The sequence below is a fragment of the Scyliorhinus torazame genome, chromosome 5, assembly GCF_047496885.1.
Source record: "Scyliorhinus torazame isolate Kashiwa2021f chromosome 5, sScyTor2.1, whole genome shotgun sequence".
In the NCBI taxonomy this organism is placed as follows: domain Eukaryota; kingdom Metazoa; phylum Chordata; class Chondrichthyes; order Carcharhiniformes; family Scyliorhinidae; genus Scyliorhinus; species Scyliorhinus torazame.
Genome location: NC_092711.1, coordinates 128,532,650 through 128,676,828, shown reverse-complemented (window position 1 = coordinate 128,676,828; position 144,179 = coordinate 128,532,650). Strand labels below are relative to the sequence as shown.

The 144,179-nt window shown below is 49.2% G+C and overlaps 1 protein-coding gene across 1 annotated transcript; it reads right to left on the bottom strand.

Moving 5' to 3' along the window:
• Nucleotides 1–87,284: 87,284 nt before the first annotated feature.
• On the bottom strand, nucleotides 87,285–139,300 carry LOC140419720 (immunoglobulin mu heavy chain-like). Its single transcript, XM_072503657.1, has 11 exons — nucleotides 139,194–139,300; nucleotides 138,785–139,077; nucleotides 131,168–131,222; nucleotides 123,565–123,885; nucleotides 121,022–121,327; nucleotides 116,404–116,697; nucleotides 115,996–116,319; nucleotides 106,587–106,889; nucleotides 106,178–106,495; nucleotides 89,449–89,769; nucleotides 87,285–88,016 (listed from the first exon to the last, which is right to left on the bottom strand). Exons 1-11 carry the CDS (start codon nucleotides 139,237–139,239, stop codon nucleotides 87,634–87,636), a joined length of 2,964 nt encoding a protein of 987 aa, XP_072359758.1. The 5' UTR covers nucleotides 139,240–139,300; the 3' UTR covers nucleotides 87,285–87,633.
• Nucleotides 139,301–144,179: the final 4,879 nt, after the last annotated feature.

The window sequence follows — 144,179 nt, the reverse complement described above, 5'->3', positions numbered from 1 at the left end:
AGAGGCTACTGATCTAAGTACGCCTTGTTCTAATAAGCTATCGATGACTTTTGAGATTTCTCCCTCTGCCTCTTGGGGAAAACCATATTGCTTCTGGGGTCTAGGGTCAGGTCCTATTATTTGAACTGAACCAGCCATCCTGCCACAGTCATGCTTATGACTTGCAAATGCGGTCCTGTTTTATGAAGGACTGCCCTAACTTGTTTGTCCGTGCTAATCGTGATCGGGTCAAACCAAAAATCGCCGACTGCGCTAATCTTATTCGCATATTCACCTACTGTGAGCGTTGCGGTGGCTCTTGCTGACTTTGTAATTTTCCAGACACATTGATTGACTGGATCAAATGAAAGGTTGTGGGAGTTCATGAAATCAATGCCCAAAATGTGCTCTGCAGTGTGGTCCAGATCGAAAATACGGGGACTGCCCATCGAATTTCTCTGGGACACAGGAGGGACCCGCATTCCTCCACCATGTTCCAAAAGGACACGTGGCCCACTACAGCCACAATCACCCTCAGCGGCTTCACAGGCCACACGCAACAGGGACACATCACAGCCCCTGGACCCATTCAAATTGGCAATATTACGACAAACCACCCCATAGTTTATGTCTGGGTGTGGTGTGTGTCTGAGGGTGGTGTGGGTGGGAGGGTGGTGTGGTGTGTGTGTGAGGGTGGTGTGTGTTTGAGGGTGGTGTGTGTGTGGTGTGGGTGTGAGGGTGATGTGGGTGGGAGGGTGGTGTATTTGTGAGGGTGGTGTGTGTGTGAGGGTGGTGTGGGTGTGAGGGTGGTGTGGGTGGGAGGTTGGTGTGGGTGTGAGGGTGGTGTGGGTATGGTGTGTGTGTGAGGGTGGTGTGGGTGTGAGGGTGGTGTGTGTGTGGTGTGGGTGTGAGGGTGATGTGGGTGTGAGGGTGGTGTGTGTGTGAGGGTGGTGTGGGTGTGGGGGTGGTGTGGGTGGGAGGTTGGTGTGGGTGTGAGGGTGGTGTGGGTATGGTGTGTGTGTGAGGGTGGTGTGTGTTTGAGGGTGGTGTGTGTGTGGTGTGGGTGTGAGGGTGATGTGGGTGTGAGGGTGGTGTGGGTGTGAGGGTGGTGTGTGTGAGGGTGGTGTGGGTGTGAGGGTGGTGTGGGTGGGAGGTTGGTGTGGGTGTGAGGGTGGTGTGGGTATGGTGTGTATGTGAGGGTGGTGTGGGTGTGAGGGTGATGTGGGGGTGAGGGTGGTGTGGGTGTGAGGGTGGTGTGTGTGTGAGGGTGGTGTGGGTGTGAGGGTGGTGTGTGTGTGAGTGTGGTGTGGGTGTGAGGGTGGTGTGGGTGTGAGGGTGGTGTGTGTGTGTGTGGTGTGGGTGGGAGGTTGGTGTGGGTGTGAGGGTGGTGTGGGTGTGGTGTGTGTGTGAGGGTGGTGTGTGTTTGAGGGTGGTGTGGGTGTGGTGTGGGTGTGAGGGTGATGTGGGTGTGAGGGTGATGTGAGCGTGAGGGTGGTGTGGGTGTGAGGGTGGTGTGGGTGTGAGGGTGGTGTGGGTGTGAGGGTGATGTGAGCGTGAGGGTGGTGTGGGTGTGAGGGTGGTGTGGGTGTGAGGGTGGTGTGTGTGTGAGTGTGGTGCGGGTGTGAGGGTGGTGTGGGGGTGAGGGTGGTGTGGGTGTGAGGGTGGTGTGAGTGTAAGTGTGTGTGTGAGGGTGGTGTGTGTTTGAGGGTGGTGTGGGTGTGAGGGTGGTGTGGGGGTGGTGTGTGTGTGAGGGTGGTGTATGTGTGAGGGTGGTGTGGGTGTGCGGGTGGTGTGGGTGTGGTGTGTGTGTGAGAGTGGTGTGTGTTTGAGGGTGGTGTGGGTGTGAGGGTGGTGTGGGTGTGGTGTGTTGGTGAGGGAATGTGTGTGTTTGTGTGTGTTGTGTGTGAGGGTGGTGTGGGTGTGAGGGTGGTGTGGGTGTGAGGGAGGTGTGGGTGTGAGGGTGGTGTGGGTGTGGTGTGTGTGTGAGGGTGGTGTGGGTGTGAGGGTGGTGTGGGTGGGAGGTTGGTGTGGGTGTGAGGGTGGTGTGGGTATGGTGTGTGTGTGAGGGTGGTGTGGGTGTGAGGGTGGTGTGTGTGTGGTGTGGGTGTGAGGGTGATGTGGGTGTGAGGGTGGTGTGTGTGTGAGGGTGGTGTGGGTGTGAGGGTGGTGTGGGTGGGAGGTTGGTGTGGGTGTGAGGGTGGTGTGGGTATGGTGTGTGTGTGAGGGTGGTGTGTGTTTGAGGGTGGTGTGTGTGTGGTGTGGGTGTGAGGGTGATGTGGGTGTGAGGGTGGTGTGGGTGTGAGGGTGGTGTGTGTGAGGGTGGTGTGGGTGTGAGGGTGGTGTGGGTGGGAGGTTGGTGTGGGTGTGAGGGTGGTGTGGGTATGGTGTGTATGTGAGGGTGGTGTGGGTGTGAGGGTGATGTGGGGGTGAGGGTGGTGTGGGTGTGAGGGTGGTGTGTGTGTGAGGGTGGTGTGGGTGTGAGGGTGGTGTGTGTGTGAGTGTGGTGTGGGTGTGAGGGTGGTGTGGGTGTGAGGGTGGTGTGTGTGTGTGTGGTGTGGGTGGGAGGTTGGTGTGGGTGTGAGGGTGGTGTGGGTGTGGTGTGTGTGTGAGGGTGGTGTGTGTTTGAGGGTGGTGTGGGTGTGGTGTGGGTGTGAGGGTGATGTGGGTGTGAGGGTGATGTGAGCGTGAGGGTGGTGTGGGTGTGAGGGTGGTGTGGGTGTGAGGGTGGTGTGGGTGTGAGGGTGATGTGAGCGTGAGGGTGGTGTGGGTGTGAGGGTGGTGTGGGTGTGAGGGTGGTGTGTGTGTGAGTGTGGTGCGGGTGTGAGGGTGGTGTGGGGGTGAGGGTGGTGTGGGTGTGAGGGTGGTGTGAGTGTAAGTGTGTGTGTGAGGGTGGTGTGTGTTTGAGGGTGGTGTGGGTGTGAGGGTGGTGTGGGGGTGGTGTGTGTGTGAGGGTGGTGTATGTGTGAGGGTGGTGTGGGTGTGCGGGTGGTGTGGGTGTGGTGTGTGTGTGAGAGTGGTGTGTGTTTGAGGGTGGTGTGGGTGTGAGGGTGGTGTGGGTGTGGTGTGTTGGTGAGGGAATGTGTGTGTTTGTGTGTGTTGTGTGTGAGGGTGGTGTGGGTGTGAGGGTGGTGTGGGTGTGAGGGAGGTGTGGGTGTGAGGGTGGTGTGTGTGTGGTGTGTGTGTGAGGGTGGTGTGTGTGTGAGGGTGGTGTGGGTGTGAGGGTGGTGTGGGTATGAGGGTGGTGTGGGTGTGGTGCGTGTGTGAGGGTGGTGTGTGTGAGGGTGGTGTGGGTATGAGGGTGGTATGTGTTTGAGGGTGGTGTGAGTGTGAGGGTGGTATGTATGTGAGGGTGGTGTGGGTATGAGGGTGGTGTGTGTTTGAGGGTGTTGTGAGTGTGAGGGTGGTGTGGGTGTGAGGGTGGTGTGGGTTTGAGTGCGGTGTGCGTGTGAGGGTGGTGTGGGTGTGGGGGTGGTGTGGGGGTGGGCGTGGTGTGGGTGTGAGGGTGGTGTGTGTGTGAGGGTGGTGTGTGTGTGAGGGTGGTGTGGGTGTGAGGGTGGTGTGTGTGTGAGGGTGGTGTGGGTGTGAGGGTGGTGTGTGTGTGAGGGTGGTGTGAGATGTGAGGGTGGTGTGGGATGTGAGGGTGGTGTGGGTGTGAGGTTGTTGTGGGTGTGAGGGTGGTGTGGGTGTGGTGTGGGTGTGGGTTCTCGGTGTGGTGTGGGTGTGAGGGTGGTGTGGGTGGTGTGGGTTTGAGTGTGGTGTGCGTGTGAGGGTGGTGTGGGTTTGGTATGTTATGGGTGAGGGTGGTGTGGGTGTGAGGGTGGTGTGTGTTTGAGGGTGGTGTGTGTGTGAGGGTGGTGTGTGTGTGGGGGTGGTGTGGGTGTGAGGGTGGTGTGGATGTGTGGGTGCTAAGTGTGTGGGGGTGTTGTGTGTGTGAGGGTGGTGTGGGTGTGAAGGTGGTGTGGGTGTGGTATGTTATGGGTGAGGGTGGTGTGGGTGTGAGGGTGGTGAGGGTGTGAGGGTGGTGTGGGTGTGAGGGTGGTGTCGGTGTGGTGTTTGTGTGAGGGTGGTGTGGGTGTGAGGGTGTTGTGGGTGTGAGGGAGGTGTGGGTTTGAGGGTGGTTTGTGTGTGAGGGTGGTGTGGGTGTGTGGGTGGTGTGGGTGTGGTGTGTGTGTGCGGGTGGTGTGGGTGTGAGGGTGATGTGGGTGTGAGGGTGGTGTGTGTGTGAGGGTGGTGTGGGTGTGAGGGTGGTGTGGGTGGAAGGTTGGTGTGGGTGTGAGGGTGGTGTGGGTATGGTGTGTGTGTGAGGGTGGTGTGTGTTTGAGGGTGGTGTGTGTGTGGTGTGGGTGTGAGGGTGATGTGGGTATGGTGTGTATGTGAGGGTGGTGTGGGTGTGAGGGTGATGTGGGGGTAAGGGTGGTGTGGGTGTGAGGGTGGTGTGAGTGTGAGGGTGGTGTGGGTGTGAGGGTGGTGTGGGTGGGAGGTTGGTGTGGGTGTGAGGGTGGTGTGGGTATGGTGTGTATGTGAGGGTGGTGTGGGTGTGAGGGTGATGTGGGGGTAAGGGTGGTGTGTGTGTGAGTGTGGTGTGGGTGTGAGGGTGGTGTGGGTGTGAGGGTGGTGTGTGTGTGAGTGTGGTGTGGGTGTGAGGGTGGTGTGTGTGTGTGTGGTGTGGGTGGGAGGTTGGTGTGGGTGTGAGGGTGGTGTGGGTGTGGTGTGTGTGTGAGGGTGGTGTGTGTTTGAGGGTGGTGTGGGTGTGGTGTGGGTGTGAGGGTGATGTGGGTGTGAGAGTGATGTGAGTGTGAGGGTGGTGTGGGTGTGAGGGTGGTGTGGGTGTGAGGGTGGTGTGTGTGTGAGTGTGGTGCGGGTGTGAGGGTGGTGTGGGGGTGAGGGTGGTGTGGGTGTGAGGGTGGTGTGAGTGTAAGTGTGTGTGTGAGGGTGGTGTGGGTGTGAGGGTGGTGTGGGTGTGGTGTGTGTGTGAGAGTGGTGTGTGTTTGAGGGTGGTGTGGGTGTGAGGGTGGTGTGGGTATGAGGGTGGTGTGGGTGTGGTGTGTTGGTGAGGCGGGGTGTGTTTGTGGGTGTTGTGTGTGAGGGTGGTGTGGGGGTGAGGGTGGTGTGGGTGTGAGGGAGGTGTGGGTGTGAGGGTGGTGTGGGTGTGGTGTGTGTGTGAGGGTGGTCTATGTGTGAGGGTGGTGTGGGTATGAGGGTGGTATGTGTTTGAGGGTGGTGTGAGTGTGAGGGTGGTGTGGCTGTGGTGTGTGTGTGAGGGTGGTGTGTGTGTGAGGGTGGTGTGGGTGTGAGGGTGGTGTGGGTATGAGGGTGGTGTGGGTGTGGTGCGTGTGTGAGGGTGGTGTGGGTATGAGGGTGGTATGTGTTTGAGGGTGGTGTGAGTGTGAGGGTGGTATGTATGTGAGGGTGGTGTGGGTATGAGGGTGGTGTGTGTTTGAGGGTGTTGTGAGTGTGAGGGTGGTGTGGGTGTGAGGGTGGTGTGGGTTTGAGTGTGGTGTGGGTGTGGGGGTGGTGTGGGGGTGGGGGTGGTGTGGTTGTGAGGGTGGTGTGGGTGTGAGGGTGGTGTGTGTGTGAGGTTGGTGTGGGTGTGAGGGTGGTGTGGGTGTGAGGGTGGTGTGGGTTTGAGTGTGGTGTGGGTGTGAGGGTGGTGTGGGTGTGAGGGTGGTGTGGGTGTGAGGGTGGTGTGGGTGTGAGGGTGGTGTGAGATGTGAGGGTGGTGTGGGTGTGAGGGTGGTGTGGGTGTGAGGTTGGTGTGGGTGTGAGGGTGGTGTGGGTGTGAGGGTGGTGTGGGTGTGAGGGTGGTGACGGTGTGGTGTTTGTGTGAGGGTGGTGTGGGTGTGAGGGTGCTGTGGGTGTGAGGGTGGTGTGGGTTTGAGGGTGGTTTGTGTGTGAGGGTGGTGTGGGTGTGTGGGTGGTGTGGGTGTGGTGTGTGTGTGCGGGTGGTGTGGGTGTGAGGGTGATGTGGGTGTGAGGGTGGTGTGTGTGTGAGGGTGGTGTGGGTGTGAGGGTGGTGTGGGTGGAAGGTTGGTGTGGGTGTGAGGGTGGTGTGGGTATGGTGTGTGTGTGAGGGTGGTGTGTGTTTGAGGGTGGTGTGTGTGTGGTGTGGGTGTGAGGGTGATGTGGGTATGGTGTGTATGTGAGGGTGGTGTGGGTGTGAGGGTGATGTGGGGGTAAGGGTGGTGTGGGTGTGAGGGTGGTGTGAGTGTGAGGGTGGTGTGGGTGTGAGGGTGGTGTGGGTGGGAGGTTGGTGTGGGTGTGAGGGTGGTGTGGGTATGGTGTGTATGTGAGGGTGGTGTGGGTGTGAGGGTGATGTGGGGGTAACGGTGGTGTGTGTGTGAGTGTGGTGTGGGTGTGAGGGTGGTGTGGGTGTGAGGGTGGTGTGTGTGTGAGTGTGGTGTGGGTGTGAGGGTGGTGTGTGTGTGTGTGGTGTGGGTGGGAGGTTGGTGTGGGTGTGAGGGTGGTGTGGGTGTGGTGTGTGTGTGAGGGTGGTGTGTGTTTGAGGGTGGTGTGGGTGTGGTGTGGGTGTGAGGGTGATGTGGGTGTGAGAGTGATGTGAGTGTGAGGGTGGTGTGGGTGTGAGGGTGGTGTGGGTGTGAGGGTGGTGTGTGTGTGAGTGTGGTGCGGGTGTGAGGGTGGTGTGGGGGTGAGGGTGGTGTGGGTGTGAGGGTGGTGTGAGTGTAAGTGTGTGTGTGAGGGTGGTGTGGGTGTGAGGGTGGTGTGGGTGTGGTGTGTGTGTGAGAGTGGTGTGTGTTTGAGGGTGGTGTGGGTGTGAGGGTGGTGTGGATATGAGGGTGGTGTGGGTGTGGTGTGTTGGTGAGGGGGGGTGTGTTTGTGGGTGTTGTGTGTGAGGGTGGTGTGGGGGTGAGGGTGGTGTGGGTGTGAGGGAGGTGTGGGTGTGAGGGTGGTGTGGGTGTGGTGTGTGTGTGAGGGTGGTCTATGTGTGAGGGTGGTGTGGGTGTGAGGGTGGTGTGGGTATGAGGGTGGTGTGGCTGTGGTGTGTGTGTGAGGGTGGTGTGTGTGTGAGGGTGGTGTGGCTGTGGTGTGTGTGTGAGGGTGGTGTGTGTGTGAGGGTGGTGTGGGTGTGAGGGTGGTGTGGGTATGAGGGTGGTGTGGGTGTGGTGCGTGTGTGAGGGTGGTGTGGGTATGAGGGTGGTGTGGGTGTGAGGGTGGTGTGGGTATGAGGGTGGTGTGGGTGTGGTGCGTGTGTGAGGGTGGTGTGGGTATGAGGGTGGTATGTGTTTGAGGGTGGTGTGAGTGTGAGGGTGGTGTGGCTGTGGTGTGTGTGTGAGGGTGGTGTGTGTGTGAGGGTGGTGTGGGTGTGAGGGTGGTGTGGGTATGAGGGTGGTGTGGGTGTCGTGCGTGTGTGAGGGTGGTGTGGGTATGAGGGTGGTATGTGTTTGAGGGTGGTGTGGGTGTGAGGGTGGTGTGTGTTTGAGGGTGTTGTGAGTGTGAGGGTGGTGTGGGTGTGAGGGTGGTGTGGGTTTGAGTGTGGTGTGGGTGTGAGGGTGGTGTGGGTGTGGGGGTGGTGTGGGGGTGGGGGTGGTGTGGTTGTGAGGGTGGTGTGGGTGTGAGGGTGGTGTGTGTGTGAGGTTGGTGTGGGTGTGAGGGTGGTGTGGGTGTGAGGGTGGTGTGGGTTTGAGTGTGGTGTGGGTGTGAGGGTGGTGTGGGTGTGAGGGTGGTGCGGGTGTGAGGGTGGTGTGGGTGTGAGGGTGGTGTGAGATGTGAGGGTGGTGTGGGTGTGAGGGTGGTGTGGGTGTGAGGTTGGTGTGGGTGTGAGGGTGGTGTGGGTGTGAGGGTGGTGTGGGTGTGAGGGTGGTGACGGTGTGGTGTTTGTGTGAGGGTGGTGTGGGTGTGAGGGTGCTGTGGGTGTGAGGGTGGTGTGGGTTTGAGGGTAGTTTGTGTGTGAGGGTGGTGTGGGTGTGGTGTGTGTGTGAGGGAGGTGTGGGTGTGAGGGTGGTGTGGGTGTGAGGGTGGTGTGGGTGTGGTGTGCGTGTGAGGTTGATGTGGGTGTTAGGGTGGTGTGGGTGTGAGGGTGGTGTGTGTGCGAGGGTGGTGTGGGTGTGAGGGTGATGTGGGTGTGAGGGTGGTGTGGGTCTGAGGGTGGTGTGGGTGTGAGGGTGGTGTGTGTGACGGTGTTGTGGGTGGGAGGCTGGTGTGGGTGTGAGGGTGGTGTGTGTGTGGTGTGTGTGTGAGGGTGGTGTGGGTGCGGTGTGTGTGTGAGGGTGGCGAGTGTTTGAGGGTGGTGTGGGTGTGGTGTGGGTGTGAGGGTGATGTGGGTATGAGGGTGGTGTGGGTGTGAGGGTGGTGTGTATGTGAGGGTGGTGTGGGTGTGAGGGTGGTGTGGTGTGGGTGTGAGGGTGGTGTGGGTGTGAGGGTGGTGTGGGTGTGAGGGTGGTATGTGTTTGAGGGTGGTGTGGGTGTGAGGGTGGTGTGGGTGTGGTGCGTGTGTGAGGGTGGTGTGTGTTTGAGGGTGGTGTGGGTGTGAGGGTGGTGTGGGCGTGGTGTGTGTGTGAGGGTGGTGTGTGTGTGAGGGTGGTGTGGGTGTGAGGGTGGTGTGTGTGTGAGGGTGGTGTGGGTGTGAGGGTGGTGTGGGTGTGGTGTGTGTGTGAGGGTGGTGTGTGTGTGAGGGTGGTGTGGGTGTGAGGGTGGTGTGGGTGTGGTGTGTGTGTGAGGGTGGTGTGTGTTTGAGGGTGGTGTGGGTGTGAGGGTGATCTATGTATGAGGGTGGTGTGGGTATGAGGGTGGTGTGGGGGTGAGGGTGGTGTGGGTGGAGGGTGGTGTGGGTGTGGTGTGTGTGTGAGGGTGGTGTGTGTGTGAGGGTGGTGTGGGTATGAGGGAGGTATTTGTTTGAGGGTGGTGTGAGTGTGAGGGTTGTATGGGTGTGAGGGTGGTGTGTGTGTGGGGTGGTGTGTGTGTGAGGGTGGTGTGAGTGTGATGGTGGTGTGGGTGTGAGGGTGGTGTGGGTGTGGGGGTGGTGTGTGTGTGAGGGTGGTGTGAGTGTGATGGTGGTGTGGGTGTGAGGGTGGTGTGGGTGTGAGTGTGGTGTGGGTGTGAGGGTGGTGTGGGTGTGAGGGTGTTGTGAGTGTGAGGGTGGTGTGGGTGTGGGTGTGCTGTGGGATGTGAGGGTGGTATGGGTGTGAGGTTGGTGTGGGTGTGAGGGTGGTGTGTGTGTGAGGGTGGTGTGGGTGTGAGGGTGGTGTGGGTGTGAGGGTGGTGTGGTTGTGGGTGTGGTGTGGGGGTGAGGGTGGTGTGGGTGTGGTGTGTGTGTGGTGTGGGTGTGGAGTGGCTGTGAGGGTGGTGTGGGATGTGAGGGTGGTGTGGGTGAGGGGGTGGTGTGGGTGTGGTGTGGGTGTGGGTGTGGAGTGGCTGTGAGGGTGGTGTGGGATGTGAGGGTGGTGTGGGTGAGGGTGTGGTGTGGGTGTGGTGTGGGTGTGGTGTGGGTGTGGGTTCTGGGTGTGGTGTGGGTGTGAGGGTGGTGTGGGTGTGAGGGTGGTGTGGGTGTGAGTGGTGTGGGTTTGAGTGTGGTGTGGGTGTGAGGTTGGTGTGGGTGTGAAGGTGGTGTGGGTGTGAGGGTGGTGTGGATGTGAGGGTGGTGTGGGTGTGGTGTTTGTGTGAGGGTGGTGTGTGTGTGAGGGTGGTGAGGGTGTGAGGGTGGTGTGGGTGTGAGGGTGGTGTCGGTGTGGTGTTTGTGTGAGGGTGGTGTGGGTGTGAGGGTGGTGAGGGTGTGAGGGTGGTGTGGGTGTGAGGGTGGTGTGTGTGTGAGGGTGCTGTGGGTGTGAGGGTGGTGTGGGTTTGAGGGTGGTTTGTGTGTGAGGGTGGTGTGGGTGTGTGGGTGGTGTGGGTGTGGTGTTTGTGTGAGGGTGGTGTGTGTGTGAGGGTGGTGAGGGTGGTGTGGGTGTGAGGGTGGTGTGGGTGTGAGGGTGGTGTCGGTGTGGTGTTTGTGTGAGGGTGGTGTGTGTGTGAGGGTGGTGAGGGTGTGAGGGTGGTGTGTGTGTGAGGGTGGTGTGGGTGTGAGGGTGGTGTGGGTGTGAGGGTGGTGTGTGTGTGAGGGTGGTGTGGGTGTGAGGGTGATGTGGGTGTGAGGGTGGTGTGGGTGGGAGGCTGGTGTGGGTGTGAGGGTGGTGTGGGTGTGGTGTGTGTGTGAGGGTGGTCTATGTGTGAGGGTGGTGTGGGTATGAGGGTGGTATGTGTTTGAGGGTGGTGTGAGTGTGAGGGTGGTGTGGCTGTGGTGTGTGTGTGAGGGTGGTGTGTGTGTGAGGGTGGTGTGGGTGTGAGGGTGGTGTGGGTATGAGGGTGGTGTGGGTGTGGTGCGTGTGTGAGGGTGGTGTGTGTGAGGGTGGTGTGGGTATGAGGGTGGTATGTGTTTGAGGGTGGTGTGAGTGTGAGGGTGGTATGTATGTGAGGGTGGTGTGGGTATGAGGGTGGTGTGTGTTTGAGGGTGTTGTGAGTGTGAGGGTGGTGTGGGTGTGAGGGTGGTGTGGATGTGTGGGTGGTGTGTGTGTGAGGGTGGTGTGAGTGTGAGGGTGCTGTGGGTGTGAGGGTGGTGTGAGATGTGAGGGTGGTGTGGGATGTGAGGGTGGTATGTATGTGAGGGTGGTGTGGGTATGAGGGTGGTGTGTGTTTGAGGGTGTTGTGAGTGTGAGGGTGGTGTTGGTGTGAGGGTGGTGTGGGTTTGAGTGTGGTGTGGGTGTGAGGGTGGTGTGGGTGTGGGGGTGGTGTGGGGGTGGGGGTGGTGTGGTTGTGAGGGTGGTGTGGGTGTGAGGGTGGTGTGTGTGTGAGGTTGGTGTGGGTGTGAGGGTGGTGTGGGTGTGAGGGTGGTGTGGGTGTGAGGGTGGTGTGGGTGTGAGGGTGGTGTGAGATGTGAGGGTGGTGTGGGATGTGAGGGTGGTGTGGGTGTGAGGTTGTTGTGGGTGTGAGGTTGGTGTGGGTGTGAGGGTGGTGTGGGTTTGAGTGTGGTGTGGGTGTGAGGGTGGTGTGTGTTTGAGGGTGGTGTGTGTGTGAGGGTGGTGTGGGTTTGGCATGTTATGGGTGAGGGTGGTGTGTGTGTGAGGGTGGTGTGTGTGTGAGGGTGGTGTGGGTGTGAGGGTGGTTTGTGTGTGAGGGTGGTTTGTGTGTGAGGGTGGTGTGTGTGTGAGGGTGGTGTGGGTGTGAGGGTGGTGTGTGTTTGAGGGTGGTGTGTGTGTGAGGGTGGTGTGTGTGTGAGGGTGGTGTGGATGTGTGGGTGCTAAGTGTGTGGGGGTGTTGTGTGTGTGAGGGTGGTGTGGGTGTGGTATGTTATGGGTGAGGGTGGTGTGGGTGTGAGGGTGGTGAGGGTGTGAGGGTGGTGTGGGTGTGAGGGTGGTGACGGTGTGGTGTTTGTGTGAGGGTGGTGTGGGTGTGAGGGTGCTGTGGATGTGAGGGTGGTGTGGGTTTGAGGGTAGTTTGTGTGTGAGGGTGGTGTGGGTGTGTGGGTGGTGTGGGTGTGGTGTGTGTGTGAGGGAGGTGTGGGTGTGAGGGTGGTGTGGGTGTGAGGGTGGTGTGTGTTTGAGGGTGGTGTGGGTGTGGTGTGCGTGTGAGGTTGATGTGGGTGTGAGGGTGGTTTGGGTGTGAGGGTGGTGTGTGTGTGAGGGTGGTGTGGGTGTGAGGGTGATGTGGGTGTGAGGGTGGTGTGTGTCTGAGGGTGGTGTGTGTGTGAGGGTGGTGTGGGTGTGAGGGTGGTGTGTGTGACGGTGGTGTGGGTGGGAGGCTGGTGTGGGTGTGAGGGTGGTGTGTGTGTGGTGTGTGTGTGAGGGTGGTGTGGGTGTGGTGTGTGTGTGAGGGTGGCGAGTGTTTGAGGGTGGTGTGGGTGTGGTGTGGGTGTGAGGGTGATGTGGGTATGAGGGTGGTGTGGGTGTGAGGGTGGTGTGTATGTGAGGGTGGTGTGGGTGTGAGGGTGGTGTGGTGTGTGTGAGGGTGGTGTGGGTGTGAGGGTGGTGTGGGTGTGAGGGTGGTATGTGTTTGAGGGTGGTGTGGGTGTGAGGGTGGTGTGGGTGTGGTGCGTGTGTGAGGGTGGTGTGTGTTTGAGGGTGGTGTGGGTGTGAGGGTGGTGTGGGTGTGGTGTGTGTGTGAGGGTGGTGTGTGTGTGAGGGTGGTGTGGGTGTGAGGGTGGTGTGTGTGTGAGGGTGGTGTGGGTGTGAGGGTGGTGTGGGTTTGGTGTGTGTGTGAGGGTGGTGTGTGTGTGAGGGTGGTGTGGGTGTGAGGGTGGTGTGGGTGTGGTGTGTGTGTGAGGGTGGTGTGTGTTTGAGGGTGGTGTGGGTGTGAGGGTGATCTATGTGTGAGGGTGGTGTGGGTATGAGGGTGGTGTGGGGGTGAGGGTGGTGTGGGGGGAGGGTGGTGTGGGTGTGGTGTGTGTGTGAGGGTGGTGTGTGTGTGAGGGTGGTGTGTGTGTGAGGGTGGTGTGGGTATGAGGGAGGTATTTGTTTGAGGGTGGTGTGAGTGTGAGGGTTGTATGGGTGTGAGGGTGGTGTGTGTTTGGGGGTGGTGTGTGTGTGAGGGTGGTGTGAGTGTGATGGTGGTGTGGGTGTGAGGGTGGTGTGGGTGTGGGGGTGGTGTGTGTGTGAGGGTGGTGTGAGTGTGATGGTGGTGTGGGTGTGAGTGTGGTGTGGGTGTGAGGGTGGTGTGGGTGTGAGGGTGGTGTGTGTGTGAGGGTGGTGTGGGTGTGAGGGTGGTGTGGGTGTGAGGGTGGTGTGGTTGTGGGTGTGGTGTGGGGGTGAGGGTGGTGTGGGTGTGGTGTGTGTGTGGTGTGGGTGTGGAGTGGCTGTGAGGGTGGTGTGGGATGTGAGGGTGGTGTGGGTGAGGGGGTGGTGTGGGTGTGGGTGTGGTGTGGGTGTGGAGTGGCTGTGAGGGTGGTGTGGGATGTGAGGGTGGTGTGGGTGAGGGTGTGGTGTGGGTGTGGTGTGGGTGTGGTGTGGGTGTGGGTTCTGGGTGTGGTGTGGGTGTGAGGGTGGTGTGGGTGTGAGGGTGGTGTGGGTGTGAGTGGTGTGGGTTTGAGTGTGGTGTGGGTGTGAGGTTGGTGTGGGTGTGAAGGTGGTGTGGGTGTGAGGGTGGTGTGGATGTGAGGGTGGTGTGGGTGTGGTGTTTGTGTGAGGGTGGTGTGTGTGTGAGGGTGGTGAGGGTGTGAGGGTGGTGTGGGTGTGAGGGTGGTGTCGGTGTGGTGTTTGTGTGAGGGTGGTGTGGGTGTGAGGGTGGTGAGGGTGTGAGGGTGGTGTGGGTGTGAGGGTGGTGTGTGTGTGAGGGTGCTGTGGATGTGAGGGTGGTGTGGGTTTGAGGGTGGTTTGTGTTTGAGGGTGGTGTGGGTGTGTGGGTGGTGTGGGTGTAGTGTTTGTGTGAGGGTGGTGTGTGTGTGAGGGTGGTGAGGGTGTGAGGGTGGTGTGGGTGTGAGGGTGGTGTGGGTGTGAGGGTGGTGTCGGTGTGGTGTTTGTGTGAGGGTGGTGTGTGTGTGAGGGTGGTGAGGGTGTGAGGGTGGTGTGGGTGTGAGGTTGATGTGGGTGTGAGGGTGGTGTGGGTGGGAGGCTGGTGTGGGTGTGAGGGTGGTGTGGGTGTGGTGTGTGTGAGGGTGGTGTGGGTGTGAGGGTGGTGTGGGTGTGGTGTGGGTGTGAGGGTGATGTGGGTGTGAGGGTGGTGTGGGTGTGAGGGTGGTGTGTGTGTGAGGGTGGTGTGGGTGTGAGGGTGGTGTGGGTGTGAGGGTGGTGTGGGTGTGAGGGTGGTATGTGTTTGAGGGTGGTGTGGGTGTGAGGGTGGTGTGGGTGTGGTGCGTGTGTGAGGGTGGTGTGTGTTTGAGGGTGGTGTGGGTGTGGTGTGTGTGTGAGAGTGGTGTGTGTGTGAGGGTGGTGTGGGTGTGAGGGTGGTGTGGGTGTGGTGTGTGTGTGAGGGTGGTGTGTGTTTGAGGGTGGTGTGGGTGTGAGGGTGGTGTGGGTGTGAGGGTGGTGTGGGGGTGAGGGTGGTGTGGGTGGAGGGTGGTGTGGGTGTGGTGTGTGTGTGAGGGTGGTGTGGGTATGAGGGTGGTATGTGTTTGAGGGTGGTGTGAGTGTGAGGGTTGTATGGGTGTGGTGTGTGTGTGAGGGTGGTGTGGTTGTGAGGGTGGTGTGGGTGTGAGGGTGGTGTGGGTGTGAGGGTGGTGTGTGAGTGGGTGTGCTGTGGGATGTGAGGGTGGTATGGGTGTGAGGTTGGTGTGGGTGTGAGGGTGGTGTGTGTGTGGGTGTGGTGTGGGTGTGAGGGTGGTGTGGGATGTCAGGGTGGTGTGAGTGTGATGTGGTGTGTGTGTGAGGGTGGTGTGGGTGTGAGGGTGGTGTGGTTGTGGGGGTGGTGTGGGGGTGAGGGTGGTGTGGGTGTGGTGTGGGTGTGGAGTGGCTGTGAGGGTGGTGTGGGAAGTGAGGGTGGTGTGGGTGAGGGAGTGGTGTGGGTGTGGTGTGGGTGTGGTGTGGGTGTGGAGTGGCTGTGAGGGTGGTGTGGGATGTGAGGGTGGTGTAGGAGAGGGTGTGGTGTGGGTGTGGTGTGGTTGTGGGTTCTGGGTGTGGTGTGGGTGTGAGGGTGGTGTGGGTGTGAGGGTGGTGTGGGTGTGAGGGTGGTGTGGGTGTGAGTGGTGTGGGTTTGAGTGTGGTGTGGGTGTGAGGTTGGTGAGGGTGTGAGGTTGGTTTGGGTGTGAGGGTGGTGTGGGTGTGGTGTGGGTGTGGGTTCTGGGTGTGGTGTGGGTGTGAGGGTGGTGTGGGTGTGAGGGTGGTGTCGGTGTGGTGTTTGTGTGAGGGTGGTGTGGGTGTGTGGGTGGTGTGGGTGTGGTGTGTGTGTGAGGGTGTAATGGGTGTGAGGGTGGTGTGGGTGTGAGGGTGGTGTGTGTTTGAGGGTGGTGTGGGTGTGGTGTGGGTGTGAGGGTGATGTGGGTGTTAGGGTGGTGTGGGTGTGAGGGTGGTGTGTGTGTGAGGGTGGTGTGGGTGTGAGGGTGATGTGGGTGTGAGGGTGGTGTGGGTCTGAGGGGGGTGTGTGTGTGAGGGAGGTGTGGGTGTGAGGGTGGTGTGTGTGACGGTGGTGTGGGTGGGAGGCTGGTGTGGGTGTGAGGGTGGTGATGGTGTTGTGTGTGTGAGGGTGGTGTGGGTGTGAGGGTGGTGTGGGTGTGAGGGTGGTGTGTGTGTGAGGGTGGTGTGGGTGTGAGGGTGATGTGGGTGTGAGGGTGGTGTGGGTCTGAGGGTGGTGTGTGTGACGGTGGTGTGGGTGGGAGGCTGGTGTGGGTGTGAGGGTGGTGTGGGTGTGGTGTGTGTGAGGGTGGTGTGGGTGTGAGGATGGCGTGGTTGTGGTGTGTGTGACGGTGGTGTGGGTGGGAGGCTGGTGTGGGTGTGAGGGTGGTGTGGGTGTGGTGTGTGTGAGGGTGGTGTGTGTGTGAGGGTGGTGTGGGTGTGGTGTGGGTGTGAGGGTGATGTGGGTGTGAGGGTGGTGTGGGTGCGAGGGTGGTGTGTGTGTGAGGGTGGTGTGGGTGTGAGGGTGGTGTGGTGTGGGTGTGAGGGTGGTGTGGGTGTGAGGGTGGTATGGGTTTGAGGGTGGTGTGGGAGTGAGGTTGGTGTGGGTGTGGTGCGTGTGTGAGGGTGGTGTGTGTTTGAGGGTGTTGTGGGTGTGGTGTGTGTGTGAGGGTGGTGTGTGTGTGAGGGTGGTGTGGGTGTGAGGGTAGTGTGGGTGTGGTGTGTGTGTGAGGGTGGTGTGTGTTTGAGGGTGGTGTGGGTGTGAGGGTGGTGTGGGTGTGAGGGTGGTGTGGGGGTGAGGGTGGTGTGGGTGGAGGGTGGTGTGGGTGTGGTGTGTGTGTGAGGGTGGTGTGGGTGTGAGGGTGGTGTGGGTGGAGGGTGGTGTGGGTGCGGTGTGTGTGTGAGGGTGGTGTGGGTATGAGGGTGGTATGTGTTTGAGGGTGGTGTGAGTGTGAGGGTTGTATGGGTGCGGTGTGTGTGTGAGGGTGGTGTGGTTGTGAGGGTGGTGTGGGTGTGAGGGTGGTGTGGGTGTGAGGGTGGTATGTGTTTGAGGGTGGTGTGAGTGTGAGGGTTGTATGGGTGTGGTGTGGGTGTGAGGGTGAAGTGGGTGTGAGGGTGGTGTGGGTGTGAGGGTGGTGTGGGTGTGAGGGTGGTGTGGGTGTGAGGGTGGTGTGTGTGTGAGGGTGGTGTGGGTGTGAGGGTGGTGTGGTGTGGGTGTGAGGGTGGTGTGGGTGTGAGGGTGGTGTGGGTGTGAGGGTGGTATATGTTTGAGGGTGGTGTGGGTGTGAGGGTGGTGTGGGTGTGGTGTTTGTGTGAGGGTGTGGTGCGTGTGTGAGGGTGGTGTGTGTTTGAGGGTGGTGTGGGTGTGGTGTGTGTGTGAGGGTGGTGTGTGTGTGTGAGGGTGGTGTGGGTGTGAGGGTGGTGTGGGTGTGGTGTGTGTGTGGGTGTGGTGCGTGTGTGAGGGTGGTGTGTGTTTGAGGGTGGTGTGGGTGTGGTGTGTGTGTGAGGGTGGTGTGTGTGTGTGAGGGTGGTGTGGGTGTGAGGGTGGTGTGGGTGTGGTGTGTGTGTGAGGGTGGTGTGTGTTTGAGGGTGGTGTGGGTGTGAGGGTGGTGTGGGTGTGGTGTGTTGGTGAGGGTCGTGTGTGTTTGAGGGTGGTGTGGGTATGAGGGTGGTGTGGGTGTGAGGGTGGTGTGGGTGGAGGGTGGTGTGGGTGTGGTGTGTGTGTGTGGGTGGTGTGTGTGTGAGGGTGGTGTGGGTATGAGGTTGGTATGTGTTTGAGGGTGGTGTGAGTGTGAGGGTTGTATGGGTGTGGTGTGTGTGTGAGGGTGGTGTGGTTGTGAGGGTGGTGTGAGTGTGATGGTGGTGTGGGTGTGTGGGTGGTGTGGGTGTGAGTGTGGTGTGGGTGTGAGGGTGGTGTGGGTGTGAGTGTGGTGTGGGATGTGAGGGTGGTGTGGGTGTGGGTGTGCTGTGGGATGTGAGGGTGGTATGGGTGTGAGGTTGGTGTGGGTGTGAGGGTGGTGTGTGTGTGGGTGTGGTGTTGTTGCGAGGGTGGTGTGGGATGTCAGGGTGCTGGGAGTGTGATGTGGTGTGTGTGTGAGGGTGGTGTGGGTGTGAGGGTGGTGTGGTTGTGGGGGTGGTGTGGGTGTGGAGTGGCTGTGAGGGTGGTGTGGGATGTGAGGGTGGTTTGGGTGAGAGGGTGGTGTGTGTGTGGTGTGGGTGTGGTGTGGGTGTGGGTTCTGGGTGTGGTGTGGGTGTGAGGGTGGTGTGGGTGTGAGGGTGGTGTGGGTGTGAGGGTGGTGTGGGTTTGAGTGTGGTGTGGGATGTGAGGTTGGTGTGGGATGTGAGGGTGGTGTGGGTGTGATGTTGGTGTGGGTGTGCGGGTGGTGTGGGTGTGGTGTGGGTGTGGGTTCTGGGTGTGGTGTGGGTGTGAGGGTGGTGTGGGTTTGAGTGTGGTGTGGGTGTGAGGGTGGTGTGGGTTTGGTATGTTATGGGTGAGGGTGGTGTGGGTGTGAGGGTGGTGTGTGTTTGAGGGTGGTGTTGGTGTGAGGGTGGTGTGGTTGTGAGGGTGGTGTGGATGTATGGGTGCTAAGTGTGTGGTGGTGGTGTGTGTGTGAGGGTGGTGTGAATGTGAAGGTGGTGTGGGTGTGGTATGTTATGTGTGAGGGTGGTGTGGGTGTGAGGGTGGTGTGGGTGTGAGGGTGGTGTGGGTGTGAGGGTGGTGTGTGTTTGAGGGTGGTGTGGGTGTGGTGCGGGTGTGATGGTGGTGTGGGTGTGAGGGTGGTGTGGTTGTGAGGGTGGTGTGGGTGTGGTGTGTGTTTGAGAGTGGTGTGTGTGTGAGGGTGGTGTGGGTGTGAGAGTGGTGTGTGTGTGATGGTGGTGTGTGTGTGAGGGTGGTGTGGGTGTGACGGTGGTGTGAGTGTGATGGTGGTGTGGGTGTGAGGGTGGTGTGGGTGTGAGGGTGGTGTGTGTGTGAGAGTGGTGTGGGTGTGAGGGTGGTGTGGGTGTGGGTGTCGTGTTTGTGTGAGGGTGGTGTGTGTGTGAGGGTGGTGTGGGTGTGAGGTTGGTGTGGGTGTGAGGGTGGTGTGGGTGTGGTATGGGTGTGAGGGCGGTGTGGGTGTGTTGTGAGTGTGAGGGTGGTGTGGGTGTGAGGGTGTGTGTGTGTGAGGGTGATGTGGGTGTGATGGTGGTGTTGGAGTGAGGGTGGTGTGTATGAGGGTGGTGTGTGTGTGAGGGTGGTGTGGTGTGGTATGGGTGTGAGTGTGGTGTGGGTGTGGGTGTGGTGTGGGTGTGAGGGTGGTGTGGGTGTGGGGATGATGTGGGTGTGGTATGGGTGTGAGGGTGATGTGGGTGTGAGGGTGATGTGAGTGTGAGGGTGATGTGGGTGTGGGTGTGGTGTGGGTGTGAGGGTGGTGTGGGTGTGGGGGTGATGTGGGTGTGGGTGTGGTGTGAGTGTGAGGGTGGAGTGGGTGTGAGGGTGGTGTGGGTGTGGGTGTGGTGTGGGTGTGAGGGTGGTGTGGGTGTGGTGTGTGTGTGAGGGTGGTGTGGGTGTGAGGGTGGTGTGGGTGTGAGGGTGGTGTGTGTGTGAGGGTGGTGTAGTTGTGAGGGTGGTGTGGGTGTGAGTGTGGTGTGTGTGTGAGGGTGGTTTGAGGGTGTGTGTGGTGTGTGTGTGAGGGTGGAGTGGGTGTGAGGGTGGTGTGGGTGTGGGTGTGGTGTGGGTGTGAGGGTGGTGTGTGTGTGAGGGTGGTGTGTGTGTGAGGGTGGTGTGGCTGTGAGGGTGGTGTGGGTGTGAGAGTGGTGTGGGATGTGAGGGTGGTGTGGGTGTGGGTGTGGTGTGGGTGTGAGTGTGGTGTGTGTGTGGGGGTGGTCTGGGTGTGGGTGTGGTGTGGGTGTGAGGGTGGTGTGTGTGTGAGGGTGGTGTGGGTGTGAGAGTGGTGTGGGTGTGGTGTGGGTGTGGGTGTTGTGTGTGTGTGAGGGTGGTGTGTGGGTGTGGGGGTGGTGTGGGTGTAATGGTGGTGTGGGTGAGGGTGATGTGGTGTGGGTGTGGTGTGGGCGTGAGGGTGGTGTGGGTGTGAGGGTGGTGTGGGTGTGAGGGTGGTGTGGCTGTGAGGGTGGTGTGGGTGTGGTGTGTGTGTGGGTGTGGTGTGGGTTCTGGGTGGTGTGTGTGTGAGGGTAGTGTGGGTATGAGGGCGGTTTGGCTGTGATGGTGGTGTGGGTGTGAGGGTGGTGTGGGTGTGGTGTGTGTGTGGGTGTGGTGTGGGTTCTGGGTGGTGTGGGTGTGAGGGTGGTGTGGGTGTGGTGTGGGTGTGTGTTCTGGGTGTGGTGTGGGTGTGAGGGTGGTGTGGGTATGAGGGTGGTGTGGGTTTGAGTGTGGTGTGGGTGTGAGGGTGGTGTGGGTTTGGTATGTTATGGGTGAGGGTGGTGTGGGTGTGAGGTTGGTGTGTGTTTGAGGGTGGTGTGGGTGTGAGGGTGGTGTGGGTGTGAGGGTGGTGTTGATGTGTGGGTGCTAAGTGTGTGGGGGTGGTGTGTGTGTGAGGGTGGTGTGTGTGTGAAGGTGGTGTGGGTGTGGTATGTTATGAGTGAGGGTGGTGTGGGTGTGAGGGTGGTGTGGGTGTGAGGGTGGTGTGTGTTTGAGGGTGGTGTGGGTGTGGTGCGGGTGTGAGGGTGGTGTGTGTGTGATGGTGGTGTGTGTGTGAGGGTGGTGTGTGTGTGAGAGTGGTGTGGGTGTGAGGGTGGTGTGAGTGTGAGGGTGGTGTGGGTGTGAGGGTGGTGTGGGTGTGAGGGTGGTGTGAGTGTGGTATGGGTGTGAGGGTGTGTGTGTGTGAGGGTGATGTGGGTGTGGGTGTGGTGTGAATGTGAGGGTGGTGTGGGTGTGGGTGTGGTGTGAGTGTGAGGGTGGCGTGGGTGTGGGTGAGGTGTGGGTGTGAGGGTGGTGTGGGTGTGGGGGTGATGTGGGTGTGGGTGTGGTGTGAGTGTGAGGGTGGTGTGGGTGTGAGGGTGGTGTGGGTGTGAGGGTGATGTGGGTGTGGGTGTCGTGTGAGTGTGAGGGTGGTGTGAGTGTGAGGGTGGTGTGGGTGTGAGGGTGGTGTTTGTGTGAGGGTGGTGTGCGTGTGAGGGTGGTGTGGGTGTGAGGGTGGTGTGGGTGTGAGGGTGGTGTGGGTGTGGGTGTGGTGTGTGTGTGAGGGTTATGTGTGTGTGAGGGTGGTGTGTGTGTGAGGGTGGTGTGGGTGTGAGGGTGGTGTGGCTGTGAGGGTGGTGTGGGTGTGAGGGTGGTGTGGGTTTGAGGGTGGTATGGGATGTGAGGGTGGTGTGGGTGTGGGTGTGGTGTGGGTGTGAGTGTGGTGTGTGTGGGGGGGTGGTGTGGGGGTGAGGGTGGTGTGGGTGTGAGGGTGGTGTGGCTGTGAGGGTGGTGTGGGTGTGAGGGTGGTGTGGCTGTGAGGGTGGTGTGGGTGTGAGGGTGGTGTGGGTTTGAGGGTGGTATGGGATGTGAGGGTGGTGTGGGTGTGGGTGTGGTGTGGGTGTGAGTGTGGTGTGTGTGGGGGGGTGGTGTGGGGGTGAGGGTGGTGTGTGTGTGAGGGTGGTCTGGGTGTGGGTGTGGTGTGGGTGTGAGGGTGGTGTGTGTGTCAGGGTGGTGTGTGTGTAAGGGTGGTGTGGGTGTGAGGGTGGTGTGGGTGTGGGGGTGGTGTGGGTGTGATGGTGTTGTGTGTGTGTGAGGGTGGTGTGTGGGTGTGGGGGTGGTGTGGGTGTGAGGGTGGTCTGGGTGTGGGTGTGGTGTGGGTGTGAGGGTGGTGTGTGTGTCAGGGTGGTGTGTGTGTAAGGGTGGTGTGGGTGTGAGGGTGGTGTGTGTGTCAGGGTGGTGTGTGTGTCAGGGTGTTGTGTGTGTGTGAGGGTGGTGTGTGGGTGTGGGGGTGGTGTGGGTGTGATGGTGGTGTGGGTGAGGGTGATGTGGTGTGGGTGTGGTGTGGGTGTAAGGGTGGTGTGGGTGTGAGGGTGGTGTGGGCGAGAGAGTGGTGTGGGTGTGAGGGTGGTGTGGCTGTGAGGGTGGTGTGTGTGTGAGGGTGGTGTGGGTGTGGTATGTGTTTGAGGGTGGTGTGGGTGTGAGGGTGGTGTGTGTGTGAGGGTGGTGTGTGTGTGAGGGTGGTGTGTGTGTGAGGGTGATGTGGGCGTGAGGGTGGTGTGTGTGTGAGGGTGGTGTGGGTGTGAGGGTGGTTTGTGTGTGAGGGTGGTGTGGGTGTGAGGGTGGTGTGGGTGTGAGGGTGGTGTGTGTTTGAGGGTGGTGTGGGTGTTAGGGTGCTGTGGGTGTGGTGTGTGTGTGAGGGTGGTGTGGGATGTGAGGGTGGTGTGAGTGTGAGGGTGGTGTGGGATGTGAGGGTGGTGTGAGTGTGAGGGTGGTGTGTGTGTGAGGGTGGTGTGGGTGTGGGTGTGGTGTGGGTGTGAGGGTGGTGTGGGTGTGAGAGTGGTGTGGGTGTGAGGGTGGTGTGGGTGTGAGGGTGGTGTGGGTGTGAGGGTGGTGTGGGTGTGAGGGTGGTGTGGGTGTGGGTGTGGTGTGGGTGTGAGGGTGGTGTGGGATGTGAGGGTGGTGTGAGTGTGAGGGTGGTGTGTGTGTGAGGGTGGTGTGGGTGTGGGTGTGGTGTGGGTGTGAGGGTGGTGTGGGTGTGAGAGTGGTGTGGGTGTGAGGGTGGTGTGGGTGTGAGGGTGGTGTGGGTGTGAGGGTGGTGTGGGTGTGTGGTTGGTGTGGGTGTGAGGGTGGTGTGTGTGTGAGGGTGGTGTGGCTGTGAGGGTGGTATGTGTGTGAGGGTGGTTTGTGTGTGAGGGTGGTGTGTGTGTGAGGGTGGTGTGGCTGTGAGGGTGGTATGTGTGTGAGGGTGATGTGGGTGTGAGGGTGGTGTGTGTGTGAGGGTGGTGTGGGTGTGAGGGTGGTGTGGGTGTGAGGGTGGTGTGTGTTTGAGGGTGGTGTGGGTGTTAGGGTGTTGTGGGTGTGGTGTGTGTGTGAGGGTGGTGTGGTTGTGAGGGTGGTGTGTGTGTGAGGGTGGTGTGGGTGTGGGTGTGGTGTGGGTGTGAGGGTGGTGTGGGTGTGAGAGTGGTGTGGGTGTGAGGGTGGTGTGGGTGTGAGGGTGGTGTGGGTGTGAGGGTGGTGTGGGTGTGGGGGTGGTGTGGGGGTGGTGTGGGTGTGAGGGTGGTGTGGGTGTGAGGGTGGTGTGGGTGTGAGGGTGGTGTGTGTGTGAGGGTGGTGTGGGGGTGAGGGTGGTGTGGGTGTGAGGGTGGTGTGGGTGTTAGGGTGTTGTGGGTGTGGTGTGTGTGTGAGGGTGGTGTGGTTGTGAGGGTGGTGTGAGTGTGAGGGTGGTGTGTGTGTGAGGGTGGTGTGGGTGTGGGTGTGGTGTGGGTGTGAGGGTGGTGTGGGTGTGAGAGTGGTGTGGGTGTGAGGGTGGTGTGGGTGTGAGGGTGGTGTGGGTGTGAGGGTGGTGTGGGTGTGGGGGTGGTGTGGGGGTGGTGTGGGTGTGAGGGTGGTGTGGGTGTGAGGGTGGTGTGGGTGTGAGGGTGGTGTGTGTGTGAGGGTGGTGTGGGGGTGAGGGTGGTGTGGGTGTGAGGGTGGTGTGAGTGTGAGGCTGGTGTGGTTGTGAGGGTGGTGTGGGTGTGGGTTTGAGCGTGGTGTGGGTGTGAGGGTGGTGCGGGTGTGAGGGTGGTGTGGGTGTGAGGGTGGTGTGGGTGTGAGGCTGGTGTGGTTGTGAGGGTGGTGTGGGTGTGGGTGTGAGGGTGGTGTGGGTGTGAGGGTGGTGCGGGTGTGGGGGTGGTGTGGTTGTGAGGGTGGTGTGGGTGTGGGTGTGAGAGTGGTGTGGGTGTGAGGGTGGTGTGGGTGTAGGGGTGGTGTGGGTGTGGGGGTGGTGTGGTTGTGAGGGTGGTGTGGGTGTGGGTGTGAGGGTGGTGTGGGTGTGAGGGTGGGGTGGGTTTGGGGGTTGTGTGGGTGTGAGGGTGGTGTGGGTGTGAGGGTGGTGTGGGTGTGGGGGTGGTGTGGGTGTGGGGTTGGTGTGGGTGTGAGGGTGGTGTGGGTGTGAGGGTGGTGTGGGTGTGGGGGTGGTGTGGGGGTGGGGTTGGTGTGGATGTGAGGGTCGTGTGGGTGTGAGGGTGGTGTGGGTGTGAGGGTGGTGTGGGTGTGAGGGTGGTGTGGGTGTGGGTGTGAGGGTGGTGTGGGTGTGGAGGTGGTGTGGTTGTGAGGGTGGTGTGGGTGTGGGTGTGAGGGTGGTGTGGGTGTGAGGGTGGTGTGGGTGTGGGTGTGAGGGTGGTGTGGGTGTGGGGGTGGTGTGGTTGTGAGGGTGGTGTGGGTGTGGGTGTGAGGGTGGTGTGGGTGTGAGGGTGGTGTGGGTGTGGGTGTGAGGGTAGTGTGGGTGTGAGGGTGGTGTGGTTGTGAGGGTGGTGTGGGTGTGGTGTGGGTGTGAGGCTGGTGTGGGTGTGAGGGTGGTGTGGTTGTGAGGGTGGTGTGAGTGTGGGTGTGAGGGTGGTGTGGGTGTGAGGGTGTGTGTGGGTGTGAGGATGGTGTGGGTGTGAGGGTGGTGTGGGTGTGAGGGTGGTGTGAGTGTGAGGGTGGTGTGGGTGTGAGGGTGGTGTTGGTGTGAGGGTGGTGTGGGTGTGGGGGTGGTGTGGTTGTGAGGGTGGTGTGGGTGTGTGTGTGAGGGTGGTGTGGGTGTGAGGGTGGTGTGGGTGTGAGGGTGGTGTGGGTGTGAGGGTGGCGTGGGTGTGAGGGTGGTTGGGGGCTGGTGTTGGAGGATAGGCTGACACACGTGACACGAGGAACCGCAGCTCAGCGGGGTCTCACTTCATCGCCCGGTGCCACCCTCCACCCTGGCGACAGCCCCCATCGTGTTGTGTGGCACTCCCGCCATGCTAAATGGGATAGACTTCGAACCCATCTAGCAACTACCTTCAGCTGCTTCATCAATGATGTTCGCTGATGGATACACAATGTTCGGCAGCCCATCCACAAACATTACTCCCTCCACCACCAGCGCACAGTGACAGCCGTGTGTTCCTCCTCCAAGTTGCACTGCAGGAACTCACAAAGTCTCCTCACACAGCACCTCCCAAACTCTGGACCACTGCCACCTTGGAGGACAAGGGCGACAGACACATCGGGCCGGATTCTCCGAGCCCGCGCCGGGTCGGAGAATCGCCGGGGGCACGGGAGATTCCCACCACGTCACTCCGATGCCGGGACGCCGATTCTCTGGTGATCAGAGGCTTGTCGCCTATCGCGCCCGCACGGTTGCTGCGGCGCCGGGATTTCGGAGAATCGCAGCCCCGGTCTCACCACCACCTGCAAGTTCCCGTCCAAGCCACACTCCACCCTGACTGGGAAATATATCTCCATTTCTTCACTGTCATTTGGGACCCAATCCTGGACCTCCCTAACAGCACAGTGGGTGTACCTACACCACACGGACTGCAGCGGTTCAAGGAGGCAGCACCCCACCATGTTCTCTTGACAATTCCGATGGACAATCAATGCTGACCTAGCCGGTGATGCACATATCCCGTGAATTAACTTTTAAATATTACACAATATTTTGGACAGTTTGGTCAGCATCTCGAAGGAAACAAATTCTGGTCCTTGTGTTTCTAAACTTATTACAAGGTGTGGTGGGGAATGGGTTAAGGAATGCACAATAACCACTAATCAGTGTTTTCTTGTCTTTTAACAAACCACATTGGAACTTTATTGACTGGTTTAATTTTTTAATAACACATGGACAGAAAATCCCATGTTGCCATGCATTATGGATTTTACATTATAGCACATCCTCTCTCTCTCCCTCCCTCTCTCCCTCTCTCTTTCTCTTTCTCACCCTCTTGCGCCCTCTCTCTCCATCTCCCTATCTGTCCCTCGCTCTCCATCTCTCTTTCTCCCTCCCTCTCTTTTTCCTCTGTCTCTCTCTCTCCCCATCCCTATCTCTCTCTCTCTCTCTCTCCCTCCCTCTCTTTCTCTCTCTGCCTTTCTCCTCCTCTGTCTCCCAGTCCCACTCTCTGTCCCTCTCTCTCCCCCACACCTTCCCTTCCTATGTCCCCTTTCCCATCCCACACGGCACAGCGACAGAAGCTGGCACTCCCAGGTTGGCTGCACTTTGTACAAACAGGCTGCCTGGGTGATCGTCTGAAAGGACAGAAGCAAACAGCACAAAACAGGAAGCAGACGACCAGGTTGTCTCTCGTGAGCGATGGAGTGTGGAAGGTAAACATTCATTCATCTCATTCACTGAATTTGGAGATGGGAGAGTTGTGGGGAGGGAGGGGCTTCTGTTGCTCAGGAACAGATTCTGTTGTCTGGGAATGAATGCTGTAGCTGCCCCACACACACACATTGCTGTGATAGAGAGAAGGAGAGTATCCGAGAGCGGGAGAAAGAGAGAGAATGAGGAGGGAAAAGAGGGGAGGACTGTGATCTTCTGGAGTGGGGGAGAAAGGCGGGAATTAGAGGAAAGGGAGATTAAATGGAGTAGGAGAAAGAGAGTGGGAGAGAGAGAGAAGAGGAGGAAATAGAGGAATGACAAAGTGGAAGAAAGATGGAATGAGAGAGTAATTAGGGAGAAGAGTAAGTGTGAGAGAGAGAGAGAGAGAGAGAAAGCACAAAAGGACTTTATACTTGTGACAATAAAAGCTTATTTTTATTATTATTATGTTGAATGATGATATTATAGAGTTGAAGAGAGATTAAGATGGAATATGGACCCCATTGGATTGTATTAGAATTGATACGTCAACAGATTTATTATCATTTATTGATGATTGTGTGAATTGTATTGTGAATCATTCCCCGGTATCGTGTATTGAAATGTATTCAGTTAAATTCCATTGAGATGTGGTTCCGGTTTACATTCCTGAAGGGAAGTGGAATTGCCCCCACTATCTGATCTGGGGGATATATCCCATGTATTCGGATCAAGGGTGTATTTGTCCAATAACACCTGGGTAACACCCCATACACAGGCCTGTGGTATCCTCCCTATTTGTGGTCCTCGGCTCTATTCCCATGTGCTCCGTGGCATTCCCCACTGTCTGTTCATGAGGTATATTCCCCCGATCACTCCCGCAGGGATAGTCCCTCAGCTTTGACACACTTGGAATCTCCCAAGGTATCTGGCACTGGGGTACATCCAGGGTGGGTTGGGGGCAAAATGTCATCATTCCACCAACGCTCACACCCCACGTACAATTGGAATGTAACCATGGGGAACATTCTCCCAATATCTTGTCCTGGCTGTGTTCCCCAAAATGCCATGCCAGGGTGATTTGTGGATTCTTGGAACTGGGCATTCTCCGCCCGCCCCCCAAAACAATGTTATTGTTCTGTGATGTATTTCCCCAGTGTCTGTACTTGGGGAATTTCCTCTCACATGGATTCCTCTCCCATCAATATCCAGTTCTGGTGACTCTTCCCGATTATCAGGTAAATTCCCCCACTGCCTGTACTGGGAGTTTGTGTGATGTTTCCCTCGGGCACAGGGCTGGGAATATTCCCCCGATATCCATCCCTTGGATTCTCCCAAATACTCTATTTGAAGGGAATTCCCTTGTACAAGGGATTGGTGATCTCCCCAATATTTTGTCCTGGAGCGTACTTTTCCGAGGGGAACCTGTGGTGCCGGTATTCCCATGTGTTTGCTGTCCTTCCCATTCTAATAGTGGAGATCGTGGATTTGGAAGGTGCTGTCGACGGTGGGAGATCAAGCGGGTTACTCTGGACTGAAAGCTTAAATGGAGAAACCAGATGAATACTGTGGCTGCAAGAGCCGGTCAGAGGCTGGGAATTCTGCAACGGGTCAGTCACCTGCCGACTCCCCAGTGCCTTTCCACCAACTACAAGGCAGAAGTCAGGAGTGTGATGGAATACTCTCCACTTGCCTGGATGAGTGCAACAGCAACATTCCAGTAGCTTGAGGCTATCCAGGGAACAGCAACCTGATTGATTGGCACCCATCCAGCACTTTAAACATTCACTCCCTCCACCTCCGACGTACAGTGACAGCCGTGTGCACCATCTACAAGATGTACCACAGCAACTCACCAAGTCTCCGAACAGCACATTCCAATCCCGTCACCTCTGTCACCTGGAAGGACAAGGGCAGCAGACACATGGTGGGAAGACCAATTGCTGCAAGTTCCCCTGTACATCGCTCACCATCCTGACTTGGGAGTAAACAGCAAGGCCATCACTGTCGCTGGGTCAGAATCCTGAAACTCCCTCCCCAATACTGTGGGAGGACCGACACCACATGGACTGCGGCTGTTTAAGAAGGTGACTCCCCAAAGGGCCGTTAGGGATGGACAATAAATCCTGTCCTTCCCAGCAGCATCCCCAACCCAGGAATGAATCTAAAGAAAGTTGTGACTGGGAATCTCAGCCAATGTCTGGTTCCGAGATATATTCCCTGGTAGTTATACAGGAGACCTTCCCTCCCACATGGGATGGTGAACTCCCCCTGCCTCCCAAAATATTTTCCTGGGATGTATTTATTCAAAATTGCACTGTGGATGAATAAATGACCAAGGAATCTCTCCGATATCTGGTCTTCTGATGTGTTCCTCCAGTGACTGGACTCAGGAAATTCCCTCTTGCAAGAGAATCCGCACTCTCCCCCGTATCCCCTCCCTCCACCCACCCCACCCTGGTCTCCACCCACAGCCCCACTCCCTCCACTCCCAACCCCCACTCCCTCCACCCCCAACCCCCACTCCCTCCACCCCCAACCCCCACTCCCTCCACCCCCAACCCCCTCCATCCCCAACCCCCACTCCCTCCACCCCCAACCCCCTCCACCCCCGACCTCCACTCCCTCCACCCCCAACCCCCACTCCCTCCACCCCGACCCCCACTCTTCCCACCCCCAACCCCCACTCCCTCCACCCCAACCCCCACTCCCTCCACCCCCACCCCCCACTCCCTCCACCCCCCACTCCCTCCACCCCAACCCCCACTCCCTCCACCCCCGACCCCCACTCCCTCCACCCCCAACCCCCACTCCCTCCACCCCAACCCCCTCCACCCCAACCCCCACTCCCTCCACCCCCACTCCCTCCACTCCCAACCCCCACCCCCAACCCCTCCACCCCAAACTCCCTCCACCCCCTACCCCCACTCCCTCCACCCCCAATCCCCACTTCCTCCACCCCCGACCCCCACTCCGTCCATACCTGACCCCCACTCCCTCCACCCCCGACCCCCACTCCCTCCACCCCTGACCCCCACTCCCTCCACCCCCGACCCCCACTCCCTCCACCCCGACCCCCACTCCCTCCACCCCCAACCCCACTCCCTCCACCCCCAACCCCCTCCACCCCCAACCACCACTCCCTCCACCCCCACTCCCAACCCCCACCCCAACCCTCACCCCCAACCCCAACCCCCACTCCCTCCACCCCCAACCCCCACTCCCTCCACCCCCGACCCCCACTCCCTCCGCAGCCGACCCCCACTCCCTCCACCCCCGACCCCCACTCCCTCCACCCCCGACCCCCACTCCCTCCACCCACGACCCCCACTCCCTCCCCCACTCCCTCCACCCCCGACCCCCTCCACCCCCGACCCCCACTCTCTGCACCCCCGATCCCCACTCCCTCCATCCCCGACCCCCACTCCCTCCACTCCCTCCCCCCACTCCCTTCACCCCCGACCCCACTCCCTCCACTCCCACCTGTCACCACCCCCTCACCCACCTGACTCTCTCTCCCCTCCTTCACTCCCTCTCTCCCTCCCTCCCTGTCTCCCTCCCTCCCTGTCTCCCTCCCTCCCTCCCTCTCTCCCTCTCTTCGTCCCTCCTTCTCTTCGTCCCTCCCTCCCTCCCTCTCTTCGTCCCTCCCTCCCTCCCTCTCTTCGTTCCCTCCCTCCCTCTCTTTGTCCCTCCCTTCCTCCCTCCCTCTCTTCGTCCTCCCTCCCACCCTCCCTCGCTTCGTCCCTCCCTCCCTCCCACCCTCCCTCGCTCGCTCCCTCCCTCGCTCCCCTGCACACAGACAGAGGTTACACTCGGCAGTTTGCACACCTTGTGCAAACTGTATGCCTGGCAATGACTGCTCGGAGAGATGCAATAAACACAAAACAGGAAACAGAGGCCCGGGCCGTTATTTGAAGCTATGGAGTGTGAAAGTTATACTGAAGGCCGAGGGCCTTGGCACTCACTCACTGACACACAGGGAGAGAGAAAGGGAGAGAGAAAGAGCTGACCAGTACCGGGAGCTAACAGAAGTTTGTGCAGGGGAGAGGAGGCCAGTGACAGGGTAAGGGAGCGGTTTATTCCTCGCTCACTCTGGATTTGGAGATGGGTCAATTGTGGGTGTGGAAGGTGGGCCTTTGGTTGCTGAACTGGGAAACAATGCAGGAGCTGCCCGTCACACAACGAGAGATGGATGTCATGTGATTGGATGGAGTAGAGAGAGAGGGGGATAGAGATAGAGGAGGAAATGGAGTGGAGGAGTGTGCCATAAAGCAGGAAAGAGAAATGAAAAGGAAGGAGCGTAATGCAGATTGGGAGCGATAGCAGAAGAGAAAATAAAATGAAGAATGATATTGTAGAGTGGAAGAGAGAGAGAAGGAAACAGAGGGAAAATGGAGGTATAGATCTTGGATCGTATTGTAATTGATTGGTCAGTATATTGTGATAATTGATTGGTCAGTATCCTGTGATAATTGATTGGTCAGTATATTGTGATCTAATTGATTGGTCAGTACATTGTGATAATTGATTGGTCAGTACATTGTGATAATTGATTGGTCAGTATATAGTGATAATTGATTGGTCAGTGTATTGTGATAATTGATTGGTCAGTATATTGTGATAATTGATTGGTCAGTGTATTGTGATAATTGATTGGTCAGTATATTGTGATCTAATTGATTGGTCAGTATATTGTGATAATTGATTGGTCAGTACATTGTGATAATTGATTGGTCAGTATATTGTGATAATTGATTGGTCAGTATATTGTGATAATTGATTGGTCAGTATATTGTGATCTAATTGATTGGTCAGTACATTGTGATAATTGATTGGTCAGTACATTGTGATAATTGATTGGTCAGTATATAGTGATAATTGATTGGTCAGTGTATTGTGATAATTGATTGGTCAGTATATTGTGATAATTGATTGGTCAGTGTATTGTGATAATTGATTGGTCAGTATATTGTGATCTAATTGATTGGTCAGTATATTGTGATAATTGATTGGTCAGTACATTGTGATAATTGATTGGTCAGTATATAGTGATAATTGATTGGTCAGTATATTGTGATAATTGATTGGTCAGTATATTGTGATAATTGATTGGTCAGTATATTGTGATCTAATTGATTGGTCAGTATATTGTGTTCTAATTGATTGGTCAGTATATTGTGATAATTGATTGGTCAGTATATTGTGTTCTAATTGATTGGTCAGTATATTGTGATAATTGATTGGTCAGTATATTGTGATAATTGATTGGTCAGTATATTGTGATCTAATTGATTGGTCAGTACATTGTGATAATTGATTGGTCAGTACATTGTGATAATTGATTGGTCAGTATACAGTGATAATTGATTGGTCAGTGTATTGTGATAATTGATTGGTCAGTATATTGTGATAATTGATTGGTCAGTACATTGTGATAATTGATTGGTCAGTATATTGTGATAATTGATTGGTCAGTATATTGTGATAATTGATTGGTCAGTATATTGTGATCTAATTGATTGGTCAGTACATTGTGATAATTGATTGGTCAGTACATTGTGATAATTGATTGGTCAGTATATAGTGATAATTGATTGGTCAGTGTATTGTGATAATTGATTGGTCAGTATATTGTGTTCTAATTGATTGGTCAGTATATTGTGATAATTGATTGGTCAGTATATTGTGATAATTGATTGGTCAGTATATTGTGATAATTGATTGGTCAGTATATTGTGATCTAATTGATTGGTCAGTACATTGTGATAATTGATTGGTCAGTACATTGTGATAATTGATTGGTCAGTATATAGTGATAATTGATTGGTCAGTGTATTGTGATAATTGATTGGTCAGTATATTGTGATAATTGATTGGTCAGTACATTGTGATAATTGATTGGTCAGTATATTGTGATAATTGATTGGTCAGTACATTGTGATAATTGATTGGTCAGTATATTGTGATAATTGATTGGTCAGTATATTGTGATAATTGATTTGTCAGTACATTGTGATAATTGATTGGTCAGTATATTGTGATAATTGATTGGTCAGTATATTGTGATAATTGATTTGTCAGTATATTCGGCATGTCCACATTAACCCTTACCAACTTTTACAGATGCACCATAGAAAACATCCTATCGGGCTGCATCACAGCCTGGTATGGCAACTGCTCGGCCTAGGACCGCAAGAAACTTCAGAGAGTCGTGAACACCGCCCAGTCCATCACACGAACCTGCCTCCCATCCATTGACTCCATCGACACCTCCCGCTGCGTGGGGAAGGCAGGGTGGTACCTTTGCATCACCCCCCGGCACACTGGCCGTTCCACCTGGGCACTCCTGCAGTGCCAAGGTGGCACCCTGTTAGTGTCAATCTGATACTGCAAGGGTGTCTAGGAAGCACTGCCAGGTTGGCGCTGCAAGGTTGCCAGGCTGGCAATGCCAAGATACTCGGGTACCAGGTTGCCACTGTTGTCACTGGCACACTCCACCACCCCAGAGATGCTCACCGCGGTCAGGCACTTTAGTGAAGAGGCTCCTGAGACGCTATCTGGTGCGCACGACACAAATGTAGCGGTGCATCAGGTGGAGGTAGGAACCCCCGAGGGGGTGGGCGGTCAGAGGGCGGCCCATCCCCAGGGACTAGCTGCAGTCCAGACACGTCTAGCGTTTCTAGAAAGGGCGGTCCCATCAATGTTGGTGATGAAGGCGCAGAGCCGGGGTCTACATGAGGGGGTGTCAGTAACCATCCAGCGACAGTCGGTGCAGTGGGAGGAGTCCCACCACCTGCAATTCGTGCCTCCCAGCCCAACACCACATGGGTTGCGTCTGCGATGGAGGCCTTGGGCACAAATTTCCTCCAGTACCTGGCCCTTGGATATATCCACCCAATGACTATACCAGGGAGGGATATTCTGCTCCCAGGTCATGTGGTCTCGCTGAGAGTCAACGGGCTCTTTGCTGGGAGCCCGAATCTCCCACGGCAGGACCACTACAACAGGGCCAGGAAATCCTGGCCTCAGTGTCCCTCAGTTTTATCCATCTCTTCACACCACCGCTTATTTCATTTATCTTTTCATTTTTTATTGATCTGGTTTCAAACCAAAACATTTACATCAGTGAAAACACTTTAAAAAAAGCTGCAGGCAATAATCTGAACATTTGTTTTTACAATAGTTCCCACAAGACCCAGAGAACAAGCCCTTCCCTCCTTCCCATTTTCACACTCCCTCCTGACCCCAAATTCCCAATCCCCAGTCCCGATCTCTCCTTCCCAACTCTCACCCCTCCCACCCCAATTCCCCATCCCAATCATCCCCAGTCCATTTAAACTTTTAACTCCCAGAATGAGTTGTTGCTGCGCAGTAGCCGAGTATTTTCCAGTGTCTGGCGGTAAGTTCCATTCCCAAACATCACGGGACATTTCTGGACAACTTAGCTCTTTTTTAAGTCTGAATGTGAGCTGTGAGCATCTGCTGGTCACTGCTGAACCTGTAATACAGACGTCAGAGTGAGAAATGTGTGTGAGCCTCAGTATATCAGGCAGGGTAACCCAAAAACACAGGTAGTCTGTCTGTCTGCTCGGAGGTGAACCTGAATTGACTCGGGCCTGTCCTTATTCTGGGAGATGGACCCTAAATGACAGGGATCTGTCTTTATTCTGGGAGATGGACCCTAAATAACAAGGGTCTGTCCATATTCTGGGAGATGGACCTTAAAGGACAGGGGACTGTCCTTAATCTGGGAGATGGACACTAAAGAATAGGGGGTCTGTCCTCATTCTGGGAGAGGGACACTAAAGGAGAGATAGTCTGACCATATTCTGGGACATGGACATTAAAGTTCAGGGAAATTGACCTTAATCTGGGGGATGGACACTAAAGGACAGGGAATCTGACCTTATTCTGGGGGATATACACTAAAGGACAGGGAATCAGACCTTTTTCTGGGGGATACACACTAAAGCACAGGGAATCTGACGTTAATCTGGGACATGGATACTAACGCACAGGGAATCTGACATTCTGCGGGATGTAGAACAAAGGATATGGAATCTGACCATCTTCTGGGGGATATACACTAAAAGACAGGGAATCTGACCTTCTGGGGGTTGGAGACTAAAGGACAGGGAATCTGACCTTATTCTGGGACATGGACACTAAAGGACAGGGAATCTGACCTTATTCTGGGACATGGACACTAAAGGCCTGGGAATCTGACCTTATTCTGGGGGATGGACACTAAGGTACAAGGAATCTGACCTGATTATGGGACATGGACACTAAAGTACAGGGAATCTGACCTTTCTCTGGGACATGGACTCAAAAGGACAGGGAATCTGACATTATTCTTGGAGATGGATGCTAAAGGACAGGGAATTTGACTTTATTCTAGGAGATGGACACTAAAGGACAGGGAATCTGACTTTTTTCGGGGGATGTACACTAAAGGACAGGGAATCTGACCTTATTATGGGACATGGACACTAACGGACAGGGAATCTGACATTATACTGGGGCATGGACACTAAAGGACAGGGAATCTGACCTTATTCTGGGGGATGGACACTAAAGAACAGGGAATCTGACCTTTTTCTGGGGGATGGACACTAAGGTACAAGGAATCTGACCTGGTTCTGGGACATGGACACTAAAGGACAGGGAATCTGACCTTTCTCTGGGACATGGACTCAAAAGGACAGGGAATCTGACTTTATTCTGGGAGATGGACATTACAGGACAGGGAATCTGACGTCATTCTGGGACATGGACATTAATGAACAGGGAATCTGATCTTATTTTGGGGGTTATACACTAAATGACAGGGAATCTGACCTTATTCTGGCATTTAAACACTAAAGAACAGGGGGCGCGATTCTCCACCCCCACGCCGAAGTGGCCGCGCCGTCATGAACGCTGTCGAGGTTCACGACGGCGCGGAACGGCCCCGGTCGTGACCGATTCAAGCCCTGACAATGGGCACGTATCGGGGTCGCGTCATCTACCCGCGCGAGGCCTTGTTGCCCGCGTAAAAGCGGCGCCGATTAGATGACGCGGCCGGCGCCGCATAACGGACGTCATCCGCGCATGCGTGGTTGCCGTCCTGTCCACATCCGCCCCGCAAGAAGATGGGGGGCGGGTCTTGCGGGGCCGCGGAAGGAAGGAGGTCCTCCTTCAGAGAGGATGGCCCGACGATCGGTGGGCACCGATCGCGGGCCACCCCTCATTTAAGGTACAGGATCCCCCCTCGCCCCCCCACAGGCCGCCCCCCCAGCGTTCACGCACCGCCCACGACTGTAGCGACCAGGTGTGGACAGCGCCGGTGGGAACCCGCCGTTTTGGCCTGGCCGCTCGTCCCATCCGGGCCTCAGAATTGCGGGGGTGCCGGAGAATCACCATTTTGGGTGTCTCCGGCGATTCTGCGGCCTGCGGCCCGCGGAACTCGACCGTGCCGTTCCCGCCGCTTGGGAGAATCGCGGGAGGGCGTCGGACCGGCGTCCCCGGAAATTTTGGCGCCCCAGGCGATTCTCCCAACCGGCGTGGGAGTGGAGAATCGAGCCCAGGGAATCTGACCTTATTCTGGGGGATATACACTAAAGGAGTGGGAATTTGACCTTATTCTGGGGAATGGACACTAAACGACAGGGAAACAGACCTTTTTCTGCGGGACATACACTAAAGGTCAGGGAATCTGACTTTATTCTGGGACACGGACACTAAAGGTCAGGGAATCTGACCTTATTCTGTGACATGGACATTAATGGACAGGGAATCTGACCTCATTCTGGGAGATATACAGTAAAGGACAGGGAATCTGACCTTATTCTGTGGGATGGACACTAAAGGGCAGGGAATCTGATCTTATTCTGTGGGATGGACACTAAAGGGCAGGGAATCTGACCTTTTTCTGGGGGATATACACTAAAGACAGGAATCTGACCTTCTGGGGGGTGGAGACTAAAGGACAGGGAATCTGACCTTATTCTGGGACCTGACACGAAAGGACAGGGAATCTGCCCTCATTCTACGGAATGGACACGAACGCACAGGGAATCTGACATTATTCTGCGGGATGTAGACGAAAGGACAGGGAATCTGACCTTATTCTGGGAGATGGACACAAAAGGACAGGGAATGTATCCTTTTTCTGGAGGATATACACTAAAGGACAGGGAATCTGACCTTATTCTTTGACGTGGGCACTAAAGGACAGGGAATCTGACCTTATTCTGGGGATGGACACTAAAGGACAGGGAATCAGACGTTATTCTGGGACATGGACACTAACGCACAGGGAAACTGACATTATTCTGTGGGATGTAGACGAAAGGACAGGGAATCTGACCTCATTCTGGGAGATGGACACAAAAGGACAGGGAATCTGACCTTTTTCTGGGGGATATACACAAAAGGACCGGGAATCTGATCTTATTCTGGGGGAAGTACTCGAAAGGACAGGGAATATGACCTTATTCTGGGGGAAATACACTAAAGAACAGGGAATCTGACATTATTCTGGGACACGGACACTAAAGGACAGGGAATCTAACCTAATTCTGGGACACGGACACTAAAGCACAGGGAATCTGACATTATTCTGCGGGAGGTAGGAGAAAGGATAGGGAATCTGGGAGATGGACACGAGAGGACATGGAAACTGACCTTATTCTGCAGGATGGACAGTAAAGGCATGGAATCTGACCTTCTGGGGGGTGGAGACTAGCGGTCAGGGAATCTGACCTTATTCTGGGACATGGACATTAAAGGACAGGGAATCTGACATTATTCTGGGACCTGGACATTAAAGGACAGGGAATCTGACCTTATTCTGGGACGTGGACATTAAAGGACAGGGAATCTGACATTATTCTGGGACCTGGACATTAAAGGACAGGGAATCTGACCTTATTCTGGGGTATTTGCACTAAAGGACAGGGAATCTGACCTTATTCTGGGGATACACACTAAAGGGCAGGGAATCTGACCTCTTCTGTGGGATTAACACTAAAGGACAGCGAATCTGACCTTATTCTGGGACATGGACACTAAAGGACAGGGAATCTGACCTTATTCTGGGGTATTTGCACTAAAGGACACAGAATCTGACCTTATTCTGGGACATGGACATTAAAGGACAGGGAATCTGACCTTATTCTGGGGGATTTACACTAAAGGACAGGGAATCTGACCTTTTTCTGGGAGATGGTCATTAAAGGACAGGGAATCTGACCTCAATCTGGGGATACACACTAAATGACAGCGAATGTGGACTTATTCTAGGACATGGACACTAAAGGACAAGAAATCTAACCTGATTCTGGAGTATGGATATTAAAGGACAGGGTACCTGATCTTATTAAGGGACATGGACACTAAAGGACAGGGAATCTGACCTTCTTCTGGGGGATGGACACTAAAGGACAGGGAATCTGATTTTGTTCTGGAGGATGGACACTAAAGGGAAGGGAATCCGACCGTATTTTGGGTCATGGACACGAAAGGACAGGGAATCTGACATTCTGGGGGATATACACGAAAGGACAGAGAATCTGACCTTATTCTGGGACATGGATATTAAAGGACAGGGAATCTGACATTCTGGGGGATATACACTATAGGACAGAGAATCTGACCTTATTCTGGGACATGGATATTAAAGGACAGCAAATCTGACCTTATTCTGGGTGATGGACACTAAAGGCAAGGGAATCCGACCGTATTTTGGGTCATGGACACGAAAGGACAGGGAATCTGACGTTATTCTGGGACATAGACCCTGACGCAGAGGGAATCTGACATTATTGCGCGGGATGGAGACTAAAGGACAGGAATCTGAACTTTTTCTGGGAGATGGACACTAAAGGACAGGAATCTGACCTTTTTCTGCGACATGGACTCTAAAGGACAGGGAATCTGACACTATTCTGGGGGATGAACACTAAAGGACAGGGAATCTGACCTTATTCTAGGGGGATATAGACGAAAGGACAGGGAATATGACCTTATTCTGGGACATGGACATTAAAGGACAGGGAATCTGACCTTATTCTGGGGGATTTACATTAAAGGACAGGGAATCTGACCTGAATCTGGGGACATACACTAAAGGACAGGGAATCTGACCTTATTCTGAGACATAGGCACTAAAGGCATGGAATCTGGCCTTTTTGTGTGGTATATTAACTAAAAGACAGGGGGCGTCATTCTCCGAACCCCCGCCGGGTCGGAGAATGGCCGTTGGCCGCCGTGAATCCCGTCCCCGCCAAAGTCTCCGGTACCGGAGATTGGGCGGGGGCGGGAATCGGGCCGCGCCGGTTGGCGGGACCCCCCGCTCAATTCTCCGGCCCGAATGGGCCGAAGTCCCGCCCAGAAATTGCCTGTCCCGCCGGCGTAAATTAAACCTGGTATTTACCGGCGGGACCAGGCGGCGTGGGCGGGCTCCGGTGTCGTGGGGGGGGGCGCGGGGCGATCTGACCCCGGGGGGTGCCCCCACGGTGGCCTGGCCCGTGATCGGGGCCCACCGATCCGCGGGCGGGCCTGTGCCGTGGGGGCACTGTTTCTCTTCCGCCTCCGCCATGTCCTCCACCATGGCGGAGGCGGAAGAGACTCTCCCCACTGCGCATGCGCGGGAAACTGTCGGCCGCCGTTGACACTCCCGCGCATGCGCCGGGAAACTGTCAGCGGCTGCTGACGCTCCCGCGCATGCGCCGCATTTCCGCACCAGCTGGCGGGGCAACAAACGCCATTTCCGCCGGCTGGCGGGGCGGAAATCGCTCCGGCGCCGGCCTAGCACCTCAATGTTGGGGCTCGGCCCCCAAAGATGCGGAGCATTCCGCACCTTTGTGCCGGCGCGATGCCCGTCGGATTGGCGCCGTTTTCGGCGCCAGTCGGCGGACATCGCGCCGTTGGGGGAGAATTTTGCACAGGGAATCAGACATTATTCTGGGAAATTGACACCAAAGGTCAGGTAATCTGACTTTAATCTGGGAGATGGACACGAAAGGACAGGGAAACCGACCTTATTCTGGGGGGTGGAGACTAGCGGTCAGGGAATCTGACCTTATTCTGGGACATGGTCATTAAAGGACAGGGAATCTGACATTATTCTGGGACCTGGACATTAAAGGACAGGGAATCTGACCTTATTCTGGGGATACACACTAAAGGACAGGGAATCTGACCTTATTCTGGGGATACACACTAAAGGACAGGGAATCTGACCTCTTCTGTGGGATTAACACTAAAGGACAGGGAATCTGACCTTATTCTGGGACATGGACACTAAAGGACAGGGAATCTGACCTTATTCGGGGGTATTTGCACTAAAGGACACAGAATCTGACCTTATTCTGGGACATGGACATTAAAGGACAGGGAATCTGACCTTATTCTGGGGGATTTACACTAAAGGACAGGGAATCTGACCTTTTTCTGGGAGATGGTCATTAAAGGACAGGGAATCTGACCTCAATCTGGGGATACACACTAAATGACAGCGAATCTGACCTTATTCTGGGACATGGACACTAAAGGACAAGAAATCTAACCTGATTCTGGAGTATGGATATTAAAGGACAGGGTACCTGATCTTATTAAGGGACATGGACACGAAAGGACAGGGAATCTGACCTTCTTCTGGGGGATGGACACTAAAGGACAGGGAATCTGATTTTGTTCTGGAGGATGGACACTAAAGGGAAGGGAATCCGACCGTATTTTGGGTCATGGACACGAAAGGACAGGGAATCTGACATTCTGGGGGATATACACAAAAGGACAGGGAATCTGACCTTATTCTGGGACATGGATATTAAAGGACAGGGAATCTGACATTCTGGGGGATATACACTATAGGACAGAGAATCTGACCTTATTCTGGGACATGGATATTAAAGGACAGCAAATCTGACCTTATTCTGGGTGATGGACACTAAAGGCAAGGGAATCCGACCGTATTTTGGGTCATGGACACGAAAGGACAGGGAATCTGACGTTATTCTGGGACATAGACCCTGACGCAGAGGGAATCTGACATTATTGCGCGGGATGGAGACTAAAGGACAGGAATCTGAACTTTTTCTGGGAGATGGACACTAAAGGACAGGAATCTGACCTTTTTCTGCGACATGGACTCTAAAGGACAGGGAATCTGACACTATTCTGGGGGATGAACACTAAAGGACAGGGAATCTGACCTTATTCTAGGGGGATATAGACGAAAGGACAGGGAATATGACCTTATTCTGGGACATGGACATTAAAGGACAGGGAATCTGACCTTATTCTGGGGGATTTACATTAAAGGACAAGGAATCTGACCTGAATCTGGGGACATACACTAAAGGACAGGGAATCTGACCTTATTCTGGGACATAGGCACTAAAGGCATGGAATCTGGCCTTTTTGTGTGGTATATTAACTAAAAGACAGGGGGCGTCATTCTCCGAACCCCCGCCGGGTCGGAGAATGACCGTTGGCCGCCGTGAATCCCGTCCCCGCCAAAGTCTCCGGTACCGGAGATTGGGCGGGGGCGGGAATCAGGCCGCGCCGGTTGGCGGGACCCCCCGCTCAATTCTCCGGCCCGGATGGGCCGAAGTCCCGCCCAGAAATTGCCTGTCCCGCCGGCGTAAATTAAACCTGGTATTTACCGGCGGGACCAGGCGGCGTGGGCGGGCTCCGGTGTCGTGGGGGGGCGGGGCGCGGGGCGATCTGACCCCGGGGGGTGCCCCCACGGTGGCCTGGCCCGTGATCGGGGCCAACCGATCCGCGGGCGGGCCTGTGCCGTGGGGGCACTGTTTCCCTTCCGCCTCCGCCATGTCCTCCACCATGGCGGAGGCGGAAGAGACTCTCCCCACTGCGCATGCGCGGGAAACTGTCGGCCGCCGTTGACACTCCCGCGCATGCGCCGGGAAACTGTCAGCGGCCGCTGACGCTCCCGCGCATGCGCCGCATTTCCGCACCAGCTGGCGGGGCAACAAACGCCATTTCCGCCGGCTGGCGGGGCGGAAATCGCTCCGGCGCCGGCCTAGCACCTCAATGTTGGGGCTCGGCCCCCAAAGATGCGGAGCATTCCGCACCTTTGTGCCGGCGCGATGCCCGTCGGATTGGCGCCGTTTTCGGCGCCAGTCGGCGGACATCGCGCCGTTGGGGGAGAATTTCGCACAGGGAATCAGACATTATTCTGGGAAATTGACACCAAAGGTCAGGTAATCTGACTTTAATCTGGGAGATGGACACGAAAGGACAGGGAAACCGACCTTATTCTGGGACATGGACACTAAAGGACAGGGAATCTGACCTTATTCTGGGGATTATACACAAAAGGACCGGGAATCTGATCTTATTCTGGGGGAAGTACTCTAAAGGACAGGGAATATGATCTTATTTTGGGGAAAATGCATTAAAGAACAGGGAATCTGACATTATTCTGGGACACGGACACTAAAGGACAGGGAATCTAACCTTATTCTGGGACACGGACACTAACGCACAGGGAATCTGACATTATTCTGCGGGAGGTAGAAGAAAGATAGGGAACCTGGCCTTATTCTGGGAGATGGATATGAGAGGACAGGGAATCTGACCTTATTCTGGGACATGGACATTAAAGGACAGGGAATCTGACATTACTCTGGGACATGGACATTAAAGGACAGGGAATCGGACCTTATTCTGGAGATACACACTAAAGGACAGGGAATCTGACATTATTCTGGGGGATGGACACTAAAGGACAGGGAATCTGACTTCATTCTGGGTAAATACACCAAAGTACAGGGAATCTGACATTAATCTGGGACATGGACATTATAGGACACAAATCTGACCTAATTCTTGAGATGGACACTGATGGACAGGGTATCTGACCTCATTCTGGAGATATACACGAAGGACAGGAAATCTGACCTCATTCTGGGACATGGACACTAAAGGAGAGGGAGTCTGACCTTATTGTGGGACATGGACACTAAGGGACAGGGAGTCTGACATTATTCTGAGACATGGACACTAAAGGAGAGGGAATCTGACATAATGGGAGGTGGACATTAAAGGACAAGGAATCTGACCTGATTCTGGGATATGGACACTAAAGGACAGGGAATCTGACATTATTCTGGGGGATGGACACTGAAGGACAGGGAATCTGACTTTATTCTGGATATATACACCAAAGTACAGGGAATCTGACATTAATCTGGGACATGGACATTATAGGACAGGAATCTGACTTTATTCTGGATATATACACCAAAGTACAGGGAATCTGATCTTATTCTGGGGGAAGTACTCTAAAGGACAGGGAATATGACCTTATTCTGGGGAAAATACATTAAAGGACAGGGAATCTGACATTATTCTGGGACACGGACACTAAAGGACAGGGAATCTAACCTTATTCTGGGACACGGATACTAACGCACAGGGAATCTGACATTATTCTGCGGGAGGTAGAAGAAAGATAGGGAACCTGGCCTTATTCTGGGGGATGGATATGAGAGGACAGGGAATCTGACCTTATTCTGGGACATAGACATTAAAGGACAGGGAATCTGACATTATTCTGCGACATGGACATTAAAGGACAGGGAATCTGACCTTATTCTGAGACATGGGCACTAAAGGACAGGGAATCTGACCTGATTCTGGAGTGTGGACACTAAAGGACAGGGAATCTGACCTTATTCTGGGACATGGACACTGAAGGACAGTGAATCGGACCCTATACTGGGGGATTTACATTAAAGGACAGGGAATCTGACCTTATTCTGAGACATGGACACTAAAGGACAGGGAATCTGACCTTATTCTAGGACATGGACACTAAAGGCCTGGGAATCTGACCTGATTCTGGAGTGTGGACACTAAAGGACAGGGAATCTGACCTTATTCTGGGACATGGACACTAAAGGACAGGGAATCTGACATTATACTGGGACATGGACACTAAAGGACAGGCAATCTGTCATTATTCTGGGGGATGGACACTAAAGGACAGGCAATCTGACTTCATTCTGGGTAAATACACCAAAGTACAGGGAATCTGACATTAATCTGGGACATGGACATTATAGGACAGGAATCTGACCTAATTCTTGAGATGGACACTGATGGACAGGTTATCTGACCTCATTCTGGAGATATACACGAAGGACAGGAAATCTGACCTCATTCTGGGACATGGACACTAAAGGAGAGGGAATCTGACCTTATTGTGGGACATGGACACTAAGGGACAGGGAGTCTGACATTATTCTGAGACATGGACACTAAAGGAGAGGGAATCTGACATTATGGGAGGTGGACATTAAAGGACAAGGAATCTGACCTGATTCTGGGATATGGACACTAAAGGACAGGGAATCTGACATTATTCTGGGGGATGGACACTGAAGGACAGGGAATCTGACTTTATTCTGGATTTATACACCAAAGTACAGGGAATCTGACATTAAACTGGGACATGGACATTATAGGACAGGAATCTGACCTTATTCTTGAGATGGACACTGATGGACAGGGTGTCTGACCTTATTCTGGAGATATACACGAAGGACAGGAAATCTGACCTCATTCTGGGACATCGACATTAAAGGACAGGGAATCGGACCTTATTCTGGGACATGGACACTAAAGGACAGGGAATCTGACCTTATTCTGGGGATTACACACAAAAGGACCGGGAATCTGATCTTATTCTGGGGGAAGTACTCTAAAGGACAGGGAATATGACCTTATTCTGGGGAAAATACATTAAAGGACAGGGAATCTGACATTATTCTGGGACACGGACACTAAAGGACAGGGAATCTAACCTTATTCTGGGACACGGATACTAACGCACAGGGAATCTGACATTATTCTGCGGGAGGTAGAAGAAAGATAGGGAACCTGGCCTTATTCTGGGAGATGGATATGAGAGGACAGGGAATCTGACCTTATTCTGGGACATGGACATTAAAGGACAGGGAATCTGACCTTATTCTGCAGATACACACTAAAGGACAGGGAATCTGATGTTATTCTCGGACATGGACACTGAAGGACAGTGAATCGGACCCTATACTGGGGGATTTACATTAAAGGACAGGGAATCTGACCTTATTCTGAGACATGGACACTAAAGGACAGGGAATCTGACCTTATTCTAGGACATGGACACTAAAGGCCTGGGAATCTGACCTGATTCTGGAGTGTGGATACTAAAGGACAGGGAATCTGGCCTTATTCAGGGACAAAGACACTAACGCACAGGGAATCTGACATTATTCTGCGGGATGGAGACTAAAGGACAGGGAATCCGACCTTATTCTGGGAGATGGACACTAACGGACAGGGAATCTGACCTTTTTCTGGGACATGGACTCTGAAGGACAGGAATCTGACCTTATTCTGGGGTATGGACACTAAAGGACAGGGAACCTGACCTTATTCTGGGACGTGGACACTAAAGGACAGGGGATCTTACCTTCTTCTGGGGCATGGACACTAAAGGACAGGGAATCTGACATTGTGCTGGGGCATGGACACTAAAGGACAGGGAATCTGACCTTATTCTGGGGAAATTACATTAAAGAACAGGGAAGCTGAGATTATTCTGGGACACGGACACTAAAGGACAGGGAATCTAACCTTCTCTGGGACACGGATACTAACGCACAGGGAATCTGACATTATTCTGCGGGAGGTAGAAGAAAGATAGGGAACCTGGCCTTATTCTGGGAGATGGATATGAGAGGACAGGGAATCTGACCTTATTCTGGGACATGGACATTAAAGGACAGGGAATCTGACATTATTCTGGGACATGGACATTAAAGGACAGGGAATCTGACCTTATTCTGGAGATACACACTAAAGGACAGGGAATCTGACCTTATTCTGGGGATACACACTAAAGGACAGGGAATCTGACCTCTTCTGTGGGATTAACTCTAAAGGACAGGCAATCTGACCTTATTCTGCGACATGGACACGAAAGGCCAGGGAATCTGATCTTATTCTGGGGGATTTACACTAAAGGACAGGGAATCTGACCTTTTTCTGGGAGATGGTCATTAAAGGACAGGGAATCTGACCTCAATCTGGGGATATACACTAAATAACAGCGAATCTGACCTTATTCTGGGACATGGACTCTAAAGGAATGGAATCTGACCTTTTTGTGTGGGATATAAATTAAAGGACAGGGAATCAGACATTATTCTGGGAAATCAACACCAAAGGTCAGGGAATCTGATTTTATTCTGGGACATGGACACTAAAGGACAAGAAACCTAACCTGATTCTGGAGTATGGATATTAAAGGACAGGGTACCTGATCTTATTGAGGGGCATGGACACGAAAGGACAGGGAATCTGACCTTTTTCTGGGGGATAGACACTAAAGGACAGGGAATCTGATTTTGTTCTGGAGGATGGACACGAAAGAACAGGAATCTGACCTTACTCTGCGACATGGACATTAAAGTACAGGGAATCTGACATTAATCTGGGACATGGACATTATAGGACAGGAATCTGACCTTATTCTTGAGATTGACACTGATGGACAGGGTATCTGACCTTATTCTGGAGATATACACGAAGGACAGGAAATCTGACCTCATTCTGGGACATCGACAGTAAAAGGAAGGGAATTTGACATTATTCTGGGACATGGACACTAAAGGAGATGGAATCTGACCTTATTGTGGGACATGGACACTAAGGGACAGGGAGTCTGACATTATTCTGAGACATGGACACTAAAGGAGAGGGAATCTGACATTATGGGAGGTGGACATTAAAGGATAAGGAATCTGACCTGATTCTGGGATATGGACACTAAAGGACAGGGAATCTGACATTATTCTGGGGGATGGACACTAAAGGACAGGGAATCTGATTTTGTTCTGGAGGATGGACACGAAAGAACAGGAATCTGACCTTACTCTGCGACATGGACATTAAAGGACAGGGAATCTGACATTCTGGGGGATATACACTATAGGACAGAGAAACTGACCTTATTCTGGGACATGGATATTAAAGGACAGCAAATCTGACCTTATTCTGGGTGATGGACGCTAAAGGCAAGGGAATCCGACCGTATTCTGGGTCATGGACACGAAAGGACAGGGAATCTGACCTTATTCTGGGACATCGACACTAAAGGACAGGAATCTGACCTTATTCTGGGGGATTTACATTAAAGGACCGGGAATCTGACACTATTCTGGGGTTTTACATTAAAGGACAGGGATTCTGACCTGAATCTGGGGACATACACTAAAGGACAGGCAATCTGACCATTTTCTGGGAGGTGGTCATTAAAGGACAGGGAATCTGACCTCAATCTGGGGATATACACTAAAGGACAGCGAGTCTGACCTTATTCTGGGACATGGACACTAAAGGCATGGAATCTGACCTTTTTGTGTGGGATATAAACTAAAAGACAGGGAATCAGACATTATTCTGGGAAATTGACACCAAAGGTCAGGTAATCTGACTTTATTCTGGGACATGGACACTAAAGGCCTGGGAATCCGACCTTATTCTGGGAGATGGACACTAAAGGACAGGGAATCTGACCTTATTCTAGGACATGGACACTAAAGGTCAGGGAATCTGACATTATTCTGGGGCATGGATACTAATGGACAGGGAATCTGACCTTATTCTGGGGCATGGACACTAAAGGACAGGGAATCTGACATTATACTGGGGCATGGACACTAAAGGTCAGGTAATCTGACTTTATTCTGGGACATGGACACTAAAGGTCAGGGAATCCACCTTATTCTGGGAGATGGACACTAAAGGACAGGGAATCTGACATTATTCTGGGGCATGGACACTAAAGGACAGGGAATCTGACCTTATTCTGGGACATGGACACTAAAGGACAGGGAATCTGACATTATACTGGGGCATGGACACTAAAGGACAGGGAATCTGACCTTATTCTGGGAGATGGACACTAAAGGACAGGGAATCTGACCTTATTCTGGGACATGGACACTAAAGGACAGGGAATCTGACATTATACTGGGACATGGACACTAAAGGACAGGGAATCTGACATTATTCTGGGGGATTGACACTAAAGGACAGGGAATCTGACCTTATTCTGGGACATGGACATGAAAGGACAGGGAATCTGACATTATTCTGGGGGATGGACACTAAAGGACAGGGAATCTGATTTTGTTCTGGAGGATGGACACGAAAGAACAGGAATCTGACCTTACTCTGCGACATGGACATTAAAGGACAGGGAATCTGACATTCTGGGGGATATACACTATAGGACAGAGAAACTGACCTTATTCTGGGACATGGATATTAAAGGACAGCAAATCTGACCTTATTCTGGGTGATGGACACTAAAGGCAAGGGAATCCGACCGTATTCTGGGTCATGGACACGAAAGGACAGAGAATCTGACATTATTCTGGGGGATGAACACTAAAGGACAGGGAATCTGACCTTATTCTGTGACATGGACACTAAAGGACAGGAATCTGACCTTATTCTTGGGGATTTACATTAAAGGACCGGGAATCTGACACTATTCAGTGGGATTTACATTAAAGGACAGGGATTCTGACCTGAATCTGGGGACATACACTAAAGGACAGGGAATCTGACCATTTTCTGGGAGGTGGTCATTAAAGGACAGGGAATCTGACCTCAATCTGGGGATATACACTAAATGACAGCGAGTCTGACCTTATTGTGGGACATGGACACTAAGGGACAGGGAGTCTGACATTATTCTGAGACATGGACACTAAAGGAGAGGGAATCTGACATAATGGGAGGTGGACATTAAAGGACAAGGAATCTGACCTGATTCTGGGATATGGACACTAAAGGACAGGGAATCTGACATTATTCTGGGGGATGGACACTGAAGGACAGGGAATCTGACTTTATTCTGGATATATACACCAAAGTACAGGGAATCTGACATTAATCTGGGACATGGACATTATAGGACAGGAATCTGACCTTATTCTTGAGATGGACACTGATGGACAGGGTGTCTGACCTTATTCTGGAGATATACACGAAGGACAGGAAATCTGACCTCATTCTGGGACATCGACATTAAAGGACAGGGAATCGGACCTTATTCTGGGACATGGACACTAAAGGACAGGGAATCTGACCTTATTCTGGGGATTACACACAAAAGGACCGGGAATCTGATCTTATTCTGGGGGAAGTACTCTAAAGGACAGGGAATATGACCTTATTCTGGGGAAAATACATTAAAGGACAGGGAATCTGACATTATTCTGGGACACGGACACTAAAGGACAGGGAATCTAACCTTATTCTGGGACACGGATACTAACGCACAGGGAATCTGACATTATTCTGCGGGAGGTAGAAGAAAGATAGGGAACCTGGCCTTATTCTGGGAGATGGATATGAGAGGACAGGGAATCTGACCTTATTCTGGGACATAGACATTAAAGGACAGGGAATCTGACATTATTCTGGGACATGGACATTAAAGGACAGGGAATCTGACCTTATTCTGCAGATACACACTAAAGGACAGGGAATCTGATGTTATTCTCGGACATGGACACTGAAGGACAGTGAATCGGACCCTATACTGGGGGATTTACATTAAAGGACAGGGAATCTGACCTTATTCTGAGACATGGACACTAAAGGACAGGGAATCTGACCTTATTCTAGGACATGGACACTAAAGGCCTGGGAATCTGACCTGATTCTGGAGTGTGGATACTAAAGGACAGGGAATCTGGCCTTATTCAGGGACAAAGACACTAACGCACAGGGAATCTGACATTATTCTGCGGGATGGAGACTAAAGGACAGGGAATCCGACCTTATTCTGGGAGATGGACACTAACGGACAGGGAATCTGACCTTTTTCTGGGACATGGACTCTGAAGGACAGGAATCTGACCTTATTCTGGGGTATGGACACTAAAGGACAGGGAACCTGACCTTATTCTGGGACGTGGACACTAAAGGACAGGGGATCTTACCTTCTTCTGGGGCATGGACACTAAAGGACAGGGAATCTGACATTGTGCTGGGGCATGGACACTAAAGGACAGGGAATCTGACCTTATTCTGGGGAAATTACATTAAAGAACAGGGAAGCTGAGATTATTCTGGGACACGGACACTAAAGGACAGGGAATCTAACCTTCTCTGGGACACGGATACTAACGCACAGGGAATCTGACATTATTCTGCGGGAGGTAGAAGAAAGATAGGGAACCTGGCCTTATTCTGGGAGATGGATATGAGAGGACAGGGAATCTGACCTTATTCTGGGACATGGACATTAAAGGACAGGGAATCTGACATTATTCTGGGACATGGACATTAAAGGACAGGGAATCTGACCTTATTCTGGAGATACACACTAAAGGACAGGGAATCTGACCTTATTCTGGGGATACACACTAAAGGACAGGGAATCTGACCTCTTCTGTGGGATTAACTCTAAAGGACAGGCAATCTGACCTTATTCTGCGACATGGACACTAAAGGCCAGGGAATCTGATCTTATTCTGGGGGATTTACACTAAAGGACAGGGAATCTGACCTTTTTCTGGGAGATGGTCATTAAAGGACAGGGAATCTGACCTCAATCTGGGGATATACACTAAATAACAGCGAATCTGACCTTATTCTGGGACATGGACTCTAAAGGAATGGAATCTGACCTTTTTGTGTGGGATATAAATTAAAGGACAGGGAATCAGACATTATTCTGGGAAATCAACACCAAAGGTCAGGGAATCTGATTTTATTCTGGGACATGGACACTAAAGGACAAGAAACCTAACCTGATTCTGGAGTATGGATATTAAAGGACAGGGTACCTGATCTTATTAAGGGGCATGGACACGAAAGGACAGGGAATCTGACCTTTTTCTGGGGGATAGACACTAAAGGACAGGGAATCTGATTTTGTTCTGGAGGATGGACACGAAAGAACAGGAATCTGACCTTACTCTGCGACATGGACATTAAAGTACAGGGAATCTGACATTAATCTGGGACATGGACATTATAGGACAGGAATCTGACCTTATTCTTGAGATTGACACTGATGGACAGGGTATCTGACCTTATTCTGGAGATATACACGAAGGACAGGAAATCTGACCTCATTCTGGGACATCGACAGTAAAAGGAAGGGAATTTGACATTATTCTGGGACATGAACACTAAAGGAGATGGAATCTGACCTTATTGTGGGACATGGACACTAAGGGACAGGGAGTCTGACATTATTCTGAGACATGGACACTAAAGGAGAGGGAATCTGACATTATGGGAGGTGGACATTAAAGGATAAGGAATCTGACCTGATTCTGGGATATGGACACTAAAGGACAGGGAATCTGACATTATTCTGGGGGATGGACACTAAAGGACAGGGAATCTGATTTTGTTCTGGAGGATGGACACGAAAGAACAGGAATCTGACCTTACTCTGCGACATGGACATTAAAGGACAGGGAATCTGACATTCTGGGGGATATACACTATAGGACAGAGAAACTGACCTTATTCTGGGACATGGATATTAAAGGACAGCAAATCTGACCTTATTCTGGGTGATGGACGCTAAAGGCAAGGGAATCCGACCGTATTCTGGGTCATGGACACGAAAGGACAGGGAATCTGACACTATTCTGGGGCATGGACACTAAAGGACAGGGAATCTGACCTTATTCTGGGACATCGACACTAAAGGACAGGAATCTGACCTTATTCTGGGGGATTTACATTAAAGGACCGGGAATCTGACACTATTCTGGGGTTTTACATTAAAGGACAGGGATTCTGACCTGAATCTGGGGACATACACTAAAGGACAGGCAATCTGACCATTTTCTGGGAGGTGGTCATTAAAGGACAGGGAATCTGACCTCAATCTGGGGATATACACTAAATGACAGCGAGTCTGACCTTATTCTGGGACATGGACACTAAAGGCATGGAATCTGACCTTTTTGTGTGGGATATAAACTAAAAGACAGGGAATCAGACATTATTCTGGGAAATTGACACCAAAGGTCAGGTAATCTGACTTTATTCTGGGACATGGACACTAAAGGCCTGGGAATCCGACCTTATTCTGGGAGATGGACACTAAAGGACAGGGAATCTGACCTTATTCTAGGACATGGACACTAAAGGTCAGGGAATCTGACATTATTCTGGGGCATGGATACTAATGGACAGGGAATCTGACCTTATTCTGGGGCATGGACACTAAAGGACAGGGAATCTGACATTATACTGGGGCATGGACACTAAAGGTCAGGTAATCTGACTTTATTCTGGGACATGGACACTAAAGGTCAGGGAATCCACCTTATTCTGGGAGATGGACACTAAAGGACAGGGAATCTGACATTATTCTGGGGCATGGACACTAAAGGACAGGGAATCTGACCTTATTCTGGGACATGGACACTAAAGGACAGGGAATCTGACATTATACTGGGGCATGGACACTAAAGGACCGGGAATCTGACCTTATTCTGGGAGATGGACACTAAAGGACAGGGAATCTGACCTTATTCTGGGACATGGACACTAAAGGACAGGGAATCTGACATTATACTGGGACATGGACACTAAAGGACAGGGAATCTGACATTATTCTGGGGGATTGACACTAAAGGACAGGGAATCTGACCTTATTCTGGGACATGGACACTAAAGGACAGCAAATCTGACCTTATTCTGGGTGATGGACACTAAAGGCAAGGGAATCCGACCGTATTCTGGGTCATGGACACGAAAGGACAGGGAATCTGACATTATTCTGGGGGATGAACACTAAAGGACAGGGAATCTGACCTTATTCTGTGACATGGACACTAAAGGACAGGAATCTGACCTTATTCTTGGGGATTTACATTAAAGGACCGGGAATCTGACACTATTCTGGGGGATTTACATTAAAGGACAGGGATTCTGACCTGAATCTGGGGACATACACTAAAGGACAGGGAATCTGACCATTTTCTGGGAGGTGGTCATTAAAGGACAGGGAATCTGACCTCAATCTGGGGATATACACTAAATGACAGCGAGTCTGACCTTATTGTGGGACATGGACACTAAGGGACAGGGAGTCTGACATTATTCTGAGACATGGACACTAAAGGAGAGGGAATCTGACATAATGGGAGGTGGACATTAAAGGACAAGGAATCTGACCTGATTCTGGGATATGGACACTAAAGGACAGGGAATCTGACATTATTCTGGGGGATGGACACTGAAGGACAGGGAATCTGACTTTATTCTGGATATATACACCAAAGTACAGGGAATCTGACATTAATCTGGGACATGCACATTATAGGACAGGAATCTGACCTTATTCTTGAGATGGACACTGATGGACAGGGTGTCTGACCTTATTCTGGAGATATACACGAAGGACAGGAAATCTGACCTCATTCTGGGACATCGACACTAAAGGACAGGGAATCTGACCTTATTCTGGGACATGGACACTAAAGGACAGGGAATCTGACCTTATTCTGGGGATTACACACCAAAGGACCGGGAATCTGATCTTATTCTGGGGGAAGTACTCTAAAGGACAGGGAATATGACCTTATTCTGGGGAAAATACATTAAAGGACAGGGAATCTGACATTATTCTGGGACACGGACACTAAAGGACAGGGAATCTAACCTTATTCTGGGACACGGATACTAACGCACAGGGAATCTGACATTATTCTGCGGGAGGTAGAAGAAAGATAGGGAACCTGGCCTTATTCTGGGGGATGGATATGAGAGGACAGGGAATCTGACCTTATTCTGGGACATAGACATTAAAGGACAGGGAATCTGACATTATTCTGCGACATGGACATTAAAGGACAGGGAATCTGACCTTATTCTGCAGATACACACTAAAGGACAGGGAATCTGATGTTATTCTCGGACATGGACACTGAAGGACAGTGAATCGGACCCTATACTGGGGGATTTACATTAAAGGACAGGGAATCTGACCTTATTCTGAGACATGGACACTAAAGGACAGGGAATCTGACCTTATTCTAGGACATGGACACTAAAGGCCTGGGAATCTGACGTGATTCTGTAGTGTGGTCACTAAAGGACAGGGAATCTGACCTTATTCTGGGACATGGACACTAAAGGACAGGGAATCTGACATTATACTGGGACATGGACACTAAAGGACAGGGAATCTGTCATTATTCTGGGGGATGGACACTAAAGGACAGGCAATCTGACTTCATTCTGGGTAAATACACCAAAGTACAGGGAATCTGACATTAATCTGGGACATGGACATTATAGGACAGGAATCTGACCTAATTCTTGAGATGGACACTGATGGACAGGTTATCTGACCTCATTCTGGAGATATACACGAAGGACAGGAAATCTGACCTCATTCTGGGACATGGACACTAAAGGAGAGGGAATCTGATCTTATTGTGGGACATGGACACTAAGGGACAGGGAGTCTGACATTATTCTGAGACATGGACACTAAAGGAGAGGGAATCTGACATTATGGGAGGTGGACATTAAAGGACAAGGAATCTGACCTGATTCTGGGATATGGACACTAAAGGACAGGGAATCTGACATTATTCTGGGGGATGGACACTGAAGGACAGGGAATCTGACTTTATTCTGGATTTATACACCAAAGTACAGGGAATCTGCCATTAATCTGGGACATGGACATTATAGGACAGGAATCTGACCTTATTCTTGAGATGGACACTGATGGACAGGGTGTCTGACCTTATTCTGGAGGTATACACGAAGGACAGGAAATCTGACCTCATTCTGGGACATCGACACTAAAGGACAGGGAATCTGACCTTATTCTGGGACATGGACACTAAAGGACAGGGAATCTGACCTTATTCTGGGGATTACACACAAAAGGACCGGGAATCTGATCTTATTCTGGGGGAAGTACTCTAAAGGACAGGGAATATGACCTTATTCTGGGGAAAATACATTAAAGGACAGGGAATCTGACATTATTCTGGGACACGGACACTAAAGGACAGGGAATCTAACCTTATTCTGGGACACGGATACTAACGCACAGGGAATCTGACATTATTCTGCGGGAGGTAGAAGAAAGATAGGGAACCTGGCCTTATTCTGGGGGATGGATATGAGAGGACAGGGAATCTGACCTTATTCTGGGACATAGACATTAAAGGACAGGGAATCTGACATTATTCTGCGACATGGACATTAAAGGACAGGGAATCTGACCTTATTCTGCAGATACACACTAAAGGACAGGGAATCTGATGTTATTCTCGGACATGGACACTGAAGGACAGTGAATCGGACCCTATACTGGGGGATTTACATTAAAGGACAGGGAATCTGACCTTATTCTGAGACATGGACACTAAAGGACAGGGAATCTGACCTTATTCTAGGACATGGACACTAAAGGCCTGGGAATCTGACCTGATTCTGGAGTGTGGACACTAAAGGACAGGGAATCTGACCTTATTCTGGGACATGGACACTAAAGGACAGGGAATCTGACATTATACTGGGACATGGACACTAAAGGACAGGGAATCTGTCATTATTCTGGGGGATGGACACTAAAGGACAGGCAATCTGACTTCATTCTGGGTAAATACACCAAAGTACAGGGAATCTGACATTAATCTGGGACATGGACATTATAGGACAGAAATCTGACCTAATTCTTGAGATGGACACTGATGGACAGGTTATCTGACCTCATTCTGGAGATATACACGAAGGACAGGAAATCTGACCTCATTCTGGGACATGGACACTAAAGGAGAGGGAATCTGACCTTATTGTGGGACATGGACACTAAGGGACAGGGAGTCTGACATTATTCTGAGACATGGACACTAAAGGAGAGGGAATCTGACATTATGGGAGGTGGACATTAAAGGACAAGGAATCTGACCTGATTCTGGGATATGGACACTAAAGGACAGGGAATCTGACATTATTCTGGGGGATGGACACTGAAGGACAGGGAATCTGACTTTATTCTGGATTTATACACCAAAGTACAGGGAATCTGACATTAATCTGGGACATGGACATTATAGGACAGGAATCTGACCTTATTCTTGAGATGGACACTGATGGACAGGGTGTCTGACCTTATTCTGGAGATATACACGAAGGACAGGAAATCTGACCTCATTCTGGGACATCGACATTAAAGGACAGGGAATCGGACCTTATTCTGGGACATGGACACTAAAGGACAGGGAATCTGACCTTATTCTGGGGATTACACACAAAAGGACCGGGAATCTGATCTTATTCTGGGGGAAGTACTCTAAAGGACAGGGAATATGACCTTATTCTGGGGAAAATACATTAAAGGACAGGGAATCTGACATTATTCTGGGACACGGACACTAAAGGACAGGGAATCTAACCTTATTCTGGGACACGGATACTAACGCACAGGGAATCTGACATTATTCTGCGGGAGGTAGAAGAAAGATAGGGAACCTGGCCTTATTCTGGGAGATGGATATGAGAGGACAGGGAATCTGACCTTATTCTGGGACATAGACATTAAAGGACAGGGAATCTGACATTATTCTGGGACATGGACATTAAAGGACAGGGAATCTGACCTTATTCTGCAGATACACACTAAAGGACAGGGAATCTGATGTTATTCTCGGACATGGACACTGAAGGACAGTGAATCGGACCCTATACTGGGGGATTTACATTAAAGGACAGGGAATCTGACCTTATTCTGAGACATGGACACTAAAGGACAGGGAATCTGACCTTATTCTAGGACATGGACACTAAAGGCCTGGGAATCTGACCTGATTCTGGAGTGTGGATACTAAAGGACAGGGAATCTGGCCTTATTCAGGGACAAAGACACTAACGCACAGGGAATCTGACATTATTCTGCGGGATGGAGACTAAAGGACAGGGAATCCGACCTTATTCTGGGAGATGGACACTAACGGACAGGGAATCTGACCTTTTTCTGGGACATGGACTCTGAAGGACAGGAATCTGACCTTATTCTGGGGTATGGACACTAAAGGACAGGGAACCTGACCTTATTCTGGGACGTGGACACTAAAGGACAGGGGATCTTACCTTCTTCTGGGGCATGGACACTAAAGGACAGGGAATCTGACATTGTACTGGGGCATGGACACTAAAGGACAGGGAATCTGACCTTATTCTGGGGAAATTACATTAAAGAACAGGGAAGCTGAGATTATTCTGGGACACGGACACTAAAGGACAGGGAATCTAACCTTCTCTGGGACACGGATACTAACGCACAGGGAATCTGACATTATTCTGCGGGAGGTAGAAGAAAGATAGGGAACCTGGCCTTATTCTGGGAGATGGATATGAGAGGACAGGGAATCTGACCTTATTCTGGGACATGGACATTAAAGGACAGGGAATCTGACATTATTCTGGGACATGGACATTAAAGGACAGGGAATCTGACCTTATTCTGGAGATACACACTAAAGGACAGGGAATCTGACCTTATTCTGGGGATACACACTAAAGGACAGGGAATCTGACCTCTTCTGTGGGATTAACTCTAAAGGACAGGCAATCTGACCTTATTCTGCGACATGGACACTAAAGGCCAGGGTATCTGATCTTATTCTGGAGGATTTACACTAAAGGACAGGGAATCTGACCTTTTTCTGGGAGATGGTCATTAAAGGACAGGGAATCTGACCTCAATCTGGGGATATACACTAAATGACAGCGAATCTGACCTTATTCTGGGACATGGACACTAAAGGCATGGAATCTGACCTTTTTGTGTGGGATATAAATTAAAGGACAGGGAATCAGACATTATTCTGGGAAATCAACACCAAAGGTCAGGGAATCTGATTTTATTCTGGGACATGGACACTAAAGGACAAGAAACCTAACCTGATTCTGGAGTATGGATATTAAAGGACAGGGTACCTGATCTTATTAAGGGGCATGGACACGAAAGGACAGGGAATCTGACCTTTTTCTGGGGGATAGACACTAAAGGACAGGGAATCTGATTTTGTTCTGGAGGATGGACACGAAAGAACAGGAATCTGACCTTACTCTGCGACATGGACATTAAAGTACAGGGAATCTGACATTAATCTGGGACATGGACATTATAGGACAGGAATCTGACCTTATTCTTGAGATGGACACTGATGGACAGGGTGTCTGACCTTATTCTGGAGGTATACATGAAGGACAGGAAATCTGACCTCATTCTGGGACATCGACACTAAAGGACAGGGAATCTGACCTTATTCTGGGACATGGACACTAAAGGACAGGGAATCTGACCTTATTCTGGGGATTACACACAAAAGGACCGGGAATCTGATCTTATTCTGGGGGAAGTACTCTAAAGGACAGGGAATATGACCTTATTCTGTGGAAAATACATTAAAGGACAGGGAATCTGACATTATTCTGGGACACGGACACTAAAGGACAGGGAATCTAACCTTATTCTGGGACACGGATACTAACGCACAGGGAATCTGACATTATTCTGCGGGAGGTAGAAGAAAGATAGGGAACCTGGCCTTATTCTGGGGGATGGATATGAGAGGACAGGGAATCTGACCTTATTCTGGGACATAGACATTAAAGGACAGGGAATCTGACATTATTCTGCGACATGGACATTAAAGGACAGGGAATCTGACCTTATTCTGCAGATACACACTAAAGGACAGGGAATCTGATGTTATTCTCGGACATGGACACTGAAGGACAGTGAATCGGACCCTATACTGGGGGATTTACATTAAAGGACAGGGAATCTGACCTTATTCTGAGACATGGACACTAAAGGACAGGGAATCTGACCTTATTCTAGGACATGGACACTAAAGGCCTGGGAATCTGACCTGATTCTGGAGTGTGGACACTAAAGGACAGGGAATCTGACCTTATTCTGGGACATGGACACTAAAGGACAGGGAATCTGACATTATACTGGGACATGGACACTAAAGGACAGGGAATCTGTCATTATTCTGGGGGATGGACACTAAAGGACAGGCAATCTGACTTCATTCTGGGTAAATACACCAAAGTACAGGGAATCTGACATTAATCTGGGACATGGACATTATAGGACAGAAATCTGACCTAATTCTTGAGATGGACACTGATGGACAGGTTATCTGACCTCATTCTGGAGATATACACGAAGGACAGGAAATCTGACCTCATTCTGGGACATGGACACTAAAGGAGAGGGAATCTGACCTTATTGTGGGACATGGACACTAAGGGACAGGGAGTCTGACATTATTCTGAGACATGGACACTAAAGGAGAGGGAATCTGACATTATGGGAGGTGGACATTAAAGGACAAGGAATCTGACCTGATTCTGGGATATGGACACTAAAGGACAGGGAATCTGACATTATTCTGGGGGATGGACACTGAAGGACAGGGAATCTGACTTTATTCTGGATTTATACACCAAAGTACAGGGAATCTGACATTAATCTGGGACATGGACATTATAGGACAGGAATCTGACCTTATTCTTGAGATGGACACTGATGGACAGGGTGTCTGACCTTATTCTGGAGATATACACGAAGGACAGGAAATCTGACCTCATTCTGGGACATCGACATTAAAGGACAGGGAATCGGACCTTATTCTGGGACATGGACACTAAAGGACAGGGAATCTGACCTTATTCTGGGGATTACACACAAAAGGACCGGGAATCTGATCTTATTCTGGGGGAAGTACTCTAAAGGACAGGGAATATGACCTTATTCTGGGGAAAATACATTAAAGGACAGGGAATCTGACATTATTCTGGGACACGGACACTAAAGGACAGGGAATCTAACCTTATTCTGGGACACGGATACTAACGCACAGGGAATCTGACATTATTCTGCGGGAGGTAGAAGAAAGATAGGGAACCTGGCCTTATTCTGGGAGATGGATATGAGAGGACAGGGAATCTGACCTTATTCTGGGACATAGACATTAAAGGACAGGGAATCTGACATTATTCTGGGACATGGACATTAAAGGACAGGGAATCTGACCTTATTCTGCAGATACACACTAAAGGACAGGGAATCTGATGTTATTCTCGGACATGGACACTGAAGGACAGTGAATCGGACCCTATACTGGGGGATTTACATTAAAGGACAGGGAATCTGACCTTATTCTGAGACATGGACACTAAAGGACAGGGAATCTGACCTTATTCTAGGACATGGACACTAAAGGCCTGGGAATCTGACCTGATTCTGGAGTGTGGATACTAAAGGACAGGGAATCTGGCCTTATTCAGGGACAAAGACACTAACGCACAGGGAATCTGACATTATTCTGCGGGATGGAGACTAAAGGACAGGGAATCCGACCTTATTCTGGGAGATGGACACTAACGGACAGGGAATCTGACCTTTTTCTGGGACATGGACTCTGAAGGACAGGAATCTGACCTTATTCTGGGGTATGGACACTAAAGGACAGGGAACCTGACCTTATTCTGGGACGTGGACACTAAAGGACAGGGGATCTTACCTTCTTCTGGGGCATGGACACTAAAGGACAGGGAATCTGACATTGTACTGGGGCATGGACACTAAAGGACAGGGAATCTGACCTTATTCTGGGGAAATTACATTAAAGAACAGGGAAGCTGAGATTATTCTGGGACACGGACACTAAAGGACAGGGAATCTAACCTTCTCTGGGACACGGATACTAACGCACAGGGAATCTGACATTATTCTGCGGGAGGTAGAAGAAAGATAGGGAACCTGGCCTTATTCTGGGAGATGGATATGAGAGGACAGGGAATCTGACCTTATTCTGGGACATGGACATTAAAGGACAGGGAATCTGACATTATTCTGGGACATGGACATTAAAGGACAGGGAATCTGACCTTATTCTGGAGATACACACTAAAGGACAGGGAATCTGACCTTATTCTGGGGATACACACTAAAGGACAGGGAATCTGACCTCTTCTGTGGGATTAACTCTAAAGGACAGGCAATCTGACCTTATTCTGCGACATGGACACTAAAGGCCAGGGTATCTGATCTTATTCTGGAGGATTTACACTAAAGGACAGGGAATCTGACCTTTTTCTGGGAGATGGTCATTAAAGGACAGGGAATCTGACCTCAATCTGGGGATATACACTAAATGACAGCGAATCTGACCTTATTCTGGGACATGGACACTAAAGGCATGGAATCTGACCTTTTTGCGTGGGATATAAATTAAAGGACAGGGAATCAGACATTATTCTGGGAAATCAACACCAAAGGTCAGGGAATCTGATTTTATTCTGGGACATGGACACTAAAGGACAAGAAACCTAACCTGATTCTGGAGTATGGATATTAAAGGACAGGGTACCTGATCTTATTAAGGGGCATGGACACGAAAGGACAGGGAATCTGACCTTTTTCTGGGGGATAGACACTAAAGGACAGGGAATCTGATTTTGTTCTGGAGGATGGACACGAAAGAACAGGAATCTGACCTTACTCTGCGACATGGACATTAAAGTACAGGGAATCTGACATTAATCTGGGACATGGACATTATAGGACAGGAATCTGACCTTATTCTTGAGATTGACACTGATGGACAGGGTATCTGACCTTATTCTGGAGATATACACGAAGGACAGGAAATCTGACCTCATTCTGGGACATCGACAGTAAAAGGAAGGGAATTTGACATTATTCTGGGACATGGACACTAAAGGAGATGGAATCTGACCTTATTGTGGGACATGGACACTAAGGGACAGGGAGTCTGACATTATTCTGAGACATGGACACTAAAGGAGAGGGAATCTGACATTATGGGAGGTGGACATTAAAGGATAAGGAATCTGACCTGATTCTGGGATATGGACACTAAAGGACAGGGAATCTGACATTATTCTGGGGGATGGACACTAAAGGACAGGGAATCTGATTTTGTTCTGGAGGATGGACACGAAAGAACAGGAATCTGACCTTACTCTGCGACATGGACATTAAAGGACAGGGAATCTGACATTCTGGGGGATATACACTATAGGACAGAGAAACTGACCTTATTCTGGGACATGGATATTAAAGGACAGCAAATCTGACCTTATTCTGGGTGATGGACACTAAAGGCAAGGGAATCCGACCGTATTCTGGGTCATGGACACGAAAGGACAGGGAATCTGACCTTATTCTGGGACATCGACACTAAAGGACAGGAATCTGACCTTATTCTGGGGGATTTACATTAAAGGACCGGGAATCTGACACTATTCTGGGGTTTTACATTAAAGGACAGGGATTCTGACCTGAATCTGGGGACATACACTAAAGGACAGGCAATCTGACCATTTTCTGGGAGGTGGTCATTAAAGGACAGGGAATCTGACCTCAATCTGGGGATATACACTAAATGACAGCGAGTCTGACCTTATTCTGGGACATGGACACTAAAGGCATGGAATCTGACCTTTTTGTGTGGGATATAAACTAAAAGACAGGGAATCAGACATTATTCTGGGAAATTGACACCAAAGGTCAGGTAATCTGACTTTATTCTGGGACATGGACACTAAAGGCCTGGGAATCCGACCTTATTCTGGGAGATGGACACTAAAGGACAGGGAATCTGACCTTATTCTAGGACATGGACACTAAAGGTCAGGGAATCTGACCTTATTCTGTGACATGGACACTAAAGGACAGGGAATCTGACATTATACTGGGGCATGGACACTAAAGGACAGGGAATCTGACCTTATTCTAGGACATGGACACTGAAGGCCTGGGAATCTGACCCTATTCTGGAGTGTGGATACTAAAGGACAGGGAATCCGGCCTTATTCAGGGATATAGACACTAACACACAGGGAATCTGACATTATTCTGCGGGATGGAGACTAAAGGACAGAGAATCCGACCTTATTCTGGGAGATGGACACTAACTGACAGGGAATCTGACCTTTTTCTGGGGCATGGACAGTAAAGGACAGGGAATCTGACATTATACTGGGTCATGGACACTAAAGCACAGGGAGTCTGACCTTATACTGAGACATGGACACGAAAGGACAGGGAATCTGACCTTATTCTGGGACATGGACACTAAACGCCTGGGAATCTGACCTGATTCTGGAGTGTGGATACTAAAGGACAGGGAATCTGGCCTTATTCAGGTACATAGACACTAACGCAAGGGAATCTGATATTATTCTGCGGGATGGAGACTAAAGGACAGGGAATCCGACCTTATTCTGGGAAATGGACACTAACGGACAGGAAATCTGACCTTTTTCTGGGACATGGACTCTAAAGGACAGGAATCTGACCTTATTCTGGGGCATGGACACTAAAGGACAGGGAATCTGACCTTATTCTGGGAGATGGACACTAAAGGACAGGGAATCTGACCTTATTCTGGGGCATGGACACTAAAGGACAGGGAATCTGACATTATACTGGGGCATGGACACTAAAGGACAGATAATCTGACATTATACTGGGGCATGGACACTAAAGGACAGGGTATCTGACCTTATTCTCGGGGAGTTATACTAAAGGACAGGGAATCTGACCTTATTCTGAGGGATTGACACGAAAGGACAGGGTATCTGATGTTATTCTCGGACATGGACACTGAAGGACAGTGAACCGGACCCTATACTCGGGGATTTACATTAAAGGACAGTGAATCTGACCTTATTCTGAGACATGGACACTAAAGGACAGGGTATCTGACCTTATTCTAGGACATGGACACTAAAGGCCTGGGAATCTGACCTTATTCTGTAGTGTGGATACTAAAGGACAGGGAATCTGGCCTTATTCAGGGACATAGACACTAACGCACAGGGAATCTGATATTATTCTGCGGGATGGAGACTAAAGGACAGGGAATCCGACCTTATTCTGGGAGATGGACACTAACGGACAGAGAATCTGACCTTTTTCTGGGACATGGACTCTAAAGGACAGGAATCTGACCTTATTCTGGGGCATGAACACTAAAGGACGGGGAATCTGACCTTTTTCTGGGACATGGACACTAAAGGACAGGGAATCTGACCTTATTCTGGGGCATGGACACTAAAGGACAGGGAATCTGACATTGTACTGGGGCATGGACACTAAAGGACAGGGAATCTGACATTGTACTGGGGCATGGACACTAAAGGACAGGGAAACTGACCTTATTCTGGGGCATGGACACTAAAGGACAGGGAATCTGACATTATACTGGGGGATGGACACTAAAGGACAGGGAATCTGACCTGATTCTCGGGGAGTTACACAAAAGGACAGGCAATTTGACCTTATTCTGAGGCATTGACACGAAAGGACAGGGAATCTGATGTTATTCTCGCACATGGACACTGAAGGACAGTGAATCGGACACTATACTGGGGATTTACATTAAAGGACAGGGAATCTGACCTTATTCTGAGACATGGACACTAAAGGACAGGGAATCTGACATTATTCTGGGGGATGGACACTAAAGGACAGGGAATCTGACTTTATTCTGGGTATATACACCAAAGTACAGGGAATCTGACATTAATCTGGGACATGGACATTATAGGACAGGAATCTGACCTTATTCTTGAGATGGACATGAAGGACAGGAAATCTGACCTCATTCTGGGGCATCGACAGTAAAAGGAAGGGAATTTGACATTATTCTGGGACATGGACACTAAAGGAGAGGGAATCTGACCTTATTGTGGGACATGGACACTAAGGGACAGGGAGTCTGACATTATTCTGAGACATGGACACTAAAGGAGAGGGAATCTGACACTATGGGAGGTGGACACTAAAGGACAAGGAATCTGACCGTATTCTGGGTCATGGACACGAAAGGACAGGGAATCTGACACTATTCTGGGGGATGAACACTAAAGGACAGGGAATCTGACCTTATTCTGGGACATGGACATTAAAGGACAGGAATCTGACCTTATTCTGGGGGATTTACATTAAAGGACCGGGAATCTGACACTATTCTGCGGGATTTACACTAAAGGACAGGGAATCTGACCTTTATCTGGGAGGTGGTCATTAAAGGACAGGGAATCTGACCTCAATCTGGGGATATACACTAAATGACAGCGAATCTGACATTATTCTGGGACATGGACACGAAAGGCATGGAATCTGACCTTTTTGTGTGGGATATAAACTAAAAGACAGGGAATCAGACATTATTCTGGGAAATTGACACCAAAGGTCAGGTAATCTGACTTTATTCTGGGAGATGGATACTAAAGGACAGGGAATCTGATCTTATTCTGGGAGATGGACACTAAAGGACAGGGAATCCGACCTTATTCTGGGAGATGGACACTAAAGGACAGGGAATCTGACATTGTACTGGGGCATGGACACTAAAGGACAGGGAAACTGACCTTATTCTGGGGCATGGACACTAAAGGACAGGGAATCTGACATACTGGTGGATGGACACTAAAGGACAGGGAATCTGACATTATACTGGGGCATGGACACTAAAGGAGAGGGAATCTGACATTATACTGGGGCATGGACACTAAACGATAGGGTATCTGACCTTATTCTGGGACATGGACACTAAAGGACAGGGTATCTGACCTTATTCTGGGACATGGACACTAAAGGTCAGGGAATCTGACAGTATTCTGGGGCATGGACACTAAAGGACAGGGAATCTGACATTATACTGGAGCATGGACACTAAACGACAGGGTATCTGACCTTATTCTCGGGGAGTTACACGAAAGGACAGGCAATTTGACCTGATTCTGAGGGATTGACACGAAAGGACAGGGAATCTGATGTTATTCTCGGACATGGACACTGAAGGACAGTGAATCGGACACTATACTGGGGATTTACATTAAAGGACAGGGAATCTGACCTTATTCTGAGACATGGACACTAAAGGACAGGGAATCTGACCTTATTCTGTGACATGGACACTAAAGGACAGGGAATCTGACATTATACTGGGGCATGGACACTAAAGGACAGGGAATCTGACCTTATTCTAGGACATGGACACTGAAGGCCTGGGAATCTGACCTTATTCTGGAGTGTGGATACTAAAGGACAGGGAATCTGGCCTTATTCAGGGATATAGACACTAACACACAGGGAATCTGACATTATTCTGCGGGATGGAGACTAAAGGACAGAGAATCCGACCTTATTCTGGGAGATGGACACTAACTGACAGGGAATCTGACCTTTTTCTGGGGCATGGACACTAAAGGCATGGAATCTGACCTTTTTGTGTGGGATATAAACTAAAAGACAGGGAATCAGACATTATTCTGGGAAATTGACACCAAAGGTCAGGTAATCTGACTTTATTCTGGGAGATGGATACTAAAGGACAGGGAATCTGATCTTATTCTGGGAGATGGACACGAAAGGACAGGGAATCCGACCTTATTCTGGGAGATGGACACTAAAGGACAGGGAATCTGACATTGTACTGGGGCATGGACACTAAAGGACAGGGAAACTGGCCTTATTCTGGGGCATGGACACTAAAGGACAGGGAATCTGACATTATACTGGGGGATGGACACTAAAGGACAGGGAATCTGACCTTATTCTCGGGGAGTTACACGAAAGGACAGGCAATTTGACCTTATTCTGAGGCATTGACACGAAAGGACAGGGAATCTGATGTTATTCTCGCACATGGACACTGAAGGACAGTGAATCGGACACTATACTGGGGATTTACATTAAAGGACAGGGAATCTGACCTTATTCTGAGACATGGACACTAAAGGACAGGGTATCTGACCTTAATCTGGGACATGGACACTAAAGGTCAGGGAATCTGACAGTAACCTGGGGCATGGACACTAAAAGACAGGGAATCTGACATTATACTGGAGCATGGACACTAAACGACAGGGTATCTGACCTTATTCTCGGGGAGTTACACGAAAGGACAGGCAATTTGACCTGATTCTGAGGGATTGACACGAAAGGACAGGGAATCTGATGTTATTCTCGGACATGGACACTGAAGGATAGTGAATCGGACACTATACTGGGGATTTACATTAAAGGACAGGGAATCTGACCTTATTCTGAGACATGGACACTAAAGGACAGGGAATCTGACCTTATTCTGTGACATGGACACTAAAGGACAGGGAATCTGACATTATACTGGGGCATGGACACTAAAGGACAGGGAATCTGACCTTATTCTAGGACATGGACACTGAAGGCCTGGGAATCTGACCCTATTCTGGAGTGTGGATACTAAAGGACAGGGAATCCGGCCTTATTCAGGGATATAGACACTAACACACAGGGAATCTGACATTATTCTGCGGGATGGAGACTAAAGGACAGAGAATCCGACCTTATTCTGGGAGATGGACACTAACTGACAGGGAATCTGACCTTTTTCTGGGGCATGGACAGTAAAGGACAGGGAATCTGACATTATACTGGGTCATGGACACTAAAGCACAGGGAGTCTGACCTTATACTGAGACATGGACACGAAAGGACAGGGAATCTGACCTTATTCTGGGACATGGACACTAAACGCCTGGGAATCTGACCTGATTCTGGAGTGTGGATACTAAAGGACAGGGAATCTGGCCTTATTCAGGTACATAGACACTAACGCAAGGGAATCTGATATTATTCTGCGGGATGGAGACTAAAGGACAGGGAATCCGACCTTATTCTGGGAAATGGACACTAACGGACAGGAAATCTGACCTTTTTCTGGGACATGGACTCTAAAGGACAGGAATCTGACCTTATTCTGGGGCATGGACACTAAAGGACAGGGAATCTGACCTTATTCTGGGAGATGGACACTAAAGGACAGGGAATCTGACCTTATTCTGGGGCATGGACACTAAAGGACAGGGAATCTGACATTATACTGGGGCATGGACACTAAAGGACAGATAATCTGACATTATACTGGGGCATGGACACTAAAGGACAGGGTATCTGACCTTATTCTCGGGGAGTTATACTAAAGGACAGGGAATCTGACCTTATTCTGAGGGATTGACACGAAAGGACAGGGTATCTGATGTTATTCTCGGACATGGACACTGAAGGACAGTGAACCGGACCCTATACTCGGGGATTTACATTAAAGGACAGTGAATCTGACCTTATTCTGAGACATGGACACTAAAGGACAGGGTATCTGACCTTATTCTAGGACATGGACACTAAAGGCCTGGGAATCTGACCTTATTCTGTAGTGTGGATACTAAAGGACAGGGAATCTGGCCTTATTCAGGGACATAGACACTAACGCACAGGGAATCTGATATTATTCTGCGGGATGGAGACTAAAGGACAGGGAATCCGACCTTATTCTGGGAGATGGACACTAACGGACAGAGAATCTGACCTTTTTCTGGGACATGGACTCTAAAGGACAGGAATCTGACCTTATTCTGGGGCATGAACACTAAAGGACGGGGAATCTGACCTTTTTCTGGGACATGGACACTAAAGGACAGGGAATCTGACCTTATTCTGGGGCATGGACACTAAAGGACAGGGAATCTGACATTGTACTGGGGCATGGACACTAAAGGACAGGGAATCTGACATTGTACTGGGGCATGGACACTAAAGGACAGGGAAACTGACCTTATTCTGGGGCATGGACACTAAAGGACAGGGAATCTGACATTATACTGGGGGATGGACACTAAAGGACAGGGAATCTGACCTGATTCTCGGGGAGTTACACAAAAGGACAGGCAATTTGACCTTATTCTGAGGCATTGACACGAAAGGACAGGGAATCTGATGTTATTCTCGCACATGGACACTGAAGGACAGTGAATCGGACACTATACTGGGGATTTACATTAAAGGACAGGGAATCTGACCTTATTCTGAGACATGGACACTAAAGGACAGGGAATCTGACATTATTCTGGGGGATGGACACTAAAGGACAGGGAATCTGACTTTATTCTGGGTATATACACCAAAGTACAGGGAATCTGACATTAATCTGGGACATGGACATTATAGGACAGGAATCTGACCTTATTCTTGAGATGGACATGAAGGACAGGAAATCTGACCTCATTCTGGGGCATCGACAGTAAAAGGAAGGGAATTTGACATTATTCTGGGACATGGACACTAAAGGAGAGGGAATCTGACACTATGGGAGGTGGACACTAAAGGACAAGGAATCTGACCGTATTCTGGGTCATGGACACGAAAGGACAGGGAATCTGACACTATTCTGGGGGATGAACACTAAAGGACAGGGAATCTGACCTTATTCTGGGACATGGACATTAAAGGACAGGAATCTGACCTTATTCTGGGGGATTTACATTAAAGGACCGGGAATCTGACACTATTCTGCGGGATTTACACTAAAGGACAGGGAATCTGACCTTTATCTGGGAGGTGGTCATTAAAGGACAGGGAATCTGACCTCAATCTGGGGATATACACTAAATGACAGCGAATCTGACATTATTCTGGGACATGGACACTAAAGGCATGGAATCTGACCTTTTTGTGTGGGATATAAACTAAAAGACAGGGAATCAGACATTATTCTGGGAAATTGACACCAAAGGTCAGGTAATCTGACTTTATTCTGGGAGATGGATACTAAAGGACAGGGAATCTGATCTTATTCTGGGAGATGGACACTAAAGGACAGGGAATCCGACCTTATTCTGGGAGATGGACACTAAAGGACAGGGAATCTGACATTGTACTGGGGCATGGACACTAAAGGACAGGGAAACTGACCTTATTCTGGGGCATGGACACTAAAGGACAGGGAATCTGACATACTGGTGGATGGACACTAAAGGACAGGGAATCCGACCTTATTCTGGGAGATGGACACTAAAGGACAGGGAATCTGACATTGTACTGGGACATGGACACTAAAGGTCATGGAATCTGACATTATACTGGGGCATGGACACTAAAGGAGAGGGAATCTGACATTATACTGGGGCATGGACACTAAACGATAGGGTATCTGACCTTATTCTGGGACATGGACACTAAAGGTCAGGGAATCTGACAGTATTCTGGGGCATGGACACTAAAGGACAGGGAATCTGACATTATACTGGAGCATGGACACTAAACGACAGGGTATCTGACCTTATTCTCGGGGAGTTACACGAAAGGACAGGCAATTTGACCTGATTCTGAGGGATTGACACGAAAGGACAGGGAATCTGATGTTATTCTCGGACATGGACACTGAAGGACAGTGAATCGGACACTATACTGGGGATTTACATTAAAGGACAGGGAATCTGACCTTATTCTGAGACATGGACACTAAAGGACAGGGAATCTGACCTTATTCTGTGACATGGACACTAAAGGACAGGGAATCTGACATTATACTGGGGCATGGACACTAAAGGACAGGGAATCTGACCTTATTCTAGGACATGGACACTGAAGGCCTGGGAATCTGACCTTATTCTGGAGTGTGGATACTAAAGGACAGGGAATCTGGCCTTATTCAGGGATATAGACACTAACACACAGGGAATCTGACATTATTCTGCGGGATGGAGACTAAAGGACAGAGAATCCGACCTTATTCTGGGAGATGGACACTAACTGACAGGGAATCTGACCTTTTTCTGGGGCATGGACAGTAAAGGACAGGAATCTGACCTTATTCTGGGGCATGGACACTAAAGGACAAGGAATCTGACCTTATTCTGGGACATGGACACTAAAGGACAGGGAATCTGACATTATACTGGGGCATGGACACTAAAGGACAGGGAATCTGACCTTATTCTCGGGGATGAACACTAAAGGACAGGAATCTGACCTTATTCTGGGGCATGGACACTAAAGGACAAGGAATCTGACCTTATTCTGGGGCATGGACACTAAAGGACAGGGAATCTGACCTTATTCTGGGGCACGGACACTAAAGGACAGGGAATCTGACATTATACTGGGGCATGGACACTAAACGACAGGGAATCTGACCTTATTCTCGGGGAGTTATACTAAAGGACAGGGAATCTGACCTTATTCTGAGGGATTGACACAAAAGGACAGGGAATCTGATGTTATTCTCGGACATGGACACTGAAGGACAGTGAATCGGACACTATACTGGGGATTTACATTAAAGGACAGGGAATCTGACCTTATTCTGAGACATGGACACTAAAGGACAGGGAATCTGACCTTATTCTGTGACATGGACACTAAAGGACAGGGAATCTGACATTATACTGGGGCATGGACACTAAAGGACAGGGAATCTGACCTTATTCTAGGACATGGACACTAAAGGCCTGAGAATCTGACCTGATTCTGGAGTGTGGACACTAAAGGACAGGGAATCTGACATTATACTGGGGCATGAACACTAAAGGACAGGGAATCTGACATTATACTGGGGCATGGACCCTAAAGAACAGGGTATCTGACCTTATTCTGGGACATGGACACTATAGGGCAGGGAATCTGACATTATACTGGGGCATGGACACTAAAGGACAGGGAATCTGACATTATACTGGGGCATGGACACTAAACGACAGGGTATCTGACCTTATTCTGGGACATGGACACTAAAGGTCAGGGAATCTGACAGTATTCTGGGGCATGGACACTAAAGGACAGGGAATCTGACATTATACTGGAGCATGGACACTAAACGACAGGGTATCTGACCTTATTCTCGGGGAGTTACACGAAAGGACAGGCAATTTAACCTGATTCTGAGGGATTGACACGAAAGGACAGGGAATCTGATGTTATTCTCGGACATGGACACTGAAGGACAGTGAATCGGACACTATACTGGGGATTTACATTAAAGCACAGGGAATCTGACCTTATTCTGAGACATGGACACTAAAGGACAGGGTATCTGACCTTATTCTGTGACATGGACACTAAAGGACAGGGAATCTGACATTATACTGGGGCATGGACACTAAAGGACAGGGAATCTGACCTTATTCTAGGACATGGACACTGAAGGCCTGGGAATCTGACCTTATTCTGGAGTGTGTATACTAAAGGACAGGGAATCTGGCCTTATTCAGGGATATAGACACTAACACACAGGGAATCTGACATTATTCTGCGGGATGGAGACTAAAGGACAGGGAAACTGACCTTATTCTGGGAGATGGACACTAAAGGACAGGGAATCTGACATTATTCTGGGGGATGGACATGAAAGCACAGGGAATCTGACCTTACTCTGGGTCATGGACATTATAGGACAGAGAATCTTACCTTTTTATGAGATGGACACTAATGGGCAGGGAATCTGACCTTATTCTGAAGATGTACACAAAAGGACATGTATCTGACCTTATTCAGGGACATGGACACTAAAGGACAGGAATCTGACCTTATTCTGGGGCATGGACACTAAAGAACAAGGAATCTGACCTTATTCTAGGGCATGGACACTAAAGGACAGGGAATCTGACCTTATTCTGGGGCACGGACACTAAAGGACAGGGAATCTGACATTATACTGGGGCATGGACACTAAACGACAGGGAATCTGACCTTATTCTCGGGGAGTTATACTAAAGGACAGGGAATCTGACCTTATTCTGAGGGATTGACACGAAAGAACAGGGAATCTGATGTTATTCTCGGACATGGACACTGAAGGACAGTGAATCGGACACTATACTGGGGATTTACATTAAAGGACAGGGAATCTGACCTTATTCTGAGACATGGACACTAAAGGACAGGGAATCTGACCTTATTCTGTGACATGGACACTAAAGGACAGGGAATCTGACATTATACTGGGGCATGCACACTAAAGGACAGGGAATCTGACCTTATTCTAGGACATGGACACTAAAGGCCTGAGAATCTGACCTGATTCTGGAGTGTGGATACTAAAGGACAGGGAATCTGGCCTTATTCAGGGACATAGACACTAACGCACAGGGAATCTGACATTATTCTGCGGGATGGAGACTAAAGGACAGGGAATCCGACCTTATTCTGGGAGATGGACACTAACTGACAGGGAATCTGACCTTTTTCTGGGGCATGGACACTAAAGGACAGGAATCTGAACTTATTCTGGGGCATGGACACTAAAGGACAGGGAATCTGACCTTATTCTGGGACATGGACACTAAAGGACAGGGAATCTGACATTATACTGGGGCATGGACACTGAAGGACAGGGAATCTGACCTTATTCTCGGGGATGAACACTAAAAGACAGGGAATCTGACCTTATTCTGAGACATGGACACTAAAGGACAGGGAATCTGACATTATTCTGGGGGATGGACACTAAAGGACAGGGAATCTGACATTATACTGGGGCATGGACACTAAAGGACAGGGAATCTGACCTTATTCTGGGGCATGGACCCTAAAGAACAGGGTATCTGACCTTATTCTGGGACATGGACACTAAAGGGCAGGGAATCTGACATTATACTGGTGCATGGACACTAAAGGACAGGGAATCTGACATTATACTGGGGCATGGACACTAAACGACAGGGTATCTGACCTTATTCTGGGACATGGACACTAAAGGTCAGGGAATCTGACAGTATTCTGGGGCATGGACACTAAAGGACAGGGAATCTGACATTATACTGGAGCACGGACACTAAACGACAGGATATCTGACCTTATTCTCGGGGAGTTACACGAAAGGACAGGCAATTTAACCTGATTCTGAGGGATTGACACGAAAGGACAGGGAATCTGATGTTATTCTCGGACATGGACACTGAAGGACAGTGAATCGGACACTATACTGGGGATTTACATTAAAGCACAGGGAATCTGACCTTATTCTGAGACATGGACACTAAAGGACAGGGCATCTGACCTTATTCTGTGACATGGACACTAAAGGACAGGGAATCTGACATTAAACTGGGGCATGGACACTAAAGGACAGGGAATCTGACCTTATTCTAGGACATGGACACTGAAGGCCTGGGAATCTGACCTTATTCTGGAGTGTGTATACTAAAGGACAGGGAATCTGGCCTTATTCAGGGATATAGACACTAACACACAGGGAATCTGACATTATTCTGCGGGATGGAGACTAAAGGACAGGGAAACTGACCTTATTCTGGGAGATGGACACTAAAGGACAGGGAATCTGACATTATTCTGGGGGATGGACATGAAAGCACAGGGAATCTGACCTTACTCTGGGTCATGGACATTATAGGACAGAGAATCTTACCTTTTTATGAGATGGACACTAATGGGCAGGGAATCTGACCTTATTCTGAAGATGTACACAAAAGGACATGTATCTGACCTTATTCAGGGACATGGACACTAAAGGACAGGAATCTGACCTTATTCTGGGGCATGGACACTAAAGAACAAGGAATCTGACCTTATTCTAGGGCATGGACACTAAAGGACAGGGAATCTGACATTATACTGGGGCACGGACACTAAACGACAGGGAATCTGACCTTATTCTGGGACATGGACACTAAAGGACAGGAATCTGACCTTATTCTGGGGCATGGACACTAAAGAACAAGGAATCTGACCTTATTCTGGGGCACGGACACTAAAGGACAGGGAATCTGACATTATACTGGGGCATGGACACTAAACGACAGGGAATCTGACCTTATTCTCGGGGAGTTATACTAAAGGACAGGGAATCTGACCTTATTCTGAGGGATTGACACGAAAGGACAGGGAATCTGATGTTATTCTCGGACATGGACACTGAAGGACAGTGAATCGGACAGTATACTGGGGATTTACATTAAAGGACAGGGAATCTGACCTTATTCTGAGACATGGACACTAAAGGACAGGGAATCTGACCTTATTCTGTGACATGGACACTAAAGGACAGGGAATCTGACATTATACTGGGGCATGCACACTAAAGGACAGGGAATCTGACCTTATTCTAGGACATGGACACTAAAGGCCTGAGAATCTGACCTGATTCTGGAGTGTGGATACTAAAGGACAGGGAATCTGGCCTTATTCAGGGACATAGACACTAACGCACAGGGAATCTGACATTATTCTGCGGGATGGAGACTAAAGGACAGGGAATCCGACCTTATTCTGGGAGATGGACACTAACTGACAGGGAATCTGACCTTTTTCTGGGGCATGGACACTAAAGGACAGGAATCTGAACTTATTCTGGGGCATGGACACTAAAGGACAGGGAATCTGACCTTATTCTGGGACATGGACACTAAAGGACAGGGAATCTGACATTATACTGGGGCATGGACACTAAAGGACAGGGAATCTGACCTTATTCTTGGGGATGAACACTAAAGGACAGGGAATCTGACCTTATTCTGAGACATGGACACTAAAGGACAGGGAATCTGACATTATTCTGGGGGATGGACACTAAAGGACAGGGAATCTGACATTATACTGGGGCATGGACACTAAAGGACAGGGAATCTGACCTTATTCTGGGGCATGGACACTAAAGGACAGGGAATCTGACATTATACTGGGGCATGGACACTAAAGGACAGGAATCTGAACTTATTCTGGGGCATGGACACTAAAGGACAGGGAATCTGACCTTATTCTGGGACATGGACACTAAAGGACAGGGAATCTGACATTATACTGGGGCATGGACACTAAAGGACAGGGAATCTGACCTTATTCTTGGGGATGAACACTAAAGGACAGGGAATCTGACCTTATTCTGAGACATGGACACTAAAGGACAGGGAATCTGACATTATTCTGGGGGATGGACACTAAAGGACAGGGATTCTGACATTATACTGGGGCATGGACACTAAAGGACAGGGAATCTGACCTTATTCTGGGGCATGGACACTAAAGGACAGGGAATCTGACATTATACTGGGGCATGGACACTAAACGACAGGGAATCTGACATTATTCTGAGGGATTGACACTAAAGGACAGGGATCTGACATTATACTGGGACATGGACACTAAAGGACAGGGAATCTGACCTTATTCTGGGACATGGACACTAAAGGACAGGGAATCTGACCTTATTCTGGGACATGGACACTAAAGGACAGGGAATCTGACCTTATTCTGGGACATGGACACTAAAGGACAGGGAATCTGACCTTATTCTGAGATATGGACACTAAAGGACTGGGAATCTGACGTTATTCTGGGACATGGACACTAAGAGACTGGGAGTCTGTGCTTATTCTGGAGTATGGATATTAAAGAACAGGGAATCTGACCATATTCTTTGGGTAATACAGTATAGGACATGGAATCTGACCTTATTCTGGGGTATGGCCTCGAAAGGACAGGGAATCTGACCTGTTTCTGGAGTATGCATACCAAAGGCCTGGGAATCGGACTGTATTCAGGGACATGGACACTAAAGGCCTGGGAATCTGCCCTGATTCTGGGAGATGGACACTAAAGGACAGGGAATCTGACCTTATTCTGCGGGATGGAAATTGTAAACGTACTAGTGATAATTTATCAAAATTCACTACACTCTGGGGTGGTCCCAGAGGATTGGAAAGTAGCAAACGTGACACCACTGTTTAAAAAAGGAGGTCGGCAGAAAGCGGGTAATTATAGACCGGTAAGCTTAACTTTGGTTGCAGGGAAAATGCTGGAATCTATCATTAAGGAGGAAATAGCGGGGCACCTGGAGGGAAATTGTCCCATTGGGCAGATGCAGCATGGGTTCACAAAGGGTAGGTCGTGTCTGACTAATTTGGTAGAATTTTTTGAGGACGTTACCAGTGCGGTAGATAACGGGGAGCCAATGGATGTGGTATATCTGGATTTCCAGAAAGCTTTTGACAAGGTGCCACACAAAAGGTTGCTGCATAAACTAAAGATGCATGGCATTGGGGGTAACGTGGTAGCATGGGTAGAGGATTGGTTAACTAACAGAAAGCAGAGAGTGGGGATAAATGGGTGTTTCTCTGGTTGGCAACCTGTAACTAGTGGGGTCCCTCAAGGATCAGTGTTGGGCCCGCAGTTGTTCACAATTTACATAGACGATTTGGAGTTGGGGACCAAGTGCAATGTGTCAAAGTTTGCAGACGACACTAAGATGAGTGGTAAAGCAAAAAGTGCAGAGGATACCGGAAGTCTGCAGAAGGATTTGGATAGGTTAGGTGAATGGGCTAGGGTCTGGCAGATGGAATTCAATGTTGCCAAGTGTGAGGCTATCCATTTTGGGAGGAATAACAGCAGAATGGATTATTTAAATGGTAAGATGTTAAAACATGCTGCTGTGCAGAGGGACCTGGGTGTGCTGGTGCACGAGTCGCAAAACGTTGGTGTGCAGGTGCAACAGGTGATTAAGAAGGCTAATCGAGTTTTGTCTTTCGTTGCTAGAGGGATGGAGTTCAAGACTAGGGAGGTTATGCTGCAATTGTATAAGGTGTTGGTGAGGCCGCATCTGGAGTATTGTGTTCAGTTTTGGTCTCCTTACCTGAGAAAGGACATATTGGCACTGGAGGGAGTGCAGAGGAGATTCACTAGGTTGATCCCAGAGTTGAGGGGATTAGATTATGATGAGAGGCTGAGCAGACTGGGACTGTACTCATTGGAGTTTAGAAGGATGTGGGGGGATCTTATTGCAACATATAAAATTATTCTCGGGGAGTTACACGAAAGGACAGGCAATTTGACCTTATTCTGAGGGATTGACACGAAAGGACAGGGAATCTGGCCTTATTCGGGGACATGGACACTAAAGGACAGGGAACCCAACCTTATTCTGGGACATGCACACTAAAGGACAGGTTGAATCTAAACTGGAGATGCATAAATATCCTGGCTGCGAGCTTTGCTTGTGTCACACAGAAGGGTTTAAGCTAGTATGGCAGAGGGGTGGGTACCGGAGCAATGGGTCAGAATGTGAAAAAATTGAGGGAGAACATAAGAACATAAGAACTAGGAACAGGAGTAGGCCATCTGGCCCCTCGAGCCTGCTCCGCCATTTAATGAGATCATGGCTGATCTTTGTGGACTCAGCTCCACTCTCCGGCCCGTACACCATATCATAGAATCATAGAATCATAGAAGTTTACAGCATGGAAACAGGCCCTTCGGCTCAACCAGTCCATGCCGCCCAGTTTTTACCATTAAGCTAGTCCCAGTTGCCCGCACTTGGCCCATAACCCTCTATACCCATCTTACCCATGTATCTATCTAAATGCTTTTTAAAAGACACAATTGTACCCGCCTCTACTACTACCTCTGGCAGCCCATTCCAGACACTCACTACCCTCTGAGTGAAGAAATTGCCCCTCTGGGCCCTTCTGAATCTCTCCCCTCTCACCTTAAGCCTATGCCCTCTAGTTTTAGACTCCCCTACCTTTGGGAAAAGATGTTGACTATCTACCTTATCTATGCCCCTCATTATTTTATAGACCTCTATAAGATCACCCCTAAGCCTCCTACGCTCCAGGGAAAAAATCCCAGTCTATCCAGCCTCTCCTTATAACTCAAGCCATCAAGTCCCGGCAACATCCTAGTAAATCTTTTCTGCACTCTTTCCAGTTTAATAATATCCTTTCTATAATAGGGTGACCAGAACTGCACACAGTATTCCAAGTGTGGCCGTACCAATGTCATGTACAACTTCAACAAGACGTCCCAACTCCTGTATTCAATGTTCTGACCAATGAAACCAAGCATGCCGAATGCCTTCTTCACCACCCTGTCCACCTGCGACTCCACCTTCAAGGAGCTATGAACCTGTACTCCTAGATCTCTTTGTTCTAGAACTCTCCCCAACGCCATACCATTAACTGAGTAGGTCCTGGCCTGATTCGATCTGCCAAAATGCACCACCTCACATTTATCTAAATTAAACTCCATCTGCCATTCGTCGGCCCACTGGCCTAATTGATCAAGATCCCGTTGCAATCCTAGATAACCTTCTTCACTATCCACTGTGCCACCAATCTTGGTGTCATCTGCAAACTTACTAACCATGCCTCCTAAATTCTCATCCAAATCATTAATATAAATCACAAATAACAGTGGACCCAGCACCGATCCCTGAGGCACACCACTGGTCACAGGCCTCCAGTTTGAAAAACAACCCTCTACAACCACCCTCTGTCTTCTGTCGTCCAGCCAATTTTGAATCCAATTGGCAACCTCACCCTGGATCCCGTGAGCTTTAACCTTCTGCAACAACCTACCAAGCGGTACCTTGTCAAAGGCTTTGCTAAAGTCCATGTAGACAACGTCTACTGCACTGCCCTTATCTACCTTCTTGGTCACCCCCTCAAAAAACTCAATCAAATTTGTGAGACATGATTTTCCACGCACAAAGCCATGCTGACTGCCCCGAATCAGTCCTTGCCTCTCTAAATGCTTGTAGATCCTGTCTCTCAGAATACCTTCTAGCAACTTACCTACTACAGACGTTAGGCTCACCGGTCTGTAGTTCCCAGGCTTTTCCCTGCTGCCCTTCTTAAACAAGGGCACAACATTCGCCACTCTCCAATCTTCAGGCACCTCACCTGTGGCTGCCGATGATTCAAATATCTCTGTTAGGGGACCCGCAATTTCCTCCCTAGCCTCCCACAACATCCTGGGATACATTTCATCAGGTCCCGGGGATTTATCTACCTTGATGCGCTTTAAGACTTCCAGCACCTCCTCCTCTGTAATATGCACACTTCTCAAGACATCACTATTTATTTCCCTTAGTTTCCTAACATCCATGCCTTTCTCCACCGTGAATACCGATGAGAAATATTCATTCAGGATCTCACCCAACTCTTGTGGCTCTGCACATAGATGTCCTTGTTGATCCTTAAGAGGCCCTACTCTGTCCCTAGTTACTCTTTTCCCCTTTATGTATCTGTAGAATCTCTTTGGATTCTCCCTTGCATTATTTGCCAAAGCAATTTCATGTCCCCTTTTTGCCCTCCTGATTTCCCTCTTAACTCTATTTCGACAATCTCTATACTCTTCAAGGGATCCACTTGATCCCAGTTGCTTATGTACGTCATATGCCTCCTTCTTCTTTTTGACCAGAGTCTCAATATCTCGAGTCATCCAGGGTTCCCTACTTCTACCAGCCTTGCCCTTCACTCTAAAGGGAATGTGCTTACCCTGCACCCTGGTTAACACATTTTTAAAAGCCTCCCATTTACCAGCCGTCCCTTTGCCTGCCAACAGTCTCCCCCAATCTACATCTGCAAGGTATCCCCGAATCCCTTTATTCTTTAGAAAGGCATCTATCTTTTTCTTAAAAACGTTTAAAGAAGGAGCCTCAACTGCTTCACTGGGCAAGGAATTCCAGAGATTCACGACTCTTTGGGTGAAGAAGTTCCTCCTACACTCCGTCATTAATCTACCTCCCCTTATTTTGAGGTTATGCCCCCTAGTTCTGCTTTCCCCGACCAGTGGAAACAACCTGCCCGCATCTATCCTATCTATTCCCATCATAATTTTATATGTCTCAATAAGATCCCCCCGCATCCTTCTAAACTCCAATGAGTACAGTCCCAGTCTACTCAACCTCTCGTCATAATCTAATCCCCTCAACTCTGGGATCAACCTAGTGAATCTCCCCTGCACTCCCTCCAGTGCCAATATGTCCTTTCCCAGGTAAGGAGACCAAAACTGAACACAAAACGCCAGATGCGGCCTCACCAACACCTTGTACAATTGCAGCATAACCTCACTAGCCTTGAACTCCATCCCTCTAACAATGAAAGACAAAACTCGATTAGCCTTCTTAATCACCTGTTGCACCTGCACACCAACTTTTTGCGACTCGTGCACCAGCACACCCAGGTCCCTCTGCACAGCAGCATGTTTTAACATCTTACCGTTTAAATAATAATCCATTCTGCTGTTATTCCTCCCAAAATGGATAGCCTCACACTTGGCAACATTGAATTCCATCTGCCAGACCCTAGCCCATTCACCTAACCTATCCAAATCCTTCTGCAGACTTCCGGTATCCTCTGCACTTTTTGCTTTACCACTCATCTTAGTGTTGTCTGCAAACTTTGACACATTGTACTTGGTCCCCAACTCCAAATCGTCTGTGTAAATTGTGAACAACTGCGGGCCCAACACTGATCCTTGAGGGACCCCACTAGTTACAGGTTGCCAACCAGAGAAACACCCATTTATCCCCACTCTCTGCTTTCTGTTAGTTAACTAATCCTCTACCCATGCTACCACTTTACCCTCAATGCCATGCATCTTTAGTTTATGCAGCAACCTTTTGTGTGGCACCTTGTCAAAAGCTTTCTGGAAATCCAGATATACCACATCCATTGGCTCCCCGTTATCTACTGCACTGGTAACGTCCTCAAAAAATTCTACCAAATTAGTCAGACACGACCTACCCTTTGTGAACCCATGCTGCATCTGCCCAATGGGACAATTTCCCTCCAGGTGCCCCGCTATTTCCTCCTTAATGATAGATTCCAGCATTTTCCCTACAACCGAAGTTAAGCTTACCGGCCTATAATTACCCGCTTTCTGCCGACCTCCTTTTTTAAACAGTGGTGTCACGTTTGCTACTTTCCAATCCTCTGGGACCACCCCAGAGTCTAGTGAATTTTGATAAATTATCACTCGTGCATTTACAATTTCCCTAGCCATCTCTTTTAACACTCTGGGATGCATCCCATCAGGGCCAGGAGACTTGTCTACCTTTAGCCCCATTAGCTTGCCCAATACTGCCTCCTTAGTGATTACAATCATCTCAAGGTCCTCACCTATCATATCCTTATTTCCATCAGTCACTGGCATGTTATTTGTGTCCTCCACTGTGAAGACTGACCCAAAAAACCTGTTCAGCTCCTCAGCCATTTCCCCGTCTCCTATTATTAAATCTCCCTTCTCATCTTCCAAAGGACCAATATTTACCTTAGCCACTCTTTTTTGTCTTATATATTTGTAGAAGCTTTTACTATCTGCTTTTATGTTCTGAGCCAGTTTACTTTCATAGTCTACCTTACTCTTCTTTATGGCTTTTTTGAACTCAGGAATAGGGCCAGTATGGCTCTGAGGAAGAGCAGACAGGGAGATGTTGCTGAAAACAGCATTGCTGAAAATGCAAGACGTATAACAGGTAAGGCAGATGAACTTAGAGCTTGGATTAGTACTTGGAACTATGATATTGTTGCCATTACAGAGACCTGGTTGAGGGAAGGACAGAATTGGCAGCTAAACATTCCAGGATTTAGATGTTTCAGGTGGGATAGAGGGGGATGTAAAAGGTGTGGAGGAGTTGCGCTCCTGGTTCGGGAGACTATCACAGCTGTACTGCGGGAGGACACCTCAGAGGGCAACGAGGCTATATGGGTAGAGATCGGGAATAAGAAGGGTGCAGTCACAATGTTGGGGGTTTACTACAGGCCACCCAACAGCCAGCGGGAGATAGAGGAGCAGACAGGTAGACAGATTTTGGAAAGGAGTAAAAGCAACAGGGTTGTTGTGATGGGAGACTTTAACTTTCCCAAAATTGACTGGGACTCACTTAGTGCTAGGGGCTTGGATGGGGCAGAGTTTGTAAGGAGCATCCAGGAGGGCTTCTTAAAACAATATGTAGATAGTCCATCTAGGGCAGGGGCTGTACTGGACCTGGTATTGGGGAATGAGCTCGGTCAGGTGGTCGAAGTTTCAGGAGGGGAGCATTTCGGGAACAGTGACCACAATTCAGTAAGTTTTAAAGTGCTGGTGGACAAGGATAAGAGTGGTCCTAGGGTGAATGTGCTAAATTGGGGGAAGGATAATTGTAACAATACTAGGCAGGAACTGAAGAGCCTAGATTGGGTGCGGATGTTTGAGGGTAAATCAACATCTGACATGTGGAAGGCTTTCAAATGTCAGTTGAAAGGAATTCAGGACTGGCATGTTCCTTTGCGGAAGAAGGATAAATACGGCAAATTTTGGGAACCTTGGATAACGAGAGATATTGTAGGCCTCGTCAAAAAGAAAAAGGAGGCATTTGTCAGGGCTAGAAGGCTGGGAACAGACGAAGCCTGTGTGGAATATAAGGAAAATAGGAAGGAACTTAAGCAAGGAGTCAGGAGAGCTAAAAGGTGTCACGAAACGTCATTGGCAAATAGGGTTAAGGAAAATCCCAAGGCTTTTTACACGTACATAAAAAGCAAGAGGGTAGCCAGGGAAAGGGTTGGCCCACTGAAGGATAGGCGAGGGAATCTATGTGTGGAGCCAGAGTAAATGGGCGAGGTACTAAATGAATACTTTGCATCAGTATTAACCAAAGAGAAGGAATTGGTGGATGTTGAGCCTGGAGAAGGGTGTGTAGATAGCCTGGGTCACATTGAGATCCAAAAAGACGAGGTGTTGGACGTCTTGAAAAATATTAAGGTAGATAAGTCCCCAGGGCCTGATGGGATCTACCCCAGAATACTGAAGGAGGCTGGAGAGGAAATTGCTGCGGCCTTGACAAAAATCTTTGGATCCTCACTGTCTTCAGGTGATGTCCCGGAGGACTGGAGAATAGCCAATGTTGTCCCTCTGTTTAAGAAGGGTAGCAAGGATAATCCAGGGAACTACAGGCCAGTGAGCCTTACGTCAGTGGTAGGGAAATTACTGGAGAGAATTCTTAGAGACAGGATCTACTCCCATTTGGAAGCAAATGGACATATTAGCAAGAGGCAGCACGGTTTTGTGAAGGGGAGGTCGTGTCTCACTAACTTGATAGAGTTTTTCGAGGAGATCACTAAGATGATTGGTGCAGGTAGGGCAGTGGATGTTGCCTATATGGACTTCAGTAAAGCCTTTGACAAGGTCCCTCATGGCAGATTGGTACGAAAGGTGAAGTCACACGTGATCAGGGGTGAGCTGGCAAGATGGATACAGAATTGGCTAGGTCATAGAAGGCAGAGATTAGCAATGGAAGGGTGTTTTTCTGATTGGAGGGCGTGACCCGTGGTGTTCCACAGGGATCAGTGCTGGGACCTTTGCTGTTCGTAGTATATATAAATGATTTCAAGGAAAATGTTTGATGAGTAAGTTTCCAGACGACACAAAGGTTGGTGGAATTGTGGATAGCGATGAGGACTGTCAGAGGATACAGCAGGATTTAGATTGTTTGGAGACTTGGGTGGAGAGATGGCAGATGGAGTTTAATTCGGACAAATGTGAGGTAATGCATTTTGGAAGGTCTAATGCAGGTAGGGAATATACAGTGAATGGTAGAACCCTCAAGAGTATTGATAGTCAGAGAGATCTAGGTGTACAGGTCCACAGGTCACTGAAAGGGGCAACACAGGTGGAGCAGGTAGTAAAAAGGCGTACAGCATGCTTGCCTTCTTTGGCCGGGGCATTGAGTATAAAAATTGGCAAGTTATGTTGCAGCTGTATAGAACCATAGTTAGGCCACACTTGGAGTATAGTGTTCAATTCTGGTGGCCACACTACCAGAAGGATGTGGAGGCTTTAGAGAGGGTGCAGAAGAGATTTACCAGGATGTTGCCTGGTATGGAGGGCATTAGCTATGGGGAGAGGTTGAATATACTCGGTTTGTTCTCACTGGAACGACGGAGGTTGAGGGGCGACCTGATAGAGGTCTACAAAATTATGAGGGGCATAGACAGAATGGATAGTCAGAGGCTTTTCCCCAGGGTAGAGGGGCCAATTACGAGGGGGCATAGATAGGTGCGAGGGGCAAGATTCAGAGGAGATGTATGAGGCAAATGTTTTACACAGAGGGTAGTGGGTGACTGGAACTCGCTGCCGGAGGAGGTGGTGGAAGCAGGGACAATAATGACGTTTAAGGGGCACCTTGACAAATGCATGAGTAGGATGGGAATAGAGGGATATGGACCCCGGAAGTGTAGAAGATTTTAGTTTAGACGGGCAGCATGGTCGGCACGGGCTTGGAGGGCCAAAGGGCCTGTTCCTGTGCTGTACTTTTCTTTGTTCTTTGAATCTGACCTTATTGTGGGACATGGACACTAAAGGACAGGGAACCTGACCTTATTCTGGGACATGGACACTAAAGGACAGGGAATCTGACCTTATTCAGGGACATGGACACTAAAGGACAGGGAATCTGACATTATTGTGGGACATGGACACTAAAGGACAAGGAATCTGACCTTATTCTGGGACATGGACACTAAAGGACAGGGAATCTGACCTTATTCTGGGACATGGACACTAAAGGACAGGGTATTTGCCTTTATTCTGTGGGGTATACAGTAATGGACCTTATTCTGAGACCCTGGGTGGGATTCTCTCATCCCGCGCCGGTTCAGAGAATCTCCGGGCCGGGTGAGATTCGCACGACTCCGCCCCGACGCCGGTCAGCCGATTCTCCGGTCACCGATTCACGGTGCGCCGCCAGTCGGAGGGCACTCTGTGTGGGTCCCCCGGTGATTCTCCGCCTGGGATGGGCCGGGTGGCCGCCAAGAAAGCCCGAGTCCCACCGGCACAGTTCACATGTGGTCTTACCCGGTGGGACCTCGGCATCCATCTTGTCGGGGGCGGCCTGATGGAGGTAGCGGGAGGGGGGAGCGGGGGTCCGACCCCAGGGGGGCCTCCACCGTGGCCTGGCCCGCGATGGGGGCCTACCGATTGGCAGGCCGGCCTCACCTGGTGGGGGCCTCTTTTACACCGCACCAGCCCCTGTAGCCCTACGCCATGTTGCATCTGGGTCGGCGCGGAGAAGGAGCTACCGCGCATGCGCGAGTTCATGCCGGTCGCAGTGCGCATGCGCAGACCCGCGGCGCCCATTTGACACCGGCATCGGCAGCTGAAGCGGTGTGGGTCGCTCCAGTGCCGTGCTGGCCCCCTATCGGGCAGAGGATCGCTACTTCGCGATCCGATGACACCGATGTTAAACCCTCCAGTATTTACAACGGAGTCAACACGGCCGTCAGAAGGGAGAATCCCGCTCATGGACAATAAAGAACAGGGAATTTGGCCTTATTCAGGGACATGGACACTAAAAGACCCGGAATCTGACATTATTCTGTGGAATGGAGACTAAAGGACAGGAAATCTCACCTTATTCTGGGAGACGGACACAAAAGGACAGGGACTGACCTTATACTGGGACCTGGACACAAAACAACATCGAACTTGACCTTATTCTGGGATTCGGACTCTTAAGGACAGGGAACCTGACCTTATTCTGGGATTCGGACACCTAAGGACAGGGAATTGGACCTTATTCTGGAACATGGACACCTAAGGACAGGGAACCTGACCTTATTCTGGAACATGGACACTTTCGGACAGGGAATCGGACCTTATTCTGGGATTCGGACACTTAAGGACAGGGAATCGGACCTTATTCTGGAACATGGACACTTAAGGACAGGGAACCTGACCTTATTCTGGAACATGGACACTTAAGGACAGGGAATCGAACCTTATTCTGGAACATGGACACTTCAGGGGCGTCATTCTCCGCCAGCGGGAGTCTCCGTTTTGCCGGCGCCCGGGGGTTTCCCGACGGCGTGGGGCTGCCCCACAATGGGAAACCCCATTGACCGGCCGGTGTTACGGAGACTCCCGCCGGCCGGTCGGAGCAGAAATGTGGCGGGGCGGGTAGGAGAATTTCGCCCCCGGACTGGGAATCGGACCTTATTCTGGGAGATGGACACTAAACATCGAACCTGACCTTATTCTGGGAGATGGAATCTTAAGCACAGGGAATCTTACCACAGTGGGCTAAACAGCTGGCTTGTATCGCAGAACAAGGCCAGCAGTGCAGCTTCAATTCCTGTACCGGCCTCCCCGACCAGGTGCCGGAATGTGGCGACTAGGGGCTTTTCACAGTAATTTCTTTGAAGCCTACTTGTGACAATAAGCTGTTATTATTATTATTATTATGGAAAATGGACACAAAAGGAGAGGGAACTGATCTAATTCTGGGACATGGACACGAAAGGACAGGAATCTGACCTTATTCTGGGACATGGACACGAAAGGACAGGAATCTGGGGCGGATTCTCTGACCCCAGGCCGGGTCGGAGAATCGCGGGCCGGGCGCGATTCACTCGCCGACGCCCCATCGCCAGTCCGCCGATTCTCCGTTCACGGGGGGGGGCCTCCATGACGGCCAGGCCCACGATCGGGGGCCACCGATCGGCAGGCGCGCGCGATCTGGGGGGGCCTACTTCTCCGGTGCCAGCCCTCTGCGTGGGTCCGCCATGTCGCGCGGGGCCGGCGCCGCAGGCGGCCGCTGCGCGCCTGTGTGGGCCCACGGCCGGACGTGCAGGACCCCGTATCGGTAGTCGGAGCTGCGTGGAGCATTCCGGGGCCCTGCAAGCCCACTTAGAAACGGTGAATCACCCCGGACTTGCAAGAAAAAAGTCCAGAGTGATTCGCGCCCGTTTTCACGCGGGTGTGGGGACATAGCCTCATTATTGGAGAATCCCGCCCGACCATCTGTAATCCCCAACAACGTTATTCCCGGTACTGGGGACCGGAGAATCATGGAGGGCCACAGAATGGAGTGCCGGGCCTACTAAGGTCATTTACATCCTCCCGCTGGCACGCCATCGCGAACCTCGATCCCGCCACCAGTGTGGTGTTGGAGCATCATCGCGTTCGGATCGGCGCCGTGCGATTCTCCGACGCATTGGGGCACCCAATACCAGGGGCAGGAGACAGAGAATCCCCCCCTTAGAGTCGGATAATAAGAATGAGTTGGAGATAAACCCTGGCTTTATAGTCTGTGTATGTTGTTGTTCATTAGATAGTTAAAGCCTGGTTACCTTGACAACAGTAACAAAGGTGCTGTAGAGGAAACTCAGAATAAAGAGAATGGCAAAGGCAGCGACTGTCACAGCGTTGTCATCTCCCTCCAAATCTCCCATCTCTTCCTTTCCTTCCTCTCCTCTCACATCCTGAGGTTTTTCTGAAACAAAGAGAAATTGGAGCTGTTGAATTTAAATCCAGGTCCAGAACATCTTCATAGTTTGAAGGTAATACAGTGAAGGAGGAGATCACACTGGAGGATCACTGGGAGCAGTGAATCATTAGAAAGTCTTTCTCTCCTTCTCCAGCTCTCTCTCTCTGGGTCTGGCTCCCTCTTTGGCTTTCTCCCTCTCGCACTACCTTCCCTTTCTCACTCAGAGATTCTGTTCTCGTTCTGTTTTACCTCTCCCACTTTCTCTCTCTCTTTGTCACACTCTCTTTGACTCCTTGTCTCCAGGAACACCCATTGGCTGGCAAACAAATCCATTGATTGTAAAGCACTCTGAGATTATCCCCATCGCCAGAATGAGATTCTTTATAACTTCAAATATTTCTTTCTTTTTGATTCTCTGCTTCGATTAATATCTCAGTCAACCTAATATTTTCTGAGGCATGGTGAAATGAACTTGTGTTGTTACTGGTTACAACACTGACCTCATCTGCTCAATGACACAAATTCTTGTGACTGGTGGTGTGAGAAAGTGAGGGACCAAATGGGATCTGAAAACCTGCAATTCATGGAAGGCTGTGACGTGGTTTCGTAGATCGCGTTCTCCCCTCTGGGTCAGAAGATTGTGGGTTCAAGTTTCCCTCCAGAAACTTAAGTGCGTGATTCAGGTCGACACTCCGATGCAGGACTGAGAAAGTGCTGCAGTGTAGGAGGTGCCGCCTTCGAACGAGACGTTAAACGATGGCCCTCAGGCTGATGTTAATTTGTAAATGATCCCCCAGCACTAGTGGAAGAAGAGCAGGGAGTTCTTTGCAGTGTTCTGAACCAGCCAACATTTATCTTTCAACCAAAACACCGAAAGCCAGGTGATCTGGTCATTCTCACAGCTCTTACTGTGGGAACTTAGTGTGTGCAAATTGAAATTGGTCAATCGAGAAAGACCAAACCACCCTGATATTAGTATGACACAATGATAATGGAGTTGTGGACCAATCATAGCAATCAGTCTCTTATTAATTAGCCTACAATAAACCCAGACACGAGGCGAGGAAATCCCAATGGGGGGAGATTTGGAAAGCGCAGGTCCAAAGACTCTGTTGGTCACCAGCATGTTACACTCACCACACTCCATGTCCAAGTTACTCATTTACTGTCTCCCAAAACACACCAACAATCAACACTCAAAACTGAAACCTTTTCACATCACGTTTATTGAAATTGGATCAGGACATTGACATTTTGCCACGTACAATTAACCCTTCGTGGGGTCTGGCACAGGTTTCACACTTGATCAAATGCAACACAAAAATATTTCCAAAGGAACTCGGGACCTTCAGACATTTGGAGAAAAGGGATGTTAGTTGTCTGATTGGATCACTGAATATAGTTTTTTTCACAATTGTGGAGCAAGGTCAGATTTTGTTCATGTTTTGAATGATCTGCCACCAGAAGAGAGATTTTACAGAGATCACAACAATCCTCTGGTTGCGTTAACCATCCATTTACATTAATTATATAAATGGGTGATTGAATGGCTAGATGTTATGAACAGGATTTAAAGCTGTCAGTTAGGACAAGTGACACATTGACCAGGGTGGGTTTGCTGTGAGATTTATTAATGCTCCTGAACAGATTTGTTGTGGCTGACTCGTGTCCCACCACACAGGAGTAAGTGGTGCCTCTGTTCCACTCGTCTGCAGAGACTGTCAACTGACTGCCCGAGTTCCAGCCGCTGCTGCCATCCTCAGTCACCGGCTGGTTCACGAATCCCGACTTCAGAAGGGTGTCATTGGCCATCCAGGCCAGGTAGATCTCTGCGGGCGAGAATCCGGTGACCAGGCAAACCAGGGTGGCAGTCTGATCCGTCTCCATCTCATCCAGCGAAGGGGGAAGGAGGTAGACTTGAGGGTGAGTCTTAACGTCAACTGGAAACAGAGACGACATAGGTTAGACTGAGTCTTTCTCTCATCCTGTATTTACCCCACATGTTCACTTACACAAACCTGGACAAGAACATAGAACATACATTGCAAAAGGAGGCCATTCGGCCCATCGAGTCTGCACCCATCCACTTAAGCCCTCACTTCCACCCAATCCCCATAACTCAATAACCCCTCCTAACCTTTTTGGACCCTAAGGGCAATTTAGCATGGCCAATCCACCTAACCTGCACGTCTTTGGACGGTGGGAGGAAACCGGAGCACCTGGAGGAAACCCACGCAGACACGGGGAGAACGTGCAGACTCCGCACAGACAGTGACCCAAGCCGGGTATCGAACCTGGGACCCTGGCACTGTGAAGCCACAGTGCTGTCCACTTGTGCTACCGTGCTGCCCAACTTCTACATCCCCAGGGACTGCTCCCATATCAGAAACTAAAGACAATTCTCTTTCTGGTCATTGTTGGGGTCGGGGTCCGAGAGGCAGGATCATTGATCTGACTGATTTTATCACTGCCGCTGAGGATAATCTGTTCAGTTTAAACATCGGCAGACAATGAACAACTGGCAATCTGCAGAAAGAATGTCTGAATGGTGATTGGGGCTGGGCTGATCTTCAAATGATCAAATTAATCAAAGTGCTTAAATTCATGAGGGATTTTAATGGAATAAATCAGGAGAGACTGTTTCCAGTGGCAGGAGATTGAGTAAGCGGAGCACAGACATTTTAGAGAATTGGTTAATGAACCTGAGGGAAGGTGGGATTTTTATTGCTGAGTGAGTTATGATGATCTGAAATGCACAGTCTGAAAGAGGGTGGTGGACTCAGATTTTAAATAGTAACTTTCACAAGGGGGACATATTCTTTGTCAGAAGGAAATTGTAAGCCTATTGGAAAAGAGCAGATTGGGTGTGAGATTAATCGAATAGCTCTTGCAAAGAGCTAGCACAGGCACGATGGACCAAATGGCTGCCTTCTGTTCAAGAACCAGAGATCCACTTCCAGACCATGCTTACTGTTGTCAAGAGGGAGGCTTCAGGGATTCATCTGGTCATGTGGTGTCTGCTCCATCTCCCTTTCCTTGGAATGGATTTTGTCATCTTAGCCTATACCTCAGACCAACAGTTTCCCTCATCTCTTCAATGGCTGACCTGACTCAGCCTCTTTGTCAATTTGTGAAAGCTGCTCATTCTTCTCTGTATATCTCCCATCCCTGTTCACCCATCCCACAGGCACCCGTGTGAGCTGGAGTGAGGTCTTTGTAGTGACTCGAGGTTTTATTTGATCTGTTTCTGAGCAGGTTTTGCCCAATGGATCCTTTAACACAGTCTGCCACCCCGTGCTAGATATTTACCACTAGATGGTAGTAAATCACTTCATTTGCGAAGATCAGAGCTGCAGTTCCTTCCACACGTACCTTGGGCTTTCCTAATTGTTCTCTTCTCCGGCGTTGGCAAACTCTTATCCTCCACCAAACACAAATACTCCACCCCACTCTCCCACTCTGCGGCAGGGACCGTCAGTCTGCTGAAGATCATGTCTTTGTCTCCATCCCTCTTTGGACCCTGAGTCTTCACTCCATCTTCTCTCTCAATTCCATCCACCAGCCAGGTTACCCTGACTCCCTCTAAATCACTGTGAAGTATCTCACAGAGAATAGTCGCCGTCCTGTTCCTCCAGATCTCTTCGAAAGGAGGCTTCCTTAAAGTGACTGAGATCCCAGTGTCTACACATTCACCTGGGAGAAAAATTACAATTATTATTCAATCATTCCCCAATGGGACGTGGACATCGCTGGCAAGGCTGGCATTTCATGCGCATCACCACATGTACAATAGTGGCTTGCTCAGCTCTTTCAGAGGAGAGTTATGAGTCAACCACATGTGTTTGTGCCTGGAGCCACATCTGGGACAGACAGGGTAAAGACAGCAGGTAGCCTTCCCGAAAGGAACATTAACAAACTATTAGGGTTTTTACCACAATCTAACAGCTTCTGTTTCACAGATTTGAGCGTTTAATTCCTAATTGTTTCCTTTCTAAAACTGAATTCAAATTCCCAAGCTGTCATCGATTTGAACTCAGTTCTCTGGATTATTGATCATATGTGTCCTCCACATATGAAGGTTGTATGTTCATGCCCCACTACAGATACTTGAGTACATAATCAAGAATGGCAAACCAGTACTGAGGGAGCTCTGCACTGTGTTGAGTGCCGTCTTTCAGGAAGAGACGTGAGACCAAGGCCCTTTCTCGGGATGAACAGATACCATTGTCGGGAATTTGAAAAAGGGAAAGGGGAGGGAGGACAATGTTTAACAGATTATCTGATAGTAATAATATAATGATCACTTATTGTCACAAGTAGGCTTCAATGAAGTTACTGTGAAAAGCCCCTAGTCGCCACATTCCGGTGCCTGTTTGGGGAGGCTGGTACAGGAATTGAACCCGCACTGCTGCCTTGTTCTGCATTACAAGCCAGCTGTTTAGCCCACTGTGCTAAACCAGCCCCAATATGATCATCATATTGTTGTGTGTGAGACATTGCTACACACCAATTAGTCAACACTGTCGTTACATTGAAACACTGACTGCACCTCATGGAAAGGACTGTTTTGGCTGCGAAACATTTTGGGACATCCTGAGGATGTGAAAGGGGGACATTAATGCAATTGTATCTTTCTTTGTCCAGGCCTCTGGATTACTGATCTACTCAAACACCCACTGCATAAACACATGCACATTGTTGGTGTTGTACTTTCTGACCCTCGTAGAGTTTATAGCCTTTGGGATCAGCAACGTCAATATTGGAGCTAGGCCCAGGATCATACCTTGGACGTTCCTCACTGTCCCATTGGTGCCAAAGTGGGAGGCTGGATGAGACACTGCACAGATGAAGGTCGAGCCTTTCTTCCACTCCGCTGCACTCACAGTCAGGTAGTGCCTGACACTGAATGTCCCAGCCTGCTCCAGAGCAGTGAGTCCAGCACGGGTCTTGGAGGAGATCAGAGCGCCATCTTTCTCCCAGGTGACGTTTATGAGGTCCGGGTAGAATCCAGTGATCACACACTCGAGTGTGGCTGTGTTCTTCATCTTCATCTCCTCTTTTGTTGGAGGCAGCAGTCTTACCCTGGGACCTTTTGGCACAACTGGAACATATGGGTAAACAAAGGAAGTGTTAGTCTTTTTTCCCACAAGTTTAACAGATTCAGGTCATTAATGTCCCATCTCCTGCCCACCTTTTGCACTGCTTATCCGTTTGGACACTGGTACAGATGAGGAAGCACCCTGGGCAGAGCACACAAACTCCACCCCGCTCTCCCACTCCTCTGCACTGGTTCGAAGTTGGCTGATGATAATGTGCAGGCTCCCTTCCTCTGTTGGTGACTGAGTCGAAACTCCTTCACTTCTTTTCTTGCTGCTCACTTCCCAGGAGATCTGGACCGAGCTTGGATCAGAACAAACCACTGAGCACTCCAGGGTAGCAGTCCTGTTCATCCAAACCTCTTCAACAGAAGGATTTCGGAGAAAGACAGACATTCCTGGGAATGAGAAAGGGAAAACTTCAGGGAAATTGACATTGTTTGGTGTCAGCAGGCTTGAGAATCTCAGACAAGACTTTTCTATTGATGATCAGCAATGGAAGGAGAGGACAAAAGTGACTTTAAACCACAGTCATTTTTAAACTGGAAAACTTGGGCTGGTTATACTGCAGCTTAGTTTGTAGCACATTAACAGGGTTATTTTGAGGTCATCTTGCATTTCTTAGTTTTATTTTTTGTTCGAGAAACACAGAGAGAGCATCAAGAACCCACCGGATCTGTTTTCTATCCATTTGCCCAAATCTGACCATTGGATCTGCGGTGGGGTCTGCAATTTGAGATGTGGGTCTGAGTGTCTTTTAGATGTGGTAATGTTAATAAAATGCAATCTCCAGTTTATATCAAGTGGTCTAATTAGAAAGAGAAACATTTGAACAAAGGCTTATTTACTGACAGGCCTTGTGGAGCTGGTATTGATTTGTGACATTGAACAAACTGAATCTTCTCCATTCAGAGTGAGCCTGAGGTTACCTCAGTTTGAAACTTCTTATCCTACTGTTCGAGTGTCTGTCTGGTCTCACTTCTCCCTGCCTGTGTAACCTTCATCAGCCTCACAACACTGCATTCCTCCAACTCTGGCCTCTTGTACATCTCCCCTCCCTTTGCCCCAGGATTGGAGGCTGTGCCTTCAGCCACCTCCATCCTAATCTCGGGAACTCCCTCCCTAAACCTCGGTCACTTTGTTTAAGGCATTCCTTAAAACCCATCTCTTCAGCCAAGCTTTTGATCACCTGTCCTACTGTCTCCTTCTTGACTCAGTGTCAATCTTTATCCTCCAGTGAATATACAACCATAAGAAATAGCAGGAGTGGACCATTCAGCCCCTCGAACCTTCTCCATCATTCATTACTATCATGGTTCATCTTCTTCCTCAACTGCCTGTTCCAGCCCACTCCCCGTATCCCTTCATTTGATGAAGAATCAAAACATATTGATGTCAGTCTTGAATATACTCAATGCTGGGGCACCCACAGCTCTTTGAAGGAGGCAATGCTAAAGATGCACAACATGGAAGAAATGCCTCCTCATCTCAGTCCTTAATGATTGATGCCTTATCCTGAGGCTGCGTCCACATGTTCTGGATTCCCCAGCCAGGGGAGACTACCTCTCAGTGTCGGTCCTGTCAAACCCCTTCAGAATCTTCGCTGTTTCAAAGAGATCACCTTTTATTTCTCTAAAGTCCAGAATGTCTCAATTAACTCAGACTCTCATCATTGGACAACCCTCCCATCCCAGCAACCAATCGAGTGAATCTTCTCTGCATTGCCTCCAAGGCAAGTACATCCCTCCTTTGATATGAAGACCAAAACTGGACACAGTTTAACAGGTCTGGTCCCAACAAATCCCTGTGCGATTGAATCAAGACTTCCGGTCAGCTTGTAACAAAGGTTAACATGTATTTAGCTTAACCGGATTATATCTCTTTGCAGCCTCTTGGTGTCCTCTTCTCAGTTTACAGTCAAACTTGTCTTGTCAACACATAGCAGAGTCTGTAGCACTGATTATTGTGGCACTCCACTAGTTACAGCCTGATTACTTTAAAAGGTCATGTTTCTCCCGACTCTGTTTCTCTGTTGACAAATCCTCCATCCATGCTGATATCCCCAGCACAAGCTCATACCTGGTGTATTAACCTTTTATTTGGCACATTCTTGAACGTTTTAAAACTCCAAATGTGCAACATCTACCGGATCCCCTGTGTCTACCCCTGGAGCTAAGTCCTCAAAAAATCAAATTGTCAGATATAATTTTCGTTTTGTGAACCCACGTTGCCTTTGTCTGATCAGACTAGGATTTTCTAAGTGTGTGATTCCTCCTTAATAATAGATTCCAGCAACAATAGATTCCAACATTTTTCTGACAACTTACATCAGGCTAAGGGTCTGTAGTTTTCTATTTTCTCTCACCCTCCTTTCTTGAATCGCAGTGTTATTTATGTTTTCTAACTTCCAATCCACAGGAGTTTGGGGAATTTTGGAAAATCCTAACCAGCATACTCACAATCTTGACAGCAACCTCTTCGAGCCTTAGGATATTAACCTTCAGCTCCTGGAGAGTTTTCAGTTTTAATCCCTTCAACCTCCCCAGTAGCCTTTCCTCTGCTGATAGAAATGATCTTCAGTTCCTCACTCTCATTCGCCCCTTTGTAACCCCTCTATATCTGGTCTGTAAATTGTGCCTTCGACTGTGAAGGCCGGCACAAAATATTTGTTCAATGTCTCTGCCATTTCCTCATGCCCCATTCTCATTTCTCCTGCCTTTGCCACTAAGGGGCCAACATTTGTGGTAATAACTCTTCTTTTTGTATATGTACGAAGTGCCACACAACCTGAGTTCATGTTGCTTCACTAGTTCACTTTTGAATTCTATTTTTTTCTTTCTTGTCAACCTTTTGGTCAATCTTTGCAGTTTTCTAAAACACTCTCAGTCCTCGGGCGTCATTCCCCGACCCCCCGCCGGGTCGGAGAATGGCCGTTGGCCGCCGTGAATCCCGCCCCCGCCGAAGTCTCCGCTCCCGGAGATTGGGCGGGGGCGGGAATCCGGCCGCGCCGGTTGGCGGGACCCCCCACTGGATTCTCCAGCCCGGATGGGCCGAAGTCCTGCCCAGGAATTGCCTGTCCCGCCGACGTAAATCAAACCTGGTATTTACTGGCGGGACCAGGCGGCGTGGGCGGGCTCCGGGGTCCTGGGGGGGGGGGCGCGGGGCGATCTGACCCCGGGGGGTGCCCCCACGGTGGCCTGGCCCGCAATCGGGGCCCACCGATCCGCGGGCGGGCCTGTGCCGTGGGGGCACTCTTTCCCTTCCGCCTCCGCTACGGCCTCCACCATGGCGGAGGCGGAAGAGACTCTCCCCACTGCGCATGCGCGGGAAACTGACAGCGGCCGCTGACGCTCCCGCGCATGCACTGGGAAACTGACAGCAGCCGCTGACGCTCCCGCGCATGCGCCGCATTTCCGCGCCAGCTGGCGGGGAAACAAACGCCATTTCCGCCAGCTGGCGGGGCGGAAATCCCTCCGGCGTCAGCCTAGCCCCTCAATGTTGGGGCTAGGCTGCCAAAGATGCGGAGCCTTCCGCACCTTTGGGCCGGCGCGATGCCCGTCTGATTGGCGCCGGCTTTGGCGCCAGTCGGCGGACATCTCGCCGTTGGGGGAGAATTTCGCCCCTCAGGCGCACTAACATTCTTTGCAACATTATTAGACTCTTTTTAATTTCACACTATCATTAGCTTTGTTTGTAAGCCATCCTTATGTGGATCTTTATTGTCCCATTCTTGCTTTTAATGGAATGTATTTTTATTGAACATCTCAATGATTGCTCCAAATGTTTCTCACTTTTTTACTGTCACATCTTTATATTTATTTACCCAATCTACAATCCCCTCATACCTACATAACTGACTTTGTTTAAGTATAATATTTGTGGTTGGTATTGGAGTATGGCAGTTTCTGACTCAATATGGAATTCAATTGCATTGTGATCACTATTTCCCAATGGATCTTTTGTTATAGAGTTACTAAATGACCTTGTTCATTACACAATAATCCCTTCCTGAATACTGATGAATTGGTATTGGACATGTTGAGGTTTGTCACAGTGCCACAAAGATTTTCAAGGCTAGTTTTGATGTGCGCCATATATAGTCATTAATATCAAGCTAGGGTTTAATCTGCACAGTGTTGATATTAAATATTGCAGTTTTGTCAGTTGTTCAGCCCATCCTTCCATTACTCGCTAAGATTCGACATTTAATGGCCCCTTGTGTTAGGTGGCCTCACATCAGAAATCCTTACAGAGTCAGGAGAAATGCTTATCTGATTGGGTGAATGGTGTTTCATGCCATTTAACATTGAAGGGAAATATAAAAAGGCACTTTGCAAACTGCAACGTTTTGTAGACATTGAGTTCCTGCCGTTGACTCATGTTTTGGTCTCCAGGAGATGGAGGAATTGAACCATTTTCATTTCTGTTACCCAGACATTTCACACACCTATCAAATTAAAAAACAGGTCCTCAAGGGTCATAATCTCCAGATTACTGCCCAAGCCACGTGCAAATTGACATAGGGAGGCAAGAATAAGGGAAGTTAACACGTGGCTGAAAGAGTGGTGTGGGAATGAGGGGTTCCTTTTCATGGGACACTGGCATCAGTTTTGGGACAGGGGGGACCTAGACCGTTGGGATGGTCTCCACCTGAACCGAGCTGGGACCAGTGTTCTGGCGAAAAGAGTAAATAGGGTGGTCAATAGGACTTTAAACTAAAGATTGGGGGGGAAGGGAAAGTCAGGGAACCAAGAGGTGAAGTAATCAGCGGGGAGCGTAGCTGCTTAGGAATACAAAAAAACACGAACAGACAAAACCCAAGAGTGGTTATGATTGTCCCCATCCCACAAAATATGACACAGTGTATGGAAAGACTCAGTAAACCAAGGTCCACCACACTAAGAAAACAAAAAGGGACGGTCAATAGAGAATTGAAGGTGCTATATTTAAATGCGCGCAGTGTACGGAACAAGGTAGATGAGCTTGTGGCCCAGATTGTGACTGGCAGGTATGATGTGGTAGGCATCACAGTGACATGGTTGCAAGGGGTTCAGGACTGGCATTTAAACATCCAGGGATTCACAACCTATCGAAAAGACAGAGAGGTGGGCAGAGGGGGCGGGGTTGACTTGTTAATTAGGAATGAAATTAAATCAATAGCACTAAACGACATAGGGTCAGGTGATGTGGAGTCTGTGTGGGTAGAGTTGAGGAACCACAAAAGCAAAAAAACCATAATGGGAGTTATGTACAGGCCTCCTAACAGTGGTCAGGACCGGGGGCACAAAATGCACCACGAAAGAGAAAGTGCATGTCAGAAAGGCAAGGTCACAGTGATCATGGGGGACTTCAATATGCAGGTGGACTGGGTAAACAATACTGCCAGTGGTCCCAAGGAAAGGGAATTCATTGAATGTTTACAGGAGGGCGTTTTGGAACAGCTTGTGATGGAGCCCACGAGGGAACAGGCCATTCTGGACTTAGTGTTATGTAATGAGCCAGACTTGATTAAAGATCTTAAAGTAAGGGAGCACTTAGGAGGCAGTGATCATAATATGGTCAAATTCAATCTCCAATTTGAAAGAAAGAAGGTAGAATCAGATGTAAAGGTGTTACAGTTAAATAAAGGTAACTACAGGGGCATGAGGGAGGAACTGACGAAAATCGACTGGGAGCAGAGCCTAGTGGGAAAGACAGTAGAACAGCAATGGCAGGAGTTTCTGGGAGTAATTGAGGACACAGTACAGAGGTTCATCCCAAAGAAAAGAAAGGTTATCAGAGGGGGGATTAGGCAGCCATGGCTGACAAAGGAAGTTAGGGAATGCATCAAAGCAAAAGAGAAAGCCTATAATGTGGCAAAGAGTAGTGGGAAGTCAGAAGATTGGGAAGACTACAAAAACAAACAGAGGATAACAAAGAGAGAAATAAGGAAAGAGAGGATCAAATTTGAAGGTAGGCTAGCCAGTAACATTAGGAATGATAGTAAAAGTTTCTTTAAATACATTAAAAACAAACGGGAGGCAAAAGTAGACATTGGGCCGCTCCAAAATGACGCTGGTAATTTTGTGATGGGAGACAAGGAAATAGCTGAGGAACTAAATAAGTACTTTGCGTCAGTCTTCACAGTAGAAGACATGAGTAATATCCCAACAATTCAGGAGAGTCAGGGGGCAGAGTTGAATATGGTAGCCATCACAAAGGAGAAAGTGCTAGAGGAACTAAGAGGTCGAAAAATTGATAAATCTCCGGGCCCAGATGGGCTACATCCTAGAGTTCTAAAGGAGATAGCTGAAAAAATAGTGGAGGCGTAGTTATGATCTTTCAAAAGTCACTGGAGTCAGGGAAAGTCCCAGAGGATTGGAAAATCGCTGTTGTAACCCCCTTGTTCAAGAAGGGAACAAGGAAAAAGATGGAAAATTATAGGCCAATTAGCCTAACCTCGGTTGTTGGCAAGATTCTAGAATCCATTGTTAAGGATGAGATTACTAAATTCTTGGAAGTGCAGGGTCGGATTAGGACAAGTCAGCATGGATTTAGTAAGGGGAGGTCGTGCCTGACAAACCTGTTAGAGTTCTTTGAAGAGATAACAAATAGGTTAGAGCAAGGAGAGCCAATGGATGTTATCTATCTTGACTTCCAAATGGCCTTTGATAAGGTGCCTCACGGGAGACTGCTGAGTAAAATAAGGGCCCATGGTATTCGAGGCAAGGTACTAACATGGGTTGACGATTGGCTGTCAGGCAGAAGGCAGAGAGTTGGGATAAAAGGTTCTTTTTCGGAATGGCAACCGGTGACGGGTGGTGTCCCGCAGGGTTCAGTGTTGGGGCCACAGCTGTTCTCTTTATATATTAACGATCTAGATGACGGGACTGGGGGCATTCTGGCTAAGTTTGCCGATGACACAAAGATAGGTGGAGGGGCAGGTAGTATTGAGGAGGTGGGGAGGCTGCAGAAAGATTTAGACAGTTTAGGAGAGTGGTCCAAGAAATGGCTGATGAAATTCAACGTGGGCAAGTGCGAGGTCTTGCACTTTGGAAAAAAGAATAGAGGCATGGACTATTTTCTAAACGGTGACAAAATTCATAATGCTGAAGTGCAAAGGGACTTGGGAGTCCTAGTCCAGGATTCTCTAAAGGTAAACTTGCAGGTTGAGTCCGTAATTAAGAAAGCAAATGCAATGTTGTCATTCATCTCAAGAGGCTTGGAATATAAAAGCAGGGATGGGGACTTCCGGGTGGGCGATGACCAGCTGAGTCGCACGTTTCGGCAGCTCCCGGTGGAACGGACTTTTGGGCTCTTAATAGGAGCCCCATCGGCAATTTTAACGGCAAATAACACTGTGCGGTAATCCAGAGGGAATCCCCCCTGGACACGGATGGAAAAAAGAGAGGAAAGTAGCCGGATTGCGGTGGATCCTCTAGAGCAGCGGCCAGGAAGGCAGGCACAAAGCAAGATGGCGTCGGAAGGAGGCAGTTTAATATGGGGCCCTGACCAACAAGAGTTCCTGCGGCGTTGCGTAGATGAACTCAAAAAGGAGATGAAGAAGGAGCTGTTGGCCCCGATATTACAAGCGATTGAGGGGCTAAAGGAGGAGCAAAAGACCCAGGAACAGGAACTTCGGGTCATGAAGGCAAAGGCTGCTGAGAATGAGGACGACATACAGGGCCTGCCTGGTGGTGAAAACGGAGATCCACGAGGCACAACACAAAAGATGTGTGAAAAGGCTGGAGGTGCTGGAGAATAATGCGAGGAGGAAGAACCTAAGGATTCTTGGTCTTCCCGAAGGTGCAGAAGGGACGGACGTCGGGGCATATGTGAGCATGATGCTGCACTCGTTAATGGGATCGGAGGCCCCGACGGGTCCGCTGGAGGTGGAGGGAGCCTATCGGGTTATGGCGCGAAGACCGAGGGCTGGAGAAATTCCTCGAGCAATAGTGGTGAGATTTCTCCGATATAAGGACAGAGAGATGGTCCTCAGATGGGCAAAGAAAACTCGGAGCAGTAGGTGGGAGAATGCGGTGATCCACGTATATCAAGATTGGAGTGCGGAGGTGGCGAGAAGGAGGGCAAGCTTTAATCGGGCCAAGGTGGTGTTGCATAAAAAGGTCAAATTCGGAATGCTGCAACCGGCAAGACTGTGGGTCACACATCTAGGGAAACACCACTACTTCGAAAGGTGAGGCGTGGACATTTATTGTCGAGGAGAAGCTGGAGTGAGTGGGCCAGAAAAAGAACGTTTGGGACAAAAGTGGGGGGATGAATTTGTGGGATGAAGGAGGGAAAAGGGGGAAGAGAGGACTTCCCAAGTTGTTAAACCTGCGACCCTGTAACTTCTCTCTCTTCCCCATGTCGTGGGGGAGGGGGTGAGGGAGGATGAGGAGCTGAGGGCGCCGGCCATTGGGGGCGGGGCCAAAAGGGAAGCGCGGGCTTTGTTCCCGCGCTATGGTAATCATGGCGGGAACAGGGAAGCAGGAAGGAGGGGGCCTCGCACAGTGTGAGCCGAGGTCACGGGGGGAAGCCGAGGTCGGCCAGAGTTTGCTGACTTCTGGGAGCAACAGGGGGGGTGCAATTAGCTAGCTTGGGATCTAGCGGGGGGGGGGGTTAACTGGGTTGCTGCTGCTGGGGAGAAGGGGGAGCTGGTATGGGAGGGGGGGATCCGGGCGGGGAGGCACCGTCTGGGGGGGATACAGCTACGTGGGAACCGGGTGAGGAGCTGGATTGAAAAAGGAAATGGCTAGTCGTCAAGGGGGGGTGGGGTAAAGAGCCCCCCAACCCGGTTGATCACGTGGAATGTGAGAGGGCTGAACGGGCCGATTAAGAGGGCACGAGTACTCGCACACCTAAAGAAACTTAAGGCAGATGTGGTTATGCTTCAGGAGACGCATCTGAAGCTGATAGACCAGGTTAAACTTCGCAAAGGATGGGCGGGGCTCGATGCAAAAAACAGGGGGGTGGCCATACTAGTGGGGAAGCGGGTAATGTTTGAGGCAAAGACTATAGTGGGGGCAGATACGTGATGGTGAGTGGCAAACTGCAAGGGGAGGCGGTGGTATTAGTGAACGTGTATGCCCCGAACTGGGATGATGCCAATTTTATGAGGCGTATGTTAGGACGAATCCCGGACCTAGAAGTGGGGAAGTTGGTAATGGGTGGAGACTTTAATACGGTGCTGGACCCAGGGCTGGACAGATCGAGGTCCAGGACCGGAAGGAGGCCGGCTGCAGCTAGGGTGCTTAAGGATTTTATGGATCAGATGGGAGGAGTAGATCCCTGGAGATTTAGTAGACCTAGGAGTAAGGAGTTTTCGTTTTTCTCCTATGTACACAAAGTTTATTCACGAATAGATTTTTTTGTTTTGGGAAGGGCACTGATCCCAAAGGTGACGGGGACGGAGTACATGGCTATAGCCATCTCGGATCATGCTCCACACTGGGTGGACCTGGAGATAGGGGAAGAAAAACAACAGCTTCCACCCTGGAGAATGGACATGGGATTATTGGCAGATGAGGGGGTGTGTTTAAGGGTGAGGGGTTGTATTGAAAGGTACTTGGAACTTAATGATAATGGGGAGGAACAGGTGGTCTGGGAGGCACTGAAGGCAGTGGTTAGAGGGGAGCTGATATCTATTAGGGCACATAAAGGAAAGCAGGAGGGTAGGGAAAGGGAGCGGTTGTTGAAAGAACTTCTGAGGGTGGACAGACAATACGCGGAGGCACCGGAGGAGGGACTGTACAGGGAAAGGCAAAGGCTACATGTAGAATTTGACTTGTTGACTATGGGTAATGCAGAGGCACAATGGAGGAAGGCACAGGGTGTACAGTACGAATATGGGGAGAAGGCGAGTAGGTTGTTGGCCCACCAACTGAGGAAAAGGGGAGCAGCGAGGGAGATAGGGGGGGTGAGAGATGAGGAGGGAGAGATGGAGCGGGGAGCGGAGAGAGTGAATGGAGTGTTCAAGGCATTTTATGAAAGATTATATGAAGCGCAGCCCTCGGACGGGAAGGAGAGAATGATGTGCTTTCTGGATCAGCTGGAATTTCCTAAAGTGGAGGAGCAGGAGAGAGTGGGGCTGGGAGCACAGATTGAGACGGAGGAAGTAGTGAAAGGGATTGGGAGCATGCAGGCGGGGAAGGCCCCGGGACCAGACGGATTCCCAGTTGAATTCTACAAGAAATATTTGGACTTGCTGGCCCCGCTACTGATGAGAACCTTTAATGAGGCGAGGGAAAGGGGGCAGCTGCCCCCGACTATGTCAGAGGCAACGATATCGCTCCTCCTAAAGAAGGAAAAAGACCCGCTGCAATGCGAGTCATACAGGCCCATTTCCCTCCTGAATGTGGATGCTAAGATTCTGGCCAAGGTAATGGCAATGAAGATAGAGGATTGTGTCCCGGGGTGGTCCATGAGGACCAAACTGGGTTTGAGACGGGGAGACAGCTAAATACAAATATACGGAGGCTGCTAGGGGTAATGAGGATGCCCCCACCAGAGGGGGAAGCGGAGATAGTGGTGGCGATGGATGCCGAGAAAGCATTTGATAGAGTGGAGTGGGATTATTTGTGGGAGGTGTTGAGGAGATTTGGCTTTGGGGACGGGTATATCAGGTGGGTACAGTTGCTGTATAGGGCCCCGATGGCGAGCGTGGTCACGAATGGACGGGGGTCTGACTATTTTCGGCTCCACAGAGGGACAAGGCAGTGATGTCCTCTGTCCCCGTTATTGTTTGCACTGGCGATTGAACCCCTGGCCACAGCACTGAGGGGTTCCAGGAAGTGGAGGGGAGTACTTAGCGGGGGAGAAGAACACCGGGTATCTCTGTATGCGGATGATTTGTTGCTATATGTGGCGGACCCGGCGGAGGGGATGCCAGAGATAATGCGGATACTTGGGGAGTTTGGGGATTTTTCAGGGTATAAACTGAACATGGGGAAAAGTGAGTTATTTGTGGTGCATCCGGGGGAGCAGAGCAGAGAGATAGAGGATTTACCGTTGAGGAAGGTAACAAGGGACTACCGGTATCTGGGGATCCAGATAGCCAAGAATTGGGGTACATTACATAGGCTTAATTTAACACGGTTGGTGGAACAGATGGAGGAGGATTTCAAGAGATGGGACATGGTGTCCCTGTCATTGGCAGGTAGGGTGCAGGCGGTTAAAATGGTGGTCCTCCCGAGATTCCTTTTTGTGTTCCAGTGCCTCCCGGTGGTGATCACGAAGGCTTTTTTCAAAAGAATTGAGAAGAGCATTATGAGTTTTGTGTGGGCTGGGAAGACCCCAAGAGTGAGGCGGGGATTCTTGCAGCGTAGTAGGGACAGGGGGGGGCTGTCACTACCGAGCCTAAGTGAGTACTACTGGGCCGCCAATGTTTCAATGGTGTGTAAGTGGATGGGAGAAGGGGAGGGAGCGGCGTGGAAGAGATTGGAGAGGGCGTCCTGCAGGGGGACTAGCCTGCAAGCAATGGTGACGGCGCCGTTGCCGTTCTCACCAAAGAAATACACCACAAGCCCGGTGGTAGTTGCTATAGTGAAAATTTGGGGGCAGTGGAGACGGCATAGGGGAGGGACGGGAGCTTCGGTGCGGTCCCTGATAAGAAACAATCATAGGTCCGTTCCGGGGAGAATGGATGGGGGATTTGGAGCATGGCAAAGAGCTGGGGTAGTACAACTAAGAGATCTATTTGTAGATGGGACGTTTGCGAGTCTGGGAGCGCTGACGGAGAAATATGGGTTGCCCCAAGGGAATACATTTCAGTACATGCAATTGAGGGCTTTTGCGAGGCAACAGGTGAGGGAATTCCCGCAGCTCCCGACGCAGGAAGTGCAGGATAGAGTGATCTCAAAGAGACATGGGTGGGGGACGGTGATGGAGATGAGGGACAAGGGGGAGATCATGGTAGATGAGCTGATGGGAAGAAGAACTGGGGGAGGAGATTGAGGAGGGGCTGTGGGCTGATGCCCTACGTAGGGTAAGCTCATCGTCCTCGTGTGCCAGGCTAAGCCTGATACAATTTAAGGTGCTACACAGGGCGCATATGACTGGAGCACGGCTTAGTAAATTTTTGGGGGTAGAGGATAGGTGTGCGAGATGCTCGAGAGGCCCAGCGAATCACACCCACATGTTCTGGTCATGCCCGGCACTACAGGGGTTCTGGGTGGGGGTGGCAAAGGTGCTTTCGAAGGTGGTGGGGGTCCGGGTCGAACCAAGCTGGGGGTTGGCTATATTTGGGGTTGCAGAAGAGCCGGGAGTGCAGGAGGCGTGAGAGGCTGACGTGTTGGCCTTTGCGTCCCTTGTAGCCCGGCGCAGGATATTGTTAATGTGGAAGGAAGCCAAACCCCCGGGTGTAGAGACCTGGATAAACGATATGGCAGGGTTTATAAAGTTAGAACGGATTAAGTTTGTGTTAAGGGATTTGGCTCAGGGGTTCACCAGGCGGTGGCAACCGTTCGTCGACTACCTCACAGAAAGATAGAGGGAATGGAAAAGAAGTAGACAACAGCAGCAACCCGGGGGGGGGGGGGGGGGGGGGGGGAGGGAGGAATCGGACGGACTCTCAGGGGTGTTATTGTATAGGTATTTGGTATATGTAATTGTATGTTGGATTGTATTTTTGGAGAGTATTTATTTTGGACAAGGCAGTTGCCATTTAGTTTTGTTTTTTGTTTTTGTTTATATATTACTTATTTATTTGTTTAAAACTGGCCACGGTTATTTATATTGCTTTATTGTTGTGTAAAAGAAACACTACGTATTGTTATGTTTGGCCAAAAAAATTGAATAAAATGTATTTTTAAAAAAAAAAATAAAAGCAGGGATATACTGCTGAAGCTTTATAAAGCATTAGTTAGGCCCCATTTAGAATACTGTGAGCAATTTTGGGCCCCACACCTTAGGAAGGACATACTGGCACTGGAGCGGGTCCAGCGGAGATTCACACGGATGATCCCAGGAATGGTAGGCCTAACATACGATGAACGTCTGAGGATCCTGGGATTATATTCATTGGAGTTTAGGAGGTTGAGGGGAGATCTAATAGAAACTTACAAGATAATGAATGGCTCAGATAGGGTGGATGTAGGGAAGTTGTTTCCATTAGCAGGGGAGACTAGGACCCGGGAGCACAGCCTTCGAATAAAAGGGAGTCACTTTAGAACAGAGATGAGGAGAAATTTCTTCAGCCAGAGAGTGGTGGTTCTGTGGAATTCATTGCCACAGAGGGCGGTGGAGGCCGGGACGTTGAGTGTCTTTAAGACAGAAGTTGATAAATTCTTGATTTCTCGAGGAATTAAGGGCTATGGAGAGAGAGCGGGTAAATGGAGTTGAAATCAGCCATGATTGAATGGTGGAGTGGACTCGATGGGCCGAATGGCCTTACCTCCGCTCCTATGTCTTATGGTCTAAATCATCGTCCTGTGTCCGGCTTCACTAATTAGCCTCAGGATCCGCTTATTAAAGGGACTTTACTGGATCAGTGTAAAATTTGTTCCTGCCGTCAAACCCTTGTCTCGCCCCTTTACCACATCCCACCCCAAGGCCTCTCTGGGTCAGAGATGAGGTTCCAATTCTTAGCAACTGGAGTCAAACCAGAAAGGTAATGGTCAAGCTGTGGGCTGGACCCAATCCAAACTGCGTAGGTCCAGTCACACAACAAAGTGAGCGTACAGACAAGGTTTGGGTTGGACCGGAGAATCTGAGATAGGTCTGTATCTCCTCCCTCTTTGTCCACTTTCATCGGGACTGTCACCATGGACTGGATTTGAACCCAAATGATTTGTAATGAAATTCAACGGCCCATTCGATTCACAAGCAATCACTTTATTTCACAGACTTGCTGGTGGCATTGATATTGGTGTTGTGCACCATCAGGGAGTGTCACATAAAAGTTAGTCTGATACAGGAACCTCGGCACACACCCAGAACAAGAACAAGTAGGACAAGAAGAAGCAGCTTTTCCACCCGGAACTGGAAGATTTGCGTTTCCACCTGGAACTGGAAGAGTTGCAGATTTAAGTATTATATATTTCCACCTCCCCTCCCCGGGGCTGGGAAAGTGAGAGCCCCACCCAGCCTCGGAATTCTGCTCCATCCGGTCTTTATAGGATCCTGAAGATACTAGGTCAGGTAGACTGAGTCAAGCTTTTGCACTTTGACCAGAGCAGTGGGCTTAGAGGACACGAGCTGCCATTGAAAGGATCAGGGATCAATTCAAAACTAATCTGGTGAAGCAATATTTCAGTGAGTGGTCAGCCTCTGGAACAGGCTCACTCGGGACATTCTGAAAGTAGATCATGGGAAATCTTTCAAATGCAAAACTGGAAAGATTATTTTCATCAATCAACATAGAAAAGGAACAGGTCAGAGGTGATTTGAACAGTGGGGGGTATCATGTGGGGCTACAATTTCACAATATACTCCAGTCATGGAGAGTACAGTCAGGTGAGGGTTCAAATGAGCTTCTCAGTCCCCTTTTACTATCTCAGTTATTTATTTCCAGGTTTTACTTTTGAAACTGAATTCTAAATGTCAAAGTGGCTTGGTGGAATTTGAACTCAGCTCTCTGGATGACTAACTGAATGATTCAGCATTGGCTCATTGGTCGCACCTTCCCCTCTATGTCAGCAGGTCGTGTGTTCAAAGCTCCCTTTGGATATTTGGGTGTATAATCTGTGCCGCCCCACTTGGTGTCGGTGCAGAGGGAGTGCTACACTGTTGGACGTGACAAGGCCATGACTGCACCCGCCCCCTCCCCCTCAGATTGAACAAAAAGATCCTACAGCCAATATCCAAGATGAGACGGGGGGAAATCCCCTTTGAGGCCTGGCCAATGTTTACCCCTCAAGCCACAGCACAAACACAGATAATCAGTTCACCATCACATTGCTGTTAATGGGATCTTGCTGTGTACAAATTAATTGTCGTGTTTCTTTCATTCGTGTCGAACATGACTGAACCTCATGGCGATGGGGGGAAAAACCATGTGAATATTGGATTGACACCCAGAGTCCTACCTTGGATGGAGTTCACTGTCTCATTGATGTTGAAGTTGGAGGCAGGGTGAGACACTGCACAGGTGAAGACTGAGCCTTTCCTCCACTCCTCTGTGTTCACAGTCAGGTAGTGCCTCACACTGAAAGTCTCCCCTTGCTCCAGAGCCGTGAGTCCAGCACGAGTGTTGGAGGAGATGGGAGTGCCGTCCTTCTCCCAGGAGATGTGTATGAGGTTGGGGTAGAATCCAGAGATGATACACTCGAGTGTGGCTGTGCTCTGATTCTCAACCTCTTGAGCTGGTGGAGGCAGCAGTCTGACTTTGGGACTTTTTGGATGAACTGGAATGAAGGGAGCAAAAACAAAGAGGGTATTAAACTCTTTCCCCAAGGCTAACCAAGTTAGGTGTGTAATTTCTGATCTCTTGCCCACCTTTTGAACTCTTTGTCCGTTTTGAAATGGGTGAAGATGAGGAACCACTTTGAGCAGAGCACACAAACTCTGCCCCGCTGTCCCATTCCTCCACAGTGGTCCGGAGTTGGCTGATGACGGTGTATTGAGTGCCTTCCTCTCTCTGTTGCTGAGTCGTAACCCCTTTACTTCGCTCCTTCCCATTCACGTTCCAGCTGATGTGGACCTGGCTCGGATCAGAACAGACCACCGTACACAGCAGGGTAGCAGTCTTGTTGATCCAAACCTCTTCAATTGAAGGATTTTGCATAAAAACTGACATTTCTGGGAATGGGAAAGGGACAACTTCAGAAGGATTGACATTGTTTGGTGACAGTAGGGGTCAGAAATTTAGTTGGGAGCTTTTCGGTTGATGATAATCAATGATAGGGCAGCAAGGAATGACTTTAAATGGTCCCACTTTTCAAACTGTAATATCTTGACCTGACATTGGGTGAAAACACAAACCAGCTAAATGTGTAGCAAACTGAACATTAGAAAATTCCACGGTCGTTTCAGCGACATGCTGCAATTCTCAGTTTGCAATTTATCACCGAGAAAACATAATCCGAGCATTAAGAAGCGGTGGCATCCATTTTGAATTTGTTTGCTGTGACTTTGGTCCACAGTGAGGACTGCAGTTGAGTTGTGGGGTTGAGCAACATTTAGATGTGGTGCTGTTAATAAATTGCATCCTCCAGTTTGTGAAATGGATTGAGACAGATGCAGACTACTCAGCAACAGAAATAATTGATTAAAATCTGATTTACTTCCAGCCCCTCCACCTCCCCGCTGCTGTATGGGGGGCTGTGCAGGTCAATTTGTGACATTGAGCAGATTGAATCAATGGGTCCCCTTCTTGGAGACTCCCTCACACTGCCTCAGTTTTACAATTCTGATCCTAGTGTACACATCTCACCGTCCGCACCTCTCCTTATCTCTACCACCTTTGCCAACCCTACAATTGTCTGAGAACGCTGCAATGCACCAACCCTGGCCTCTTGTACACCCAACGCTCCCTGTGCCTTCAGCTGTCTAGTCCCTAATCTCTGGAAGTCTGTAGCTGAATCACAATTCCATGGGAATCACCCTTTCCTACTTCTAGACGCTCCTTAAAACCGATCTCTTCCCGCCCGTCCAAATAACCCCTGCCTTGGTTCATCATCAGTGCTTTCTGGTTGCTTTCCAGTGCTGAACTCCAGACATTTGTCTGTACGAAAGGTGATTTATAAAAGCTGGTTATTGTGGACAGGTCCCTGTGAAAAAAAGGTGATTAGTTTGCAATGGCAAAGCAACCCATAAATCAGACAAAATTACAGAAGGACCCCTCTTGCTGGAGCTCGGGGATCATTTGTGATTAACATGTAAAATCCCCCCCACCCCCGGCTCCAGTTTCACATTCAAGTCATTGGACAAGAAAGCGAATGGTTTACTGAGTCCTTCACACGTTTTCCCCATTGTTATCAGTATCCCAAAAGAACTTCATCACTTCAGATATAATCCGACAGCTCACTGCATGTTCTGAACACTATTCACACACACAGACACACATTCATACAGTCAGTGATGTGTAAACCGAGCTTTAATACCCACTGTATATAGTCAATGATTCATAAACCGAGCTTTAATACCCACTGTATATAGTCAATGATTCATAAACCTAGCTTTAATACTCACGGTATATAGTCAATGATTCATAAACCTAGCTTTAATATCCACTGTATATAATCAATGATTTATAAACCTAGCTTTAATATCCACTGTATATAGTCAATGATTCATAAACCGAGCTTTAATACCCACTGTATATAGTCAATGATTCATAAACCTAGCTTTAATATCCACTGTATATAGTCAATGATTCATAAACCTAGCTTTAATATCCACTGTATATAATCAATGATTTATAAACCTAGCTTTAATATCCACTGTATACAGTCAATGATTCATAAACCGAGCTTCAATACCCACTGTATATAGTCAATGATTCATAAACCTGGCTTTAATATCCACTGTATATAGTCAATGATTCATAAACCTAGCTTTAATATCCACTGTATATAGTCAATGATTCATAAACCTAGCTTCAATACCCATTGTATATAGTCAATGATTCATTATACTAGCTTTAATATCCACTGTATATAGTCAATGATTCATAAACCTAGCTTCAATACCCACTGTATGTAGTCAATGATTCATCAACCTAGCTTTAATTTCCTCTGTATATAGCCAATGATTCATAAACCTCGCTTTAATATCCACTGTATATAGTCAATGATTCATAAACCTAGCTTTAATATCCACTGTATATAGTCAATGATTCATAAACCTAGCTTTAATATCAACTGTATATAGTCAATGATTCATAACCAAGCTTTAATACCCACTGTATATAGTCAATGATTCATAAACCTAGCTTTACTATCCACTGTATATAGTCAATGATTCATAAACCTAGCTTTAATATCAACTGTATATAGTCAATGATTCATAACCAAGCTTTAATACCCACTGTATATAGTCAATGATTCATAAACCTCGCTTTAATATCCACTGTATATAGTCAATGATTCATAAACCTAGCTTCAATACCCATTGTACATAGTCAATGATTCATAAACCTAGCTTTAATATCCACTGTATATAGTCAATGATTCATAAACCTAGCTTCAATACCCACTGTATGTAGTCAATGATTCATCAACCTAGCTTTAATATCCACTGTATATAGCCAATGATTCATAAACCTCGCTTTAATATCCACTGTATATAGTCAATGATTCATAAACCTAGCTTTAATATCAACTGTATATAGTCAATGATTCATAAACCTCGCTTTAATATCCACTGTATATAGTCAATGATTCATAAACCTAGCTTTAATATCAACTGTATATAGCCAATGATTCATAAACCTCGCTTTAATATCCACTGTATATAGTGAATGATTCATAAACCTAGCTTTAATATCAACTGTATATAGTCAATGATTCATAACCAAGCTTTAATACCCACTGTATATAGTCAATGATTCATAAACCTCGCTTTAATATCCACTGTATATAGTCAATGATTCATAAACCTAGCTTTAATATCAACTGTATATAGTCAATGATTCTTAACCAAGCTTTAATACCCACTGTATATAGTCAATGATTCATAAACCTAGCTTTAATATCCACTGTATATAGTCAATGATTCATAAACCTCGCTTTAATATCCACTGTATATAGTCAATGATTCATAAACCTAGCTTTAATATCCACTGTATATAGTCAATGATTCATAAACCTAGCTTTAATATCAACTGTATATAGTCAATGATTCATAACCAAGCTTTAATACCCACTGTATATAGTCAATGATTCATAAACCTAGCTTTAATATCCACTGTATATAGTCAATGATTCATAAAACTAGCTTTAATATCCACTGTATATAGTCAATGATTCATAAACCTAGCTTTAATATCCACTGTATATAGTCAATGATTCATAAACCTAGCTTTAATATCAACTGTATATAGTCAATGATTCATAACCAAGCTTTAATACCCACTGTATATAGTCAATGATTCATAAACCTAGCTTTAATATCCACTGTATATCGTCAATGATTCATAAACCTAGCTTTAATATCCACTGTATATAGTCAATGATTCATAAACCTAGCTTTAATACCCACTGTACATAGTCAATGATTCATAAACCTAGCTTTAATACCCACTGTATATAGTCAATGATTTATAAACCTAGCTTTAATACCCACTGTATATAGTCTCAATGATTCATAAACCTAGCTTTAATATCCACTGTATGTAGTCAATGATTCAATAACCTAGCTTTAAAAACCACTGTTTATAGTCAATGATTCATAAACCTAGCTTTAATATCCACTGTATATAGTCAATGATTCATAAACCTAGCTTTAATATCCACTGTATTGAGTCAATGATTCATAAACCTAGCTTTAATACCCACTGTATATAGTCAATGATTCATAAACCTAGCTTTAATATCCACTGTATATCCTCAATGATTCCTAAACCTAGCTTTAATATCCACTGTATATAGTCAATGATTCATAAACCTAGCTTTAATCTCCACTGTATATAGTCAATGATTCATAAACCTAGCTTTAATTTCCACTGTATATAGTCAATGATTCATAAAACTAGCTTTAATATCCACTGTATATAGTCAATGATTCATAAACCTAGCTTTAATATCCACTGTATATAGTCAATGATTCATAAACCTCGCTTTAATATCCACTGTATATTGTCAATGATTCATAAACCTAGCTTTAATATCCACTGTATATAGTCAATGATTCATAAAACTAGCTTTAATATCCACTGTATATAGTCAATGATTCATAAACCTAGCTTTAATATCCACTGTATATAGTCAATGATTCATAAACCTCGCTTTAATATCCACTGTATATAGTCAATGATTCATAAACCTAGCTTTAATATCAACTGTATATAGTCAATGATTCATAACCAAGCTTTAATACCCACTGTATATAGTCAATGATTCATAAACCTAGCTTTAATATCCACTGTATATAGTCAATGGTTCATAAACCTAGCTTTAATATCCACTGTATATAGTCAATGATTCATAAACCTAGCTTTAATACCCACTGTACATAGTCAATGATTCATAAACCTAGCTTTAATACCCACTGTATATAGTCAATGATTTATAAACCTAGCTTTAATACCATCTGTATATAGTCTCAATGATTCATAAACCTAGCTTTAATATCCACTGTATGTAGTCAATGATTCAATAACCTAGCTTTAATAACCACTGTTTATAGTCAATGATTCATAAACCTAGCTTTAATATCCACTGTATATAGTCAATGATTCATAAACCTAGCTTTAATATCCACTGTATAGAGTCAATGATTCATAAACCTAGCTTTAATACCCACTGTATATAGTCAATGATTAATAAACCGAGCTTTAATATCCACTGTATATCCTCAATGATTCATAAACCTAGCTTTAATATCCACTGTATATAGTCAATGATTCATAAACCTAGCTTTAATCTCCACTGTATATAGTCAATGATTCATAAACCTAGCTTTAATATCCACTGTATATAGTCAATGATTCATAAAACTAGCTTTAATATCCACTGTATATAGTCAATGATTCATAAACCGAGCTTTCATCTCCACTGTATATAGTCAATGATTCATAAACCTAGCTTTAATACCCACTGTATATAGTCAATGTTTCATAAACCTAGCTTTAATACCCACTGTATATAGTCAATGATTCATAAACCTAGCTTTAATACCCACGGAATATAGTCAATGATTCATAAACCTAGCTTTAATATCCACTGTATATAGTCAATGATTCATAAAACTAGCTTTAATATCCACTGTATATAGTCAATGATTCATAAACCGAGCTTTCATCTCCACTGTATATAGTCAATGATTCATAAACCTAGCTTTAATACCCACTGTATATAGTCAATGTTTCATAAACCTAGCTTTAATATCCAATGTATATAGTCAATGATTCATAAACCTAGCTTTAATACCCACTGTATATAGTCAATGACTCATGAACCTAGCTTTAATACCCACTGTATCTCGTCAATGAGTCTTAAACCGAGCTTTAATATCCACTGTATATAGTCAATGATTCATAAACCTAGCTTTAATATCCTCTGTATGTAGTCAATGATTCATAAAACTAGCTTTAATATCCACTGTATATAGTCAATGATTCATAAACCTAGCTTTAATACCCACTGTATATAGTCAATGACTCATGAACCTAGCTTTAATACCCACTGTATATAGTCAATGATTCATGAACCTAGCTTTAATATCCACTGTATATAGTCAATGATTCATAAACCTCGCTTTAATATCCACTGTATATAGTCAATGATTCATAAACCTAGCTTTAATATCAACTGTATATAGTCAATGATTCATAACCAAGCTTTAATACCCACTGTATATAGTCAATGATTCATAAACCTAGCTTTAATATCCACTGTATATAGTCAATGATTCATAAACCTAGCTTTAATATCCACTGTATATAGTCAATGATTCATAAACCTAGCTTTAATACCCACTGTACATAGTCAATGATTCATAAACCTAGCTTTAATACCCACTGTATATAGTCAATGATTTATAAACCTAGCTTTAATACCATCTGTATATAGTCTCAATGATTCATAAACCTAGCTTTAATATCCACTGTATGTAGTCAATGATTCAATAACCTAGCTTTAATAACCACTGTTTATAGTCAATGATTCATAAACCTAGCTTTAATATCCACTGTATATAGTCAATGATTCATAAACCTAGCTTTAATATCCACTGTATAGAGTCAATGATTCATAAACCTAGCTTTAATACCCACTGTATATAGTCAATGATTCATAAACCTAGCTTTAATATCCACTGTATATCCTCAATGATTCATAAACCTAGCTTTAATATCCACTGTCTATAGTCAATGATTCATAAACCTAGCTTTAATATCCACTGTATATAGTCAATGATTCATAAAACTAGCTTTAATATCCACTGTATATAGTCAATGATTCATAAACTGAGCTTTCATCTCCACTGTATATAGTCAATGATTCATAAACCTAGCTTTAATACCCACTGTATATAGTCAATGTTTCATAAACCTAGCTTTAATACCCACGGAATATAGTCAATGATTCATAAACCTAGCTTTAATATCCACTGTATATAGTCAATGATTCATAAAACTAGCTTTAATATCCACTGTATATAGTCAATGATTCATAAACCGAGCTTTCATCTCCACTGTATATAGTCAATGATTCATAAACCTAGCTTTAATACCCACTGTATATAGTCAATGTTTCATAAACCTAGCTTTAATATCCACTGTATATAGTCAATGATTCATAAACCTAGCTTTAATATCCACTGGAAAAGTCAATGATTCATAAACCTAGCTTTAATACCCACTGTATATAGTCAATGACTCATGAACCTAGCTTTAATATCCACTGTATATAGTCAATGATTCATAAACCTAGCTTTAATATCCTCTGTATGTAGTCAATGATTCATAAACCTAGCTTTAATATCCACTGTATAGAGTCAATGATTCATAAACCTAGCTTTAATACCCACTGTATCTCGTCAATGAGTCTTAAACCGAGCTTTAATATCCACTGTATATAGTCAATGATTCATGAACCTAGCTTTAATCTCCACTGTATATAGTCAATGGTTCATAAACCTAGCTTTAATACCCACTGTATATAGTCAATGACTCATGAACCTAGCTTTAATACCCACTGTATATAGTCAATGATTCATGAACCTAGCTTTAATACCCACTGTATATAGTCAATGATTCATCAACCTAGCTTTAATACCCACTGTATATAGTCAATGATTCATAAACCTAGCTTTAATATCCACTGTATATAGTCAATGATTCATAAACCGAGCTTTAATATCCACTGTATATAGTCAATGATTCATAAACCGAGCTTCAATACCCACTGTATATAGTCAATGATTCATAAACCTAGCTTTAATACCCACTGTATATAGTCAATGATTCATAAACCGAGCTTTAATATCCACTGTATATAGTCAATGATTCATAAACCTAGCTTTAATATCCACTGTATATAGTCAATGATTCATAAACCTAGCTTTAATATCCACTGTATATAGTCAATGATTCATAACCTAGCTTTAATATCCACTGTATATAGTCAATGATTCATAAACCTTGCTTTAATCTCCACTGTATATAGTCAATGATTCATAAACCTAGCTTTAATATCCACTGTATATAGTCAATGATTCATAAACCTAGCTTTAATATCCACTGTATATAGTCAATGATTTATAAACCGAGCTTTAATACCCACGGTATATAGTCAATGATTCATAAACCTAGCTTTAATATCCACTGTATATAGTCAATGATTCATAAACCTAGCTTTAATACCCATTGTATACAGTCAATGATTCATAAACCTAGCTTTAATATCCACCGTATATAGTCAATGATTCATAAACCTAGCTTTAATATCCACTGTATATAGTCAATGATTCATAAACCTAGCTTTAATACCCATTGTATACAGTCAATGATTCATAAACCTAGCTTTAATATCCACCGTATATAGTTAATGATTCATAAACCTAGCTTTAATATCCACTGTATATAGTCAATGATTCATAAACCTAGCTTTAATACCCATTGTATATAGTCAATGATTCATAAACCTAGCTTTAATATCCACTGTATATAGTCAATGATTTTTTAAATCTCTACCAGATATATTTATTCATTGATTTATAAATTTTGGTTTAATATCCACATTGATGATGATAAATAATCTGCAATTTCTGAGCTGCTCAGCTTTACATTAATAATTAAGTTTCAACGTTTAACTATCTTTGATGATATGTTGGCTCCCACCATAAAACCTCGCTGGATGGAGGAGACCTCTGTCTTGGTGTAAAATGCTGATATTACTGGCCAAATAATGTCTGTAATTCCATTTCCCTTTGGGAAAAGAATTAAACACACTTTCCCAGTGAAATTCCTGGTGAACATTGGACTCCTCTCATGCACTGATGTCAGTATCTGGGAAGTGGGTGAAGAGAACAGTTTCCAATTCTGCTCCCAAGGATTCTCATCGGGAACGTACCGGGATGTACAGGACCCAGTTGGATCCCTGTGTCCTGTTTCACCAGTTTGCCTCAGGACCAACAGCAGGAGAATGGAGCAACCTTCTTTTACTGGATCAATGTGACTCAATTCACAACCAAGCCAACACTGAATTTCACACGTTGGTTCTGACACTTGTATTGGCATCAGCATCAGAGAAGGTCATATCGCAGTTAATCTGAGACAGGAACCTCCGTTTACACCAGAAAAGGAACAGGTCAGACGAGAGCTCGCAGCATTTCCACCCAGAATACGAATATCTGTGTTTCCACCTAGAACTGGAAGAATTGCAGCTTGAAGTGTTATACATTTTTACATCTCCATCCCACAGCTGGAAAAGTAGGAACTCTACACAGCCCCTGGCCTCTGCTCTCTCCTGTCTTTTCAGGATCCTAAAGGAAGTAGATCATGTGGACACTGACAAGCTGTTTTAACCTTGTCCAGAACAGTAAGATCAGTGGGCATGACCTCTGTTTGAAGAGAGCAGGATTGCCACTCTTTCTTTCTATACCTGGCCTCTGGATTGTTAGTCCACCTCCACATCGACTCCATTCCCATAGCTTTACCATTAGGGGTGAACTTGTCTGGCCCCAGGAGACTTCATATGAGAACACCATGATGTCAACATAGGAATACGGCCCAGGATCTTACCTAGGATGTTGTTCACCTTCTTCTTGGTGCTGAAGTTGGTCGCTGGATGAGACACTGCACAGGTGAAGACTGAACCTTTCCTCCACACCTCTGTATTCACAGTCAGGTAGTGCCTGACACTGAAAGTCCCTGCCTGCTCCAGAGCGGTGAATCCAGGGCTGGTGTTGGAGGAGATCTGAGAGCCATCTTTCTCCCAGTAGACATCTATGAGGTCTGGGTAGAATCCAGTGATCACACACTCGAGCATGACTGTGCTCTGATTCTTGACCTCTTGGGCTGGTGGAGGTAGCAGTCTGACGTTGGGACGTTTTGGTTGAACTGGAGCTGATGGGCAAAACAATGAAAGTGTTAAACTCTTCCCCTCAAGGTTCACAAAGTTAGGTGTGTAATTTCTGATTTCTTGCCCACCTTTTGCACTCTTTGCCTGTTTTGGCACAGGTGAGGATGAGGAACTACCTTGAGCAGAGCACACAAACTCCACCCCGCTGTCCCACTCCTCCGCAGTGGTCTGGAGTTTGCTGATGACGATGCCTTTCTCTCTCTGTTGTTGAGTGGTAACTCCTATAATTCTCTCCTTCCTGTTGACATTCCAGGTGATCTGTACCTGGCTCGGATCAGAACAGACCACTGTACATATCAGGATAGCCGCCTTCTTCATCCACACCTCTTCCACAGAAGGATTTTGGATAAAGACAGACATTTCTAGGAATGGGAAACAGTGCAAATCAGAAGACTGGGCAATATTTGGGATCAGCAAGCTTCAGGTAAGGTCTTGCTATTAAATGTAAACCATGAAACAAAAAGAAGAGAAGTTGCCTTAAACAGTAACGTCGATAACCTGGAGCTAATCTAATGTGCAGCGCTCCATCTAAATTTTGTAACAAATGGACAATAAGAAAATCCCAGCTTTGTTTGAAAGATTGCAATTCTCAGTTTGCAAGTTTGGACCAGGAAAACATAATCACAGCGTCAGGAACCCACCAGACCCACCAGGAACCCCCTTTTGAATCAGTTTGCCCTTACTGTGACCAATAGACCCACAGTGACGACTGCAAATGAGTTGTGGGACTGAGTGGCTTTTAGGTGCAATGGATGGAGACAGAGATACAAAGTGCTGAGCAAAAGGAACAGTGAAACAGATGCTTTTTCACTGTGTGGGGCTGTGGAATAATGGCTGACGTTGGGCACACTGAATCAATTTCATTCCACCACGGCTCAGTTGTCAGCCTCTTACCTCCGAATCATTGTGGCTTCACGTCCCACTTGTGCACAGAACTCAAAGCTGCCACTCCTGTGCAGTACTGAGGGAGTGCTGCACTGTCACAAATGCTGCCTTTTGGATGAGAAATGAAAATGACACCCTGACTGCTGTTTCAGGTGGGCTGAATAGAACATCAGGTACGTCAGTCCCAGCGTCCTGGCCAACATATATTCCTCACTCAACACCACAAAAACAGGTCACCTGGCCATTGTCACGTTGATTTTTATGGGACCTTGCTGTGTGTAAATTGGCTGCTGTGTTTCCAACTTTACAATAGTGACTACACTTCAAAAGAACTTCATTGGCTGTGAAGCACTCTGGGATGTCCTGTGGTCATGAAAGAAGATAGTTAAATGCAAATCATTCTTTGCTGTTCTTTTTCTGATTGGAGACAGTCCTGGATCTCCTCAGTGTTAAAATCCTGATCCTAATGTTCCATTGGTCTGGCCTCTCCCTGTCTGTGTCATCTTCTCCAGTCCGACAACCGCCCAGAAACTCTGCACGAATCTGCTCCCTGGCCCACCCTTCACTCCCTCTCTCCCAGCAATGGTGGCCACCTAGGCTCTAATCTCTGGAACTCACTGCCTAAATCTCAGTGACCTGCCACCTCTCTCCCCTCATGAGAGACTCTCCTTAAAACCTTGCTCTTCGGCTAAGGTTTTGGTCACTGTGGTGAACGTATTGCTACTGCAATTCACCACTGTATTGTATTCTGTTGATGCCCCTCTGGGCTCCGCCTGTGGCTCCGCCCCCTCGGGGATGGTATATAAACCCCTGTAGCAGCACTCAGTACAGGGCAGTTGCAGGCAGGCACAGATCTAGCTTATTAAAACCACTGTTCACTTCTACTAATCGTCTCGTGTGAATTGATGGTCGCATCAGTCACAATCTCTCCTTCTTTGGGCTCAGTGTCAGTTTCTCTTTGGTTTTCCTCCTGTGAGACACTTTGGAATGTTTTGCTACATTAAAGGCGCTATCTCAATGCAAATTGTCATTGATTCCCTGTCGAAGAAGATGGTTAGTTTGCATTGGGAGAGCACCCCCCATGAGTCAGAGGAAGTAACACAAGTCCCCTCTTCCTGCAGATTGGGGATTATTTCTGCCCAACATGTACTTCCTCTAGTTTCATTCCAGAGTTACCGGCCTGGGAAGATAACGTGTGATTGAATTGTCCACATTTTCTGATTTGTACTCGTCTCCCAGGGACGTCGCCACTTCGGACATCCCACAGCTCACTGCGTGTTCTGTACACGATTAAAACACACACATTCATTTTCTGAATCACAACTGCTGTGATCCACACTGATTGTTCTCTCCCGATGTAATATTAACACTTGGAGAGAAACAGGGGGCGGGATTCTCCCACCCCCGCGGGTCGGAGAATCGCCGGGGGGCGGTTTGAATCCCGCCCCCGCCGGCTGCCGAATCCTCTGGTGGCGGGGATTTGGCAGGGGCAGGAATCGCGCCGCGCCGGTCAGCCCCCCCGGCGATTCTCTGGCCCGCGATGGGCCGAGTGGCCGTCCGTTTTTGGTCGGTCCCGCCGGCGTAAATTAGAGTAGGTACTTACTGGCGGGACCTGGCTGCGCGGGTGGTCTCCGGGGTTCTCGGGGGGATCTGGCCCCGGGAGGTGCCCCCACTGTGGCCTAGCCCACGATCGGGGCCCACCGATCCGCGGGTGGGCCTGTGCCGTGGGGGCACTCTATTCTTCCACGTCGGCCGCTGTGGTCCTCCACCATGGCCGACGCGGAGATGAACCCCCCTGCGCATGCGCTGGGATGGCGCCAGCACACGCTGGCGTCCCGCGTATGTGCCAACTCGCGCCGGCCGGCGGAGGACCTTCGGCACCGGTTGGCGTGGCGCCAAGCCCCTTCCCTGCCGCCCGGCGCAAACTACCCTGGCGCCAGCCTAGCCCCTGAAGGTGCGGAGGATTCCGCATCTTTGGGGGGGCTCGACGCAGGAGTTCACGCCACTCCTTCCCGCTGGAGTTGCTCGCCCCGCCGATTCCCACAGAATCCCGCCCAGGATTCCTATATTTGTGTCTGGATCAAAATCTTTCTTGTCCGCCAACTATCAGCTCTTCCAGCTTCAATTTGAGCTGATGTTCAGCACACGGTGTCTGTCTGACAGGACCGTGACTGTTATTAGGCTGAGATGTTATGTTTTGAACAAAACGTTCACCAATTCCCTCCCAGATTGGGATTGCTCATTCTATTAGTGAGTAAGACGAGATGTTTATAAATCCCTTTTTCTAGTTTGTCTCCTGTCATAAAACCTGACAGAGTTGGAAAAAAAACTCCCCTTGTCCTTGCAAAATGATGATCTTAGTGGACATGCGGCATTTAATATTGTTTTCACCTTCTGAGGACATTTTAAAAAACACATCCCCGACTTGGATTCCTGTGAACATTACGCTCCGATCACTGACTGATATCAGCATCCAGGATTGCAGGAGTGAAGGGAACTGTTTCGATTTCTCCACCCAGAACTTCATACAAAACCTACCAGATTGTACAGGATATCAGTGAAATCCTTGTGTCCTGAATCAGCAACATGCCTCAGGACCAGCATCATTGAAGGGGCCGATCGCACCATTTTACTGGATCAACGAGACCCAACCCACCACCTCACAGTCTCTCTCTCTCTCTGGGTGACAAATAGGCTTCTAATTCTTGGCAGCCTGAGTCAGCTTTGAGAGACAATGGTCATGCGGTGGGGTCAGGTCCCTATTCAATCTGACCTGGAACAGGTCACGACAAAATGACCGTTTAGTTTAGGAGTGGGTTGGGAGCGGGAACCCAAACCATGGCTGTAATTTTCGCAGTGCTGACACTTTCATTCTGACAGACACCATGTGCTAAATCGGAACCATCCTGGATGGTTCGTAATAACATTCAACAGCCAATTCCATTCACAGTCAATCACTTTATTGTACACATCTGTTGGTGACAGTTATATTGGAATTTTTCACCATTTTTGAGGGTCACATTGAGGTCAGTCTGGTAAACAAGCTTCGGCAAACACCCAGAACAAGAGCAAGGAGGGCAAGTGGTTCCACCTGGAATTGGAAGAGATGCGGATTAAGTGTTAGACATTTTCACTTCCCCTCGCCTGTGCTGGGAAGGTGGGAGAACCACAAGGCCGCAAGACCCTGCTCAGTCCTTTTAGGACCACGTGGATGATGAAAAGCTGCTTCACCTTGTCCAGAATAGTAATCAGAGGAAATTGAGCTGTGCTTGAAGGGGACGTGGTGGGGGTGGCGACTCAATTCAAGACAATGCAGGGAATACATTGATCAGCGATTCATTGGTTAATTTCTGGAGCAGGCTCGGGACACAGTGAAGCAAATCCAGGCAATTCCTTCAAATGGGAAATTGGAAAGATTTCTTTCATAAAACGGCACTTGGGAGCAAAGGAAACGTTAGGAGCTGATTTGAACTGGATGGTATTGGATGTGTTGGTCTCAGATGGGACATATCGAGGGACCATTTCACATCCTGCCCCATTTTCATTTCTAGTCACAGAGAGTGACATTGGATAAGGGCGTGAACAGAGAGCACCCAATTCCCACAGTTTCCCTGCCATTTGGTTAAAATTACTCCCCTTAAATTTAATGTCGAAACACAAAATACTAAACATTTCACTCTCCCAAAAGGATCGATATTTGTGATAGTGGTTCATGATTTGAGGGTGAGTCTTAGCACATTAAGTGAACACAAGTCTAAATTACTGACGGTTTATTCTTTTCCTCTCTCAGACACCACTTACCCTCTCGGTATCTCATGCTGATCCTGTTATCGGAGTTCGAAGGTTTGTGGGTCACTCCACAAGTGTAGTCATTCCCTTCCTTCCAATCCACCACGGGAACTGTCAGGTAAGAGACTGTTTCGAATGTCTTGTCGGATCTCTCTTTGGAAGGTAATAACACATTGACTTGGACTTCTCCGGCTTTGGTCCAGGAAACCTGTACTTCGTCAGGATAGAATCCGGATATGACACATCCCAGGACAGCAGTAGTTTGATTGTAGACAGCCTCCGGGGATGGGACAAGGGAGATGAGCTGGGGAGCTTGAGCTGTGGAACATTGCAATATTTCAGATTACACGATTGTTTTGGTAAATTGCCTCAAGTTCTAAAACAACCATGACGATAACAGACCCTTTCTTTCATAATGAGATTGATTTGCCCCTGAGCATGTTCACATGATGAGGACACTCGTGACTGTTGTCGAATGCTGTGATTGGGAGAGCTGGCAGTATACCTAGGGTCTGCCAAGTGGAGAATCCCATTCCTCAGGGATATGGAGCAAAGTAATGGAAGCTGAGGTGTAGAGCAGCCATGGTGTTGACTGACTGATGGAGCAGACTGAAGGAGGTGCCTGGCCTGTGCCTGTATCCATGTGTAGGAGCACACGGAGAGAACTGTTTCCATTGGGCGGAGCGTTGGGAGTCTCAGATTTAAGATAATTCATAGAATAAACCCAGCTCGGCAGGGGGAAGATTTTCTTTGTAACCAGAACCGAATTGTTTGTGTCTGTAATGCATTGTCTGAAAGAAAGTGTTTTCAATCAATTCAACAGTAATTTTCAAAAGGGAATTGGAGAATTACTTGGAAAAGGCAACGTTTGATGTGGAAAGACAGGGGAGTGGGACTGATTTGGTGTCTCGGATAATGCTAGCACAGATGTGATGGGTTGAATGGCCTCCTGGCCTGTATGATTTTGTGAGTCAGCATCTTATTGCAAGTCAAGGTTGGTGGGTTGGGGAGGCTCTAAAATTGGGCCTGGGTTAGAATTCAGTAGGCCTTGCTTTGTTTTGTTCCTGGCGGCGTACAGGGATCGAGGGCGCGATTCTCCGCTCCCGCGACTAAGTGCCCACGCCGTTGTGAACGTCGTTGAGGTTCATGACGGCGCGAAACGGCCCCAATCTCGACCGATTCAGGGCCCGAAAATGGGCTAGGATCGGGGCCGCAAGAAACTCGGGGGGGGGGGCGTGTCACGAAAGCAGCGTCATCAGCGCGCAGCGGGCATTGGCGACGCGTAAAAGTGGCGCCACGTAAATGACGCGGCCGGTACCGCATAATTGGCGTAACCCGCGCATGTGTGGTTGCCGTCCTCCCCGAGGCCGCCCCGCAAGAAGATGTCGGATGGATCTTGCGGGGCGCGGAGGAAAGGAGGTCCCCCTTCAGAGAGGCCGACCCGCCGATCGGTGGGCACCGGTCGCGGGCCAGACCCCATTTGAGGCCCCCCCACCGGTGCAGGAACCCCCCTCCCCCCCACAGGCCGTCCCCCCAGCGTTCCTGCGCTGTTCCCGCCGGCAGCGACCAGGTGTGGACGGCGCCGGTAGGAACCCATTGTATTGGGCAGGCCGCTCGGCCCATCCAGGCCGGAGAATTGCCATTTTGGGTGTCTCGGGCGATTCTCCGGCCTGCGCCGCGCAGAACACGACGGGGCCGTTCTCGCCGCTTGGGTGAATCGTGGGAGGGCGTTGCGTGGAAAAATGGCGTGCCAGGCGATTCTCCCAACCGGCGCGGGAGCGGAGAATCGCGCCCCTAGTGTCTGGGATCGAAGAATTCATTCGGATTGTGCTTTGTTTTGTTACTAGTAAGTTACCATTCAGCCCATCGAGTCTGCACCGACCCTCTGAAAGCATCCTACCCAACCTCACTCTCCTCACCCTATCCCAATAATCCAACCTATACATCTTTTTTGGACACTAAGGGACAATTGAGCACGGCCAATCCACCGACCCTCCACATCTTTGTACTGTGGATGGAAACCGGAGAACCTGGAGGAAACCCATGCAGACACGGGGAGAAAGTGTAAACTCCACATAGACAGTGACCCAAGGCTGGGATTGAACCCAGATCCCTGGCGCTGTGGGGCAGCAGTGTTAACCACTGTGTCACCGTGCCGCCTGGGTTGCGCTTTGTTTTGTTACCAGCAGCACGACCACCGCACAGAGATCGAGTGTAAGAATTCATTCAGGTTCTGTTTACAACAACCTCCTACATTGTTTGTTGGGGCCGGTCTAGCTCAGTGGGCTAGACAGCTGCTTCAGCAGCGCGGGTTCAATTCCCGGACCGGCTGAGGTTATTCATAAAGGCCCTGCCTTCCCAACCTTGCCCCTCCCCTGATGTGTGGTTATCCTCAGGTTAAATCACCACCAGTCAGCTCCCCCCCTCAACGGGGAAGCAGCCTTTGGTCATCTGGGACCATGCCGACTTTACCTTGACATTCTGAAGGTTCCTTTTCTAGTTTCATCCCCTGACACCAGTACAGTTTTTAATGGTAAACAATATCTTGTACTCACATTTAGGTTGAGGCTTTTGGAGCTGAACATCCACCATTTTGTTTGGCTTGTAGCCAGCCTTGCAGTGGTAAACCCGATTGGCATTCCAATCTGACGCTGAGACTTTGAGCACACTGCTCATCGTGTAGTTCATATTTTGCCCCAAGATTGCCGGATACTTGTTGACCCCAGTCGTGATGTCTCTGCCGTTACTCGACCAAGTCTGACTGATACTCTCGGACTGAAAGTCCTTGACCAGACAGAGGAGGCTGATCTCATCTTGGTTGGAGCTTGTGCCACAGGAAGAGCTGGAGATGTAAACTGACGGTGTGACCTGGACATCTGAAACGTAAATAGATGCACACAGATAAGCCCAGTAAACCAATGCCTTCCAGAACATTCAGCAGGTGGATTGGGAGCAGGAGGAGGCCACGAGCTCCTTCGAGCCAGCTCTGCCATTCAATAAGATCATGGCTCACATCATTTTACCCTCAACCCCACATTTCCCCCTACACCCCCCCCCCCCCCCGCCGAAATCCTTTCACCCTCTTGCTGAACAAGAATCTATTTAGCTCGATCTTTAAAATATTCAGAGACTCTGATTCCACCGCCTTTTGAGAAAGAGAGTTTCAAAGACTCTTGAATCTGAGGAAAAAACAATTCTCCTCATCGCTGTCTAAATGGGAAACCCCTTATTTTCAAACCTTGACACCGACTTCCCAAAAGAGGAAACATCGGCCAGAATTCCCGGTCGTTGTTGTTCACTTTTCCCGCCGGCAGCTCACCCACACCCCTGGGTTTCCCGGCGGTATGGGGTGGTTTCAATGGGAAATTAATAAGGGGATCAGGAATTATGAGAGAAGGCAGGAAAATGGGGATGATAAACATATCAGCCATGATTGAATGGCGGATGAGACTCAATGGGTCGAATGGCCTCATTCTTCTGCTCCTATATCTTATGGTCTTATGGGAAGATAATCAAGTCACGTCCTAGGGGCAGCACGGTGGCGCAGTGGTAGCACTGCAGCCTCATGGCACTGAGGTCCCAGGTTTGATCCCGGCTCTGGGTCACTGTCCGTGTGGAATTTGCACATTCTCCCCGTGTTTGTGTGGGTTTCGCCCCCACAACCCAAAGATGTGCAGGGTAGGTGAATTGGCCGCGCTAAATTGCCCCTAAATTGGAAAAGTGAATTGGGTGCTCGAAAACGTTTTTAAAAAGTCACGTCTCATTCTTCTAAACCCCAATAGATACAACCTTTCCTCATCAGAAAACTACCCATTCCAGGCAACACTCCAGGAAACATGGTCTGAACTGCCTCCAATGCATTTCCATTCTTCCTTAAAAAAGGAGACAAATACTGTGCACAGTACCCCAGATGTGGTCTCATCAGTGCCCCATATAACTGAAACACAAACTTTCTAACTTTGTATTCCCGCCTCGGTTTCTTTTTTTATTCTTCACCTTTTCATGTTTTCCCACATGAGGCCCCATTTGTTAGATCTTTGCCCGTTCCCTTCACCGATCCCTATCCCTTTGCAGCCTCCTTCACAACTGAGTTTCCCACCTATCTTTGTATCATCAGCAAATTTAGCCTCCAAACTTTTGAATCCTTCATCCAAGTCATTGATATAAATTGTAAAAAGCTGAGTCTCAGCACTGATCCCTGTGGCACATCACTCGCCCAGCCGGAAGTGACCCATTTATGCCCATTTCCTGTCAGCCAGCCGTGCCAATATGTTACCCCTTCACAATGACCTTTGATGTGGCTCCTTATCAAATGCCTTCTTGAAATGGAAGTACAGTACATCCACCGGTTCCCCTTTACCCACAACACAGGGTAATCGTTCAAGGAACTCCAATAAATTGGGTAAAGATGATTCTCTCTCACAAAACCATATTGACTCTGCCTGATTCTGTTGAATTTTGCTACCTGCTCTGATATAACATCTTTAATAGTAACTTCGAACATTTTCCCGATGACAGATGTGAAGATAAGTGGGCTGTAGTTTCCTGCTTTCTGCCTCCCTCTCTCTTTAAACAAAGGAGTTACATTTGTTATTTTCCAATCTAATAGAACCTTCCCCAAATATCTGAAATTTTGGATAATTAAAACCAGCCCATCAACTATCTCACCAGCCACTTCTTTTAAGAGCCCAGGATGATATCCATCAGGATCTGGGGACTGGTCAGCTGACAGCTCCATCAATCTGCTCAGTGCCACTTCCCTGGTGATTATAATTTTACTGAGTTCCTCCCTCCTTTCCACTTCCTGCCTTACAGCTGCTTCTGGAAGGTTATTTGTGTCTTCCACAGTGAAGACCGATTCAAACTTCCTCTTCAATTCATCTGCCATCTCCTTATTTTCCTTATTAACTCCTCAGATTCAATCTCTATAGGACCAATGATCATTCTGTTAACACCTTTCCTTTTTACATATCAATACAAACTTTTACTATCTGTCTCATATTTCCAGCAATCTTTCTCTTGTATTTTACTTCTTCCTTCCTGATCAATCTTTTTGTTATTCTTTACTGTTTTTAATATTCTGTCCAATCTTCTGACCTCCCACCCATCCGTGAGCAAGTATCTGCATTTTCTCAAAATTTGATATTGTCTCGGAGTGTTTGATGGGGACAATGCAGATGAAGATTTATTTTGTATCTAACCCCGTGCTGTATCTGTGCTGGGAGTGTTTGATAGGGGCAATGTAGAGGAGCTTTACTCTGTATCTAACCCCGTGCTGTACCTGTCCTGGGAGTGTTAGATAGGGACAGTGTAGAGGGAGCTTTACTCTGTATCTAACCCCGTGCTGTACCTGTCCTGGGAGTGTTTGATGGGGACAGTGTAGAGGGAGCTTTACTCTGTATCTAACCCCGTGCTGTACCTGTCCTGGGAGAGTTTGATGGGGACAGTGTAGAGGGAGCTTTACTCTGTATCTAACCCCGTGCTGTACCTGTCCTGGGAGTGTTTGATGGGGAGAGTGTAGAGGGAGCTTTACGCTGTATCTAACCCCGTGCTGTACTGTCCTGGGAGTGTTTGATGGGGACAGTGTAGAGGGAGCTTTACTCTGTATCTAACCCCGTGCTGTATCTGTCCTGAGAGTGTTTGATGGGGACAATGAGTAGGGAAGTTTCCAAATTAATGGCATTGGAGATGATCCAGCTCAGAAGGAGCCATTCAGTCCATTGTCCCTCTATCTGTTCTCTCGTGGAGATAACCAGTTAATCTCACTCCATTGCTGTTTACCAATAGACCTCAAAACTGCTTTGGAGCCAAAGATTCACTGCAGCACAGAAAGAGGTAATTTGGCCCATCAAACCCATGCCAGCCCTCGAGCGAACAATCCAACCTGTCCCTTCCCCCTCTCCATCCCAGTCGCTCTGTCAATAAATTTCCCTCAGTGATCATCCAATCCCTGCTGAAATTATTATCTCTGTTTCTTTTTTGGCAGCAAGTTCCTGGAACTTAGTTCAAGGAGGGGAGGAAAAGCAACTTGCTTGTCAATTGAGTGAAACAATGAAGGAATGAGGGTTGTGGAGATTTTCCTTCAATTGTTTTTCCAATTCCTTTTTGGAAGTTCCTGTGGAATCTGCTTCTTCCTCCACTTCAAAAAGCGTTTTCCAGATCACAGGAACTCCCGACGTAAATGATGCTCCATTAAATTTTAGAATTGTTTCTGAAAAACTGCCCACCACTGTTATCAGGCTGACTGGTCAGTAATTTGTGAAATAAATCTGCTGTTAATTTACTCTCTTATATCCTGCAGCTACTTTCTCAATGTCATTCACAACTTCCAAACCCTCTTCTTCCCTGAGGAAAACAACTTAAACTGTCCTTAATCCTAACTAATGAATCCTGAGGTATGGTTAATACGGCACTGTGCCATCATGGTTAGCACTGCTAAATTGCCCCTTAGTGTCCAAAGGTTAGGTGGGGTTACGGGGATAGGGCGGAGGATTAGGCAGGATGCTCCTTCTCCAAGGCCATTTACTCTGTATCTAACACCGTGCTGTACCTGTCTGGGGAGTGGTTGATGGGGACAGTGTAGAGGGAGCTTTACTCTGTATCTAACCCCGTGCTGTACCTGTCCTGGGAGTGGTTGATGGGGACAGTGTAGAGGGAGGCTTGGTGCAGTCCCGATGGGCTGAATGGCCTTCTGCGCTGTAGGGATTCTATCATCTGTCCAATGCTGACTAGGCTACTGGACTGTACTGTACTGGGCCTCACACAGTCCGACACCGACATCCTACTCACTGCTCACATTGAACTGATCCTTTCAACATCTTTCCAGAATTGTTCAAGCTTTACCCTGATTGATAGGTGGTCGGACTATTCGAGTAAACATGTTGGACAGAGAGAGAAGGAGTGAGAAAGAGGATTAAGGAAGAGAGAGCAGGGAAAAAAAAGAAATGAAGACATAATGGGAGAGCAAAAGTTTAAAAACGGAAGATATGAAGAAAGAAAGATAAGAAAGAAGGAAGAAAGGTGACTGAAAGAGAAGAAGAAAAGAAATGATGAAACGAAGGGGAACCCAGTGAGTAAATTCAGACAAGATGCTGAACAATAACCACGGCAAAAAAACAAAAATGCTGAAAGTGATCGGGATTAAGAAATGTTTGTCCAGTTTTCAACATGGCAGCACGGTAGCATTGTGGATAGCACAATTGCTTCACAGCTCCAGGGTCCCAGGTTCAATTCCGGCTTGGGTCACTGTCTGTGCGGAGTCTGCACTTCCTCCCCGTGTGTGCGTGGGTTTCCTCCGGGTGCTCCGGTTTCCTCCCACAGTCCAAAGATGTGCGGGTTAGGTGGATTGGCCATGATAAATTGCCCTTAGTGTCCAAAGTTTCCCTTAGTGTTGGGTGGGGTTACTGGGTTATGGGGATAGGGTGGAGGTGTTGACCGTGGGTAGGGTGCTCTTTCCAAGAGCCAGTGCAGACTCGATGGGCCGAATGGCCTCCTTCTGCACTGTAAATTCTATGATATTCTATGATCTTTCTGCTGAGGAGGAAGGTGAATTGGGACCGCATAGACTGAGGTATTTTATTCCAGTTCAATAAACCCCTCACTCAGTGTTTGTGCCCAGTGATGTTCCCATCGCACAGTCCGTATTAGAATCAAACACTCCAGGCTCGACGTTCATCTAGGGCAGTGACACATCCTCCCTTTAAGTTCCTGACTTCCGGCTATTTCTGGGATATTACTTCTATCCCGAAGCGTGAAGATCGGTGCAAAATACCTGTTCAATTCATCTGCCAGCTCCTTGTTTGCCATTATTAACTCACCAAACTCACTCTCTTTCGGACCAATACTCACTTTGTTAACTCTTTTCTGTTTTATACATCTAAAGAACCCTTACTATCTGTTTCTAAATTTCTAGCTAGCTTTCTCTCATGCTCTAATTTTTCTCTCCTTATTAATCTTCCAATCATTCAATGCTGGTTTTTCTATTGTATCCAATCTCCTGACCTGTCACCCACCATGACAGAATGATATTCTTTTCCGTTGAGTTTTAATCTATCTTTATCGTCTCTCGTTAACCGAGGATGGTGGGCCTTCCCTTTAGAGATTTCTCTTTCTCGTTGCAATGTACTTATTCTGTGTTATTCTGAAATATCCCTGTAAATATCAGTCATTGCTTCTCTGTTGAACCATCCCTCAGCCTAGTTCCCCAGCTCACTTCAGCCAGCTCTGCTTTCCTGCCCACATAACTGCTCTTATTTCAGTTTTAAACACTAATCTTGGACCCGCATTTCTCTCCCTCAAACTGAATGTAAAATCAATCATGTTATGATCACTGCTGCCGAGGGGTGCCTTCACTATGAGATCATTAATTACTCCCATCTCATTGTACAATACCAGGTCTAGTAAAGCCTGCTCTCTGGTTAGCTCCAGAACGTTCTGTTCGAAGGAACTATCTCGAAAACATTCTGTGAACTCCTCATCTCGGCTCCCTTTGCCCATCTGACTTTCCCAGTCTGTGTGTAGATTAAAATGTCGATGATTATCTCCGTACCTATCTGACAAGTTGCCGTTATTTCTTTCTTTATCCATCATCCTAACAGTGGGTACTGGTGGGGGGGCCAATATCACCCCCACAAGAGACTTCTTACCTTTATCATCCCTCATCTTTACCCAAACCACTTCTATATCTGGGTCACCTGAACTTCATTCATCTCGATTGTGCTAAAATGTTTACTGTGTGCTTTTTGCAAAGTTCATCGACAGAAGTAAATTGAAAAGTTCATCCGGGGGACATATTGAAGCCAACGTTGGACTTTTGTTCATTAAGTTAACAACATTTTTGAAACAAGAAATAAATTTTGATATCAAATGCAGAAAACTAGTTTCTGAACAGCACCCAGGAGAATTTCAGCGACTGAACCCTGAATGGACCCTTTAGAAGGATGTTGTTAACAAGACGCTGAACTTTAATTTGGGAAACTGGACTGGCGGAAATTCTCCGGCCGTTGTGATTCACTGTTCCCTCCGGCAGCACATCCCCATCAGCGGGATTCCCGGCGGCGCGGGGTGGCTTCAATGGGAAATTCATTGACAAGCGGCGGGAAGAGAGAATCCCGCTGCCAGCGAGCAGCGTGCCGCTGGGAAACAGGCAGCTGGGGAATCGGAGAATCCAGCTCACGGTCTCCATTAAAAGGAGCGAGCACAACACCGAATGTTACATCTTGTTCCACTAATAGTGGAATAAGAAATATTCCTGCCCATTGTACTTACACGCAGAGTGATATTTAATTATTGAGTCAAATAATCCAATAATTGTAAACATTGAACAAAAAAATCTGATACCAATAAATTAGCAATTAACAGATCCATTACTGTCATTCCCAGGAAAATATTCAACCACACAGAAACCCTTCCAGTTCCCAACCCTCGAGTGTGGGTTCAGTTTGAGCTGAGATCTCAGAGGCGAGAGATGATTTAAACTCTATCGAGAGCTCCGGCATCACAGAGAGTTAAACAGTTATTGTCAAAGTGCTAATGAAATCCTGCCTCAATAATACACAATCTTATTCCACCTGCCGTCTGTTGCCTGTCCGTCCGGATTCTCACCCTGTGTGAACCATTTTCCCACCGGGATCACTAAACTGTCAAGTGAAACATGGAACGTATCCCGTTTACACCCAAAAACTGTTCCAGCAATGTTAGAACTGAAATAAATACAATGTGAAGCAACTGTGACACCAACTATTACATCAAAGCACAACTGGATGATATATTTTAATTTAGAACAAATTTCTAATCCACCCGCAAATATCCTGAAATCCAAAATCACCAAACCTGCCCCAACTTTAAGTTTCCTGAAAACTATCATCTGAATCAAGCAGAACACATGAAACAGATCCTGAATCTTTATTAGATTCTGGGAATCAATTCTGTGGAGTTAAATCTTAACCTTTGAGAGTAAATCCAGTTTATCAGATTTCTATTCTCGACTCTACAGAAATCCACCTCTCTCAGATAGAATCATCTAAATATCTCACTGTTCCAAATATCTCACTGATTTCAGGTGAATCATACATTGCACTTGAATTCTTAAGTTCACTAATATCACAAATTACAGAAAATAAATATTCGGTAAGGAAGGAATTGAGAAGTTTGACTTACCTGAAGTCACTTTCACCAAGGTTCCACTCCCCCAGTAGTCAAAATAGTCACTGTGCTCCGTCTGCTCATTCACCCCATACAATAACTGAACTTGTCCACGATATGTAATAATCTCAGGGTAATGTAAATATAAACCGGGTTTTAACCTGGAGCAGCAGTTTCCTGTATTTTGATCTGGAATTCCCTCCTAACCCTTTTCCAAATGTATGAATAAATGAAGTATTTTTGCAGTTTTCCTGTCTGCAGACACCAGCTCCTGCACAATACCGACAATCAGAATCACCTCCTTTTTGTCCTTTATTTCCCCAGAAATCGACATTTCCCTCCAACAATCCGGGTCGGTGTTCAGATATTGCACTCTGGGAAACATGAATGTGGAATCCATGGACACAGACTCTGATACACACGGTCATTTGTGGTGGGGGAGTTTGTGTCAAGCTCTCTATCGCTGTGGCTCCATATCACAGTGCTTCACCCCAGGTCATAAACCGCGGGTATGAGATCCAGCCCAAAATAAAATGTCCCAGACAAGCGTCCAGGAGCTTTATTAACTCCTCAGTCTGTGTTCGGGTGTCTCCCACACACCAGGTGTCAAACTCAGGGGTTTTCAGGACTTTTCAGGAAGATGAGTGAATCCACACGGAGTTTTCATTGTTCTTCATCCACTCGCTGTTCCTCTCTGTTCATTCACAATTCAAATAATATCTTCACAGAAAGTTATTCACACACCCAGATTATTTAATCAGGATCTGATTTATATCCACGGGGCATGAGGTAAAGGTGGTGATATCGCCCAAAGGCTCCAGTTTCAATCACTTTCCTGTGGCAGGTTTTTGAATGGAGGGATCCCGCATCTCTCTCACTGTGCCACCCGTATAGACACTGTGATACACTGCCGTACATTAACCTCCTCCCCTTTCACTGTCACTGAGTCCAGTCACTTCACATTGAAACCACACTGACGCTGCTACAAGGGAGCAATCCTCTTCTCTCATTCACACTCACCATGGTTTGGGCTGTGGTGTTTCAGTGGATCTGTTTCTGGATCAGCGATCTGAAGGTCTGGGTTTAATAATCCAGAGAATCCCTTGTTTATCCCCGCTTTGGGATTTGGGAATTTCACTTCAAACATCCGGGGAAAAGCTGGGATCAGTAAAAGTGACCATGAAGCTGTTGGATGGTCACAACAACCAACAGGTCAAATCCTGAACTTGAGAAAAAAACCTGTCTCGTCTGTCAGTGACTCCAGTCTGGTCTGTCAGTGACTCCAGCCTGGTCTGTGGGTGACTCCAGTCGGGTCTGTGGGTGACTCAGGCCTGGTCTGTGGGTGACTCCAGTCTGGTCTGTGGGTGACTCCAGTCTGGTCTGTGGGTGACTCCAGTCTGGTCTGTGGGTGACTCCAGTCTGGTCTGTGGGTGACTCCAGCCTGGTCTGTGGGTGACTCCAGTCTGGTCTGTGGGTTAATCCAGTCTGGTCTGGGGGTGACTCCAGTCTGGTCTGTGGGTGACTCCAGTCTGGGCTGTGGGTGACTCCAGTCTGGTCTGTGGGTGACTCCAGTCTGGTCTGTGGGTGACTCCAGTCTGGTCTGTGGGTGACTCCAGCCAGGTCTGTCGGTGACTCCAGTCTGGTCTGTGGGTCAATCCAGTCTGGTCTGTGGGTGACTCCAGTCTGGTCTGTCAGTGACTCCAGTCTGGTCTGTGGGTGACTCCAGTGTGGTCTGTGGGTGACTCTAGTCTGGTCTGTGGGTGACTCCAGTCTGGTCTGTCAATGACTCCAGTCTGGTCTGTGGGTGACTCCAGTCTGGTGTGTCGGTGACTCCAATCTGGTCTGTCGGTGACTCAAGTCTGGTGTGTCGGTGACTCCAGTCTGGTCTGTCAGTGACTCCAGTCTGGTCTGTGGGTGACTCCAGTCTGGTCTGTGGGTGACTCCAGTCTGGCCTGTGGGTGACTCCAGTCTGGCCTGTGGGTGACTCCAGTCTGGTCTGTGGGTGACTCCAGTCTGGTCTCTGTGACTCCAGTCTGGTCTCTCGGCGACTCCTGTCTGGTCTCTCGGTGACTCCAGTCTGGTCTGTGGGTGACTCCAGTCTGGTCTGTGGGTGACTCCAGTCTGGTCTGTGGGTGACTCCAGTCTGGTCTGTGGGTGACTCCAGCCAGGTCTGTCGGTGACTCCAGTCTGGTCTGTGGGTGAATCCAGTCTGGTCTGTGGGTGACTCCAGTCTGGTCTGTCAGTGACTCCAGTCTGGTCTGGGGGTGACTCCAGTCTGGTCTGGGGGTGACTCCAGTCTGGTCTGTGGGTGACTCCAGTCTGGTCTGTGGGTGACTCCAGTCTGGTCTGTCAGTGACTCCAGTCTTGTCTGTGGGTGACTCCCGTCTGGTCTGTCAGTGACTCCAGTCTGGTCTGTGGGTGACTCTAGTCTGGTCTGTGGGTGACTCCAGTCTGGTCTGTCAGTGACTCCAGTCTGGTCTGTGGGTGACTCCAGTCTGGTCTGTGGGTGACTCCAGTCTGGTCTGTCGGTGACTCCAGTCTGGTCTGTGGGTGACTCCAATCTGGTCTGTCAGTGACTCGAGTCTGGTCTGCCACTGACTCCAGTCTGGTCTGTGGGTGACTCCAGTCTGGTCTGTGGGTGACTCAAGTCTGGCCTGTGGGTGACTCCAGTCTAGCCTGTGGGTGACTCCAGTCTGGTCTGTGGGTGACTCCAGTCTGGTCTCTCGGTGACTCTAGTCTGGTCTGTGGGTGACTCCAGTCTGGTCTGTGGGTGACTACAGTCTGGTCTGTCAGTGACTCCAGTCTGGTCTGTGGGTGACTCCAGTCTGGTCTGTGGGTGACTCCAGTCTTGTCTGTGGGTGACTCCAGTCTGGTCTGTGGGTGACTCCCGTCTGGTCTGTGGGTGACTCCAGTCTGGTCTGTAGGTGACTCCAGTCTCGTCTGTGGGTGACTCCAGTCTGGTCTGGGTGTGACTCCAGTCGGGTCTGTGGGTGGCTCCAGTCTGGTCTGTGGGTGACTCCAGTCTGGTCTGTCAGTGACTCCAGTCTGGTCTGTGGGTGTCTCCAGTTGGGTCTGTGGGCGACTCCAGTCGGGTCTGTGGGTGACTCCAGTCTGGTCAGTAGGTGACTCCAGTCTGGTCTGTGGGTGACTTTAGTCTGGTCTGTGGGTGACTCCAGTCTGGTCTGTAGGTGACTCCAGTGTGGTCTGTGGGTGACTCCAGTCTGGTCTGTCAGTGACTCCAGTCTGGTCTGTGGGTGACTCCAGTCTGGTCTGTGGGTGACTCCAGTGTGGTCTGTGGGTGACTCCAGTCTGGTCTGTGGGTGACTCCACTCTGGTCTGGGGGTGACTCCAGTCTGGTCTGGGGGTGACTCCAGTCTGGTCTGTGGGTGACTCCAGTCTGGTCTGTGGGTGACTCCAGACTTGTCTGTGGGTGACTCCAGTCTGGTCTGTGAGTGACTCCAGTCTGGTCTGTCAGTGACTCCATTCTGGCCTATCGTTGACTCCAGTCTGGTCTGTGGGTGCTCCAGTCTGGTCTGTGGGTGACTCCAGTCTGGTCTGTCAGTGACTCCAGTCTGGTCTCTCGGTGACTCCAGTCTGGTCTGTGGGTGCTCCAGTCTGGTCTGTGGGTGACTCCAGTCTGGTCTGTCAGTGACTCCAGTCTGGTCTCTCGGTGACTCCAGTCTGGTCTGTGGGTGACTCCAGTCTGGTCTGTGAGTGACTCCAGTCTGGTCTGTGGGTGACTCCAGTCTGGTCTGTCTGTGACTCCAGTCTGGTCTGTCAGTGACTCCAGTCTGGTCTGTGGGTGACTCCAGTCGGGTCTGTGGGTGACTCCAGTCTGGTCTGTGGGTGACTCCAGTCTGGTCTGTCAGTGACTCCAGTCTGGTCTGTGGGTGACTCCAGTCTGGTCTGTGGGTGACTCCAGTCTGGTCTGTCAGTGACTCCAGTCTGGTCTGTAGGTGACTCCAGTCTGGTCTGTCAGTGACTCCAGTCTGGTCTGTGGGTGACTCCAGTCTGGTCTGTCAGTGACTCCAGTCTGGTCTGTCAGTGACTCCAGTCTGGTCTGTAGGTGACTCCAGTCTGGTCTGTGTGTGACTCCAGTCTGGTCTGTAGGTGACTCCAGTCTGGTCTGTCAGTGACTCCAGTCTGGTCTGTGGCTGACTCCAGTCTGGTCTGTAGGTGACTCCAGTCTGGTCTGTGGGTGACTCCAGTCTGGTCTGTGGGTGACTCCAGTCTGGTCTGTGGGTGACTCCAGTCTGGTCTGGTGGTGACTCCAGTCTGGTCTGTCAGTGACTCCAGTCTGGTCTGTCAGTGACTCCTGTCTGGTCTGGGGGTGACTCCAGTCTGGTCTGTGGATGACTCTAGTCTGGTCTGTAGGTTACTCCAGTCTGGTCTGTAGGTGACTCCAGTCTGGTCTGTGGGTGATTCCAGTCTGGTCTGTGAGTGATTCCAGTCTTGTCTGTGGGTGACTCCAGTCTAGTCTGTCAGTGACTCCAGTCTAGTCTGTCAGTGACTCCTGTCTGGTCTGTCAGTGACTCCTGTCTGGTCTGTGGGTGACTCCAGTCTGGTCTGTGGGTGACTCCAGTCTGGTCTGTCGGTGACTCCAGTCTGTTCTGTGGGTGACTCCAGTCTGGTCTGTGGGTGACTCCAGTCTGGTCTGTCAGTGACTCCAGTCAGGTCTGTGGGTGACTCCAGTCAGGTCTGGGGGTGACTCCAGTCTGGTCTGTGGGTGACTCCAGTCTGGTCTGTCGATGACTCCAGTCTGGTCTGTCAGTGACTCCAGTCTGGTCTGTAGGTGACTCCAGTCTGGTCTGTAGGTGACTCCAGTCTGGTCTGTGGGTGATTCCAGTCTGGTCTGTGGGTGATTCCAGTCAAGTCTGTCAGTGACTCCAGTCTAGTCTGTCAGTGACTCCAGTCTGGTCTGTCAGTGACTCCAGTCTGGTCTGTGGGTGACTCCAGTCTGGTCTGTCGGTGACTCCAGTCTGTTCTGTGGGTGACTCCAGTCTGGTCTGGGGGTTACTCCAGTCTGGCCTGTGGGTGACTCCAGTCTGGTCTGTCAGTGACTCCAGTCTGGTCTGTCAGTGACTCCACGCTGGTCTGTGGGTGACTCTAGTCTGGTCTGTAGGTGACTCCAGTCTGGTCTGTGGGTGACTCCAGTCTGGTCTGTCAGTGACTCCAGTCTAGTCTGTCAGTGACTCCAGTCTGGTCTGTGGGTGACTCCAGTCTGGTCTGTCAGTGACTCCAGTCTGGTCTGTGGGTGACTCCAGTCTGGTCTGTCAGTGACTCCAGTCTAGTCTGTCAGTGACGCCAGTCTGGTCTGTGGGTGACTCCAGTCTGGTCTGTCAGTGACTCCAGTCTGGTCTGTGGGTGACTCCAGCCTGGTCTGTTGGTGTCTCCAGTCTGGTCTGTTGGTGTCTCCAGTCTGGTCTGTGGGTGACTCCAGTCTGGTCTGTGGGTGACTCCAGTCTGATCTGTAGGTGACTGCAGTCTGGTCTGTGGGTGACTTCAGTTTGGTCTGTGGGTGACTCCAGTCTGGTCTGTGGGTGACTCCAGTCTGGTGTGTCAGTGACTCCAGTCTGGTCTGTGGGTGACTCCAGTCTGGTCTGTTAGTGACTCCAGTCTGGTCTGTGGGTGACTCCAGTCTGGTCTGGGGGTGACTCCAGTCTGGTCTGTGGGTGACTCCAGTCTGGTCTGTGGGTGACTCCAGTCTGGTCTGTGGGTGACTCCAGTCTGGTCTGGGGGTGACTCCAGTCTGGTCTATGGGTGACTCCAGTCTGATCAGTGAGTGACTCCAGTCTGGTCTGTGGGTGACTCCAATCTGGTCTGGGGGTTACTCCAGACTAGTCTGTGGGTGACTCCAGTCTAGTCTGTGGGTGATTCCAGTCTGGTCTGTGGGTGACTCCAGTCTGGTCTGTGGGTGATTCCAGTCTGGTCTGTGGGTCACTCCAGTCTGGTCTGTCAGTGACTCCAGTCTGGTCTGTGGGTGACTCTAGTCTGGTCTGTGTGTGACTCCAGTCTGGTCTGTAGGTGACTCCAGTCTGGTCTGTGGGTGACTCCAGTCTGGTCTCTCGGCGACTCCTGAATGGTCTCTCGGTGACTCCAGTCTGGTCTGTGGGTGACTCCAGTCTGGTCTGTCAGTGACTCCAGTCTGGTCTGTCAGTGACTCCAGTCTGGTCTGGGGGAGACTCCAGTCTGGTCTGGGGGTGACTCCAGTCTGGTCTGTGGGTGACTCCAGTCTGGTCTGTCAGTGACTCCAGTCTAGTCTTTGGGTGACTCCAGTCTGGTATGTGGGTGACTCCAGTCTGGTCTGTGGGTGTCTTCAGTCTGGTCTGTCGGTGACTCCATTCTAGTCTCTCGGTAACTCCAGTCTGGTCTGTGGGTGACTCCAGTCTGATCTGTGGGTGACTCCAGTCTGATCTGTGGGTGTCTTCAGTCTGGTCTGTCGGTGACTCCATTCTAGTCTCTCGGTAACTCCAGTCTGGTCTGTGGGTGACTCCAGTCTGGTCTGTGGGTGACTCCAGTCTAGTCTGTCAGTGACTCCAGCCTAGTCTGTGGGTGACTCCAGTCTGGTCTGTGAGTGACTCCAGTCTGGTCTGTGAGTGACTCCAGTCTGGTCTGTGGGTGACTCCAGTCTGATCTGTGGGTGACTCCAGTCTGGTCTGTGGGTGACTCCAGTCTGGTCTGTGGGTGACTCCAGTCTGGTCTGTGGGTGACTCCAGTCTGGTCTGTGGGTGACTCCAGTCTGGTCTGCGGGTGACTCCAGTCTGGTCTGTCAGTGACTCCAGTCTGGTCTGTGGGTGACTCCAGCCTGGTCTGTCAGTGACTCCGGTCTGGATTGTGGGTGACTCCAGTCTGGTCTGGGGGTGACTCCAGTCTGGTCTGGGGGTGACTCCAATCCGTTGACTCTTACCTGCCCTCTGAAGGGGTCAGTCAGCCTCTCAGTTACCATCACCTTTTCAGGGTTACGAGGATTCGAGTACAAATGTCCGTCTGGACAGTGATGTCTTCAATCTGCAGCTGTTCCTCTCTGTTATTCCCCATTTCAAATAATATCTTCACAGAAAGTTCTTCACACACCCAGATTATTTAATCAGGATCTGATTTATATCCACGGGGCATGAGGTAAAGGTGGTGATATCGCCCAAAGGCTCCAGTTTCAATCACTTTCCTGTGGCAGGTTTTTGAATGGAGGGATCCCCCATCTCTCTCACTGTGCCACCCATATAGACACTGTGATACACTGCCGTACATTAACCTCCTCCCCTTTCACTGTCACTGAGTCCAGTCACTTCACATTGAAGCCACACTGACGCTGCTACAAGGGAGCAATCCTCTTCTCTCATTCACACTCCCCATGGTTTGGGCTGTGGTGTTTGGCTGAACATCGATATCTTTCAGACCAGGCTCCTGCCAGACCGCAGGGTTCCCATCACATCACCAGCTCAGGAATCGCCAGCCAATAACCACATTCCCATTCCCAGGGGCGGCAGATCCCAGCTCAGTCAGGATGGGAATGAAGCTGTGCTGATAACTGAGGGTGAGCGATCATTCCTCCCCTTTCACTCATTCCACTGGCTGCAGATTGTCTCACTGAGTTTTTATACCAGTCCAGCCCTGCTTCCTCTCACTGTGTACACAGTAATAGATGGCCGTGTCGTTCACTCTCAGATTGGAGATTTGTAAATACACAATGCTGTTCTCCCTGGAAATGTCAAAATGACCTTGAACTCCAGTCGCATAGCGCTTGTTCCCATCAGGAGCAATGCGTGTTAACCATTCAAGTCCTTTCCCAGGGACCTGTTTCACCCAGTGCATGTAGGCGCTGTTGATATCGTACCCACTCAATGTACAGGACAGTTTGACAGACTCCCCTGGCTTTTTCACAACTGACTCGGGCTGTTGGTTCACCACGACAGCGGACCAGACACCTGTTATAAAAGAGAAAAAGAGAATTCACTTCAATAACCCGTTGGATAAACAGAGGGTGAAAGAGTCTCTGAATAACCAGCCTCTCTGTGTGGGGGTGAAGCCCCGGAACTCTCACCTGTCACACACAGCAGAAGCACACAGAGATAAGGAGCGATGCCCATCGTCCTGGGGATTCAGACACAGACTCAGACACTCCAGAGATCGGCTGCTTCACAGTGGCTTGGTTTGGAGCTGGAGTGGGTGCTGTTTAAATAGGGAAGTGGAGTGAGTGGGGGTCCCACAGTCTAAACAGCAGCTCCACCCACTGAAAGCAGCACAGCTTCCTGTCCCCGCCCCCAGCACACATTTCAATCTGCGACAAGTTATTTACTGAAACAACAGGAGGCAGATCAGCAAAAATAATAATCAGATATCTCCCTGGGAGAGAGGGGACTGAGAGACACCAGTCAGTGTACAGATATCTCCCTGAGAGAGAGGGGACTGAGAGACACCAGTCAGTGTACAGATATCTCCCTGAGAGAGAGGGGACTGAGACACTCCAGTCAGTGTACAGATATCTCCCTGAGAGAGAGGGGAGGATGAGAGACACCAGTCAGTGTACAGATATCTCCCTGAGAGAGAGAGGGGACTGAGAGACTCCAGTCAGTGTACAGATATCTCCCTGAGAGAGAGAGGACTGAGAGACACCAGTCAGTGTACAGATATCTCCCTGATAGAGAGGGGACTGAGAGACACCAGTCAGTGTAGAGATATCACCCTGAGAGAGAGGGGACTGAGAGACACCAGTCAGTGTACAGATATCTCCCTGAGAGAGAGGGGACTGAGAGACACCAGTCAGTGTACAGATATCTCCCTGAGAGAGAGGGGACTGACAGACTCCAGTCAGTGCACAGATATCTCTCTGAGAGAGAGGGGACTGAGAGACACCAGTTAGTGTATAGATATCTCCCTGAGAGAGAGGGGACTGAGAGACGCCAGTCAATGTACAGGTACCTCCCTGAGAGAGAGGGGACTGAGAGACACCAGTCAGTGTACAGATATCTCCCTGAGAGAGAGGGGACTGAGAGACACCAATCAGTGTACAGATATCTCCCTGAGAGAGAGGGGACTGAGAGATACCAGTTCGTGGACAGATATCTCCCTGAGAGAGAGGGGAGTGAGAGACACCAGTCAGTGTACAGATATCTCCCTGAGAGAGAGGGGACTGAGAGACACCAGTCAGTGTACAGATATCTCCCTGAGAGCGAGGGGACTGAGAGACACCAGTCAGTGTACAGATATCTCCCTGAAAGAGAGGGGACTGAGAGACACCAGTCAGTGTACAGATATCTCCCTGAGAGAGGGGGGACTGAGAGACATCAGTCAGTGTACAGATGTCTCCCTGAGAGAGAGGGGACTGAGAGACACCAGTCAGTGTACAGATATCTCCCTGAGAGAGGGGACTGAGAGACACCAGTCAGTGTACAGATATCTCCCTGAGAGAGGGGACTGAGAGACACCAGTCAGTGTACAGATATCTCCCTGAGAGAGAGGGGACTGAGAGACACCAGTCAGTGTACAGATATCTCCCTGAGAGAGAGGGGACTGGGAGACACCAGTCAGTGTACAGATCTCTCCCTGAGAGGGGACTGAGAGACACCAGTCAGTGTACAGATATCTCCCTGAGAGAGAGGGGACTGAGAGACACCAGTTAGTGTACAGATATCTCCCTGGGAGATGGAGGACTGAGAGACACCAGTCAGTGTACAGATATCTCCCTGAGAGAGAGGGGAGTGAGAGACACCAGTCAGTGTACAGATATATCCCTGAGAGAGAGGGGACTGAGAGACACCAGTCAGTGTACAGATATCTCCCTGAAAGAGAGAGGGGACTGAGAGACACCAGTCAGTGTACAGATATCTCCCTGAGAGCGAGGGGACTGAGAGACACCAGTCAGTGTACAGATATCTCCCTGAAAGAGAGGGGACTGAGAGACACCAGTCAGTGTACAGATATCTCCCTGAGAGAGGGGGGACTGAGAGACATCAGTCAGTGTACAGATGTCTCCCTGAGAGAGAGGGGACTGAGAGACACCAGTCAGTGTACAGATATCTCCCTGAGAGAGGGGACTGAGAGACACCAGTCAGTGTACAGATATCTCCCTGAGAGAGGGGACTGAGAGACACCAGTCAGTGTACAGATATCTTCCTGAGAGAGAGGGGACTGAGAGACACCAGTCAGTGTACAGATATCTCCCTGAGAGAGAGGGGACTGGGAGACACCAGTCAGTGTACAGATATCTCCCTGAGAGAGAGGGGACTGAGAGACACCAGTTAGTGTACAGATATCTCCCTGGGAGATGGAGGACTGAGAGACACCAGTCAGTGTACAGATATCTCACTGAGAGAGAGGGGACTGAGAGACACCAGGCAGTGTACAGATATCTCCCTGAGAGTGAGGGGACTGAGAGACACCAGTCAGTGTACAGATATCTCCCTGAGAGAGAGGGGACTGAGAGACACCAGTCAGTGTACAGATATCTCCCTGAGAGAGAGGGGACTGAGAGACACCAGTCAGTGTACAGATATCTCCCTGAGAGAGGGGGGACTGAGAGGCATCAGTCAGTGTACAGATATCTCCCTGAGAGAGAGGGGACTGAGAGACACCAGCCAGTGCACAGATATCTCCCTGAGAGAGAGGGGACTGAGAGACACCAGCCAGTGCACAGATATCTCCCTGAGAGAGGGGACTGAGAGACACCAGTCAGTGTACAGATATCTCCCTGAGAGAGAGGGGACTGAGAGACACCAGTCAGTGTACAGATATCTCCCTGAGAAAGAGATAATGAGACAAAAATATACTTTATTCATAAAATTGTTGTGGAACGTTGTGTGCTGAGGCAGTGAGATTGTGGACAGGCCGGAAGGATTTGATGGGAAGGATCCTTCTCACCACCAGCCCAGTGACAATAAATTCTGTCTTTGTGAGCCTCGTCCCCTTCCTGGGAATAAATAACAAAGAGAGATAGTTGATGGAAGGTGGATTAATAACTCCTCACCAGTTGTCTTTCCCAAGGTCTGGACAATGAACGTGACATTTGTCTGGGTGTTGGGAAAGACCCTCCCACCGTCATGTTCAGTGGTCAGTCTGAGAGAGGCAGCTCTTTTGATGCAGAGTTTTCAGGGACAGGACACAGACACCCAGAGAGGGTTTGTTTGGGAAACAGAAGTTCCTCAGTCAGGTGGGCAGCCTGAGCTCCTGCTTGGGCTCAGATGCCCAATTCTGAGCGTCGCACTTCAGGGAAACGTGAATACCTCAGAAAGGAACCAGAGGAGGATTTTACCAGGAAGTTTCCGGGGATGAGGGACTTCAGTTATGAGGAGAAGCCTGAAATGTTTGGACTGATCTCTGTGGAAGCTCTGGAATTCGCTCCTTAAACCTCTCCGCCTCTCTCCCCTCCTTTAAGACATTTGTTCAATCATAACTCATTGACCAAGCGTTTGGTCATTTGTCCCAATATCCCCTCTTGTGGCCTGATGTTAAATAATTTTTGAGAAAGTTCCTGTGAAACACTGTGGGAGGTTTTATTGTGTTAAAGGTGCTATATAAACGCAGGTTGTTGTTGTTGGAAGAGAGACGGTTAAGGGGTGACTTAATAGACAGATAGATAAAGACAAACTATTCCCTCTCGTGAGTGGCTCAATAAATGGATTTAAAATCAACGACAAAAGATCGAGACGGTCGAGGAGGAGAATTGTTTTCACTCCGAGAGTTGTTGGGATCTGGAATGGTCTCTGCGATAAGATGGTGGAAGCTGACCCGATGAATAATGTTTCAAAAGGAGTTAGACAGCGACACGCGGAGGAGGAACTGAGGGCCACAGACAAAAAGCAGGAGCGACGGATGAAGCAAGGTTGCTCTGTCAAAGAGCGAGCACAGGTTCGAAGGGCAGAATGGCCTCCTTCTGTGCTGGAAGGTTCTGGAATTCTAACTTACAGTTTTTACCAAAGTTCACCTGTGCTCCTGCTGAGCTGCATTGACACCTGTGCTCCTGCTGACCTGCGTTGACACCTGTGCTCCTGCTGACCCGCATTGACACCTGTGCTCCTGCTGACCTGCATTGACACCTGTGCTCCTGCTGACCTGCATTGACACCCGTGCTCCTGCTGACCTGCATTGACACCTGTGCTTCTGCTGAGCTGCATTGACACCTGTGCTCCTGCTGACCCGCATTGACACCAGTGCTCCTGCTGAGCTGCATTGACACCTGTGCTCCTGCTGACCTGCATTGACACCTGTGCTCCTGCTGAGCTGCATTGACACCTGTGCTCCTGCTGACCCGCATTGACACCAGTGCTCCTGCTGAGCTGCATTGACACCTGTGCTCCTGCTGAGCTGCATTGACACCTGTGCTCCTGCTGACCCGCATTGACACCTGTGCTCCTGCTGACCTGCATTGACACCTGTGCTCCTGCTGAGCTGCATTGACACCTGTGCTCCTGCTGAGCTGCATTGACACCTGTGCGCCTGCTGACCCGCATTGACACCTGTGCTCCTGCTGAGCTGCATTGACACCTGTGCTCCTGCTGAGCTGCATTGACACCTGTGCTCCTGCTGACCTGCATTGACACCTGTGCTCCTGCTGACCCGCATTGACACCTGTGTTCCTGCTGACCTGCATTGACACCTGTGCTCCTGCTGACCTGCATTGACACCTGTGCTCCTGCTGAGCTGCATTGACACCTGTGCTCCTGCTGACCTGCATTGACACCTGTGCTCCTGCTGAGCTGCATTGACACCTGTGCTCCTGCTGACCTGCATTGACACCTGTGCTCCTGCTGACCTGCATTGACACCTGTGCTCCGACTGACCTGCATTGACACCTGTGCTCCTGCTGAGCTGCATTGACACCTGTGCTCCTGCTGACCTGCATTGACACCTGTGCTCCTGCTGACCGGCATTGACACCTGTGCTCCTGCTGAGCTGCATTGACACCTGTGCTCCTGCTGACCTGCATTGACACCTGTGCCCCTGCTGACCTGCATTGACACCTGTGCTCCTGCTGACCTGCATTGACACCTGTGCTACTGCTGACCCGCATTGACACCTGTGCTCCTGCTGA

Excerpts from the sequence above, each read along its gene's own strand:
- LOC140419720 (XM_072503657.1), bottom strand. The coding sequence starts at position 139,239 with ATGGGCATCGCTCCTTATCTCTGTGTGCTTCTGCTGTGTGTGACAG. Across the intron at positions 123,886-131,167 it reads CTTGGTGAAAGTGACTTCAG|ATGTCCAGGTCACACCGTCA; the intron begins GTAAGTCAAACT and ends TTTACGTTTCAG. Across the intron at positions 121,328-123,564 it reads CCAAAAGCCTCAACCTAAAT|CTCAAGCTCCCCAGCTCATC; the intron begins GTGAGTACAAGA and ends AATGTTCCACAG.